General features: G+C 41.1%; 1 protein-coding gene across 3 annotated transcripts; it reads left to right on the top strand.

The window, feature by feature from the left end:
• Nucleotides 1–10,611: 10,611 nt before the first annotated feature.
• LOC103185005 (CD2-associated protein) lies at nt 10,612–107,337 on the top strand. 3 transcript variants are annotated; one of them, XM_042333183.1, is made up of 21 exons: nt 10,612–10,623; nt 20,742–20,902; nt 49,484–49,631; nt 62,815–62,918; nt 72,110–72,233; nt 74,580–74,797; nt 77,840–77,903; nt 78,853–78,947; nt 79,921–80,019; nt 81,426–81,482; nt 83,045–83,081; nt 87,920–88,018; nt 94,186–94,327; nt 94,999–95,138; nt 97,642–97,757; nt 98,740–98,856; nt 99,236–99,316; nt 101,046–101,135; nt 102,687–102,838; nt 103,647–103,710; nt 105,921–107,337. In XM_042333183.1, exons 1-21 carry the CDS (start codon nt 10,620–10,622, stop codon nt 105,960–105,962), a joined length of 2,154 nt encoding a protein of 717 aa, XP_042189117.1. In that variant the 5' UTR covers nt 10,612–10,619; the 3' UTR covers nt 105,963–107,337. The 3 variants fall into 3 exon arrangements, with proteins under 3 accessions (XP_042189117.1, XP_042189118.1, XP_042189119.1); XM_042333184.1 differs by lacking the exon at nt 101,046–101,135; XM_042333185.1 differs by lacking the exons at nt 10,612–10,623; nt 20,742–20,902 and adding an exon at nt 36,203–36,256.
• Nucleotides 107,338–112,920: the final 5,583 nt, after the last annotated feature.

Here is a 112,920-nt window from a genome sequence, read left to right as displayed (position 1 = left end):
TCAATTGCGCACAGCAATGTCCCACAAACAGTCGTAGATTGAAAATGACCAATTTATTATTGTTTTTGGAGGGGTTTTGGAGGGATTATTATTAGGAGTGTGGAGTAAGGAAACTTGCCCAAGGTTTCTCCCTGCCTGGAATTGAACTCAGGTCTCTCACTTGCAAAGCGAGTGCTCTAACCACTGAGCTACAGGACTCCTCAAAGAATACACAGAATTTTTTACAAATTATTATATTCAGCCATATATTGGATTTTGTTTTCCTTTTCACAGATCTTGGCCAGTTCAGTTCTATGTGTCATTGTTAGCACTGCCAGTGTTTTACAAATCTTATATTGGGCTTAAGTCTAAATTAACTATTCAGGATCTTTTTGAAAATGGGCACACCCCTGATTGGTTTGTACTCTTTGTAGGCAAAAGTTCAAATCCAGGAAGACTTATTGAATGATCTATTGGATTATTGGAAATCTGTAACTTGCCTTGTGACATCTCGTATACATCTCTTTATTGCTATCTTCATAATAACCAACAAAGTCAAATTTTGAACAGTACAGTATGTCCCTTTTACATTCACTTTCTGTTATTATTATTAGTAGTATTACTACTAATAATAATTTTATTATGTTATTACAGTTTAAATTACCCCGTAGAGGTAATTTCTAAGTGATTTTCAATGATGGATCAGATAGACTAATAAAACCCCACATTACCTATAAATGATGCTACATTTCCTAGTATGAGCTTCCTAAAATAGCTATTTTTGCAGGAGGTTGATATTTTATTCACCAGGAATTTGTCAAGCCATTTGTGAATTGTCTTATTTACAATCCCAGTTGTACCGATAATTATAGAAACTATGTTTTATAATAACATGGCACATATGTCTATATTCAATTTGTAGACTGATATGTGGAGTCGGTCCTGTAGCTCAGTGGTCAGAGGTCTCGCCTTGCAAGTGAGACACCTGGGTTCAATTCCAGGCAGGGCGAAACCTTGGGCAAGTTTTCTTACTCCACAAGCCTAATAATAATCCCTCCCATCCAAAACAAAACAATAATAAATTGGTCATTTTCAATCCACGGCTGTTTGTGGGACACTGTTTGTTTGTTTGTTTGTTTGTTTGTTTGTGGGACAACGCAATTGCCTGCCGCGTTTCACCCACAAATATATGGTCATTCACGTAACAGCATATTCTGTGAAGCGCTTTGAGATGTCTCAAAGATGTGAAAAGCGCTATATCAAATGCAAGGATTATTATTATTATATTTCCTGAGCTTCTTATGTTGTAAACTCTTGGGATAGCCACATTAATAATTGTATTTATTGTTGTTACTAGTTTTATGATTCCAACTTCATATAATACAGTTTAAATCACCCTGTAGAGGTAATTTCTAAGTGATTTTCAATGATGGGTCAGACAGACTAATAAAACCCCACATTACCTATAAATGATGCTACTTTTCCTAGTATGACCTTACCTAAAATAGCTACTTTTGTGGAGTCCTGTAGCTCAGTGGTTAGAGCACTCGCAGTCAATTCACTTTACAGTGTGTTCTGTGAAGCACTTTGGGACGTCCTCCTGACGTGAAAAGCGCTGTATCAAATGCAAGGATTATTATTATTATTATTAATAGCATAATTGCAATCCAAAATTCCCAATGATACCGAACCCTTAAACCTTTCTGCACATGTTAGTATATTACTTTATCTACAAAAATATATTGTTTTGCAAAATATGGTCACTGAAATGGGGTGGAAATATTTAAATTATTAACTACTCTGAAAATATCTGAATTCTTTCAAATTAAAATATTGTCTTTAGAAACAAATATTTGTTTCACTTATTTATGTAATCTAGCATAGGCACATACATTAGAATAATAAGCAATGTTCGCTGAAGTCTCAGCTTTGCTCCACTTATAAGACAAGTCCATGAATCAAAAAAATAGTATTGTCCCCTAGGGACACGTTATAATTTGACCTTAATTTACAAGGGCACGGTCAGGGGGAAGGGAATATACGGTGTGTGACATTATAATTGTCATTGGTGAAAATTATGATATCACACATTGCACTTCAGTTCTCATTGTGTTATTTGTTATTGCATGTGGCTCAACACCCATGTTTTCTTCTGTACAATTAAATCTATTTTGTTGAAACTCAACAAAAAGAATGATATGCGTTTATGTCATAATTTCATGTAAAAGAACATCTCAAAGGTCTTGACCAATAACCGGAAAGAAATAACAGGATTACAGATGTTGACTAGGCATGGTTTGAGGGTTTTGAAGGCAGAAAAGAGGCAAAGATAAAAGTTGACGTATCTAATAATAAGAACTTAAATAGGGAAGAAGATTCAAGAACCTAATTGTTGGTAATATTATATTTACCTTGAAAAGGACATCAACAATTAAGTTTACCATTAAAAAAATGCAGTCAATTCACGCACTCTGTGAAGCGCTTTGAGACATCAGGAAGACGAGAAAAGCACTGTATCAAATGCAAGGATTATTATTATTATTATAAAGTACTTGCAGGGCATCATTTGCAATTTCATTTAATAAAACCGGGGTCTCCTGTTGCTGGCTATTGGTTTGTGTGCCAAAGAAAGAGCAAGCTGCATACTATTATTTTTCAAATTGGGTGCAGTAAGTGAAGAAGAGACATTAGTGTGTGCGACTTCTGAATTTTCAGTGATTACAAATACAGTGACATGAATTTATCTTATAAATACCTATTGTCTTCTAGCATTATTGTTAGAACTGAACAACATTTAAAATTGCATCTTGAAGAACCAATGTATTATGCCACGTAAGCATGATTACCCAGACATTGTGTTACAGATTTCAGCTGTGCTGTTGACTGAAAGCCAAAACCTTTCCATATGGAAGAAGAGAAACTTGGAGAGTCACTCTATGCCATTCTCTGGCTATCTTGCAGTATTGGCAGAGGCTGGGGTTCAGAGTGCTCCTTTCAATCAGTCGTGGTGCAGTACTGTTTGTTTTCAAGGGGAAAAAAGCAGAATAGTACATGATCTAAATCTCACCATATCCACCGATGGAAATTTACCATTTTGTTAAAAAAAATTTAATCAGAAAAATGTAAGAATGTTTTCCACTTGGGTCAGAGTCATAAGCTTCCAAATAACCCGCGGTTAACAATCTCAACTGCATCATATTAATTCCAATGTGCAAAAATGTATCTAAAAATAGTCTAACTTGAGCATTTATTATTTAAATATGTTCTGCCTTCTTCGGGTTGCCTGCAGCATTTATTTTTCCAAACCAGTTGTTGGCAGTACCAAGATCAATACCTCTGTATAAGTAGGTGTCAGGAGGCACAGGTCAATAACCCCTGTATTTTCTCATTTCCTATTGTCAAGTTGTTATATGCTCAAACCCATATACTAAGGTATGAGGAGAGGCTTGCATAATTGAATTAGCTCTGATTTGAAAAAAATATAAGACTCAGATAGAAGAATATCCGAAACCTTAAAATAATGAATCAAAGATTGATAGAAATTATATTGATTAAGAAGAAGGTCATTTGGTTCATTGAGTCTAAGATGCTTCTAACTTCTCTACTCGGCTGAGAATCCTGATTCTCAAGGTCAAAGCTCACACATGGATAATGGTCACTTGGGTTTGCCTGTTCTTTATTCTGCTCCAAGCAATGCTGCAGATATTTTTTCTTAAGTAAACTTGACACAACTATTCTATGTTGCTGAGCTTTCACACAATTCCTGAACCAACTGAAATATTGTGCTGGTGAACTTCTCAAGCTGAGGATCAATGTAATGGTTCCATTGCTTACCATTGATTCTGGAAAGGAATTTGAATTACAGTAGGCAAAGTCGATAGAAGTAACCTAAAGTAAGGTTGTTGTCATGATAACTATTCAAGTTATTGAACACATCGATTTGGATCCTCATGTATACCACTAATTTCTAAAGTAACAAACAGTTACCAAGCTTTAAAAATGAATTATGGAGAAAATATCCATCTAATTAGAGTGAGAGAGGAGCTTGAAGGAGGATGGAGATATTGCAGGGTGTTGGGATTGAATTAATCTCCTTGTTCGTTGGACTCAATGACCCGAATGGCCTGCTTCTGTGCTATAGATTTCTATATTTTTAAGATGTCCTGTCTTCAGTTTTTTCGTAACAGCTGAAAGACTCTGAATGCATCTGTGTATCTCATTGTAAATACATCAACTCTCAGCGGGTCCAATATTTCTGCACTTATAAAATCAATAGGTTCTTATTGGGAAACCAGTTAGAGAAAAATACAGTTTTTAAATTCATTCCTGAATGTCAAAAAACACAAGGCTAGGAATCTCAAACGTTAAATTGATTACAGAGCCCTAGCCTGCAGCATGCCAATAAAGCCAAATAGATTTAGCACTAAGCAACTAAGCTTAAATAAGCATAACATTTTAGCAACTGTTTTAAACATTATTTTTTCTGTTTATTATCACCATTAAAACAAGCATACATTATTGTTCTCCAGTTAGTGGAGGAGGATATGGTAGTGGATAAAATGCCAGAGATTTAATCAATATTTCATGCAAGGAAAGACTCATTAAGTGTTTTCAAATTCTTTATTTGTTTTATATCGTACAAATTTAATATAAGTATTTAATAAGTTTCACCAGATCCATCAGGAGTTTAGGTATTATACGAGAGGTACAGGATATGGTAGACTGTAGATCTGAAATAAGGATACAGAACACTGCCTTGGACTGTCTATTTTGTGAGAAGGATAGTTTGATTTACGTGCAGGGGATCTTATTGAAATGGTGGCAGTGCTCTTATGCATTTCATGCTGAGTTGTATTGCCTACCAGGAAGCATGATACCTTGTGACGGTTCAAACCTGCAGATGTCAAGTGACCAACTAGTGACTTTCCTTCTGGGGGGTGGAAAGGGGCGAGTGGGTCACCTTGGAACTGAACAGGCTCCAAAGTGACACTCTTGGCAACCGAATGTTGAAATCAACCCAACCTTCTATAAAGGTCTTGGTAGTTTGGTTCCTGAGCCAGGTGGGTCCACTGTACTCCAGGACACTGCTGGTAATAGTCCAGCCAGTCTGGCTCATCAGTAGGACCTGGAAGGGCAGACCAGTCACTGGGGGGTGGGGGGACTTTTCCCATTCTGTTCCTGTTAGTCACGAAAGCCCGAATGAGTAGGGTATTCCTAGATGGAAAAGTAGTAGGAAAGCTTGCCAGGCTTGCTTCAATGTCAAGCTATATAGTTTTAACTGGTTAAACTTCAGTAGTACCTTGGAGTCCCCAAGCCTTGGCTCTGTCAGTCTGTACCTAATACTCTCTGGAATTAGGTAAATAGGAAGTGTCCCTCTGGAAGAGAGTGCACATTCCATTTCAATACATGGGAATTTCCATGTATAGGTGGGATGCCTGGAACTCTGTTTGGTTTGGATACTCTTAAGCATGGTGAAGGGTTTCATCATGTGTCAGACACCTACTTAGTTGACCAAAAAAAATTGAAGCTTAATTTTCTGTTCTTGTTACAAACTAGAGTGGGGGATTTACAACAGGAATTATGGGTACTCTTGTGTTCCTGGTGGCACAGATGAAATTTAAAGGTACCAGACTCAGCGAGTCCTTCACCTCCATCCTTGTCACACCCCACTGTCTCGCTACACTGGCCACCAATTCCCCAAATAAAATTGACTACTCGCTTCAGGGCTGTTTGTGGGACATTGGTTTGTGCAAATTGACTGCAGTGTTCACCTACAATTACTACACTTAACAGTAAAATCCTGTGAGGTACGTTGAGACGTCTCAATGATGGCATAAGGCACAATATCAAAAGCAAGTATTGTAATTATTACTTCAGCAGATAGATTTTAAGATCCTTGTCTAACCTTCAAATGCTATGATCTCCTGATCTCCGCTATGATCTCCTGCAATCCTATTCTGCTCACCTACTCCCTCTACTCTGTCAACTCAATGCTGCTTCATATCCCCTGTCCATGGTGCCCCACTGTTGGTGGGTGAGCTTTCAAACACTTTACCTGCCTTCTCTGGATCTTCCTCCCTAAAGTCTTCCAACTCACACCCTCTCTCGTTTCTGTTAAATCCCCTACCGCCCCCAAAAATCTCCCTGACTGCACCTTAGATTATTTCATTTCTATCTTCCCTATCTCCCACCCTTCTAGGGTTCCCACTCCAGCAGTCAAAGTGTAAAGCACTTTGATTGTTCTACTATGTGAAAAGTGCTGTATATGACAAGTTGTATGGCGCGCAGAGAAAACTCAAAAAAGCAATAACTTACGTGAAGTTTGCTGGAATTTAGGTGCCAGAAACGTAGTCTGATAAATTCGAGTTACTTACCACATTCTCTTGCAGTTTGATGGTGTTATTGAAATCTTGGAAGGGGTATCTATTAATACCAGTATTATTTGTATTGCATTTTACAATGAACTGTGAACTATAGAGGTCAATTGTTTGCCTCTTGTGCGAAATAGAAACAACTAAATGCTGACGTTGCTATATTTGAGGAGATGGGGGTGGGGGGGGGAATACACAAAGATGATAGGCGAAATCTCCTTGCGGCTGATTTAATTGTTTTTGTGCATATTCATGCAGGAAATGCTATAAATTTAAATGAAAGAACTGTAACCACTTGGTGGGAGAAAACATTGATTGAGGTGCAGAGATAAGAATAATATTTGCTTTGATATATAGCCTTATCACATAGCCGAAATGTCTCAAAGCACTTCATTATATATTACTGTATAATATAAAGTGGAATACCTATATTTTGTAGGTGAAACACAGCAGCCAGTATGCACACAGCAATTTCCCACAACAGACATGGAGTGAATGACCAATTTTATTTGGGGGAATTGGATGGCCAGGACACTGGAAGAAATTCCCTTCTCCTTTTGAATAGTGTCACGGGATCGGACATCCACCTGGACAGGCAGGTGGGACTTTAGTTTAACGTCTCATCCAGAGGACAGCAAAGGACAATGCAACTCCCCCCTTCCCCAGCACTACACAAGTGTCAGCTTAGACTATGTGATTCCAAGTCGCGATGTAGGGCTTGAACCCACAACCTTCTGACTCAGAGGTGACAGTGTTGCCACTGAGCCAGGCTGACACACCAGAAGACTCTTTTGTCAATAAATTGTGATATCAAATCATTTGCATGCATGTTGGAGTATTTGCTGAGTTGAACAAATAATTCTTACATGTGATATAGCATCTTTCATACCTGGAGAACATTTCAAAGTGCTCCACAGGATTTACTGTAAAGTGTAGTGCAGGCAAATGTGGCAGCCTATTTCTGACCAGCAACGCTACACTTGCAGCCATGGGGTGAATAGCCAAGGCTACCAACTGAGCCAGGCTTGACTTCGTTTGAACCCATTTGATTTGGTAAGATATCATTTAATTTCTTGTGAATTTCTGTATTTGACATCTTATTCCATAAATAGTTTTTTTATGTGCCAGATTAATTGGGCCATTTTGGAGGGGTTGTAGCCCTTCACCTTTTCTCTATTTAAATAATGTAAGAGATTGAATGACTATCCTCCTGGGGGGGGGGGAGGGGGGGGGGGGGGTAGAGAGGTAAACAGGGTCTCCTTAAAGCTAAAGTGGCTCCAAGATGACATGTTTAGCAATGGAATATTTGAATTGAGCAAACCTTCTGGTGGTCTTGATAGTCCAGTTCCTGGGCCAGGTAGAGCGGCAGTGCTCCAGGATAATATTGATGACAGCGCAGCCAGGCCGGCTCAATCAACAGAACGTGGAAGGGCAAACCAGTCAGTGGGGTCAGGGATTCTTTCCACTCAGCTCCTGGTAACACTGCAAGGCAAAACTCTAATGGGTAGGGCGGTCCTAGCTAGATCAACAGTGGGAAAGCTTGGCAGACAGTGCTCTCAATGGCAAGCTATACTGTTTTAGCTAGATAGACTACTTTGACTCCAGCAGTACCCCAAAGTGGTACCCAAGACTTGGATCATGTCTACCTGTCTAATACTTTCCAAAAAGGTACATCTCTCCAGGGAGAGAGTGTGTGCATTCCATTCCAGTAAACATCTCTATCCATGTATAGGTGGGACGCATGGAAACTCTCAGCTTTGTTTGGATATTTTTAAGCAAGACATGTGTCAGACACACAGCTGACCCAAACAGTAAGAGTTTGAGCTGGATTTCAGCAATGATAGGAAATAAAATATTATTCATATGGTATATTCTGTCATTCACAAAAACATTAATTTTGTAATTTCACATAGATATTTAAAATTGTTATTGGGAATATGAAAATATTGGAATATGGTTCAAACTTTGTCAACCTCTCCTTAGCTATTTTTTAAATACAAGTTTGGATGTTTTAATTCTCTACAACCTCACTGCGTACATCAAAATTTGCCTCTTTAAAAAATATAAATTCTGCACAACTTTGTATAAGATGTAGTTTTATGTTCTACGCTTGATTTTTATAATTTCAGAGTAGCTGTTAACTTTCATATCAGTGACATAAGCAATTGGATAGGTCATCATAAAAGTATGTTCATTACAAATCTTGTTTTGGAAACCCCTTTCCAAATTTCAATTGTATGTTTTGCCACCAAAAGCACATTCACTTTGGCTTCCTGCCAATTTATTCTTCAAATACAGACTGACAAACAGGCAGACAAGCCGGACAGGCAGAGGTATTTCTGGAACATGCGGCCTCAGCGGTCAAATCACATTTGCAGAATTAGGAACTGATCTTGCTACATACTGCTTGAGCTTTCTTCCTCCTTCTGTCTCTGTAGCTGTAATCGTTGCCACTTTTAGCCAAGGGAAAACTGAAAGGATTCCACCCTCCCCAATCCCCCCTCAAGTGAATGACCACACTATGGAAATGTTGGGTATATTTTAATTGAAATATTCTCAACAGATTGTAGCTGGACAATTCATGCATTTCAGAATCTCAATAAATCTTACTGAATTGTAATTGCTAATACTCCTTGCGTTTGATATAGCCCCTTTGATATGAGACATTTTAAAGCGCTTCACAGAATATCTTGTAAAGTGAATTGACTGTATTTTCCGTGTGAAATGCACAATAATAATAATAATAATAATAGAACAGAAGTAGATACTGTATATTTAAAAGGATATTCATAGTGGAACAGTGTTTTTATATTTCCTCTCCCATGTTTCCAAACAAAACCGTATGATGACTTAAATGAATTTACATTACACTGTAGTTACCACTTGATAGATCGCCACGCTCTGCTCTCAGCCAGCGGGACTCAGTGCAATTATGCAAATATTGAGGTTTGTTTGCAAATACAAAGCTCAGCACTGCAGCGTGAATGCAATCGTCCTTCAATAAAGTGGGCAACCCCGCACAGTGGGTCAAATTGCTATCCACATTATTGAAGTTTTTGTTTTCCGGATCTTATCTTACAGTTGCACTGCAGAAGTGAATAAAACACCATTTATAATAAATAAGCCAAACTCCACCACAAGCAACGTACAGCCTCGAGGAAGCCGTGGTCTGGTTTTATAATAATAATCCTTGCATTTGATAGAGCGCTTCATCCCGTCGCCGAGACGTCTCAAAGCGCATCACAGAATATATCGTGAAGTGGAGCGACTGTATTTTGTGGGCGAACGAATCGCAGCAGCAGCCAATTGCCCGCAACAGCGTTCCCCGCAAATGGTTGTGGATTGAAGCGTCAACATTTTTTCGGTGCTGTGCAAAAGTAGTTTTACTCTTAACATCTCAGCTCCACTCCCCTCTCTCTCTCTCTCTCACACACACACACACACACACACTGGGGTGGATGGAGTCCCAGCCCTGTGCTGCTTGTGTTGTTGTTGTGGTGGTGGTGGTTGCTACCAATCATGTGGTTGCCATCGTCAGAGGAGCTTGGAGCCGGCGCGGGCGGGCGGGCAGACAGACAGAGGCGAGCGGGAGGGGAGCGTGAGAGCGTGAGAGCCCGTCTCCAGCCCAACACCGCCGGATTGGGCGGCTTCACGCCACCATTTGGGCGGCTTTCCCCCCCCCCCCCTCCCCTCCCGCACTGTGCGTTGTGTGTAAAAAAAAACGGCTTTTTTTAAAAAAAATCAAACCTGCAAACCCCCCCCCACCTCCCCCCACACTCTCTCCATTCCTCCTCCCTTTGAAAACCTTTAATTACACAGTTTGTGAGGGGGGGGAAACAAAAAAAAATATCCTGAAACCGGCCGCGCGGCTCTCAGCGCTGAGGGATATTGGGCTACTTTTGGGGCTCGTGTTTGGTGGATTTTGGGCTATAAAACGCATTGTAATCAGTGCCGCCCGCCCCGCCCGCCCGCCCCTCGCGCAGGGACGGTTGGAGTCTGTCCGCTGCCTGTGGCCGGGGCTCAGCTCCTCTCCTCTCCTCTCCTCCATGACTCCTCCCGGCAACAGGTTCGGCTGTTAAAAAAAATTTTTTCGCTCGAGGATCAGCCCCCACCCCCTCCAGCCCTGCCCTCCCCTCCCAGCCCAGCCCTCCCTGCCCTGCCCTCCCTGCCCTCCCCTCCCAGCCCTGAATGGACGGTGCTTTCAACAGATAAACCAGAAAGGACCGAGAGAGAGCGAGAGCGAGAGAGAAAACTTCCACCGGCATCGCCATGGGTGAGTGAGAGAGAGAGGGAGGGAGGGAGTGTGGAGCGGGAGGGATGGGAGCGGACAGTGGGACAGGGCCCGACCACTGCTCCTCACTCACTCACTCACTCAGTCACTCAGTCACAGACAGACCCGACTCTCCCCCAACCTCACCGACCCCACTCCAGCACCGCGCTCCCCCCCCCCCCGGTGCTGTGTGATTTCTCCCCCCGCGCTCCCCAAGTCATGGACACTTTCTCTGCCCCCGCGGTCTGTCTGTGTCTGTCTGTCTGTCTCTCGCCCCCTCCCCCCCTCCCGGAGGTGAACTCTGATACCAACCCTCCCCCATGTGTCTGATTTCATCACCACTGTCTGACCCCCCACTGTCTGACCCCCCCCCCACTGTCAGACCCCCCCCACTGTCTGATCCCCCCCCCACTGTCTGACCCCCCCCCACTGTCTGACCCCCCCCCACTGTCAGACCCCCCCCCCACTGTCAGACCCCCCCACTGTCAGACCCCCCCACTGTCAGACCCCCCCCCACTGTCAGACCCCCCCACTGTCTGATCCCCCCCCCCACTGTCAGACCCCCCCCCACTGTCAGACCCCCCCACTGTCAGACCCCCCCCACTGTCAGACCCCCCCCACTGTCAGACCCCCCCCCACTGTCAGACCCCCCCCACTGTCTGACCCCCCCCACTGTCAGACCCCCCCCACTGTCAGACCCCCCCCACTGTCAGACCCCCCCCCCACTGTCTGACCCCCCCACTGTCAGACCCCCCACTGTCAGACCCCCCCCACTGTCAGACCCCCCCCACTGTCAGACCCCCCCCCACTGTCTGACCCCCCCCACTGTCTGACCCCCCCCCACTGTCTAGACCCCCCCCACTGTCAGACCCCCCCCACTGTCAGACCCCCCCCCCACTGTCTGACCCCCCCCACTGTCTGACCCCCCCCCACTGTCTGCCCCCCCCACTGTCTGCCCCCCCCACTGTCTGCCCCCACCCCCCCACTGTCTGACCCCCACCCCCCACTGTCTGACCCCCACCCCCCACTGTCTGACCCCCACCCCCCCACTGTCAGACACCCACCCCCCACTGTCTGACCCCCACCCCCCACTGTCTGACCCCCCCCCCCACTGTCAGACCCCCCCCACTGTCTGACCCCCACCCCCCACTGTCTGACCCCCACCCCCCCACTGTCTGACCCCCACCCCCCCACTGTCAGACCCCCCCCCCCACTGTCAGACCCCCACCCCCCCACTGTCAGACCCCCACCCCCCACTGTCAGATCCCCCCCCACTGTCTGACACCCACCCCCACTGTCTGATCCCCCCCCCACTGTCTGAGTCCCCCCCCCACTGTCTGATCCCCCCCCCACTGTCTGAGCCCCCCCCCCACTGTCTGATGTCCCCCCCCACTGTCTGATCCCCCCCCCACTGTCTGAGCCCCCCCCCCACTGTCTGATGTCCCCCCGCCACTGTCTGATCCCCCCCCCCCACTGTCTGATCCCCCCCCCCCCCACTGTCTGATCCCCCCCCCACTGTCTGATCCCCCCCCCCCCCCACTGTCTGATCCCCCCCCCACTGTCTGATGCGCCCCCCCCCACTGTCTGATGTCCCCCCCCCACTGTCTGATCCCCCCCCCCACTGTCTGATCCCCCCCACCGCCCACTGTCTGATGTCCCCCCCCCACTGTCTGATCCCCCCCCCCCCCACTGTCTGATCCCCCCCCCCACTGTCTGATCCCCCCCCACTGTCTGACCCCCCCCACTGTCTGATCCCCCCCCACTGTCTGATTTCCCCCCTACCGTCTGATTTCCCCCCCACTATTATTCCCCCCCCGTCCATGTCTGATTTTTCTCACCCTCCCCAGTTTGCATGAATTAACTTCCCTCCTCCACGCCCCCTAATTGTGTTTGATTCCTTCCCCCCTATGTTGCGTCTGATTGATCTCTTTCCCCGCCCTCCCCACTAGATTGTGCCTCGTTTCCCAATCTCTCTCTCTCTCCCCGTCCCCCGTTGTGTCTGATTTCTCCCCTCCCCCCCAGGCTGTGTCTGATTTCTCCCCTCCCCCCCAGGCTGTGCCTGATTTCTCCCCTCCCCCCCCCCCAGGCTGTGCCTGATTTCTCCCCTCCCCCCCAGGCTGTGCCTGATTTCTCCCCTCCCCTCCCTGCTCTATGCCTCTGGGTTTAATTCCTGATAGACTTTGGCTGTGAATTATAATCCTTTTTTGAAGGTGTTTCCCAGTTTTGAGGAGATCGAGGGGGTTTCTGTCTCCACTGTTTGGAATGTAGGTTCCCGAGAGTTGTGTAATTCTTCACCAGAACTTGCATCAATACTATCCGCATGTTGTTACTTGTACTGTACTTGTTTTTCCAGTGAAGGGATGGAGGAAATGTGTGCACCTCTTCCCCGCTGTGACAAGTAGACAGAAACTCTTTGGAGTCGAGACTGAATTATTCACATCCCTCTACACACCGGGTTTCCTGCATAACTAATCCAGACAAAATAAGTTTGTCCTTCCTCAAAAGAATGCTTAAGCACGTTTTCCTGTTTCCTGTCTTTTCTTGTGCTCTTAGTGCATTTCGTTGTGTTAGAGAGAGGGTGAGAAGTAATTTACTATTAATGTCGGGTGGTAATCATGCGAATGCTTTTACTTTATGGAAACACAGACTATCAATTTTTAACTCCTTGGGGAAGGTGACATCTGTTTACTTTTGTTTTATTGCTAACTGGAAAGTGAAATGGAAACATTCCTGGAGGAGCTATTTAAAGAATTTACTTTTTTGATGTTGTTAACCCTTTTCGTTGACATCACATGCCCCTGTAAAGTGTTTTACCTAGTTTTGATCCTCTTTTAAGATAAATGTAGTGAACTTCAAAGAACAGTGTAAAGTTAACATGTTTTCCTTTTTAAAAAAATATCCATTTTTAGTAATGCAGTGGAGCCTGGAGTGATAGGATTTATACGTAGAAGTGTGCAGAAGTGTCAGCTTCAAAATTTGAGAAAAATTCTAGGCATCCTGACCTTCCTTCCAGATGCACATTAAATTTGGATGCATTTTTGTACATATAAAGATGGGAGGGGGTAACTTTTCAGTTATGGTGGAATTTAGCCTTTTCCAGAAATTGGGTAGGTGAAGCGTTCTAGTTGTCAGGTTAGGGTAATTATAACTAATAATTGACAAGGGAAGGTCAGAATCGAGCCTACCCTCTATGGCAGGCTCGGGAGACCTGAGCCAGGCAGGTCCGCAGTACTCCAGGGCACTACTGATGTAGGCAGTCCGGTTCATCGGCAGGACTTGGAAGGGCAGACCAGTCACTGGGAGTAGGAAATTTTTCCACGCAGCTCCTGTTAACCCTGCAAGCGAAGGCGTTAGTGGAAAGGGTGGTCCTAGCTGGACAAGCAGCGGGAAAGCTTGCCAGACAGTACTATCAATGGCATACTATGCAGTTTTAGTTGGTTGGACTCCAGCAGTAGCTCAACACACACACCTCAATCCTTGACTCTTGCCAACCTGTGCCTAATACGGTAAGCAGGATCTGTCCTCCAGGGAGAGTGCACATTCCATTCCAACTATCTATCTCTGGAATTTCCATGTGTAGGGATGGATGAAATTCTCAGTTTGGTTTGGATACTCTTGAGCATGGTGATGGGGTTGTGACATGTGTCAGACATCAAAAAACTGACCACAAAAACAATTTGATTTACTGAACTCTTTATTTATCCTGCGCAGATTGTAAACTCACCAAATTGCATTCAATATTCAGTTATGTTTAGGGATAAGCTTAAACTTTTCAGTCTTATACAGGATTTCATCATGATGATTTTTTCAGACTTTAGCTCTCTAACTCTTCAGTCAACTGGCCACCAGAGGTTAATTAACTTGTTCTAATAAACAATGCTTAGATTACTTTGTTTCTTGACCATTTGCACACAAAATGATTTGGGTGAATCGATGAAGGCATTAATTCTGTTTGCGTATGGGTTCTTATGTGTGTTTATCTTCTAAAAAAATTACCATTAGTTATCTTGATTTTCACATTGTAACTTGACAAAATGTACAATGGAGGCTTTTGTGAATCTTGAGATTTAGTTCTGTGTGCCTTTTTCAGCAGCTCATCATTGTACATGGCCTAGGCTATAGTGCATAACATTAGCAATTTGCACTTATATAGCACCCCTCACACAGGATCGCATCCTTGAGAGCTTGTAAATGTTTTGTTCTTTCCATTGTACCATCAAAAAGCTAGTTACAGAAATCATAGTTATATTCTATCAAGAAAAATATAAACCTGAAAAGGCTTTGGCTGAGATTTTTATCCTAACCCCATTTTACTAAGAAAATGTAAAAAAAACTTTCAAAGGATTGTTGACCAGGACCCACCCCCTTTTTTTGAAAAACATTATGGGATCTTTAATGTCCACCTGAAGAAGTGGGGCCTCCCTCCGCCTTGCCCCCTCTTCCCCGCCTGAAAACATTCTTCTTCGACTGCTTACGGCTGCTTCCACCCCCCCGGCTCGTAGTCAGGCTCCGCCACTGTTAAGCGGTCTGAGATGCTACCCTGTGTGGAGGGCACTGTATAAGTGCAAGTTGTTGTTATATGAAGGACAGCCCCTTTGCCAAATAGTGTCAGGAATGGTAGTTAAACACCACCTAAAAATGTACCTCTTCAACTGCTCTTTGGTCAGGTCCCCTTCCCCACACCACCCTCTCCTCCGTTGCTTAGTGTACCTATGTGAAGGGTGCAAAGGTGAAGCCTGTTATTGTAGTTCTTCCCCCAGTTGAGTGTCAGAGGGGGCAACAATTGTATGAAGTTAACACTTAGTAATATGTAAGATCCCTTCACCCTAAGACTTGAACATTAACATCATTAAAGTTAACTATCTCTTGTATTTTCTAAGCTATCTGGGCTTGCTTGAAGCTTATTTATAGCACAAAGAGTCAAAGTGGGGATTTGTATGGCTTACAGGGACATCAGGATCATGGATATATCAAGAGGTTGCATTGTGAACAGTGGTGGTCGCAGAATATATTATTGAAAGATGCATGTGAATTGTGAACCTGCGTGGAAAGGGTGTTTGGGGCATGTGGTGCCCAGCATTTTCTATTGTACAAAGGAACATGTGTTGCACCTGTAACAGGGCTTCAATTTTATCCTCTTTCTCTTGTGGAAAATGTCTGGTCTCTTGTTTGTGCTTCTGCCAAGGTGATATTATGATCTTGCTGTGTGTGGAAATCTAGCAAATCAATTACTCGGAACTATGCAGATTGTTTCCCTGTGTGTGTTTTTGAGCAGTGAGTCTTTTTATGTAAGTAGCAGAACACAGTACAACAACAACAAAATTACATTTATAATTACAGTACAGTGTATCAACATTTGTCTTTAAATAATCAACTGCCGATTCATCAACAACAACAATAATAAAATGACATTGTATAGCGTCTTTCACATCGGGAGAACACCTCAAGGCGCTGGACAGACAGAGTTGATCAATGATCAATAACGCTTATGAACACCCAATATGTTAAGATTAAAGGGGTAAATGTTGAATAGAAATTCATTGCTATGTAAGGGTAAAAAACTTAACTGTTGCTTCTACAGCTGACTTATTTTCTTTCAGTCATCTTCCTGTGCATTTTCCTATTTAAATATTAAAGTAATTAGGCTTTTCAGATAATAAATTAGTGTTTCCCTCATTTACAGAATATAATTATAGCATGCTAGAAATTTCTTTTCGTTTGGGGTATAAATTAGTCTCTAATACGTTTTAAATGCGTTGAATTCTGTTACACTGTTACTTGAATGATAAAAACTGTTTTAGAAATTTTCAAGAAGTCATTCTTTTTTAAATAAAGCCTTTAAACTACGTTAGAAACATTAGGTGGTAACAGTAGATAATTGATCCATCTCAGTTACCCTAAAGATTCTTTCGACACATCTGTCTCATCTTCTAATAACACTGAATCCTTTTCACTTCCAAGAACTCGCCAAGTTCCTTTTAGTGCCCTAGTTCATGAATATTCATTTGTGTCAACAAGAGGTATGATTAACCTCATGTTGAGTTAAATAAATACTCAAACAGATAGATATGGTACAACATCACAGCAGATACACGTTCGTGAAGATTGAAAAATTACTGGTCTGGTGAATAGGTCTGAGAAGCCGGCAGCCTCCTTCCCGATGCATATATGGAACCCGGTTGTTAGTTGATTGGCAGATCGCTTTTCCGGGGGGAATAATTCCTTCAAAAATTTTTTAAAAAATTGGTCACTTTAATCCATGATTGTTTGTGGGACACTGTTGTGCGCAATTGGCTGCTGCGTTTCACCCACAAAATATACAGTCAATTCAGTTTGCAGTATTTTCTGTGAAGCTCTTTGAGATGTCTCGAAGACATGATAATGTTCTATATCAAATTCAAGGATTATTATTATATATATTTCTGGGCAGGAAAATATATACATAAATTTTTTTTAAAGTAATAAAAATATACAGTATATTTTAGACAAAAAATTCACTGAGCACCATCATTCCAAATCCCATTTTTAGAAAAACTAACATTTATTTACACAAAATATAGTCCCCCCCTCCATCTCTATAAAGTGCTTGAGACATTATCCTACTTGAAAGGTGGAAGTTATTTTGAAATAGGCTGCAGCATGAAGAGTCCTCTGGAAGATGAGTAAAGGAGGCTCTAACTTTTATATGGCTGATGTGTGATCCGGTGGAGCCTTGGTAGTACTGGCTTGTTTTTNAAAAAAAGTCATCAGGGTTATTGGGGTGAAGCCAATGTTTAGATTTAAAATACTACCATCTTTAAAATACTACCAATTGTAAAAACATCTTTTAAGAATTTTCATGGACAAGGATGAAATTCATGGATGCTTTACTTTTTGCTCCCAGTGAAAAAAATATAACGCTTAAATAAATCTGTTGAAAGGAATCTGTGAATTATTGACCGTTAGTGAGAGCTGGCTAAGCATGCTTTCGGTTGAATGGCTGGGGGCTGAGTTCTGTGGATGGTTTCCCATGTACAGTACCACTAGAATTAGCCTTGAATGCTACTTTGGGTACGTGTGCCAAAGATTCCTCTGGTGTTGACAGTGAGCGTCTTTGTATATGGGGAGAATAAAAACTTAATCCAGTCCTTACCTATCATGTGCAGTTTGGAGTAATGATGACAGGAAGTTTTTAGAAGCGGGAACCTTAGCCGATTTTGTTTTCTTTTTTTTCTTCTCAGCCAGATAAAGTGCTCCCTCCCCCACTGCCAACCTTGATGAGATCAGCTACCTGAACATAGTTTTAAATAGTGTTAGGTTAATACAATATTTACCCAAAAAGTTGAAGGAAATCTCTTTCTTCATCTCTAATGTGCTGTGCTGGGAGTGGTAGTGTGTGGGTCAGTGTCGATATCCATGTTTCCTCACATGGTCACCCTGACATGGTCGTTTTGATTTGTTTGTGTTGGGTATCATCGAGGAGTGATTTGTTCCCTAAGTAAATTGGGCATGTTCACGCTGGAAAAGAGAAGATTGAGAGGAGACATGATTGCTGCCTTGTGGTCGCATGATATGTGCATGCGACCGCCAGGAAGTTGGAAGGGGAACTAGATGGACCTTGATCTATTTTTGTCTAGCATTTCTTATGTTCTTATGATGAGACAATTTACCCGTTAAGTGATCAGGGAAACTTTCTTTGATTTTAGACATTGATTCCAATATACCAAATGCATCATTTTGTGAATCACTTTACTGTTACTACAGAATACAGTAATTGTGTGGGATTTTTAAGTGCTACTTAAAGAAACTCCTGTGGGTTTTCTGTGGAGCATTCATGAGGATAATTTTTATCTAGAAAATTGTAGTGGGCTTGTTGGCAAAGGCACTGGGAGAAATACACTTCTCTTTTAATGTCCACCTAACATGGGATCTTTAACATCCAGCCAAAGGGAAGAGGGAACCGCATTTTAACCTTTCATGTGAAGATGGCACCTGAAACAATGGAAAACTCCCAGCACTTTACAGGAGTGTCATCCTGCACTAAACAAGTTCAAAGTTCCAGTGTAGTATATGAACCCACGACTGACGGCTGTTTGCAGGAGATGATTGTAGAAATTTGGTTGAAAATGGGGGAATGAAAGAAAACTTAACATTGTCAAGCATATCCAAGCTATCAGAGCTATGGAGATAGTGTGGCATAGATTCACATGAACCCTAACAAGTCATGAGATGATGCACATGTATGCGGATGACACCCAAATCTACTTCTCCTCCTACGATTGCGACTCCCAGTCCGCTGATGTCCTGTCAGCCTGTTTGACGGACATCAAGGCCTGGATGAGCACAAATTTCCTGCAGCTGAATGTCAGCAAGACGGAAGCCATACTCTTTGGCTCCCATCAACGTCTTCTCTCCTGCAGGTCACAATTCCTCAACCTCCCTGGGCTCTCCTTCAGATTCACCGAACCTGTGCACAACTTAGGCATCAGATTCGATCCCCAGCTTTCCTTTCTACCCCACATCCATTCCCTGAACAGGAACACTTTTTTCCACCTCCGTCACATTGCCCACCTTCAGCTCCACAGTACACAAAATTCAATTAATTTAAAACTCTGCTGCCTGGATACTCACAAAGCTCCGTACCCCCATCACACCAGTCCTTGGCGAACTCCGCTGGCTCCCAGTTATTTAATGGATCGATTTTAAGATCCTCTCACTCATTTTCAAATCCCTTCTTGCCCTCGCACCTCCCTACCTATCCGATCTGCTTATCACCCACTCCACCACCCGCTGTCTCCGCTCAGCTGGCTCCGGCCTCCTGTTTGTCCCTCATCGCCTCTGCTCCACCTTCGGTGGCAGTGCATTCAGCTACTACACCCCTAAACTCTGGAACTGTCTTCCTAAATCCCTCCACTTTGCCCCCTCACTCCCCACTTTCATATCCTGCCTAAAGACCTTTCTTTTCGATCATGCTTATGGTCACCTTCCCCTTCCCTCTCCCGCTGGCTTGGTATCAGACTCCATCATTGTCAAGCGCTCCGGGATGCTACCCCAAGTGAAGGGCACTATATAAATGCAAATTGTTGTTGTTGAAAGACTTTAGGTACGGTCATAACAGAAAGCCTTTAGGCATGATCTGGAGATGGGCAAAGAGGGAGCAAGACGGAGGGATTGAAGCAAGGAAACTCACTCACTGATGGTGGGATGGATCAGTTGAGGGACATTGAAGCTGATGTTAGCAGAGCAGTCCCAATGGTAGGATCTCAGGAGGTCATAGAGGTAGGGAGGGGTGAGGCTGTGGAGGGATTTGGAATTGAGGATGAAGATCTTGAATTTGATCTGTTGGGATTGTGGAGCCAGTGGAGCTGAGCAAGGATGGGGTGATGGTTTGATGGAGCCTGTAGTGGGAGAGGACTCAGGCTACAGAGTTCTAAATGTTGCAAGGAAGAAAAAGCTCTGATGAGCAGAATTTTCAAATAATCATACCCCGAGGTGATGAAGGTGTGTGTGGATGAGGATCTCAGCAGTTGTGGAAGAGAAGGCTGTGGTCGTGGCAACCAAAATGGGGAATGTGAGGGAAGCTTGTGTAGCAGTGGTGGCCAATCTTTTTAGGTTGGCCCACAAAATGCATTTTCTTGATTGATTTATGCAATAAATCAAGAAATAATCAATCAAGAAAAACCTGGAAACGCACTACCAATTAAACACGTATTTACCCAGACTAATGTGAATGTTCGGGGGGGAGTGGGGGCTCTTGATGCCCCAGCGCGGTAATTTGTCTGGCACTGCTGTATACAGATCCCAGCATTGTTTCTCCTGGACTGAGTGACACTAGATTGGCTTCTATGCTGGTCCAAAGCTTCAGTCTTTTAAAGTCGACAGAATGACACTTGTACACAATTGACTCCTTCTTGCTGGTGATAACACTGAAGTATCTTAGCTGAGACAAAGGAGGTGATAAATGCTTAGGAATCCTCAAAACTCCACAAATTGTTATTTAAAGGCAAACGGCTTTATAATTAAATAATTTTCTAATGTAACCAGACAAGTTCTTTGAACAAAAACTGAAGTTCTTGGATTGCTTTTCTTTCTGATTGACTTACTAAATGTTAACTCTTGTTTGACTGTGTGTTTGTTTTCAGTGGAAGTTATTGTGGAATATGATTACGAAGCAGTACAACAGGATGAGCTGACAATAAGAGTTGGTGATATCATCAGGAACGTGGCAAAACTGGAAGAGGATGGGTGGTGTGAAGGAGAGTTAAATGGGAAGAGTGGATTTTTTCCTGATAACTTCGTCAAAGTGAGTAAGGAAAATATTGAAATATAAATCTCATTTTATGAATTCTATTAGAGACTATGTTTGAGAGCATGAGATATAGAATATAGTGTGCCAATTGAAAAAAAATGTAATGGTGGTTAGGGACATAATATAAACTGCTGAGAAGTACGCAATCAAAACAGAGAAGTTTTAAGTGATTTTATTGACTGCATCTTTAGCAACAAACAGAAAATCTGGCACAAAATAATTGCTTATAAAAAGTTAACAAGTAACATGAGTTATGTAATAATTTGGCAAGTTGCAATGAGCATGTTACAAGTGATTTGTTTGTAACTTTTATTTTGCCCATTTTGTGTTGTGCTTTGCTGTCATAAACCTGAGAAAGGTGTAAGTAATTAAAAAAAAATCTTCATTCTCTTCATTTCGTCTCAAAGACGTGATAAGGCTCTATATCAAATGCAAGGATTATTATTTCCTTTGCCCACCTCCCTCTTGTGTAATATAAAAGCCTGCTTTCTTGGTTAGCGCCTTCTCTAGCCCTCATACACCCACCTTCCACCAAATTCCTGGTCAGAAGATTGATCGCATAACTCTAAAGTTATTGTGTCATCGGTTTGCTATGGCCTTGATCTTCCTATTAGGCATGATCAATATTGTGTGTATGTGTGTGGACTGAGAATTATATTTATGTTCCAATAGTATTGTGAGAATTGTGTTCCAAGAATATTGTGGTGAATTGATGATCCACCTGTAAAATATTCTCACTTGTCATTAACCACAATGATGCGGTTTTATATTATTGTCTGCAAATATTCACATTTTATTAATCTGGACCAGACCCCGTTCAGTCTTATGAAAATGCATACTTTTTCTAGGCCAGTTTCTTTAATCTTGACTCTTACTTTGTGTTTGGACGCTGTTTCTCAAATGCTCATCCATTCGTGACCTGCTGTACAATAATGAGATTGTGACCTCTTCAATCGATTGAAATATTCGGATGTAAATGTGTATTAATGATAATCCTTACATTTGAAATAGCGTCTTACCACATCGCCAAGATGTTTCAAAGCGCTTCACAGGATTTATTGTAGTGTGTTGTGACTGTATTTTGAAGATGAAAGCAGGAATAATTTGCATATAGCAATGTTCCACAAATTGAATGACCAACTTTATTGATGATCACTGACTGCACCAGGAGAAATTCAGTTCTCTTTTTGAATGATGCTGTGGGATCTTTAATATCCACCTGAACAGACAAGACCTCATTTTAACATCTTATCTGAAGGATGCTGTTTTGCGCCAACATTAGCACGAACCATAAATTGAAATTGATATCAATAAAGTTAATAATACTGTAACTCCAAAATTTTCATTGTGAGATATGGAGCACGACTAATAGCATTTGCATGATCTCCTGCTTATCAAAGTGGAGCTCAAATCTTGCAATTCAATAATTTAGAATAAGGTGTGGTCTTAGTTCTACAAGGGCGAGTGTTTAGCTGGTGATGTGGCTTTCCTACAGCCACGGCACAACCAAGTATGGAAACATTGTGCAAAAGGGAACTTGTTGGATTGAAAACTAATTGAAATAATGGATTGTAGTTTAGTTAACAAAAGGTAGCCAAAGGTAATCAAATGTCAAATTTGTATAGGTAGATCAGCATGCGATGCTGATGTGCATGTCTGTATTGAACCTACTTCTGGGATGTGCTCAATTACATTTCCAGTGCATATGCTGAGCAGAAATAAAAAACAAGTGCGGTTTTGAATTAGATTTATTTGTAGCTGCCATACAAATGAGCAACTGACTTTTTAATTCAAACATATGAGAATTCCTCTGTTTTTTGTCCTTTTTACATTGATTAAATATAAAGCAGGCAATTTATTTCAAATCAAGGAAGTTTCACCTGCAATTAATTTTCCTTTTCATCAGCTGCAGCAAATGTTTTTGCTTATGCAAAACCACATCAAGGGGATTTTATATTGGGTTCAAACCTGGGAGAAGATCAAACAAATAAGTTCCGATGTATGGCTGAACAGCTTGTTAGGTTTGTTGATGCTGGTTTACTTTGGAGTAATTGCTTGTATCACTTAAAATGTCAGTGTTCTGATAGAGGACTTGAGAGTAGTAGAAATACAAATAATTTTGCTGTATGAGCACTGAATGAAAGTTGAAGATATATGGTATATTGATCAACCTTCATAATGTTAATTTTGCATTTAATGTTCTTTTTAAGATCATATTAGTTATTTTACATTATTTGAATACAAAATGGACGAAGCTTTTTAGAGTGAGCTGTGAAAAGCGAGGGCCCCAACTATGAACTTTGTGGGACACATCCTGTCGCTGCCTACCGATCAGAATGTTCCTTTAATTTCAAATCTCTTGTTTGCTTTCTTCTAATCATGCCACTGCGTTGCCACGAATCATGTGCTTTAATTTTAGCTATTAATGCATTGTGTGGAGCTCTCTCCACGCAGATGACATCTATGACTCCTTTATCTGCTGCCGCAATAATTCTCCCAAACCTTCCTAAGCCGTCCTAGCTGCACATTCCATAAGCTCAAACTCATACAAAACTCTACAACCCATATTCTTTCCCAAACCATTACTCCCATCCTCCTGAGTTCTAATACCCGATTTGAACAATGTTATGCTACATATTCTGCCCTTCAGCCTTTTTCTTTCTGCACTCTCTGCTCTTCCGATACGGTCATCCTTTGTCCCACTGTCTGATTAGTGAAAGTGGAACACCCACAACAGCCACAACACCCCTCTGGAACATTTTTCCTAAATCTCTGTTATTCTCTCTCTGCCTTTGCAGCCTCTTAAAACTTATCTCGCTTTTGGTTGGCATCCTCAATTCTATTTTCTCCTTGATCTGTGCTCACTATCACATTCATTAAGAGTTTCAAGACATTTATCATGTCACAATTGCTTTATAAATGCTAGTTGTTGTTTTGCCAGAAACCTAAAATGCCAGTTTTAAAACCCTGTCTTGTTGAACGTAATTTTTAAAAACCTGTGTCGTCTGAACCAATTTCAAGCAAGCATGGACAATTCCTGAACCATTCCAGTTGTGTGTAGCACAACCTAAATGGCACATATTTTAATGTAGATAATTGAAATGTGTATCGTATTTTAAAATGTGGATATTAATAGTGAATCCACAACTGTTTATGGGACACTGCTGTGCGCAATTGGCTGCCGTGTTTCGGCTACAACATATACAGTCAATTCACTTTACAGTATATTCTGTGAAGCGCTTTGAGACGTCTCGAAAATGTGATAAGGCGCTACATCAAATGCAAGGATTATTATTTTAAGAAAATTTGCCACTCGTAAGTGCCTACTGTGAGCTATACAATCTACACACCAAAGTCCATGAAACTGCACAAGCTAACCAAATGCATTCAACCCCTGGATCTGGAATTCAGTCTTACACAGATTCCGTGATCTAAAAACCACCGCCAATTCCAAATTACAGCCAGCCCAACTATGTAGGATAAACTATGGAATTTGATTTGAAATCTCAGTGCCACAGATTGGAATGACAACGTTGTTGGAATAACAAACACCCGTTTCCAGCTGGTGTTTGTCGTTCCTACAATTTGTTGAACTTTTTCTCAGCTGTAAACCATAAGTCACAATTGGTGTTGTCTATTTAGTTGCGGCCATTTCTTGCCTTATAAAAGTCAGAATTGTAAAACACTGTCTGCAAAACAGCCACTTCTGAGGTTCAAGATTGTATTTTTAATGGACTTTCATAGCGAACGCCACAACTTAATTCGCAAACTGGAATTTTTTATTAGTGCACTGCGATTTGCAAATATTGCATGTTTCATACCAATTCTAGTTTGTAATGCTTCATTTTGTGGTTCACTTTGCTGTGTCCAAAAGGCCAAGTGTTTTGTGTTACGCTTGATCAGTATACTTATCTTTGAATAGTTGTTCAATGAGAAATGTTTTAAGCAGTAGTGGGGAAGACTTAAGATGCTTTTTTTTCTCAAAACAATAAAAGGGTGAGGTATGGTTCTCCTACACAACATTAGACTTGAGAAGTTGAGATTAATTTGTCAAAAATGTTGGCGGAGGAGGTTTAACAGTTGTAGTTTCTCTCCTCCCCCACACAGTTGCTTGAATGCAAAAATACGTTGTATAAATTTCCCTTTCCTGAACTCTTCTAACTATAAAGTCTTGATTTCTTCTCTGAATTACCTCTTCCTCATTCTCTTGATAAAGACTCGACTCGACTCTTTGCACCACCTTCAAATATAGACTTGTTTAATTTTGCCAGGATAATTTGTGATTTTAAAAAAAGAGCCTTGCTTATGTCTTCCCAATTTGCTGTGCCTCCATCTTCATTCCTTTCTCCTTTCACCTACAAGGCCATTCACGGCCTTGCTCCCTCCTACCTCTCCAACCTACTATCCCCCTACCTACCTGTCCGTACCCTCCGTTCCTCCTGCTCCGTCCGGTCTGCTCCACGTCCCCCGCCCCAACCGCCTTACCATCGGTGGTCGGGCCTTCAGCCTCTCAGCCCCGAGGCTCTGGAACTCTATCCCCCAGTGCCTTCGCCTTGCTTCCTCCCTTTCCTCCTTCAAGGCCGGTCTCAAAACCTTTCTCTTTGACCGTGCCTTCAGCTCCCCTCTCGACTCTCTTCCCCTCTCGCTCCCTCCCTCCCCTCACCCTGACCATTTCCCCCTCCTCGCTCCCTCCCTTCCCTCCCCTCACCCTGACCATTTCCCCCCTGCTCGGGTCATGACCCAACTGTGCAGCGCCTTGGGACGTCCTCCTGACGTGAAAGGCGCTTTATAAATGGAATCTTGTTGTTGTTGTTTCTTCATCCTCTTTATACCAACAACTTAGTTTCTCATTTTATTACTCTTCCGCTTACCATCTGTCAGGTCATCTTGCCTTTTGCAAATTACAACAACAGAATTTTTTCTTTTCCCTCCAATAATAATAATAATAATAATAATAATCCTTGCATTTGATATAGCGCTTTTCATGTCAGGAGGACATCCCAAAATGCTTTCAAGAGAAATCACACTTACTTTCACATAATTTGTTGTCAGGTTCACCATTCAGTGCTTCACCTTAAGATCTTTTCCTTGTGAGCACAGTAGATACAATTACCTATTAATTTGTTTATTACGAACAAATGAATTACGGTTTATTACGAACCTGGAGGTCCTGATTGACAATAAATTGAAGCTTTCCCAACAATGCTCTCTGTCAGTGAGTAAAGCAAATCAGATGTTGGGATGTTTCAAAAGATCAATAGCAAGTTGAAATAGTGGGGTAATCCTACCATTTTATAAGTCATTGGTGAGACCATACTTAAAGTACAGTTCTGGTCCCCGCAGTACAAAGAGGATATTGGAGAAATCGAGAAGATACAGAGGAAGGCAACCAAAATGATTGAGGGAATAGAAGGACTGGACTATGAGGAACGACTAAGTAAACTGGGCATGTTCACGCTGGAAAAGAGAAGATTGAGAGGCAACATGATTACTGTCTTTAAGATTCCAAAGGGGCAAAGCAATATAGATCACGACAGGCTGTTTCAACTTGTCCAGAATAGTAGAACTAGAGGACATGGCCTGTGATTGAAGGGGGATAAATTCAGAACGAATCTACACAAACACTATTTCAGTGAGCTAAGAAGCTGAGGAACAGGCTCTCTAGGGAGACGGTTGAAGCAGGAAGTGTTGATTCTTTCAAAACAGATTCAAGAGTTTTCTTTTAGGAAATAACATAATGGGATATAGTACATAGGTAGTTTGGGACATATGTGCATGCACCTGCCAGGAAGCTGGAAGGCAAACTAGATGGACCTTGGTCTTTTTTCATCTAGCATTTCTTACGTTCTTACGACAAAAAGTGGAACAGGTTCCTGTGAATCACTCTATACCAGAGGAATTTTTTTAGGCTACTTTTTCATTACATATTAACCAGTGATTGCAGGAATGCAGTTGCCAGCAAGCAAGATGAAGTAGGACTAAACATGGAGCCTCCCAAGTAAGATCTGATGACCCCTGAAGCCAAAATAATGTTAATCTTTCAACAGAAGTTAATTTTTTTGTGATAACTGGATTCTTAGTAATCCTGTACTATTTTAAATGGAACCACTTCCTGGGTGGTTTGTAATGCCTAACTTTCCCATTATTTGTTTTGATTAGTGATCAGTGGAGAGACTCCATTGACCCTATTTTACCTTTTGGACACACCTACCAGAGTTCCTTCACAGGAACAAGCTCTATGACAAATTATTTTCCAGTATTTTTGGTTGCGATTCATTCAACGTATTTTGTAATGATCTGGCATCCCACATATTTTTCTAGTGATTTGGGCTTTTTCTGAACCTTTTTTGTAATTCTCTAACCTATTGTAATGTTGTGGTTTCTTATTTTGAATGTAACAGCACTTGTTTGGCTTCAGATGTGGTAATTGTGGTTCTGAATGTGATTCTTCATTTATCGCAGTGAGTTCCTACATTGAACTGGAATGTGGCAGTTGTAAGGAACTAGTGCTGAGTCACAAGGATGCCATTGTATCCCAGAGTTCTCCACGCCATTGCTGTTTTTTCTTATCTTCACATTTCTCTAGGAGTTCAAAATGAAGATTTTGTTCATCAATGTCTTAGTAAAATAATATTATTTCTTATATGATCATTATTTTTTTAAAATATCAACTACAACCAAGTCCATAGAACTATACAGCACAGAAGAAGGCCTTTCGGCCCATCACGTCTGTGCCACTTCTCTCTCAAGCAATCCTTGCAGTCCCATTTACTTGCCCTTTCCTTATAGTCCCATGTATGTCAAATCCAAATGTTGTCTCAACAGCTGTTCAGTTTTAGTGGTCTGACATTATGATACTTCAGTTATGTGCCACTCCTTACAAAACATGTGTGGGAAAAACATCAGTTTTAAAGGAAGTAATTAAAAGTTGAAATTGTGAGCTGTGATTCCAGATGTATGATTGAAATTGAAATTTGGCTAACATCTGAATTTCTTTTGATGATTGAGGAAAGGTCTGTACATGTGCAAATGTACAGTGGACAAACCGTTAGCATTGCTATCATGGTGTTTAAAAATCAATTCCTCTTTGTAAGGAAACTGCCTCACCTTCTTTGAAGTGGTGTTATGGAACCTTTAGCATCCAATAAAACCGGGCAAATGGATTACCAGTGTAACATCTCACCTGAAAGACAACATGTTAAGATTATCAATTCACATCCTGGTCTGAGACTTTAACCCCGCAGCCTTCTGAACAATGCTACCAAATAATAGTAACAATAATCCTTGCATTTGATATAGCGCCTTTTCACATCTTTAAGATGTCTCAAAGCGCTTCACAAAATATACTGTAAAGTGAATTGACTGTATATTTTGTGGGTGAAATGCGGCAGCCAGTTGCGCACAGCAATGTCCCACAGTCATGGATTGAGTGACCAAACTTTTTTGTTGAAGGAATTATTACATTTGGAAAGCCAATCGTCTGACAACCGCGCTCCTATTTACTACCTGGTAAACATTGGCGTGTTGATTAAGGAAACTTGCCTAAGGTTTTGCTCTGTCTGGGAAGCGAACCCGGGTTCTCTTGCTTGCACTACAGAACACCACACAATGTTACAGGACTCCACTAATATACTTATATTTAGCTTAAATGAGTTTTAACAAACTGACAGTTACGGGGGCCGGGACCGCTCCGTCACACTGACAGCTGGTTGCTCTGAGCATGTACAGTGTGTGTTAGTGAATAAGGTATGTGCTCACAGTGCCCCTTTGTGGCCCTGGAGGCCCTGTGTCTAACTCAGCACTGTGAATAACATCAGTGAGTCCATCGGTTTGACGAATTACCAGGAGTTTACTGTAAATCAGACTAATTATTCCTTCTGCTGCAAAAACAATTTTTTTTTCCCAGTTCTGAAACTTAGTGGTGTGCTGGTGAATCTCATCATTTGAAGAACGATAAAGACTCATTCGGAGATCTTTAAGGATTTTGTGAAGTGTTTTGGGAAATTTAATCAATGTGAAGTGAATCGGCAATGTTGCCTGCCAAGAATGCTGTGAAGCTTGCTGTTTGGTGTTCTGTCCGAGAACTGGATCTGCTACTATGTAAGATTGCTTGTGTTTGGAAACTTAATAATTTGTTGCTATTGAAATCTGGTTTACTTGCAACCATTTTAACCTTCAACAGTAACAATTTATGTTTGTATAACACCTTTCGCATCAGGAGGACTGCTGAAGTATGCTTCACAGATCGGGCTGGGGAGCCCAAGCTTGGGGAGAGGGGGGTGGGGGGGTGGGAAGAAATAATAATAATAATAATTTTTGTGCCAAAAGAATAGTCGAAGAGAGCAGTTTTTGAAAAGGCAAAGGAGGGGATAACACAAATGGGGGGAAAGGAAGCTTGTCTACTTATGGTGAAGTGGAGCAGGTGTGAAATATAAATCAGGCCAGTGTTTGCAGAGCGCGGCCAGGGGAGTAGAGATGCAGAATTTGGGTGGGGGATAGGCTGTGGAGGGATTTGAAAGTGAAAAGTTTGAATTTGAACTAGTGGCCTTCCTCGCCCCACCATTGGCGGGAGGCCCTTCAGCCTCTGCTCCCAACCTCTGGAACTCCATCCCACAGTCCCTCCACCTCGTCCCCTCCCTTGCCTCCTTCAAAACCTGTCTCAAGGCCCTCCTCTTTGACCGTGCTTCGGTCATCCTCTTACCCTCCCTGCCCTCCACACCTCCTGATCCCAACCATCAGCTCGGGTCCCTGAGTGTATGGCATCTTGGGATGTCCTCCTGACATGAAAGGCGCTATACATTTGTTGTTGTTGTTGTTGGACAGAGCAAGGATGGGGAGTGATGAGGAGAGGACATAGGCTGCAGAGTTTTGGATGGTCTGCAGTTTGTGGAGCAAAGAGCTGCCGAGGAAGGCTTTAAAATAGTGGAGTCTGTAATTGGTAAAGTTGTGGGTCTCCGCAGCTGTTTTTCAGAAAATTTCTCTTTGAGAAAATTCTCTTCGATATGGTAGATAGAAAGTTTGCAATCCATCTTAATTTCCATACATTCTCTACCCGCCCTCCCCCTGAGCTTGCTGAGCTGACTTTCCAGAGTACTGCAGGTGTACCCAGAGTAATGTCACAACTGTATTGCTGTCCTAGAAGCCTGAAATGCGTCATTAAACTAGAGGAACATTTCAAACTTTTTTTTATCATACTTCTGGGGGTTGTTTGCGACAATGTTGTTGCCACACGTGTAAACAAACACCTTGATGTATTTCTGTAAGTGCCGCAGTGACATTTATTATTGTATAGGGTCAAAAAAATAAAAATATATTTTTGTAATCTGTAATATTGACTACAAAAGTATTAGTAGCGGAGGCTGGATATGCACCTCGAAATTAGGTGGTTTCAGTTTCCTAGGAAATAGGCCTTTTTCACCCGTTTAACTATTCTTTGCAAAACATAAACTTCTAATGTTTTTGTGGGCACAAACTACGTGTTTAATGTCATTATGTCACTTACTCAATGAAATCAGATCTTCACACATGCATGGAATGTTATTGGTCTGAATGTCCAGTATTGACCTTTTAGGTCAATTGCTGTTAGGTGGCCCTGTTGAGCACAACAAAAATACAAGAGGAAGGAGCGATAGAACATCATAAATATTTAGCTTGATTGAAAGGTAAGCCAGATGCACAAAATATTTCATGCATCTAGAGCTAAAAAAAAACTTTTTTGTTTAAACTGCAGTAAATATCACATCTTGTTGTTTTGAGCATGTGCGAGATACCACCTAATAATAATAATCCTTGCATTTGATACAGCGCCTTATCAGGTCGCTGAGACGTCTCAAAGCGCTTCAGAGAACATATTGTAAAGAGGATTGACTATGTATATTGTGGGCGAAATGCAGCAGCCAATTGCGCATAGCAGTGTCCCACAAACAATCGTGGATTGAGTGATGGTATGTGGAGTAAGGAAACTTGCATAAGATTTTGCCCCGCCTGGGAATTGAACTCAGGTCCACTCACTTGTGAGGTGAACACTCTAAGCAGTACGCTATGGGACTCCATATATATCAGATCCCCTTTCACATCATCGCTCAACTCACCATCACCTTTCGTCACAAACTTGGTGCATCGCTTCTGTACCAGTTATCTTTTATGAGTTCTAAGTTCCTTGAATGGAAGGCTGCTGTCTTGGTGGAATGATTTTTATTTGTCAATTGGACACAAATTGTTTCATTTATTGTACTTGTTTTTTTCTGTATGCAAAATACTGTAATTGCAAAAAATGTATGTTACCTATTCTAAAGCAATGAGATGTTATGTGCTTGGAGAAAATTTGGCAGAAGAATTATGATCTTGCCGAAGAAAACAGGAATTAAGATTTATAACTGACGTTGAAACAGGATATGGGTTTCAGTGCCAATCACTGAAGAACCTAATTATAATGCAGTTGTTTGGGTCCATAAATTCACAGCCTATACCAGGAGGCCTCTACATTCACTGTGGGTACTTGTAATATAATACAAGTTTACATTTATAAATATGCAGGAAAATATTTGGCACAGTTGGTGCTTTAAAATGCTGTTTGGCAATCGAGCAATCAAAATAACTAATTTCTGAGTCACTGGGTCATTGCAGCATGCAGGAACTGATGTCGCTGATGATCTGTTAACTAGGAAGACAGACAGACTTCCATACTCTAGTTTTTTGAGCACATTTTGGGTACGGAAATGCCTCACAGCAGCAGAGCAAAAAGCAAGCCTGGATTATAACTCCGTTTGTTATTATGCAGGTTTATAATCTGTGAAGCACTTTGAGAAGTCTTGAAGACGTGATTAGGTGCTGTATCAAATGCAATAATAATATCATTATTTAATACTTTTTGCCTCTATTTTCTGGTATGTAATCTAAAATGTAACTAATTTTACATGTCAGTTGGTGAAACTCCATTCAGTAGGTATTTTCGGAAAGTAATCAATTTACACCAGGGTAGGATAAATGCTTGGTGACTGATCCCTTCATTGTGATGGGCTCAGAGACGTTATCCTTTGTGAAAGGTGCTACTTAAATATGTTGGTGGTATTGTAGACTGTTTTGAGAAGTTTTGACACAAATGAACTTTTAAAGGTCTTTACATTGTTTTGTCCAATGATTGTCTCAGTGATGGTGAGATAGTTAAGTGCTCTACTTGATTACTTTATGTTGTTAATAACCCCGGTTTACTCCAGGTATTTGGACCTAGCCAGACAGGGCCCAAAAGTGAATTTTTAAAAAATAAGATTGCTTCTGTATAATCATACTTTTAATAACTTTATCATGTGAGAAATATAATAATAATCCTGACATTTGATATAGGACCTTTCAAGTCAGGAGGACGTCTCAAAGTGTTTTACAGCATTTGGTGTAGATTGCAGCAATTGTGTATTTCGTAGGGAAATACTACTGTGGTGTGAGTTACAAGGCTGCAAATTAATCGAGGGGTAGTATGAAGTCAGTGGCCTAAACCATGGCACTCAGTACTTTAGGAATATCAGCAGTAAAAACTTTTACATCTACTATTTCCAGTCAACATTTAAAACAAATGAAAACTTGTGATGTAAACTGTGCAGTTGAGAAAGAATGGTCATACCTGACTGACTGACTGACTGAAGAACTGATAATCAAAAATGTACATGGTATCTAACAGAGGATGTTTGCAGAAGGTCAAATTTAACGTAAAAACAATAAGATTTCAGATACATTTTACATCTCCACAACTTCTCTAGTCTCTCTGTCCCAAATTCATCCATAATTTAGCTAAACGCTCATCCATGTCCAAAATACAGAAGATAATCAAATAGAATACAGAGGAAAACTGAAAAAGGAAATAAGAGGGGCAAAAAGATTATATGAGAAAAGATTAGCAGGTAACATAAAAGGGAATCCTAAAGTATTTTATAAGCATATAAAGAATTAAAGGTGAGTCAAAGGTAGAGTGGGTCCAATTAGGGAACAAAGAGGAAATCTTCTTGTGGAGGCTGAGGGCATGGCTGACGTACTGAATGAGTACTTTGCATCTGTCTTTATAAAAGAAGAGGATGCAGCCAATGCCACAGTATTGGAGGAGAGGGTAGAGCAATTGGAGTAGAGCAATTGGATAAGATAAGAATAAACCGAAAGGAGATACTAAAAAGGTTGTCGGTGTTCAAGGTAGATAAGTCACCCGGTCCGGACAGGATGCACCATAGGTAACTGAGGGAAGTAAGGGTGAAACTAACGGAGGCACTGGCCACACTCTTTCAATCCTCCTTGGACACCGAGGTGGTGCCAGAGGACTGGAGGGTTGCAAATGTTACTTCCCTGTACAAAAAGGGGCGGAAGGATAAATCCGGGAACTACAGGTCAGTCAGTCAGTAGTGGGGAACTTCTAGAGTCTATAATCCGGAACAAAATAAATTTTCACTTAGAAAAATATGGGTTAATAAAGGACAGCCAACACTGAGCTACAGGAGCTCAGTGGTTAGAGCACTCGCTTTGCAAGCGAGAGACTGAGTTCAATTCCAGGCAGAGGGCGAAACCTTGGGCAAGTTTCCTTACTCCACACAGAGCCTAATAATAAACCCTCCAAAACCCAAAACAATAATAAATTGGTCATTTTCAATCTACGACTGTTTGTGGGACATTGCTGTGCGCAATTGGCTGCCGCGTTCGCCCACAAATATACAGTCAATTCACTTTACAGTGTGTTCTGTGAAGCGCTTTGGGACGTGCTCCCGACGTGAAAAGCGCTATATCAAATGCAAGGATTGTTATTATTATTATTTGTTAAAGGAAAATTATGTCTAACAAACCTGATAAGAGTTTGTTGATGAAGTAACGGAGATGGTGGATGAAGATAGTGCAGTTGGTGTAGTTTATATGGATTTTCAAAAGGCGTTTGATAAAGTGCCACATAAGAAACTTGTAAGCAAAAGTCCACGGTATTAAAGGGACAGTGGCAGCATGGATGCAGAACTGACTGGGAGACAGAAAGCAGAGAGTGGTGGTGAATGGTTGTTTTTCTGACTGGAGGGAAGTGTGCAGTGGTGTCCCCCAGGGGTCAGTATTGGGACCACTGATGTTTTTGATCCATATAAATGACCTGGACTTGGGTATAGGGAGTACAATTTCTAAGTTTGCAGATGATACCGAGCTAGGAAAAGTAGTAAACAGTGAGGAGGATAGCAGTAGACTGCAAATGGACATAGACAGACTGGTAAAATGGGCAGACACTTGGCAGATGAAGTTTAATGTGGAGAAATGCGAAGTGATGCGTTTTGGGAGGAAGACTGAGGAGAGGCAATATAAGCTGATGGTACAATGGTAAAGGGGGTGAAGGAACACAGAGACCTGGGGATTCATATCAGTAAATCTTTGAAGGTGGCAGGACAGGTAGATACAGCTGTTAAAAAAGCGTATTGGATACTAGGCTTTATAAATAGGGGCATAGAATACAAAAGTCAGGAAGTTATGATAAATCTTTATAAAACACTGGTTAGGCCTCAGCTACAGACTGTGTTCAGTTCTGGCCCCACATTTTAGGAAGGTTGTCAAGGCATTGGAGAGGGTACAAAGGAGATTTACCAGGACGGTACCAGGAATGAGAGACTTCAGTTATCAGGAGAGGCTAGAGAGCCAGGATTATCTCCTTGGAGCAGAGAAGGTTAAGAGGAGACTTAGTAGAAGTTTTCAAAATTATGAGGGGATTGATAGGGTGGACAAGGAGAAATTATTTCCACTGGCGGGTGGGTCGGTTAACCTGAGGACACTGATTTAAAATAGTTGTTAAAAGTAACAGGGGAGGTGAGGAGAAATTTTTTCACGCAGTGAGTTGTTCAGATCTGAAATGCATTGTTTGAAAGGGTGGTTAGTGGAAGCCAATTCGATAATAATAATAATCCTTGCATTTGATATAGCACTTTTCACGCCTTCTAGACGTCTCAAAGCGCTTCACAGAATATGCTGTAAAGTGAATTGACTGTATATTTGTTGGCGAAACGCATTTGCCAATTGCGCACAGCAGTGTCCCACAAACGTGGATTGAAAATGACCAATTTATTATTGTTTTGTTTTGGAGGGATTATTATTAGGCGTGTGGAGTAAGGAAACTTGCCCAAGGTTTCGCCCTGTCTGGAATTGAATCCAGTCTCGCTTGCAAAGCGAGTTCTCTAACCACTGAGCTACAGGACTCCACTTTTAAGAGAGTAGATAATTATTTTGGGAGGACAAGTTTTCAGGTCCATGGGGAGAAAGCAGGGAAGTGGGATTGAATTAGATAGCTCTTTTCAAAGAGCCGGCACAGACACAATGGACCGAATGGCCTCCTTCTGTGCTATATAATTCTACGATACTATGTCTTTGTCACTTTTGGCACTTTCACCTCCCTATCTTTCTGATCTGCTTACTCCCAAACCCGCTGCCTCCGCTTGACTGTTTATAGCCTCCTGCTTGTCCCTTGCGCTCTCCGATCCACAATCGGTGGCTTTTACTTCCAGCCACTACCCCCCGAAACACTGGAACACTCTTCCTCTATCCCTCTGCCTTGCTCTCTCCTTGCCCACCTTCAATCAAAAAGTCAAAAAGATCAGTCTTAAAACGGGCTTTAATTGAAGGGAAGGAGGAGGTGAAAAAGAGTTACTCTGTGATGAGTTGGGAGACCAGCGGCAGAATGGGTCAAAACCCGTCTGCCAATTTTGGGATGGAATAGGCAGGAGATATAAAGCAGGCCGCTTGCTGAGTGGAAGGAAAGTGAGGGCAGTGGCATTGCAAGAGGTAGCAGAGACAAAATCCATATTTGCTTTTAGATCTTCATCCTACGAGAAAGATAAATATAAGTGCAAGTTAAGTCAAAATGCAGGTTGGATTCTCTTGACATTTATTGCTCAAGTAAATGTTTGTTTAATTTTGCTTTGTATTTATTGCTAGCAGTTGGGTGGTCATCATCAGTTTGTCTCTTTAAAAAATAGCAAATTGAGCCCACAATTGTTTCAATTCAATTTCAGGTAAATCTGTTTTCCTTGATATTGAATGAGAAATGGGAGGGGGAGTGGGGGGAATATTAGTTGGTTTGTGTGCTCCTATAATGAAAGTGTGTTGATATACATTATACTGAGATTGACAAGCATCAGATATGTTAAAGTTCTACAGATGAGTTGTTAAAACTACCAAAAACAATGAAGTAAACAGTGCCTTTCCTTGTACAAGTATATAATTGCGTAGCTGCCAGCGGGCCTCATAAAAACCCAGAAGGCTTGTTTCAAAGCCTCGTATTGAACTTTGTTCAGAGGGTGTTTGTTTTTCTCTTACCTGGGTGTGTTTCTGCCAGTCATGTCTTTGGAGCCGGTAAGTTTCAGCTGCTTCTTAAGATTTAGCAGGCTGTCCCTTTCACTGAATTGATCTCGATTGTGTGTATATGTGTGTGTTTGTGTGTAAAGACTTTCTACACAGTGCCTGAATGATAGTTTTAGAAAGTAAACATTGAACATGATGGGGGAAAAAACTGATTCATGCTGTGCTGTACTCCATTTAAGATGTCACAACTGGCTGTGTTCCATTTAAATAGGCACTCCCAACAGAACGTCTATTGCTGTACTGTTTAGATAAGTACTGTAGTAAAAAGCAAGGAATTATTTTCAAGTTCCTAATGGCACTTCCAGTTCTGTTTCAAAAAACACAGATATTTGTGCAAATGGTGACTTGCTCATAGAACTTTGTTTATTGAAATACAAATAGTGAAGTTCTGCTGTGAAGACATGGTTGATATTTTCTGTCTACTTCCTGAAGCCACTGTATTTACCCGACTTGGTTTCAATTGAGTTACCACAGGTCTACAAAAGGAAGATTAAAATAGCTGTGTTTTCTAAATAAGCTATAATTATATTTTTTCAGGAAGTTACATACTATATGTTTCTGGTACAGTTTTTTTCCATGCAACTCATATGGATTACAAACATTTGAGTCTGTAGTAATCTGATTTTACTTCAGTTGGTATAATTTTGGAAGCAAACATTCTCTGCCAATAGTTTTTTTTACATTTTCGTCTCTCCCTCCTTTCCTGGAAATTATCAATTCTCTCTTTCTTCTACTGGGATACAGTTTCATGGGATTCTACAGAACTTAACCAAATGACTATTATTCATAAGTGAGCTGTTTTATTCTTGGGGACTTCAAGGTCGAGCACCATCATGTTTAAACTCAAATCAACAAGTATGTACCTGCAACTACTTGTGATTTTGTAATCAAAGTAATCATTTGTGTTTAGTGTGAGCTCAGCATTCCCAGCTTTATCTGCTGTAATACCTTAGCCGGGCACCAGTGGCAATGTTTCCCCTCTTCCCCTCTGCTATCTGCCTGTTGGGTGGGGGCCGGTGGGAAGTGGACTCTCTTTGGAACTAAACTGGCTTCAAGATCACATGTTTGGCAACGGAATGTCAGAATTGAGCCGACCGTATGTGTGGTCTCAGCAGTCTGGTTCCTGAGATTGTCGGGTCCGCAGTATTACAGGGCATTGACAGCACAGCCAGCTTGGCTCATCGGCAGGACCTGGAAGGGCAGACCTGTCACTGGTGGCAGGAATGGTTCCCACTCAGCTTCTGTTAACCCTACAAGCCAAAGCCCTAATAGGTAGGGTGGTCCTAACTGGACAAGCAGTGGGAAACCTTGCCAGACAGTGCCTTCAACAGCAAGCAATGCATTTTTAGCTAGTTAGACTCCATCACTACCCCAATGTACACTTTGTGATCCCCAAGTTTTTCCAGCCTGCGCCTAATACTCTCTGGAATTAGGTAAGCAGGATACGTCCATCCAGGGAGAGAGTGTGCATTCCATTCCAATAAATAACTGAAATTTCCATGTGTAGGTGGGATGCACGGAACTCAGTTTGGTTTAGATCCTCATAATGGTGATGGGTTTCCGCGTGTATCAGACACCCGGCTGACCAAAAAAAAGGTGTATAATATTTTATATGGGATTGAAAAAGTAAATCCAGATCAATATCTTAGGATGGAACAAAATTTAAGATGAACAAGAGGAACATAGTTTAGAACTGTAAAGGGCAATTTCAGGATAGATAGCCGAAAGTTATTATTTATTCAAAGGGTAATCATTGACTGGTACACGTTGCCAGGAAAGGTGCTAGAGGCCAGGACAGTGGGCTCATTTAAAAGGCAGCTTTATGCTGTGATGGTGGAAGGTAGTGTGGATGTTCTTGGAAGGATTACATCAGGTGGGCCAAAGGACCTTATTCATCCAAACCAATCTTGTGATCTAGGGAATATTTGGATTGATATTTGAAGCTGTGGCTGTGTTTTCCCCTCCCTATCCCAGGGTTGCTGCTACCAATTACAGTGCCTCATTTGCAACAATGGTTGAGAACATCTTACTCAAAGCATAGACAGGAATTAGAAACTGCAACTACTGATCTATATACTCTAGTGTAATTTTGAATATTTTATCTGACTGAAGCTATTACTTTGACTAAATATGTCTCTAAACGCTCTAAACGCTCTGATGTGGGTCTGCAGCAGATTTGATTTGATTTGAAACTAACTCATTTCAGAAGAGCGTTAAAAAAATTCATCTCATTGTTTTTGTGAATTGTGATCTTGTTGTTTGAGAGGAGTTTACATTAATGCCATTGTGGTCCAAACAGCTGTTTCACAACAACGATAATAATAATCATAATTCTTGCATTTGAATTAGCGCCTCATCACGTCATTGAGACGTCTTAGAGCTCTTCACAGAATATACTATCAAATGAATTGATTCAATATTTTATGGGCGAAACGATTTCTTATGTTTAAATTCATTTCAATTGGAATATGCTGTCTTTTTCCACCCTTGCCATAAAAAGTTATTTTCACATTTTTTGTTTTCAATCCTCACCAACCCTTTAAAACTGGCTGCCAGAAAATGCCAAAATCAGCCTGGAGGAATTGAAATGGAGATCCATTTATTTGCATTCTCTACCATAGTGCATTGGAGCTTCAATGAGCTGCTTTACTTTTGCTGATATCATGCTTTTTACATGTATTTCATTAACTGTTTGGCATATTTAAAAACTATTTATTATTCCTTTATCATTGCCTTTATAGGGCAGAGAATCACCATGTCAAGTGAGTTATTTTTCTCAGAAAGATGTTCTGTGTTGCCAGCACTAACTCTGTTTTTTATTTATGATTAAGATATGTCTTAAATTTGTCATAATAATCAAATCAATTTAATCTGTGTGCGCATGGAAGAATCAATAACCAACTGTTAAAATAGTAACGCTAGCTTTGAGCTGTGTGAGATTCAACTCAAATGCTCAGGGGATATTGAGGGTTAACAAAAGATTATGGAGCTCCTCTGTTTGTCAAAAAGTTGGGCTGGTGGAGAAAATGATCTAATACCAAATGAGTCATTTTGGCTTACATTGGTATTGTACAGGTTGTATTGTGCACCTGCACACTACACTGGTTTGTCAAATTAGGTCTTCTTGAATGCATTCTTGAGTCACCAGAGGAAATTATGGTAACAATTTAAATATGTGAAATATTACTGACATTGTTCAGTAGTCATCTGAATTAAGGGACTGGAAGGTTACGGAAATATGGAACAAGACAAATTTGGATGAAATCTCACCCAATGAGAGTGCAGCTTTAAATAGAAGTAACCGCATGAGTCTGAGCAAAATGCATGCAACTTGTGAGTGTTACAGCAGATAATTTGTACCCGTAAAAGAACACCTGGCACTTTGAATCTACACAATGCTTTGTTTTATGGGCCAACATCTCTAGATTGTGGTACACTTTGTTCTGCTGCTGTTCGTAGTGTGCTTAGCATGGATTCCAATGATGTCAAACTCTGAGGAAGGACAGAAATAGTTTATGTAATCAGGCATTAAGATTCAGCTGCGATACTGTCACATACAATGTTTTTTTTCACCATTGGTCAGCTTTCAATCAAATTTTATTGATTGTCTGGGATTTGTCTTCCCTACTCTTTTGATAGTGGGTCACCGGATGTCTGTCAAATCGCAATTGTCTTTTGCTTGGCAGCTATTTCTACAGGAAAAAAATTCACACAAGTAGAGGGACAACAGTAGTTACATTGAAAAACAGCTTTATCAAAATATGATCAAGTATAAATGTGATTGGAGTGGATTGACTACTGCTGTTAATTAACTGCATTTACAGGAAGGATCAAAATTGAACTTAACTACTGACTTATCAAGACATTGCAAAGTATTTTCAGACAGAATCTGCGAAACATTGAGAGTTGGCATTTAGTGGTTCAACTAACGTTTCCCCCAGCGATTTTATATATTGGCAGTATGGATTCCAGTTTAATTTTTGCTGTTCTGTCTTAAGCACACTGCTCAGTTTACATTCTACCCTCAAAATCACTTGCGCAAATTAGCATTTTTTTGTAGAGCTAGAATGTGCAAGATTCCCACCTCAATATGCAAATGATGAAATATTGTGAGAACCTGCTTTATGCCTGTAAAAACACTCTTTCCATTTTACAGCAATTTCTTGTGAAGCACTTGGAGGCGTTTCAACATCAGTTGCTATGACACTTTTAAGTTATTTTACTTGGTGGCTTGCATTGCCGTATCTATAACTTCAAGTGTACTAGTTCTGGGGTCCTCTCTACTGTAAATGACCTTTGTGTGCCTTTTGCATTGAATCTCTAGAATTAATAGGTTATGGAAAAGCATGGATGGAGCCTGCTCTGTCTTGTAAAGACTTCTCTATTATGAATTCCACACTGCAGTACTCTATTTCATGGGGTGGTGGGGGTGGGCAGAATTCTGCACAGATATTCCCTGATCCTCAAATATATTCAGGCTGGAACTTCATATCTTCATTCAACAAACGTGTCTTTGCTGCTTTCACAGAAATTACCTCGATTTCAACAGCACAATCATGTATTTGTTCATCTCATTTTGCACCTATAGAGATTAGTTGGCCACCTCAGAGAATTGCAACAGATTTCTAAGATTTGACTTATTGCTGTTATAATCATACTAACTGCTGCTTCATGTGTTTTTTCTTAAATGACAATTGTTAGCCTCTTGTGCAGTGTAGATGAGCATTGTTCTCCCTACGTATGTGTGGTTAATTGAGCTGTAATTACCAGCTTTGTGCTTTCTTTTGATTTTTTGGGGGAACATTCAGGCCAATCAAGTGTAAGTCACAATTTTTTTTACATGTTCATGATGAATTTCTATTATAATTGAAATTAAAAAAATATGAGAACTTCCCTGTTACCACAGTTTAGCAGTCTATTTTAGATGGTTGGCACTTGATAGACCCTATGCTGTCTGTCCTGTCCTATTCCTGCTTAATATTGGTGCTGCTAAAAATATTAAGCAGTGCCATTATTTTTTAGCTTCACTTCCATCAGACTGTAGCCCATCTGGATTGTGTGTAGACATTTAAGTTTCTTTATAACACATGTTTGGCTAAGATGTGCATGTGTTGTGCATTCCTGAGTTGAGCCCACTGAATCTGCAATGTTGTTTGCAATATTTTCTGTTACAGAGATTGATATAAAATATCCATTGAATACACCTACAATCTGTGAAGATCCTATTTCTACTCTAATGCTCATTTTATTTTTCCACAATTAAATTCTAATTCTCACGACTGAGTCTATTTTCCTTACATATATTTTAAACGTTTTATTGAAAGCATTCTTTTTTTCTGTTTTATTGGCTTAGTTTGGTTCCTAATTAATTCTCCCTACTGAGCTGGGTATTAATTTTAGATACTTGCTTGAGGCCTTAATCTCAGAAAGTACTGTTGTGTGGGCCGTCAGCAAATATACAACATTCTTAGACCATTTTATTTTACACTACTATTTTGGCAAGCTCTGGGTATAACAGTAGCATACAATTGCAGATTTTCTCTGCCCCACATCAGGTAAGATCTGATTGGCAGTGCAATCTCCTTTTGCGTCTGCACACTTAGATTTACATAGACTGTACAACATGGAAATAGCCCATTTGGTCCAACCAGCCTGTGCTGATGTTTATACTCTAGATGAATCTCCATCCCCCAGTGCCTTCACCTTGCTTCCTCCCTTTCCTCCTTTAAGGCCGGTCTCAAGACCTTTCTCTTTGACTGTGCCTTCATCTCCCCTCTCGACTCTCTACCCCCTCCTCGCTCCCTCCCTCCCCTCACCCTGACCATTTCCCCCCTGCTTGGGTCCTGACCCAACTGTCCAGCGCCTTGGGACGTCCTCCCGACGTGAAAGGTGCTCTACAAATGGAATCTTGTTGTTGTTGTTGTACTCTCTTCCATACCCTTCTACTCCTTTTTCCCTCATGTGGATATCTAGCTTCTGCTTATATGCATCTTTACCATCTGCTTCAACCACCACTTCAGGCAGTGAATTCCACATTCTCACTGTGCACTACAGGAGGAAGTTCCTGCTAAATTCTCTTTTAGATTCCATGATCACTATATTATACTATTGTCACCTGGTTATGAACTCCCCAACAAGTGGGAACAAGAGAATGTTTTAGTAAATGTAAATTAGAAGGGGGTGATGTGATTGACTCATGTGATCTGCCATGCTAAGGACAGATGTTCATTGAATGAGGGTAAAGGGTGACCTGATAGAGGTCTTTAAAACGATGAAAGGTTTTGATAGGGTAGACATAGGGAAGATGTGTCCACTTGTGGGGGAGACCAAAACCAGGGGCCATCAACATAAAATAGTCACAGATAGATTAAATAGGGAAGTTAGAAGAAATTTCTTCACACAGAGATTAGTGGGAATGTGGAACATGCTACAACAAGGAGTTGTTGAGGCAAATAACATAGATGTATTTAAGGGAAAGCTAGGTAGGTACACGAGGGAGAAAGGAATAGAAGGTTATGCTTGAAGGCTTAGTTCAGGAAGTGAAGGAGGAGGCTCATGTGGAGCATAAACACCGGCATAGACCAGTTGGGCCGAATGGCCTGTTTCTGTGCTATTTATTCTAATATATTATAATATATTGTGATGATAGGTTGATGAGGGAACTAAGGTTTGGGATGACAGATGCTGGAAGGAGTTACCTGGAATCTGGATTTGTAAACACATATTTATATTTCCAGGGCATGCTATCCACCTTGATTGGTATTGAGGAAAGTAAGTAGCTGTTGCTCCAGCAGTGGAACCCCTGCTCAGTTGGTAGGGATGTGTGTCCGTACTGTGAGCAGGAGGATAGATGTAATGCTATTACACAATTCATACTGCGCTGTGCTGTTCACCAGGAAGCTCACAGGTAGTTCCTGGTACTTCCTATCTACTTAGCAAGAGTTCACATCTGTGCTTGTTAAATGTCAAATGTCCAATTAGACCATCTCCTTGGGGGCAAATAAGCAGTAAGCAGGTCAGTTCCTTGGAGCTGAGTTGGCTCCCAGATGACGTAACTGGAACCAAAATGTTGGAATTAGGTCATTGCTTTTTGGCGGTCTTCCTGAGACAGATAGGTCAACAACTACCAATCTCTGAATGCTCATCACCCCAATCCTCACCTGGCTCCCTGGCTCTGAAAAAATCAATTTCAAGATCCAATTTCAAGATCAAATACAAATCTCTTTTTGCCCCAGCATCTCCCTACCTCTCTAACCTGTTTGTACCCCACTCGGCTGCTTGTCCCCTTTGCTCAGCTGGCTCAGCCTGCTGAGGAACCCATGAATCCATCTGCGCCACCATTGGTGGTCTTACCTTAAGCCACTACACCGCTAACCTCTGGAACTTGTTACCTCAAATCACTCCACTCTTGCCCCCTCTTTGTCGATCTTTAAATCCCATCTTACCACTTTGACTACACATATGGTTGCCTCACCCTTCTCCATTACACTGCCAATGGGTAGCGCTCAGATCCTATCCTGCATGAAGGGTGCTATATAAATGCAAGTTGTTGTTTTCTTGTTGTTACCCTGCAAATGAAAGATCTAACTGGAAGTGTGATCCTAACTAGACAAACAGTGGGAACCTTGCCAGACAGTGCTTTCAATGGCAAGCTATGGGGTTTTACTTGGTTTACCTGTAGTGTGCATTCTGAGGTTTCCATATCTTGGTTCTTGCCAATCTGTGTCGAATAATTTCCAGAATTAGATAGGCAGGTTAGGTTGCATTCCACCAGGGAAAGAACGCTCATTCCATTTGAGCTGCGGGAAATTTGCATGTGTAGGAAGCATACATGTGTGGAACTGGTTTGTATTCTCAAGCTTGGTGATGGGTTTCTGCATGTGTCAGCCACCTGGTGACTTTTTTGAAAAAAGTATAGGAATAAATGTTGTCCATTTAGTTTGTTTTTCTGTAGACACTTGAATATTTGCTCATTTCAGTCCCTCTATTTCTCTACTGTTCTGAAAATGTTTATTTTGAAGGAATTAATTTATACAACATCAGCTGCATTTTTGGTGGCTATGTCTAACAAATCTAATAGAATTTTTTGAAGAGATAATGGAGAGGGTGGATAAAGGTAGTGCAGTTGATGTAGTTTATATGGACTTTCAAAAGGCATTTGACAAAGTGCCACATGAAAGACTTGTAAGAAAGATAGAAGCCCATGGTATAAAAGGGACAGTGGCAGCATGGATCGAGAACTGACTGGGAGACAGAAAGCAGAGAGTTGTGGTGAACGGCTGCTTTTCTGACTGGAGGGGAGTGTACAGTGGCATCCCCCAGGGATCGGTATTAGGACCACTGCTCTTCTTAATATACATAAATGATCTGGACTTGGGTATAGCAAGTATCATTTCCAAGTTTGCGGAGACACAAAGTTAGGTAGGGTGGTAAACAGTGAGAAGGATAGTAGCCAACTGCAGGAAGACATAGACAGAATGGTAAGATGGGCAGACACATGGCAGATGAGTTTCAATGTGGAGAAATGCGAAGTAATGCATTTTGGTAGAAAGAATGAGGGGAGGCAATATAGGCTGGTAATACAATCTTAAGGGCGGTGAAAGAACAGAGAGACCTGGGGGTTCAGGTAAATGAATCCATGAAGGTGGCAGGTAGATATAGCTGTAAAAAGGGCATATGGGATACTTGGCTTCATAAATAGGGGCATAGAGTACAAGTCAGGAGGTTATGATTAACCTATATAAAACACTGGTTAGGCCTCAGTTAGAATACTGCGCCCAGTTCTGGGCACCACACTATAGGAAGGATGTTAAGGCATTGGAAAGGGTGCAGAGGAGATTTACGAGGATGGTACCAGGAATGAGGGACCTTGATTATCAGGAAAAGTTAGAGAGGCTGGGATTATTCTCATTGGAGCAGAGAAGGTTATGAGGAGACCTAATAGAGGTCTTCAAAATCATGAGGGGATTTGATAGGTTAGAAAGGGAAAAGCTGTCCCCACTGGTGGGTGTGTCGGTGACTCGAGGTCATAATTTAAAATAGTCTCTAAAAGAAGCAGAGGGGAGGTGAGAAGAAATTTTTTCACGCAGTGAGTTGTTCGAATCTGGAACGCATTCCCTGAAAGGGTGGTCGAGGCCGATTCGATAACAACTTTTAAAAACGCGGTGGACGGGTATTTGAGGAGGACTGGTTTGCAGGGTTATGGGGAAAGGGCTGGGGAGTGGGATTGACATTACATTAATAATAATAATAATAATCCTTGCATTTGATATAGCGCTTTTCACGTCGGGACGACGTCCCAAAGCGCTTCACAGAACACGCTGTAAAGTGAATTGACTATATATTTGTGGGCGAACGCGGCAGGCAATTGCGCACAGCAATGTCCCACAAACAGTCGTAGATTGAAAATGACCAATTTATTATTGTTTTTGGAGGGGTTTTGGAGGGATTATTATTAGGTGTGTGGAGTAAGGAAACTTGCCCAAGGTTTCGCCCTGCCTGGAATTGAACTCAGGTCTCTCGCTTGCAAAGCGAGTGCTCTAACCACTGAGCTACAGGACTCCACATTGGTCTTTTCAAAGAGCCGGCACAAACTCGTTGGGCCGAATGGCCTCTTTTTGTGCTGTACAATTCTATGATTCTATGACTCCAATCTGTTTTTGAAATACTAGATTTTTGAAATCCTGCACCCAGAAAGGTACCTCTTTTTCCCCCTTTATTCTATGAATGCTCTGAGATAGGGAATGAAAACTACACGTTGTCAGTGTCCCTCATCCTTAACAGCTACAGCAGTTTCACTTCAGAGATTCATGAGAATTAGATAATATAAAATTCTGGATTAGCAAAAGAGGAAAAAAGACAGACAGACATTGAACAAGAATTACCATTCTGCTTTATCTGAAATTGTAAAGTTGAAGAGGTTCTGATTTTTTTGGGGGTTGGGGAATGAAACTAAAGAAGCAGAATGACCTGCAGAAACATTCATAGAGGACTGTGATTTATATTTCCTGGGCTTTTTGAAAGGGTTAAGGGCTAGAATAGCATTTATAAATGAAGTGAAACTGAAACATTTTGTTAAGCGAATCCACAGAACACTAGTCAGACTGGGCAGCAACTAAGAAGAACCCCCTTGAAATTGCTGAGGTTTCCAATTTAAAGCTAACCAGCTGTGATTTTAAACAGCTTGGAGATCATGGAATTGTGGTTTTAGCACAAGAAGGTTGTGCTTTCTTCGCATTTCTCAAGTCTGCAGCATTAAACAGAAGTTTGTTTGAAAAAACTTCAGAATGGGGTTGTGTTATATAAAAGGTGACCAAAAAGTTGTGATACTATTACAATGTCTAATAAATCTTAAAGAAATTATGATTTTTTTTAGATAATAGGGTAGATCTCACCACTTTTTGGTCACTCTGTATATAACTGGTGAAGTTTTTGGTGGATATGCAATATGAGGTGGGGGAAGCAGAACAGGATTTACTGTGGAATTTTCCTTGGTGCTGAAGACTATGCAAATAATAAATAATAATAATAATCCTTGCATTTGATATAGCACCTTTTCACATCATTGAAATGTCTCAAAGAATTTCACAAGATATACTATAAAGTGATCGAGTTTGTGGGCGAAACGCGGCAGCCAGTTTGCGCTCAGCAATGTCCCACAAACAGCCATGGAGTGACTGACCAATTTTATTACAGAAGAACTGATCGAGCAGTTTCAGCTGCTGTACGTACACCTGCTTTGGATCTTGTTTGAGAAAGCTTGTGACACCACTGGTCAAAAATATGTTGTAATATTCAGTCTTTCTGTTTTTTGTGAGACAGTAGTGCATCCACAAGTAGGGGCTTGTTCTTACCTCTAAATGCCTTGATTACAGCAGGAACTCCAGCATTAGATGTCATATTAAATACAAGGATTCTTGTTATTTATTGTTTTAAATAGTTGTATTTTGGGCAAGAAGTCTAAGCTAATGCAGTCCTTTTTGTCTGTCAGCCAGTGCTCTGATATACCTCACATGTGAAGGGCATTATATAAATGCAAGAAATAGGATTTGTGGTGAAAGAATTGTATATTGGCTGTACTATACAGTAATGTTTCCAGAAGGAATGATTGAAAACTGGATTGATATTTTGCTTATCAGCTGTTCTATTAAGATTAATTTAAACTGTTTTTCTTCAAATGTGAAATGGGCACTTTCCAGCAGGGATCATGAAAGAGATCATGATTTGGAGCTCTGACTGAAACTCCCTGTTGCCCCAGGTGAAATTATCCAACTCGAAATAGAACAAGCGTGCTGAAAGTTGAATTTAAAGCAGAGAAGTAGGCCTTTAGCCCATCACTGACCAGGGATCTTCCTGGTCTGGCTCCCTTCTGTGCTTGCTGACATCATCCGCAGACATGGGGTCAACTTCCACATGTACGCGGATGACATCCAACTCTATCTTTCTGCCTCCACCCTCAACTCCAGGACCTCTGCTGTCCTGACAGACTGTCTGTCGGACATCAAGTCCTGGATGAGGGCAAATTTCCTGTAGTTGAATGTGAACAAGACTGAGGCCCTCCTGATTGGGTCGCGCCAGCGCCTCAGCACCTCAGGCTCTGGCAGCATCAACCTCCATGGTTGCACACTGCAAACTCACCAGCCAGTCAGGAACCTCGGTGTCTTGTTCGACCCTCAACTGTCTCTTCACCCCCACATTCAAGCCATGACCCGCTCTTCCTTCCCTCACCTCTGTAACATCGCCCGACTCCCCCACTACCTCACCCCTCAGGCCACTGAAACTCTTGTTCATGCCTTCATTACCTCCCGGCTCGACTATGCTAATGCCCTGCTTGTCAGCCTTCCCAACTCCTCCCTCCACAGGCTGCAGATAATCCAGAATTCTGTAGCCCGTGTCCTCTCCGCACCAAACTCCATGACCCCATCTCCCCCACTCTCGCCCGAGTCCACTGGCTCCCTATCCATCACAGGATCCAGTTCAAGATCCTGGTCCTCACATACAAAGCGCTCCATGGCCTCGCCCCACCCTACCTCTGCGACCTCCTAACCCTCTACCAACCTGCCCGTTCCCTCCGCTCAGTCGACTCTGGCCTGCTCCATGTCCCCCGACCCACCCGCCCCACCATTGGCGGGAGAGCCTTCAGCCACTCTGCCCCCAACCTCTGGAATTCCATTCCCCAGTCACTGCGCCTCGCCCCCTCCTTAGCCTCCTTCAAGTCCTGCCTCAAGATCCTCCTCTTCAATCATGCTATCAGCCACCCCCTTTCCTCTCCCCTCCCTTCCCCGCCTAACCCCAGCTCGGGTCTGAAATGCTGTACTCTATCCAGCGCCTTGGGATGTCCTCCCGATGTGAAAGGCATTATACAAACGTAATCTTGTTGTTGTTGTTGTTTATTTATTGATGTATATATGAATGAGCTAATTCTGATTTTGGCTATTTCAATAAATAATTACAGACTCAGACTCACTGAACATGTACACAACCTTGGCGTCAGATTCAATCCCCAGGTATCCTTCTAACCCACATAACGGTTCCCGTCCAGGAATGCCTTTCTCCACCACTGTCAGATCGTCTGCTTTCGTCCCTATCTTCAAACACTGCTGAAACCTTCATTCATGCTTTTATCACCTCCTGCCTTGAATTTTCCAAGGTGGTCCTTGAGAGTCTCCCTAGCTCTACCATAATCAAGGTCCAAGTGATACAAAACTCTGCTGCCTATGTCCTCACGCCTACCAGGCTCTGCATCCCCATTGCCCAGTTCTTGCCTGGCTCCACTGGTTCCTTGATGCGATTTCAAGATCCTCATTTTCACTTTCAAATCTCTTCATACCCGGACACCTCTCTACTTCTCCGATCTGCTCACACCCCACTCCACTACCCGACTTCTTTGCTCATCTGGCTTGGGTCTTCTGCATGTCCCTTGTCCTCTCTGCTCCACTTAGCACCTGTGCTTTCAGCCATGATCCCCTGAATCTGTGGAACTCACTACTTAAGTCCCTCTATCTTGCCTTCTGTTTGCCCATCTTCAAATCACACCTGATGGCTTTCCTTGACCTGTGCCTTTGGCTACATCCCCTCTCTTTACAGCTTGGCAACAAACCAGACTGCTGTTAAGCGCTCCAAGATGCTACTTGCATTAAAAACATGATGTAAATGTAAGTTGTTGTTGACAAAATTCATTAATTGAAAATAGTAATTCCGCTTTTTTTCTTTTTGCAGGAAATAAAGAAAGATGGAGAAGCAAAAGAAGAAAATCTTTTGGTTAAACGAGAGAAAACTGGAAATGTTGCCAGTCTTGTGCAGCGTATGAGTACTTATCGTTTACCGACTGGTGGAATTCAACCTCATCCAAAATCTCTCAGAAAAAGTGAGTACATTGCTGTTGTTGCTTCTCAGGTTTCTGAATGATTACAGTGCTTTTAAGAGTTGCAGTACAGTAATCAGTACAATAAGTAAATCCCATCGTGTATACCTCAAACAATTGAGAATTTTATACAATTAGGAATTTGGTCTCTATCAAGCTGTGGGTATCACATTGGCTATGCAATGCGATGTACATGCATGCTAGGAGAATTGGGTTGGCTGCAGTTTGGAATTAGCGGGATGGATTTTTGGATCACGGAATCTGGGTAAGACTAAATTCCAGATCCGGGGGTTGAATGTATTTGGTTAGCTTTTGCAGTTTTATTGACTTTGTAGATTGTATAGCTTATAGTAGTCACTTACAAGTGGCAAATTTTATTAAAATAATAATAGTAATCCCTGCATTTGATATAGCGCCTTATCATGTCTTTGGTACGTCTCAAAGCGCTTCATAGAATATACTGTAAAGTGAATTGACTGTATATTTTGTGGGCTATTTAAGTCTAAAGTTTTTTTTAAGTAGTATCAGGTGGAGAAAGTAATAATCTGGGATGAATCATTGCCACTGAACAGTATTTTTCAGCAGGTGAAAAGACTTTTACTATCATGTATTTGATATTTTAGGGCTGTTTTGTAACTCTCTGCATTGGAAGTTCTGACTGCCTCTTCAGCATTACAATGATTTCTTTACCACTGTTGGTGGTCCTTTTTTTGGTGTACATCGTGCAAATTTTAGGGATTTTAGACAATAGAAGAGAGACCTGCTGGTGAGCCAGCGTAGTCATTTGTGATGTGTCATTACTCCTTATTCCCTCCCTAAGGCTACCTTTCACATTCCAGTAAATTACTCAAGTGACTATTATTCATGCATGAACCTAGCTTGTTGTTCGGTGTTGACAAGTTATTTGACTTAGGTGGGGGAGAGGCTTTGACTGCCAAACCCAACTTAGTTCTACCTAATGTGCACAGATATGCATTTTCCAGTAGGGGTTCCTATTTAGCATCTGAGAATGGGAACTATAACTTATTTTTCCCTCCTTAACACAGAGGCACTGAGGCCAATTGCAGTGTCCTCAACTGCTGCTGTGGCTGAGATCAGCAAGCCTGGCATGGACTGGATTTTAAGTTTTTAGTCTAGTTCTTCATCAAACAGTGCCAGAGCTGATATTTATCACTTTAAATGTAATGTACATTTCTCTCATTACCACCCTGTGAGATTAATGAAAGCACAAGTACTGGGAACTCTAATTCAAAATAAATCACCATTATTATGTGTCTCCAGTGTATCATCTGAACTCTTAATGTCGCAGTTTTGAAGAATAAACTGCAGTAAACAGTCCTTATTTCTGCAACTGAAGTGTCAAAATTTAAGGAATTGAAAGTCTTGGGATTTTGTGCTGGTGAGTTGAGCAATAATACTAAACTTACGTCATGTCCAAATATTTGCTTTCATTTCCTTCTTTGTTATCTAAAGGAGTACATTGGACTTGCCACTCCTAGAGAATAAGCAGATCGTTTTGCAGTGTTTACAATTTTTGGTGGTTAGTCGGATGTCTGACAAATGCAGAAACCCATCACCGTACTTAAGAACATCCAAACCAGATTGAGAGTTCCATTTAAACCCACAATACACGGAAATTCCCATGTCTGGAATGGAATGTTCATTTTTTCCCCATAGAGAAATTCTGGAGTGTATTTGGCACAGATTGGCAAGAACTAAAGGGATTAGTGTGTTAGTTGAAGTATCGCTGGAGTTTAACAAGCTAAGATGCATACCTTGCTATTGAAAGCATTATCTGACAAGCTTCCAACTATGAACATCCCTATGAATTAGGGTTTTGGCTTGCAAGGTAACCAGGAGTTGAATGGGAACTGAACCCAGTAAGCCTGCCCCTCCAAGGCTTACTGATGAGCTGAGCCAATAGAAAAGTGAAGGGTGCTTTGTGAATCTTACGGGGAATTGTGTCAGCCTTTGTTGGGTTATATGGGGAATTTGCGGGGCTTGATATGTGCTATTGAGGTACATTTTACTGCTACTTTTTTTACTTTATTGATACAAGCTAAACATAAAGAAATAACATATTAGATTGTTACAAAAAAAATTATTAATTGCTTCTTTAACAAATATTGGGTGGCTATCTTTTGGGGGGGTGCTGGGGCAATACCTGTGAGGCTACAGGAGCTCACCACCTCCTGCCTCTCTGGGCTGATACTGCACACAGACACAGAGACCCAGAGAGAGACACACGCACACACTCAGAGATCCAGAGAGAGACACTCTGAGACCGAGACAGAACCACACACTCAGAGACAGAGAGAGAGACACACGCACACACTATCAGACACAGAGAGACACTCACAGACACACAGAGAGAGACACACACTCAGACAGACAGAGAGACACTCAGACACAGAGAGAGACACACACACTCACAGACACAGAGAGACACACACACTCAGAGACAGACACTCACAAACATAGAGAAACACACTCACAGACACGAGAGAGAGAGAGAGAGAGACACACACTCACAGACACAGAGACACACACTCACAGACACAGAGACACACACTCACAGACACAGAGACACACACTCACAGACACAGAGACACACACTCACAGACATGAGAGAGAATTACACACACTCACAGACACAGAGAGAGAGAGACACACACTCAGACACAGAGAGAGACACAAACACACACACTCATAGATACAAAGAGACATACTCACGCAGACAGAGAGACTCATACATTCACACAGACACTCATACATACACACACATATAGAAGAGACATAGACACACTCACATAGAGACACACACACAGACAATCACAACAGCGGGGCCTTTGAGTGTAGCCCATTTGCACCACACTACGCATGCACGTCCAGAGCCGCTCTACCCCCATGAGGTCAGGCAAACAAAGAAACTGCATTTATACCGGGTTTGTAGCGGTCGAGGGTTGTTGTAGCGGAAAGGGTGCCACCACACTTTACTATTGGCCCAGCTGATGAGCCCGGGCTGGCTGGGCTGTCATTAGCAGTGCTGTAGTACTGCGGACCAGTATAGCTCAGTAACTAGACTACAAATACCGCCACAGAGATTTGAGTTGATTCCATTAAGCATGTAACCTTAGAGCCAGCTCAGCTCCAAGGAGACCCTGCCTTGTTACTCCCCCCACTCCCCCCAAGGAGGATAGTATAGATAGTGGCAGTATCATAGTATCTGGATTGATCACATTTGTTATGGTTGTTTTTAGGGAGGCCAACAGAATCCTTGTGTGTCTTTGACAGAATATATCCTGTCGAATAAAAATTGGGAAGAATACTTTTTTGCAATATGAAATTCTTCTTTATTTGATACCCTCTGAACACTGCCGACTGCAGGTTCTGCATTTTTGCTGATGTCATGCTGCCACAAGGTCAGGTCTTTTTGCTTGCTGTAAGCATGGCCCCACCTAACTGTGTCATTTTATATTTCCTACACTGGAATAGGTTTATATTTTCTTTAACTATTCCGTTAACATTAATACTTGCCAGGCAGCATTGGTCAAAAACTTCGATGTTCCTGTTTTGCTTTGGTGACAATAAGAAGGGGATTGTTACAAATTTATGCTGGTGCATCAATCACAGAATTCAGTTTGATGCCTCCTCTTCCTCTCCACCCCCCCACCCATGTCGTCAACCAAACCCCACCCCTGCCATGCCTCCTTCATCACCCTCTCCTATCACGGCCCCCACCTTACACTCCTTAGCCCCCATCTCTCCCTGCTCCCCTTTCCCCACCATCACCCAGATGAAGCCCACAACCTGCTGCCTCGACCCCCTGCCCCACCCAGCTTCTGGTCACTCAACTCCCCTTCTCGGCTCACTGCTGGCTGACACAATTAACTAGTCCCTCTCCTCAGGAGAGTCACTCCCCCTCAAAACCGCTGTCATCACTCCTCTTCTTAAAAAACCTACCCTCCAATCTCACAAACTTCAGATCCATCTCAAACCTGCCCTTCCTGGTCATAGTTTGGAATGCGTTGTTACAAATCAACTTTGTTCACACCTCACCCTCCACTCTCTGCTCAAACCCCTCCAGTAACGTTTCCGCTCAGCCCCCTGCACAGAGACAGTGCTCATTGAATTAACAAATGACGTCCTTCATCTCTGTGTCCAGGGCTCCCTCTGCCTCCTTGTTCTCCCCGACCTCTCTGCCGCATTCGACACAGTCAATCACGTCTTTATTCCCTCACCAATCTTAGTAGACTGCACTCGCATGGTTTGAGTCCTACTTAATAAACTACCAATAATAACAAAAATAATAATAGTCCTTGATTTGATATAGTGCCTTATCACATCTTCAAGGCATCTCTAAGAGTTTCCCAGAATACACTAAAGTGTAGTGACTGTATATTTTGTGGGCGAAATCTTGGCAAATGATTTTTCTGCCCGCCCCTGCCCGGGCATCTGCGGGATACTCCAAGACTCCATCCTTGGCCCCATTCTTTTCCTTATCTACATGTTCCATCTCTGCGCTGCCATCCGCAGACATGGGGCCAACTTCCACATCCATGAGGATGACACCCAAATCTGTTTCTCCTCCTCCAGCTGCGGCTCCCAGTCCACTGATGTCCTGTCAGCTTGTTTGATGGACATCAAGGCCTGGATAAATGCAAATTTCCTGCAGCTGAATATCGGCAAAACGGAAGCCATACTCTTTGGCTCCCATCAACTTCTTGCCTCCTACAGGTCTGAACTCCTCAACCTCTCCCTCAGACTCACTGAACCCATGTGCAACTTAGACGTCAGGTTCGATCCTCAGACGCAACTCTCGTCCATGCCTTCATTACTTCCCGGGTAGACTATTCCAATGCCCTCCTCACTGGTCTCCCCAGCTCCACTATACACAAAATACAACAATTCAGAACTCTGCCGCCCAGATTCTCACCCGAGCAAATCTCTGTACCCCCATCACACCAGTCCTTGCCAGGCTCCACATCCAATTACCAACAGATTGATTTAATTATCCTCTCACTCGTTTTCAAATCCCTTCATGCCCTCTCACCTCCCTACTTGTCTGATCTGCTTACCCCCCAATCCACCACCCGCTGCCTCCGCTCGGCTGGCTCCAGCCTCCTTTTGTCCCCGTCCCCTCTTCTCCACCATTGATGGCTATGCCTCCAGCCACTGTGCCCTGAAACTCTGGAACTCTTTCCCTCAAACCCTCAGCGTTGCCCCCTTCCTCCCCACTTTCAAATCTTACCTGAAGACCTTCCTTTTTGATCATGCTTACAGTCACCTACCCCCTCCCTCACACCCTGGCTAGGTGTCAGATTCTGTCACTCTCAAGTGCTGCGGCGCGCTACCCAGTATGAAGGGCGCTATATAAATGCAAGTTGTTGTTGTTATTTATTTCCTATCTTGCTCTCCCCTCTCCTGAGCCACCTCTCTGCACTCTCTCAAGAATGTTAAAGTGCTTAGATCATCATTTGGGTCCCGATTATCATTTCTCCAAATAGATATTATTCATGTGCAAGTCTTGACAGTAGTCTTGGTAGCACAATAAGAAAAACTTGCATTTATATACCACTCTTCAGGTAGGATAATGTCTCAGAAAACTTTGCATTATCTGATGCTGGACAAGGAGGAGGGAGGTGTCCATTTTAGTTGGTACTTCACATCAAAACTGAATCTAGTTTCCCTATCTCCCTGGTCCATGAGTGGAATCAAGTCCTAGTAGAAGTAGAAAAAAGCTTTTTAGGATAAGAGGAGTAAGGAAGAAAATTGAAGCATTCAATTCCACCTGTGGAACATTGCCTACTTGGCCTTACCTCAGCCCTCTGTGACATTCAGGCAATCCACGCATACACATCTTCAAGAAAACGGTCTCTATATGCAATGAAGTTCAGGCATCCTGGCTGATATTCCCCTAGCATTGGGTTCTAGCATTGATAAATATATTTTATAGAATGAAAAATGATGAAGGAACTTCAAATAGTATATGTATTGAAGATCTTGCATGTTTTTGTACAATTTGTTAGTGCTGCTTGTTGTTTGACTGGATCAGAGTAATTCCTTTGTGTATGTTGTTGGATATTGCAATAGCTAGGGAGAGTTTTCAGTGCATGTGCAGGACATGCTGAGTGAGTTTGGGTGGTTGTGCAAGTAGTAGCACCTCCCTCACTCGGTGAGCTTTTGCTGTCCTGTTTTTCTACTCACCCCCTCTACTCAGCTAACTTGAACCTACTGAGTGACCCCTGCCCTCTTTGTGCTATAATCGATGGCTGAACCTTCAGTGACTTTGCTCCAATCTCTGGAAATCCCTCGCTCTACTGTTCCATCCTCTGTTTATTTACAACAACAACTTGCATTTATATAGTGCCATTCACGTGGGATAGCGTCCCAGAGTTCTTTTGATTTACCTCTTTGATAGCATCTGCAGTCACCTTCTCCTGTTCCATACTTAATGTCAAATCTAGTCATAAACCGCTTCAAGCCTTTATCCAATTTGAGCGCATTCCTTTGTCATTTTAAGTTTGAAATAGTGCAGTTTGGGCATTGAGGTGACCTTGACATAACATTCTGCACAGGCTGTCTCTTTATTCTCAACAATACACCATATGTTTGGGATTTTGTTCCAGATGGATTCTGGAATGTTGGGAATATTTTTTCCAAAGAAATACTTCCAAGATGATTTTAACACCGTGGATTTTAATCACCTTCCTCCTCCCCCTAAATGTAATTTCCCAACCATGTGCTGTTTATATAGGTATGACTCCCTGATGTCTTATTAGTTTGTTTTTCTCCACTGAGAATTGCATATTGTGCTGTGTTGATGGTGATAGGCTTACAAATGTGTTGCAGTGCTTTGGATTCAAATGTGCTGCTCTTAAATATTTATAATTGCTGACAGTAAATCTAAAAATTGGACAAATAAATAAGTGATAAGCTGGCAACACATTGCTTGTTCAGAAAGGCCTGCATTACCAGTTAGGACTTTGGTATACAGGATTGAGGATATATCCAGTGCCTTGGGAGGTCCTCCTAACGTGAAAGGTGCTATATAAATAATAATAATAATAATCCTTGCATTTGATATAGCGCTTTTCATGTCGGGAGGACGTCCCAAAGCGCTTCACAGAACACACTGTAAAGTGAATTGACTGTATATCTGTGGGCGAATGCGGCAGCCAATTGCGCACAGCAATGTCCCACAAACGTAGATTGAAAATGACCAATTTATTATTGTTTTTGGTTTTGGAGGGATTATTATTAGGCGTGTGGAGTAAGGAAACTTGCCCAAGGTTTCGCCCTGCCTGGAATTGAACTCAGGTCTCTCACTCGCAAAGCGAGTGCTCTAACCACTGAGCTACAGGACTCCGTAATCTGTAAATGTAATCTTGTTGTTGCTGTATATTTGTTTGATGAGCCAGACAAGCTTTACAATTGTGGTGAATTACTACATGTCTCCACTCTGTGCAAATTGAGTCCAGTGAGTGAATCCTGCGTTAAGTAACAAGTCACTGATATCTATATAGGACTATAGAAATAATGATGACTGCTTTCAATAAGACCTGCTCCACCACTGAAATTTATGTTTGGTAAATCCAGTTATGACTAGATTTGTGATTTTCCTCTATTATATATCAAGTCTGAATATTTTGTAGCTTTAAAGGGTAAATGGGGTTGGTCATATACGTTTTCTTCATTGTACCATAAAATCAGGCCAGTGTCATCAGTGAGTTGCAATACCTGGAAAACATTAACAACTTGCATTTATCCAGTGCCCTCCGCCCTCAGTAGGGTCTTGGAGCGAGAAAAACATTGGTTCCAGAGGTTTCTTGTCTAGCAGAGGCTCGGCTCCCAGGTTTCTGTCTAAAATTCAGTGGTAAGGAGCTTTTGGTATAATAATTTGTGATTCATAGCCCCAGATATTTTTTTCAGTCCCAGATAAAACCTGGGAATCTGAATCTGATCAAGAGAATGGAGGTTTGAGACCTATAGACAGCACTTTTCATGTCACCAGAATCTCTCAAAGGGATTGATGCTGACGCTGTTGGCTGGGCACCTGACCAGCGGTGCAAGCTGAAGGTGGTGGGGAGGGGAAAGATAGTGGAAAGCGATTTCGGAGAGGTTTGTCTTCAGACATACCTTGAATGAGATGAGGAAGGGAACGGGTTGGAAGGTCTTTGGGATGGAGTTCCAGGGAGCGGGGGCAGAATGGTTGGCTAAAAACCCACCCGACGGTTGTGGGGCAGATAAGGGAGTGACATAAACCATGCTGATGTTTGCTGAGTGAAGGGAGCTTTCGGATCAGTCGGTTGAAGGAGGTTGCAGAAGTAAGATATGGTGAGACCATGAGGGATTTGAAAGTGAGAACCAGGATCTTGAATTTGATCCACTGGGGAATGGGGAGACAATAGAGTTGAGCTAGGATGGAGTGATAGGCTTGCAGAGCTTGGTGGGAGAGGGCTGGAGCTCCAGAGTTCTGGATAGTCTGCAATTTGTGTAGGGAAGAGCTGGGACCATTTCCCCCCTGCTCGGTTCCTGACCCAACTGTCCAGCGCCTTGGGACATCCTCCAGACGTGAAAGGCGCTCTATAAATGCAATCTTGTTGTTGTTGTTGGGATGTCCAGTGGAGAGGGCATTAGCATTGCCAAGCTTGGACGTGATGAAAGGGTAGATGAGGGTCTCAGCGGCCTGGGGGAAAGGTAGTGGCTGAGGCACAATTATAGCAGTGAAGGAAAGCTGAGCGGTTAAGAGTACGGAAGTGGGGTTTCAAAAACACTTGGAAGTCAAACAAGACACAAATATTTTGCACTGGTTCTTCGAGGTGGAGGGCACAATCATACAGGTTAATGCTGAGGTGAGAAGGCACTGGAAGCGGCCAAGTGCTTGTCTGCTAACTGAAGAAAATTAGAGCTCATTCAGGACAGTCTGTCAGGAGTGGTCAGCAGTGGTCCTGGAGTCTAGGGTAGAGGCAAAGAAAGTTGGATGTCATCCGCATACATATGGAAGTAAACCCCATGTGTTTGACTTAGCAGATATACAACTAGTCAGTAAGGATGATTGATGCTTTTAACACCAGGTTGGCCAAATGTTTAATGTCTCATTGTAGGATACTGTTGTGTTCCTGTGGATCCCTTGGGGTTTGAGCACAAGTATTACCAGGTCCCGAAGGTACTTCTAGCAATTGCCTTTGAGACATTGTGGTTAGACTATCATGAGGAGACCAAAGGGGATATCTTCAGTGTGATGCAAGCCTCTTTCATGGCTGTCAGCATGAATGAAACTGCAGATTGTTCCCAGTCTCTCTAGTCTTTTTCTTGGAAATTATAAAGCAAAGGTTATGTTGGAGAGCTGGTAGGAATGTCCTCAGAAAGCTAGCAAGAAAATTTCATGTTTCAAGAGATTTCATGTGGAGGCCACACCTGGAACAGTGCTGCAGAGTTGAAAGTTAAGGAAGCTGAGACCAAATTCCTACTTAAGCGCCTGTCTGTGTGTATCCTTTGTTGACTTCCTGTCAAGAGGAATCTGGAGGTGCTTATTGAGGTCCAGAAATTTGTGTTGGTATTGAATTTATTTGTGTTGGTATATGAATTAGCATAATCTGGAAAAGGAGAGAAAAGAACAGGAGAATATTTTTAATTTTGTAGTTCTTGTTGTCATATGGTCATGCTGTTCTATCAGTTTGCCTGCATAATGTTGGAAGTGGGTAGGAGGAAAGAACGAGAGTTTGGGGGCACTATTATTGGTTAGGTACCGAAAACCATGAAGGGTCTAGTCTGAAAGGCAGGATTTTTGTCAGTATTTTATGATTGTAGATAGGGCAGTATATGAATCAGCACAGAGCATAACTTCCCAAGTTCTTATCTACATTGTATATCAAAAAGATTGTGGCTGATTTTCAAGTATTGTACCTGTAGTGGAAAACTCGTCAGTTTTGGACTAGTGTTATCACACCAGATCCTAATTGACCATTAAAGTACTTGTTTTTAGTGGGTGAAAATCAATCGGCAAAAATAATTCCTACCGTAATTTCATTTTTCAAACCTGAATTTGCAGATCTTAATTGGTGATCGGGAGAGGTAGCATGCATCCTGAAACCCTCCTCGATGCACTACTGGTTGCAGGAATACGCACATAATGTACACACGGGTGAACAATTTTTGCAAAGGCATGTTGCACAGGGCAGAAAAGCTTGGTCTGGGAATGCTTGCATCACATTCAGTGTTCATTCCCGGAACTATTTACAGGATGTGTTCATACTTGGCATGATAAAAATGGTCAGATTTGTTGTCTTGATTTGTGACAGTAGTATTTTAAAATATACAGTTCATGCTTTGTTAGTATCTGGTTTGATTTATTGAGTTCCTTTGATGTTCCACAATAAATCCAGATTTTCATGAAATTTATCCAAGGCTTTTTTTGTGCTAAGTTGTTCTTCCCTGCTTTTTGACAGGAAAATAGCCTCTGAAAATAAATCCAGGGTTTCATGTCTAGATTAAAACTGACTTTAATGTTCCTTACAGGTCTTTGATGATTCTTTTGAGAAATAAGTAGCAAACGAACAATGAGTGCTGTATGGAATTGATTTGTGTGAGGAACATTTATGGTCAGTGGCTACTTAATTTCTAAGTGCAAGTAAAACAATTTTGCAGATTTTTAATTTCCTTTTGAAAACATTTACAGGCTCCATTCGAAGTTCCAGCGTTGGTTTCTGGTCTGTGCTGCAGCCAGCTCGCGTGCATTGCACACACTTTTTCCCAGATATTTTCCTGCAGGGAGTCAGGGTGTGGATTATACATATAACTATTTAGTATGTTTTCGTGAGGCAAGGAGCTTTCATTAGTGTTATGCAGTTTTCTGTGTTCTGCTGTCAGTATTCTCTGTCAGCTTCTAGCTATATTTAAAAATAATTGAAAATTGAAAATGTGCAGAGAATTCTTAAAAGCTAATTTCAGTGCATAATTTACAGCAAAATACATCCTGTCTAAAATAGTTACTGTATGAATGCTTTAAAAGTAGATGCTAGGTTACATGTTGAATGAAAACTGCTCAGTATCAAACAATGTCACTTCTTATCAAAAGGCCCAAAAATATGTTGACAGACAATGTATAAAAATGGAAGGAAACAGGTCTACAAATCATTCAGCTGTTTAAGCATGTATAAAATACACAAGGAAGCAACACTTTGAAACTGTTGCACTTTGAGCAAACATAATTGATTTTAACAACAAGTTCGAGTTTGATTTAATCAGTGGCATGTTTTTTATTCTACCCCACTGGCCCTCTTGGAGCAAATTCAAGATTTTGTTCTGAATCTTTAAACCACTCCTGGTCTTGCTCCACTCTACATCTGCAACTTCCTCAAACCCTACCAACTCAGTTGCCCACTACCCTCAACAGGCCTGCTTCACATCCCCCACCTTACCACGGATAGTTGGGCTTTCAGCGCATTGGTCTCAACTCTGGAACCATCCCGTCTTGCCCTCTCCCTCGCTTCTTCAAGGTCCTCCTCAAGTCCTTCCTCTTTTACTGCGGTTTCAGCCAAACCCTCCCCTCGCCAGCTTAGGTGAAAACTTTAGGCTATCCAGCGCTTTGGGACGTCTTCCTCACGTGAACGGCGATATATACATTTTTATTGTATTTATCCACTGGTAAGCAGTGCAGGGTTATAATCTGGGCCGATAGAAAAATGCAGCTGCAATTTTGCCGCAGATTCGCTCTAAACAGTGTCCTCTGCTATGAAACTGCGAAAAAATGAATTTTCTGGCCCCAGGCCTCTCCGCGCTGTTTATCCGACGTCACTGTGGGCGTGCGGCTCCGGACTCGCATGCACGATGCGGCGCAAGCGGGAAATGGGCTTTATTCCACTCGGAGGCCTTACTGTTTAGATTGTCTGTGTGTGTGTCTCTCTATGTGTCTGTGTGAGCGTGTCTCTTTCCATGTATGTATTTGTGAGCGTCTATGTGAGTGTGTGTTTCTGTATGTGTGACTGTTTGTGAGTATGAGTCTGTGAGTGTGTCTGTTTCTCTGTGTGTTGTATGTATGTATACATTTGTGAGTATGTGTGTGTGTGTCTATTCTATATGTGCATATGTTTGAGTGTCTGTGTGAATGTGGAAGTATGTCTCTCTGTGTGTGCGTATGTGTGTGTATTGTATCCACCATTGACGGGAGAGCCTTCAGCCATTCTGTCCCCAACCTCTGGAATTCCATCCCCCAGTCACTCCGCCTCGCCCCCTCCTTAGCCTCCTTCAAGTCCCGCCTCAAGACCCTCCTCTTCGACCATACCATTGGCCACCCCCTTCCCCCCTCCCGACCCCAGTTCGGGTCTGAAATGCTGTACTCTGTCCAGCTCCTTGGGACATCCTCCCGATGTGAAAGGCGCTATACAAGTGTAATCTTGTTGTTGTTGTGTATATATCTTTGTGTCTGAGTGTATTTCTCTCCCTCGCTCTCTCAGAATGTGTGTCTTTCTGCATCTGTGATGGTGTGAGTCTCTCTGGGTCTCTGTGTCTGTGAGTGGTGCTGGGCCCTGAGAGGCAGGAGGTGGTGAGTTCCTGTACTCACACAGTGTCCTGACCTGAGTGTCTGTTTATGACCGATATCCAGGCTCTTCAGACCTGTGCTGGTGTCCCTCCCACCATGAGATTCACAGTTTTTCTTAAAGTAGAAATTTTGCAACAATCTAATGTGTGTTATTTTCTCATATTTAGTTTTTATCAATAAAATGAAGAAATGTAGGTTGTCAGTAAAATATACCTCAATAGCACCAAGCAACTCCACACAATTTTCTGCAGAAATAGTCAAATTTCCCTGCAATTTCCTGCAAATTTTTTAAATTTTCCTGCAATTTGGGGCAAATATTTCTGCACTTTTCTATTGGCGCTGGGTATAATTCTATTTCAGAATGTGTTCTTAATGTGGAGGAAAAATAATTAGATGTTCACTTATCACTGAGTAGGATATTCGATTTGTAGCTATTCAAGCTCACAATGGGTGGAAGAATCTGCTATGGGCGGGATCTTCTTAGGAAGAAGTTGCTTAGTTTGTGAACAGAAAGATTGCTGACAAAGAGGCATTTGAATTCAAGCTGCTAATAACATTGGCTTTGAGCATCTTAGAATGTTCTTCAAACTTTGTTTCTCGCTGCAAGTTGTATACTTTATTCTTTGATATCCATCCCAACAGGAAAATCCAAAAAGAGGCAGTGCGAAGTGACGTTTGATTACATTCCTCAAAATGAAGATGAACTTGAACTTAAACTTGGAGATGTTGTAGAAATAATTGACGAGGTAAGACATCTTTATGATATTTCAAGGTAATTGTTTTGCATTTAATACCAGAGTTAAAACATTTTTATTGGTTTGGGATACAATTTCTTATTAAGAAGGGATCTTTTTCATGTTGCTTTTTGTTTCAAATTAAATCACTGTTTATTCACTACGTAATATGTACAAATTGGTTTTGAAGTTTTTTATTTGCACAGTTGCTGTACTTTGCAGAAACTTTACAATGCTTTGAGATATTTTGCCTTAAGGCATTATGCAAAGTTTCAAATGCAAGTATTACTATTTATAATGGAGTTGACCTAGGATTTTGTAAAGTACACTGAGTGCTAAACTCCATGCGATAGTAAGCAACAGACCTTGAAAGAAACTATTATGGGAAGCACTCATGTTATAGTAACTCTTTCTATCTATCTTCAGCGGTAAGCTGCTTTCTGTTCAACTTTGCAATTCAATGCAACCAGTAGTATTAGCATGGCCTCAAAAAATGCACTGAGCAAGAACAATAATAATTTGCACTTTAGTGTCATTTACGTAACAACAAGATTTCATTTATAGAGCGCCTTTCCATTCGGGAGGACGTCCCAAGGCGCTGGACAGTTGGGTCGGGACCCGAGCAGGGGGGAACTGGTCAGGGTGAGGGGAGGGAAGGGAGGGAGCGAGGAGGGGTAGAGAGTCGAGAGGGGAGCTGAAGGCACGGTTGAAGAGAAAGGTCTTGAGACCGGCCTTGAAGGAGGAAACAAGGCAAAGGCACTGGGGGATGGAGTTCCAGAGTTTAGGGGCTGAGAGGCTGAAGGCCCGGCCACCGATGGTAGGGCGGTTGGGGCGGGGGATGTGGAGCAGACCGGAGCCAGAGGAACAGAGGGTACGGGAAGGTAAGTAGGGGGATAGTAGGTCGGAGAGGTAGGAGGGAACAAGGCCGTGAATGGCCTTGTAGGTGAGGATGAGGATCTTGAAATCGATCCTCTGGGGGATGGGGAGCCAGTGGAGCCGAGCGAGGGTGGGAGTGATGTGGTCCCGAAGCCTGGTGCGGGACAGTACACGAGCTGCAGAGTTCTGAATGACCTGCAGCTTGTGGAGGGAGGTGGCGGGAAGGTCGGCGATGAGAGAGTTCCCATAGTCCAGCCTTGAGGTGATAAAGGCGTGGACCAGAGTTTCCGCTGCGTGAGGGGTGAGGTAATGCCGTAGTCTGGCGATATTCCGGAGGTGATGGAAGGCGATGCCAGTTGTGGCGCGGATATGAGGAAGAAAGGACAGCTCAGGGTTGAACAGAACGCCGAGGTTCCTGACTGGCTTTGAGAGGTGGAGAGTGCAGCCTTGGATGCTGATGCTGTCAGCGCCTGACAGATAAGGATAACATCTCAAAGTGCTTCACAAAGTCAAAGTGACAGCCTGAGGTGGGGAGGGACGGAGGGGGGCAAGTAACAATCAAAAAGATGGATCTTTAAATGGGCCTTGAAAGCAGAGAGGAAGAGTATTGTATGGAAAATTAATGTTTTATTTGTATGAAGTTGAAATATTGGGTTCAAATGACATTTCATTTGAAGTGTTGTGTTCAGTTTTGGACCAAAAACTTTAGGAAGGATCTAGAATCTATTAACTTTGGAAGAAGTCCGTGACAATTCACCAGAATATGTTAGATGAAAAGATTTTATCCCTTGTAATTATGCACTTTTTCTTTCTCTAAACATCTGTGCCTAGGTCTCTGTGTATCTCTGCCACATTTGATTTGTGGCAGTCAAGACATCTGATACGTAGACCTGTGTATCAGATATCTAAATAACACAAATCTCAAACATTTTTACTGATGATTAAAATTTGCAATTGAACATCTTTGGTGCAAAATTTCAGCATTGACCTTTAGCCATGGCAGGAGAGGAAAGAGCTTTGATCTTTCCTCTCCCACCATTCCCTCTCTGAACCCCTCCAATCGGAAACAAGCCGGTGAAAGTCATTAATGACATTCTAAACATCTGCGACCAGGGCTTTCCTTGCCTCCTTGTCCTCCTGGACCTCTCTGCTACCTTCGACAATCAACCATTCTATCCTCCTACACCACCTCTCCTCTCAGCTCAGTCTTTGCAGATGCCCTTGCCTGGTTTGAATCCTACCTCTCAAACTGTTAGTGGCTTTTTCTCCAGCCCCCGGGATCCAAGCAGGAGGGCCTGGTCTTGCTGACATCCAATTGCAGGAAGTTAGCTCTCATCCAGGACTTAATGTCCTACAGGCAGTCAGTGAGGACAACAGTGGTCCTGGAATTGAGGGTGGACGCAGAGATGTAGAGTTGGGTGTTATCTGCATACATGTGGAAGTTGACCCCATGTCTGACGTGTGGCGTCCCTCAGGTTTCAGTCCTTGGCCATCTCCTTTTCAATATCTATATGCTCTCCCTAGGTGACATAATCCGTACCATGACCAACGATCCCCAGTTAAAACCAGTCATTCACTTCATGGATATTTGTGTAACATTTGAGGGACAAGGTGGGGGGACGTCCTCCCGACGTGAAAGGCGCTATACAAATGTAATGTTGTTGTTGTTCACATCGAGAGGATGTCCCAAAGCTCCTGACATTAGTTGCATTGTGTCCAATGTGATGTCATGTCCAATGTGTCATTGTGTGCATTTGGATTGCTCGCAGACAACTATTTGGACAGCTCCAGCTATAATGTTTATACATTATTTTTGTGACTGGCATCCTTAAAATAACACATCTAAGCTACGCTATTCAATTATGAAACTTATTAAAGATCTCTTCATAAGTTTCATAATAATAATAAAATACAGTGTAAAATAGTGATAATGAGTTATGTAAAAGTCGTGAACATAATATTTTGTTTTGTGGAACAGTCCTAACACAGAGGGACCAAAATTACTTTATCTGCCAATGTCAATTCCCAAACATGTCTGATGGTACTATCAAGGCTCATCATATTTCTTTTGGTCACTGGTACATGTGGAAACCCATCACCATATTTTTGGGCATGTAAACCAGACTGAGAGTTCCTGCATGCTGAATTACACCCTCTTGATCCCAACCTCCTGTTCAGGTCCAAATCCTACAAAATACACATTTACACTTTACTGTAAAAATCCTGTGATCTGCTTTGAGATATATCAACAACATGATGAGGTGCTTTATCAAATGGAACAATTATAATACAAATATTTAAGTACAGGTTTTAAAGGCTACAAGAACCATGTTTAGCTTCCCCCTACAGCTGGGTGGGTCTTTAAGGGAACCACAGCCAATGAGCTATAGGGACAGTGCATAAAGGCCTCTCTGAAGCCCTTGCTGTTTCTGATTGGAAACTGCCCTCGGCTGCAATAGTGGTCCTGGTTGAAATCAAGGCCGAAGTATGCAGCTTTGGTTATGTTAGTTCCAATATGTATTTCCATGCTATAGATATAACTCTATGTTTGTAAATCCTCATAATTTTCTAGAGGGGGAGAGACTAAATAGTGTTAATATTCAGAGTCCTTGACACCAATCACAGAAAGTTAGTATGCAGGTACAGCAAGCAATTAACAACAACAACAACAAGATTCCATTTATTGAGCGCCTTTCACGTCGGGAGGACGTCCCAAGGCGCTGTAAAGAAGGCCAATACCATGTCAGTGTTTATTGCAAAGGGGTTAGAGTACAAAAGTAGGGAAGTCTTACTGCAATTGTATAGGGCCTTGGTGAGAGCGTGCCTGGAATATTGTGTGCAGTTTTGGTTTCCATATATAAGAAAGGATATACTCGCCTTAGAGGGGGTGCAACGTAGATTCATTAGGTTGGTTCCTGGGATGAGGGGGTTGACCTATGAGGAAAGGTTGAGTAGACTAGGCCTATATTCTCTAGAATATAGAAGAATTAGAGGTGATCTTATAGAAACCCATAAGATTCTTAAGGGCCTTGACAGGGTAGATAGTGTGAGACTGATTCCCCTGGTTGGAGAATCTAAAACTAGGGGTCATAGTCTCAGGATTAAAGGTCCGCCCTTTAGAACTGAGTTGAGACAACATTTCTTTACTCACAGGGTAATAAATTTATGGAATTCTCTACCCCAGAAGGCTGTGGATGCTCAGTCATTGAACATATTCAAGACTGAGATCAATAGATTTTTAAAAACTAAAGGATTAAGGGATATGGAGATAGGGCAGGTAAATGGAATTAGGTTCGAAGATCAGCCATTATCTTATTAAATGGCGGGCATGCTCGAGGGGCCGAATGGCCTACTCCTGCTCCTATTTCTTATGTTCTTATAATGATCTGCATTTACCATTTATTATAATAAATGCAGAACCCTTATTATATACTAACAGAAATCTCAGCCTTCCAATTTCTTTCCACTTATTACCCTTTTGGGGGTTGTTCAGCATTTTTCTATTTAATTCGAAAATTTAGAGGAGTTAAATGAGAAATGCTCTATTGTTAAAGTATTTTTTTTGCTGCTCGGCTGCTCATTTGGGTGGAATTACATGGAGAGATGAGAGGGATGGACTGAGTATCCTTTTCCCTGACAATTGTTTCTTAGTGCCTTGTCATGGGGAGTGGTGTAGCTTAGTGATTAGAGCAATCGCCTCACAAGGGAGAGGACCTGGGTTCAATTCCTAGGCAGGGCCAAACTTTGGCTGCTGCGTTTCGCCCACAAAATATACAGTCAATTCACTTTAAAGTATATTTTGTGAAGCACTTTGAGACATCTCAAAGATGTGATAAGGCGCTATATTCAAATGCAAGGATTATTATGTGGTTGAAACATTTCAAATCACTGCAGAAGAGAATGTCTCAAAGTGCTTCACATGTTAATGAATGGAATGTTAATGATCTCCCAAACAGCCCAATTGTTGAACTATGAGCTTAGCTCGAATATCCGGTGACTCCACACAGACCTTCAAACATCATAAGAAAAGTGTCAAAATATTATGTGTCCTTCTGGGAACGGGAGAGACCAACATTTTACTGGAGTTTAGTTGTCTCTGAGGCGGTACTCCTGACAAAGACAGGCATGCACTTATTTACAATTACCGGTAGTGATCTGAGGCACTGATTCGACTGTACAAGTCCACAGTCCTGTGTGGTATGGTTACTTTACTTTTCTTACAGCCTTACATCAATAAGTTATCTCCATCTGTAGGATTCACGTGCAGTTACAATATAGTCTTTTTTTGTCAGTCAGGTATCTAAAAGAAGGGGGAATTATCGTTGAGCAATCATCATGCTTATTTGTAATCAGACCAGACTTGCTCAAATCCAAAATTGAGGGGATCCTCTCTGCTGCTTCTATCCCTTTTTCTGCCATCCCCTTCCCACCTATCCCTCCCCCTCTGACCTCCATCTATCCCTCCACACTTTTGACCTCGTCTCCCCCTCTTCTCTCACCGCCATCATTTCCCAAATGAAGCCCACCGCTTGCTCCTTTGACCTCATCCCTACCACTCTCCTTCCAGCTCCAACTCCTTGAGGGCTCTGTCTTTGGCCCTCTCCTTTTTGATATCTACATTTTCCCGCTTGGTGATACCGTTCGCAGGCATGGGGTTAACTTCCAATGTATATGGATGATACCCATATCTCTGCCTCTACCTTCAACTCAAGTTCTGGATGAGAGTTCATTATCTCCAGTTGAATGCCAACAAGACCAAGGCCCTCGTGCTTGGCTCGTGCCTCCTCACCTCAGGCACTGAAACATCACTATTCATGGATGCACACTCCACCTCTCCCAGCAAGTAAGGAACTTTGGTGTCTTGTTCAACCCTCAACTGTCTTTTAAATCCCACAGCCATACCAACACCCATTCTGTCTTCCCCCACCGCCGAAGCATTGCCCGCCTCCACCACTATCTCTCCCCTCAGGCTGCTGACACGCTAATCCATGCTTTTGTAACATCCAGGCTTGACTATGCTAACTCCCTGCTCGCCAGTCTTCCCAACTCTTCCCTTCACAAGCTGCAGAGTGTAGAAAGCTCTGCAGCTTATGTCCTCTCCCACCGTCAGCCGATCACTACCAACTCGCTTGACTTCACTGGCTTCCCAGCCCCCAGAGAATTGAATTTAAAATCTTTGTCCTCACCTTTAAAGAGGTCAGGCTTTTATCCTTTCAGCACCCTCCCTCTGAAACTTTATCCTCCAGATCCCTTCCACCTCACCCCCCCCCCCTCACCCACCCTTCTCCCTGGCCTCCTTCAAGATCTGTCTCAAGACCTTCCTCTTTGACCATGTCTTCGGTCATCTTCCCACCACTAGTACAAACCCTTGAATGTCCAACGCCTTGGGACGTCCTCTTGATGTGAAACACGTTATATAAATGCAATTTGTTGTTGTAGAGAATTCTACGTGAGTGTGCCACCTCCAAATGGAAATTTCCTGTGTCTGGAATGGACTGCGCACACTCTCCCTGGAGGAATATGCTTTGCTTCCCTAATTCCAGAGAGTATTAGGCCAAGTTTTGATACCTAAGCGTGTGTATTGGGTACTGCTGGAATTCAACCAGTTAGCACTGCATAACTTGTCATTGAGAGCACTGTCTGACAAGCTTTCTGCTGCTTGCAAGGAGCACTTTGCTGTTAGCGCTTTGACTTTCTGGATTATCAGAAGCCAAGTGGGAAGAATCCCTGCTCCCGTTGTCTGTCTATAAAGTGAATTAGCTGTATATTTTGTGGACCAAATGCAGCAGCCATGTCGTTACTTGTCCTGCCCACAGGCCAGGCTGGCTGGTCTGTCAGAGGGTTGTCTCGATTTTGACGTTCAATTCTCAAACATGTTGGAGAGGAGAAGAAGTAAGCAGAATCTCAAGATCCTGTTTGTCTCTTTCTCCCTCCTACTCACCCGAGGATATTTTACAATATTGCCATCAGACAAGTGATGTGTGACATGGTTGCTTTACTTTTCTTATACCTTTGCCTCAATGAGTTGTCTCCCTCTGCTGGCTACATGTGCAGTTACAAAATACTTAATTGTGTATCATCAGCAGACAAGTAATGACTTGGCTGCTGGTTTCGCCCACAAAATATACAGTTAATTCACTTTATAGTATATTCTGTGAAACGTTTTGAGACTTCTAGGTGCTATATCAAATGCAAGGATTATTATTATTATACACAGTAAGCAATATTGTAAAATATACTCCGGGAAGGTAGGAGGGAAGAAGAAGTCATCTGCAAGGCACTTTATAATGGATTCATCCTGATTGGCTCCCGTCAGAATCTCCACCCCTCAAGTACTGACAGCATTACTATCCAGGGATACATACTCCACCTCACAAAGTCCGTCTGAAACCTTAGCGTGTTGTTTGACCTTCAGCTGTCCTTTCTAGCCCACATCCATACCATGACCCGCTCTGCCTTCCACCACCTCCGCAACATCGCCCAGCTCTGCCGCTGCCTCAGCTCGCTGAAACCCTCATCCATGCATTCGTCACATCTAGGCTCGACTATGCCAACTACCTGCTTGTCGGCCTGTCCCTGACTTTTCCCTCCACGAGCTGCAGATCATCGAGAACTCTGCAGTTTGTGTTCTCCCCCGCACCAGGCTCCATGACCCAATCACCACCACCCTTGCCGGTTCGACTGGCTCCCCATCCCCAGAGGATAGAGTTCAAAATCCTCATCCTTGCCTTCAACACCTTCCACGGCACTTGCTCCTCCCTACCTGTGCGACCTGCTGACCCCATATAAACTTGTCCGCTCCCTCTGCTTAGCAGGCTATGGCCTGTTTCACGTCCCTTGCCCTGCGCGCCATTGGCGATCTGGCCTTCAGCCCTTCTGCCCCTATGGAACTCCATCCCACATTCCCTTCGCCTTGCTCCCTCTCTTGCCTCCTTCAAGGCATATCGCAAAACCCTCCTCTTTGAGCCTTCAGCCACCCTCCCCGATTCCAACCCCCAGCTCGGGTCCAAATCCCTGACTGTCCAGCGTCTTGGGACATTGTGGAGTCCTGTAGCTCAGTGGTTAGAGCACTCGCTTTGCAAGCGAGACACCTGGGTTCAATTCCTGACAGGGTGAAACCTTGGACAAGTTTCCTTACTCAACACGCCTAATAATAATCCCTCCAAAAAACAAACAAACAAAAAAATTGGTCCTTTTCAATCCACGTTTGTTTGTGGGACACTGCTGTGCGCAATTTGCTGCGGCGTTTTGCCCACAAATATACAGTCAATTCACTTTACAGTCTATTCTGTGAAGCGCTTTGAGTCGTCGAGAAGACGTGAAAAGCACTATATCAAATGCAAGGATTATTATTATTATTATCCTCCCAAATGTGAAAGGCGCTATATAAATTAAATTTTGTATTGTATAATGACTGGTTAAAATCCTATTTTATGTAAGAAGTCAGAATTGTAACAAAATACATTCAACAACAACAACAACTTGGATTTCTATAGCGCCCTCCATGCCGGACGGCGTTTCAGAGCGCTTCACAGTAACGGATCCCGGGGCTGAGCCAGGGGGAGGGGGGGGAAGGTGACCAAAGGTGCGGTTGAAAAGAAAGGTCTTCAGCTGAGACCTGAAAATAGGAAGGGAGGGGTTGAGGCAAAGGGAGTGAGGAAGGGAGTTCCAAAGCCTCAGGGCATAGTGGCTGAAAGCACTGCCACTGAGGGTGGAGCGGAGGACTCAGGGGACAAGGAGGAGGCCAGACCCGGTGGAACGAAGGCAACGGGCACTGTTGTGAGGAGAGAGGAGGTCAGAAAGTTAGGGGTGCAGAGGAGTGGAGGGATTTGAAGACTAGGGTGAAGATCTTGAAGTCGATCTTCTCTGGGACAGGCAGCCAGTGCAGTCTGGCAAGCACTGGGGTAATCGGGGAGCGGAGTTTGGTGCGGGTAAGAATGCGGGCGGCAGAGTTTTGCATGAACTGGATTTTATGGATGGTATTGGAGGGCAGTCTGGCGAGGAGGGCATTTGAAAAGTCCAGCCGAGAGGTGACAAAGCCATAGACCAGGGTTTCAGTAGCTTTTGGAGTGAGGTATTGGCGGAGACGGGAGATGCGTTGGAGGTGGAGAAAGCGGTGCTGGTGACGGACCAGATGTGGGGGAGGAAGGATAATTGGAGGTCGAACCTGACGCCTAGGTTGCATACGGGTTCAGAGAGTTTTAAGGGGAGGTCGGGTAGGTGGAGGAGATGAGAACCGAGTGATTTTAGAAGCTGACATTCAGCACCACTATACCAAACTCTGCTGTACTATTAAAACTTAAATCTTTAATTTATTTTTCCTATAGGAAGAGGAAGGTTGGTGGAGAGGAATCTTAAATGATAAAGTTGGAATGTTCCCATCCAATTTTGTTACGGAGCTGATGGATCAGGTTGAAGATGCAGAAACAAACGAAATGCAAAATGAATTGGGTATGGATTGGTCTTTTAAAACTTCCAAATAATTACATTTATTTTTGTTTACTAGCACCTAATATTTGTAAGAATCACTCCAGGATTAAAATGTGAGGCAATCGTATTTATGCATAGACCTTGGGTCAGTCTGGCCCAATTGGTAGCACGCTCACCTCTTGTGTCAGAATCTTGTGGGTTCAAGCCCCACGTCAGGACGTGGAATTCATATAGTCTAAACTGATACTTCAATGCAATGCTGGAGGTGTGCTGCAGTGTTGGAGTTGCTGTTCTTCGGATGAGATGTTAAACTGAGGGCCCTGTCTGCCTGTTTAGGTGGATGTTAACGATCTAATGGCACTATCCGAAAAGAGAAAAGAGTTCATTCCAATGCCTTGCCCATCAATCTCCCAAATAAAATGGTCATTCACTCCATGGTTGTTTGCAGGATTTTGCCATGCACAAATTGGTTGCTGCATTTGCCCACAAAACACAGAACTCCACTTATAGTATATCCGGTGAAGCATTTTGGGGGATCTTTCTAGTGTGAAAAGACAACCAAATGCAAGGATAATTATTAAAGAATAAATCTTTGACATATTTACACGTATCTTTGTATTTAACCCAATAATGATTCTTCATAAAGCATAAAATCAAGGGTTTCCAATAACATGTATTGAAACTTGTGTCATTCAACAATCTTACCAAGGTCTGCATGGGATACCACTGATAGAAGGAATGTGCCTGCACTGCATAAAATGATGATGTGGCCATCTTTGACCATTCGGGAAGCCCTGATGTAGAACATTTTTCTGTATTGTTATAAATTATTGCTTTATTAAGGCTGGCTCAGTTGGTATCACTTGAGCCTCCGAGTCCGTAGATTGTGGGTTCAACATGGGGACTTTGAACTCACAGTCTTGGCTGAAATTCCTAAAGAATGCTGGGGAAATGCTGTATTGTTGGAGATAATATCTTCCAGATGAGATGTTAAACAGAGGTCCCGTCTTCCATCGCAATGTTTGAAAAGGAAAAGAGGGCTTCTCCCACTGTCCTGGCCAACATGAGCATCAAAACTAGACAGCTAAATTCATAGTGCAATACATCATCCAGTTTGAAAATGGGACAAAATATGTTTCTTTTCATCCTAATATATACAATATTCAAATTAAAATGCAATGTTTTTTGATAAGTTAGTACTTGTCTGCTTGTATTGGAAGTTATTTCCCAACAGGAAGTACATCTTCTTTATTTCATGATCAAATCTTTCACCCAATGTCCTTGAAATGTGATACCATTGCATTGGAGTTTTGTAGCTTAGTGGCTGGAGCACTGTAGAGGACCTGGGTTTGATTCCCTGGCAGGGCGAAATGTCAGGCAAGTTTCCTTACTCCACACACCTCTGTATACTTCCCCGTAAGTTAGTAGGAACCTGTCTTTTAGCTGATTGATGGATCGCTTTTCTGGGGGTAATAATCCCTTCAAAAACATAATAATAATAATTTGGTCATTCAATCAACAACGGTTTGTGGGACACTGCTATGTGCAATTGGCTGACACATTTTGCCCACAAAATATGCACTTTACCGTATATTCTGTGAAGTGTTTTGAGATGTCTCGAAGATGTAATAAGGCACTATTATCAAATGAAAGCAATATTCCTATTATTATTAATAGGAATTGATTAATAGACCAGAGGCTTAAAGCTGCTGTGGGATTGCATAAGTAGTTTAAACATTGGAATGAAGTCTAGAAAAGAGTAAATTGTGTGTAGTCTAAATAAAATGAATGATGTTACGATAACTTTTTAATTTAATTTTTTTTGTGTTATCTTATGATGGTTTATGGGTTTTGAAATACGTCCAATGTTTGGTATTGCTGAAACTGAACTCCCATGAGAGCTTGCATTCCACAAAGCTTCTTAATATGTTTTTGTAATGGAAACCAATCAGGATTCCACTAGTTTATTTTCCTTCCCCCTTTCCCACCCCCTCTCAACCAAGGATTTGCTTTCTCTTGTTTAAACAATCTGAGGCTCTACTTTTAACAAATGCAATTTTACTGTGTGAAAACAAGGTTATATAAGATAAAATCATGGCATCAAGAAACTCTAAACAGCATAATAGATCATGGATAGCTATGCCTATTCTTGACATGTGTAGAACATTACCTCATTATGAGAAAAGTGGACCCTATATTCCAGGTACTGTATTTATCTTTAAATTTGGACTATAATGCTGCTTAGCAATTGCAGTTTATTATTATGGGGCTAAACATTTCTCTATTTTGTATCTAGAAAGGTTTGTGATATTTATAATCTGGATCATTGTTAATCTTAAAAGTATATTTTATTTCTCAATATTTCAGAAGTTGGCATTAAGGATTTTATTGGTGTTGGACCCTTATCACCAACCTCACCTCTAGAATTTTCAGGAAACGAGAGTCCAGTAGGAACAGGAGCAACTGTCCAACCAAAGAAAGTCCGTGGAGTGGGTTTTGGAGACATATTTAAAGAAGGATCAGTAAAACTAAAATCACGGTTATCCAACAGTGATTCATTAATAGAGGAGAAAAAGCCTGAAAAGGTAGGCATCATTTATGCTATTGATGATTTAATTTATTTTGGTTAGCCAGGCTATATATCTCAGAGTCTCCAGACAAATTACGGAGAATTTTACACATGGTTTTGTTTGTCTGGCTTGGTGTACACACTCTTTCCCCAGAGGAATGCACACTACGGACTGGAGAATTTAGGTACAGGTTGGCAAGAACCAAGGCTTGGGTAGCTGGAGTGCATTTAATCACTTAACTGATTTTTAACCAGATAAAACTGCAATCATTCCCACTGCTTTTCCAGCAAGGACACCCATTAGTGCTTTGGTTTACAGTGTTAAAAGATGCTGAATCTTGGCTCTGTTTGACTGGTCAAATGGAGTCAAGGTGCAAACTCCTTGCTTGTCTGCCTCCCCAACTCCTCCCTCCATGGGCTGCAGATTATCCAGAACTTTGCAGCCCGTGTCCTCTCCTGCACCAGGCTCTGTGACCCTATCAACCCCAACCTTTCCCAACTCCACTGGCTTCCCATCACAGAGTTCAAGATCCTGATCCTCACCTTCAAAGCCCTCCATGACCTTGCTCCCATCTACCTCTCCGACCTCTTAATCTCCTACCATCTGCCCACTCCCTCCGCTCAGCGGGCTCCGGCCTGCTCCACGTCCCCCGCATTGGCTGCCCCACCATTGGCGGGCGGGCCTTCTGCCACTCTGCCCCCACCCTCTGGAACTCCATCCCGCAGTCCCTCTGCCTCGCCCCCTCTCTTGCTTCCTTGAAGACCCATCTCAAGACCTTCCTCTTTGACCTTGCTTTCGATTACCCTGATTCCCCCCTGGTCCTCCATCCTCCCCAATCCCAACCTGCAGCTCGCGTCCGAAACTCTCCAGCGCTTTGGGACGTCTTCCCGACATGAAAGGTGCTATACAAATGTAATTTTGTTGTTGTTGTTGGTCTACTCATCCAAGTCTTATTGAGCTAGGCTTGCTAGAAAAATAATGTACAAGCCAAAGTTAGTATCCACCACAACTCCCAGATACCAATACAAATGAATGCTTGAACAACAACAATTCTACACTGATACAGAATACAGTAAGTCTCACACAAGTCATATCAGTCAGGACCATAACATTTAATATCACTTACGTGAACTGAGTTGCAGGCAAATTGTATAAGTCATATAAAATCTGATTTAATCAATAAGCATGGTTATTCAATGGTTATTTTAGCCGGTAAGTGCTTATGCGTTGACGGGTCAGTATGTCATTTCCCACTATTCAATGCAGCTGGCAAGTGCGTGAATACTGGAAGGTAGGAGAGCGGCGTTAGGAGGTGATTAATAGGAGTAGTGCAAAAAAATCTAAGTAGTTTTGGTAGAAAATTGAATGGGACTTGGGTGAATGAATGACTTAGGCGATTATACGATCTAGATACCTAAGACTTGTACAAGTTATACTCTATATAAATTTTGGGTTTTTGTTTCATGACTCACTGGAAGAATGGCAGCACCCCTGATAGTACAGCACCTCCTCAGCACTGCACAGCAGTTTCAACCTACACTGTGAGCTCAAAGTCAGGAGCAAACCATGCCGGGTTTCAATCATATCAATCTTTACTCAACATAAATTTAAACAAACGTACATAACAAAGGCTCAATTAAAGTACAATCAAAAATAGTAATGATAATTCAATATGGTTATGATAACAATAATGTAGCAAATAATACAGAAGTATTTTATCAAGTTTACCTCCTCTGGGAAGATTTTGCATTGCATTGAGTCTGATTGGTGCAAGCTTCCTCTCAGACCCTTACATCAACAAATTTAGTTAAACTCATCTTTTATACCCCAAAGTTATCCCATGTGACCCTAGCAACCAACCAGTTTTTGTCCAACATATTCGAAGTTCAATTATCCAATTTTATTCCCAACCTGGTTCATCCAATCATCTTTTCACACAAGGAGACACCCCTAGATTATTATATCTTAACCATACAAGAATTTGGCAGTCCTTTGTGTCTCCATTACCAAGTGTGAAAAGTTCAGCTCCACACTCTTCTTGGTACCTTGAAGTCGTAAAATCCTTGAATCTTGTAGTATTCTATACCAATCTGGTATATCCATCAGGACTCATTCACACCTGTTGAACACACTGCCCATTTACCCAATGCTGGTGTATTGATCAGACTCATGTAGTTGATTAAAAACCAAGGATAACGAGTTCCAAGAAGAGCATCCAACTGTTAGTTGGCAGTAGCTGGAATCCTTCATTGTGAACTCTTCTTGAACTCATGATCAACATAAGGTTGTTTTATTTTAATTCTTTCTTATAGTCTTTAACTTTAATTTTCTAATTTTCCATTTTAACCAGACTATCATTGTCCATAATTAATTATGCTAATGTTGTAAGGCAACGGGAGTATTTCATAGGAATCCACCTAGGATTTGGATTAAAAATGAATGCCTTCTAAAGATGTATAGATTTTCTGTCATGGTGATTGAAATTAAAAGTTCACCGTCCATTGGAGCTTATTAAATATTATGATTATTGTTGTGTGCAACTTGCTTGAATGTTATCATTTGAAAATAAGTATACAGAACAATTGAAAATCAGCCTTATGTACTTGTGGAAAGATGGCAATGTAATGCCTCTTCTTGTCAACTAGTACTAAAGGTGCCTGCATAACTAGTTTCAGGAGCACATTTGGCATTTTTTTGGAGTGCAGTCAAGTCACATTTGAATGACAAATTCCTGCGGGTTCATGGAGGCCGTTTGTGTAAACATTTTTCGGAGGAATTGTGTGAAAACTGCCATCTCTTTGATTGCGTGGAATTAAAAAGATTGTTATACTGCTATAACAGTTTAAAACCAGCATTAGTCACTGAACTTTTCTGTTGTATTGTGTTACAAAATCTCAATAGAAAGCAAATTATTTTAATGGTGGATCCTAAACTAGTTATTCTGTGAAAGGATATGCTGCATTGTCCTTTGAACTACCTCTTTGAAATGCCTGTTTGATCATTTTGAATACTATTTTGATTTGTTCATTTATTTGATATGCCTGTATGTCCTTCCAGCAACCAACCTCAGTAAGTACTGCAGAACCAGTGAAAAAAGCGGAACCAGAAAATAAACAGAAAGGTAAGGTGGAGAAGTCTTATGGGCATATAGATCCATATTTTGTCTTGGATTCAAAGGTAGTCTTTTCTATTAACTGATTAATGCCCAACAATAGAAAAGGTAATGACTGCACTTTAAATGAATTGAGTGCAAAGTTTCATTTAGTCTTAGTCATACTATTTTAAAATTTAAGATAGCACAGAATTGTAGAAATTAACTTTTAATTTGAGAAGTATTAGTTTTTAAAAATAACAGCTTAGGCTGCATTTACGAGTTTTCTTAATATTTTATGTAATCTAAATTTCAAGCCAAAATGGTCTCACAGGTGAAAAAAGAATTTCTGGCCTAAGCTATTTCAAGTTTTTATTTCATCTCTGCTCCTTAGTCTTATTAGGTTATATTTAATTAATATGAAAAAACACATAAGGATTTCAGCTGAAAACGTAGGGTTAGATTTTGAACGGTATTAAAAGATACTTTCTGTGCTGTGAGATCTCATTCTTTGTCCTTTTTATGGGGCATTGTTTTTCTTCTTTTCATTTTTTCCACTTTTGTCTCTTTCACTCTGTTTTCTCCTTGTGAATTGTAATGGTGGTTACTAAACTGTACTGATAATAATAATAGTAATTAATACTCCTTGCATATAATATTGTATCTGCGGCCTGGAATTCTACCATTTCTGCTTTTTACTTATGTGTAAACTCTTGAAAACCTTGAAGTTTAATCTTGAGGTTAAATAGGTTTCACACCTGTTGGTTTGAAGATTTAGTTTTTTGTTATAAAGATGGGAAATAGTTCTTCAACAATATATTGAACTGATGTGAAGTATATCCAAACGTGTTCTATGCCCATGTTTTTATTTGAAGCTGCTTAGTGCTTGAAGCTGTATATAAAATACTATGTTTCATATTTTTGTAGAGAAAATATTTATTTGTAAAATCATTACATCTTCTACATTTTTTTATTTCAGTCAAGGAATATTGCAAGGCATTATTTTCATATGAAGCAACAAATGATGATGAGCTCAACATTACGGAAGGGGATCAGATTCTACTGATACATAAGGTAAGCGTTTCTCAATGTTTTGTTTAAAACAATCTAGCCAGTAATTATAGAATGGGTAGCCTTATTTAGTGGAGAAGACTGGCCGAAAATGGGCTGAGCAGGGAGGAGCCAGGGTCACTTCACTTTGGTCATTACCTGGGCTAATAAATTGCAGAAATATTTACCAAAATTTGTGGGGGATTTGACAAATTTTGTGGAAAATTGCGGAGAAATTTGATAAAATTTGCCAAAAATTGTGGAGGGTTCATTGGTGCCTATTTTTGAGAGACAACCCGGATTAAAACTATAGGCATATGTTTCCTGAAAATGTAGTTGTGTTTAAAATAGTAAAAATGCTTCCGCAATCCCAACACTCCCCGCGCCACGCACGCAGGACCAGAACCACTCCACCCAAAATAACAGCATCAAACAAACGGCACGTGGAGGCCCAGGGCCTGGCAAACTGGCATTTGTAGCAGATTCCACGGAAAAAGTGCTTGGTCTATACTCTTCTTTGGGTGGTTTCCTCTTAAGCGAGTTAAGGGTGCATCCCACACACTACATCACTTTGCTCATAATTGGGGCTGCCATGCTTGCCCTTTGTCCTCAACCCCAGACTCCCTACAATCTCCATTGGCCCAGTCTTTTCAGGTTTATCCCTTCCACCTTTCTACCTGGGACTGTGACTCTTAAAACAAATACAGCCTGCCAGCTTACAAAAGAAAATTGCTGGTTAGTGTGGGTGTTTTGTAGTACACCCACAAAAATCACCATTTGGTGCTGCCAACTGATTTTGTGTGCTAAAACATGGCTGCCACTAATGTCACTTTGTGTGCACTGAGCATATGTGCTTTCTGCAGAAAGCACAGTTAAACATTACTTCCTTCATGCTGCACGTGCTCTGTGCAGGAAGAGCCACCCCATGAAAAAAGTAACATCAACAATCATTGCACAACTGTAGAAATACTCTCATTTTTACTTTCTTTTGTTGCAGGACACAGGCGATAAAGGATGGTGGAAAGGAGAATCAAATGGAAAGCAGGGACTCTTCCCAGATAATTTTGTGGTTTTGGTGTCAGAAACTGAACGAGAGGTACGTTTGTATTGTGTTTAAACAATTTGAGATGTTCTCCCCTCTATGAAAGGCGAGATATAAATGCAAATCATTGTTGCATTTATTATTGGGAAGACGGAAGGTTTCAGACCGAAGATGGACTAATTTGTTAGTTAATTATATAATAATAATAGTATAATAAATAATCCTTACTTTGGTACAACGCCTTCCATGTCAGGAGAAAGTCCAAAGCCCAAAGATATACTGTAACATCAAGTGTATTTTATAGATGACCCCCGCGCCAATTTGCACACAGTAATGGCCAACAAACAACCATGAAGTGATTGACAAATTTTATTTAGGGGATTCTTGGCTAGGACATCGGGAGAAACTACCTTCTCTTTTCAAATAAGTGCCAAGGGCTCTTTTGATTACTGGTTATTCCTGTCAAATTTGCTTGTGCATTCCTACCTCAACTTGTACATTTCTATTTTACTGCTACATTCACCTAATAGTTATCAATTATTCATGGTAACTTTTTAACAATGTTTAACGTACCACAAGATGGTACATTTTAGAACATTCATGTTTTCACATACGAAATATGGGAGATATTTTGTATATGACCATTATGAAGGGAACTGTAAAATAATTTTATAATACTACAATGTAGAATATTCCGAAACATTCTCGTAAAATGTTAAAATCAGCAGTTTCTGAAAATTGTTGATCTCCTCTCACCACTTTAGGGTTGAATATTAACATCTTTGATGGATAGAGAGCTGCTAGTTTTCCAGTTCTTCACTTTTTAAAAAAAAACTGCTGACACTGGATCATAGGTCCTTGTCCTTGTGCAGCTCAAATGTAACTCCAATAAGAAATCTACAATATACTTGTGGTTTCCTGATCTGGGTCATTGCACAATTCTGACTGCTTCCTATTTCAACCTCTAAGCTAGAAAAAGTAGTCATGTGTTATAATGTGAAATTTAGTCTGAGCAAGGGAAATTAAAAGGAAAACAATAACAACAAAATTACATTTATAGAGCGCCTTTCATGTCGGGAGGACGTCCCAAAGCACTGAACAGTCAGGTGTTGGGGCCCGAGCATGGGGGAGGGGTGTAGTAAGTGTGAGAGAAGGCAGAGAGGTTGGAGGGAGACCGAAGGCATGGTTGAAGAGAAAGAGATTGAGACTCCAATGCAGTACTGGTGGAAGTGCCATATTTGAGATGACCTTTAACAAGGTCCTGTTAAAGCAGATAACTGAACTTTGTTTTTCCTTTGACTGTTGTACAAAATTATATTGTTTTCTATTTTCAAATGTTTTATATGCATTACATCAGCTGCCGGAATCTTCCCATTAAAAATAAATACTAGTTTATGTTAAATAAATACCAGTTTATGTTAGTTATGGCTATAGCAGCTAAATGTTTGTTCTTCTTTAAGGTTATTGCTGCTCCCAAAGTTCCTGCAAAATTGCCTCCAAAACCAGAACACGATGATGTAAGTTACGTGTTTAACGATTAACATCTCATTATGATTTTCTGTCTTCAATTATTCCCCATGATGTGTACAGATAATCTATGGATTTTTACGAGAAAAGTATTTGAATGATCTGCAATACCCCTCATAGCACAAAAACAGCATCTGCCACACACCAAGTAATTGAGGTCTGCAGCACCAAGAGAACTTCCCCTTAATCAAGGAGGGAAGAACTTCCCCTTAATAATTTGCCTTACACTGTGCCACCAATACTTTAGGAAAAATCCACTGTGTGGTGCTGACATTTTAGCACGTAGGCTGGCTTCACTCATGATTCTGATAAGGACTTTATTTAAGACGGGGGTTCTGCTTGTCGCTCACTCATCTGTTTCTCTTGCCAAGCTGGCACAGACCTGCTGCGTGTCCCTCAATAACCTCCGCATTACCATCAGTGGCTGTACCTTTAGCTACTACACCCCTAATCTTTGGAACTCCCTGCCTCAATATCTCCGCCCTGCCTTCTCATTATCTACTCTTAAATCCCACTTTTGGAGCTACTTCTTCAACCGTGCCCATAGTCACCTCCCCACTTTCCCTTGCTCGGCATCTAAACCTGCTGTCGTGCAGTGCTCCCAGATGCTATGCTGCACAAATGGCGCCATGTAAAGGTAAATTGTTGACCATCATGACTCTTGCAGTAGGTATAAGACGTGGTTTACTCAAGGATCTCAGATTCCAGTACTGTACAAAAGAATGGTCTCACTTGAGGCTCTGACTCCAGTACTATATATAAGGTAGTTCTGTGTATGTCTGAGTGTTGTTTCCCAACAATATAATGCCAGAGTCCACAAAAAAATCTTAAATGAAGATTGTAGCTTTGATTTGCTCAATGTTTATGTACCGTTTGAACTTCAAAAGTATGTTGTTGTCAAATTCCAATGTGACTTTGTATTTTGTTATGTCAGGAAGCAATACTGTTATTTTGACATGCTTTCTCGTCAGAAATTTTATCAAAAGATTAAGAAAATAATAAATACATCAATTTGTCATTGTAAGCTTTCTTGGCAGAATATCCATATGTGGGATCCATGGCTGATTTTAATTCAAACATAGATCTTTGCTTTTTGGGGATGGAGAGGAGACTATGTCTCACATTGTTGTAAACCAATAATGATAGCAAATCTGATAACCAGCTTAATACTAGAAAAAAGTAACATTATTCAATGGGATTTCCTTTTTTTATGATTTCTTCAGTTTTTTGAAAACCTTTATGTTCATGCTGAACATGCTGAAAAAATCATGTTCTGCAAAGTGCCATTTTTTGCTTATATAGTAATAATTATATATTAAAAGGAAGTGTTAGCATACAAACACAGTCACTAGACTTTACAGTAAATCCTGTGAATGGCTTTATTGGAATGTTTTGACAACGTGGCAAAAATACTACGTTAATGCAAGGATTGTCATTTTATTGTTATAAAGTCAGATTGGAACCTTTTTTCTCATCTCTATTTAATTCTCTGTTTATTATTATCTCAAAACTCCCAAATTATTGGTTTTACACATTTGTTTTCTTTTCATAGAAACCAAAAAAGCCATTGGCCCCAGTGAAAATTGCAGGTATGTTATTTCTGCTGTTTTTTAGGTATTGTGTACAGTGGAGCCCCATTACAATGCAGTGATTGGAAATCATAAAACCCAACTCTATAATGAATCAGTTGCTGGTTTCACTGTGCATATTTGACATCAGAGTCATCAATTCTCTGATGTTGACAATTCCTGTTCTTGACATATGCCAACATGCAGGAAATGACATTGGTGGTGATGTGATAACCGCCTCATTCTTTGACATGATGTGTGAGAGAGAGCAGGAAAACTGATCTTTACAAGACAATGTAGATAAATATGGAAAGTGGGGTCTTATCTTTTTTTTCCTTGCAGTCCCCATTCTGCTGACCAGGTTTACATCTCCCTCTCTTTTCTGGATTCTCTTTTATTTATCTTTATCGTAGCCAGACACAGTTGTGAGACAGACAATGTGTTAGGATCGTTGCTATTCACCATATACATCAGGTGGTGAGGGCTGAATTTGAGAAATCTCCACAGGCCGCATCGGCAATATGTTTGTGTTTTCCTTCCAGAAACATAACCCATTAAGAATCATAATAATCCTTGCATTTGATATAGTGTCTTATCACGTCTTCTAGACGTCTCAAAACACTTCACAGAATATACTGTAAAGTGAATTTACTGTATATTTGTGGGTGATACGCTGCAGCCAGTTGTGTACAGCAGTGTCCCACAAACAGTCGTGGATTGAAGTGACCAATTTATTTTTGTGTTTTTTCTTGAAAGGATTATTGTCAGGCGTGTGGAGTAAGAAAACTTGCCCAAGGTTTCGCCCTGCTAGCAATCGAACCCAGGTCTCTCGCTTGCAAGGCAAATCCTCTAACAGCTGAGCTATAGGACTCCTGAATCATATAGAAATCCTATGTTTTAAATTGTGTAGCTGTATTACATAATTTCACTTTTTTTTAGTTACAATATGCAATGTAAAATTTTTACAAATTTTAAATCAATAAAACACTTTTATTGTTCTGTAGCTCAGTGGTTAGAGCACTTGCCTCACAAGTGAAAGGACCTGGGTTTGATTCCCAGCAGTGCAAAACCTTGGGCAAGTTTCCTTACTCCACACGCCTCCGTTTTCTAGTAGTAAGTAGGAACCCGGATGTTAGTTGATTAACTTATCGCTTTTCTGGGGATAATAATTCCTTCAAAAATAAATGTTAAAAAAAAATGTGGTCACTCAATCCATGATTGTTTGTGGGATGCTGCTGTGTGCAATTGGCTCCTGTGTTTTGCCCATGAAATATACTCACTTTACAGTATATTCTGTGAAGCGCTTTGATCCTTCTCAAAGACGTGATAAGGCTCTATGTCAAATGCAAGGATTATTATTTTATCAATAAAGTACATATTTGCAAGAATAATCATTAAATCCAGAGTAAACAATGAAACTGAAAGAAATAAGTGAATTAAAATGCACATAATTTAATAGCTCTAGTAATTAACAAAATAAAAACATTGGAAAATGTTTATCTTGAACCAGAATTCCAATGTCATCTATTTTCCATGTCTACCTTGTGTTTCTTACTGAGACACATAGTTCGGTAGGTTTAGAATTGCAAAACATGCAACAATACCTTTTTAAAATACTCTTGTTGTGCCTCTCTTCCCGTTGCTCACTGTGCTGCCTCTCACGAGAGTGTACAAGGAAGTGCCAAGATTGATGCGAGGAGGAGTAGTGCTGGAGGTTTAACAATGAAGTCGGAAATGGTTTGCAGGCTGGATGAAGTCATCCCCGGGCCTGATGTGGCCTGCAGGCCGCCAGTTAGATCACCCTGATGTACATATGTTATTTGGATTCAGGTATAGGAGGCGGTGTCAAAAGTTGTATTCTGGAGAGCATGATAAGTAGTGAATGGATTGCAAAAGCATGCAAGAAGACAAACAGCTGAGCAGAATGGGCACATAGATGGCAAATGAAGTTTAATGTAGGAAACTGAGAAGTATTGGCTGTTGATGCCCTATTTGGGAAACATCCGCAGGCCGCATAAGCAATATTTTTATTTCCCTTCCTTTCCAGAAACATAACATAACATTTGTGGGTTATGGAAAGAGTGGGTAGGCCAGATGAAATGGGAAGGGGGATGAAATTAGCCTGCAGGCCGCATTCGGCCTGTGGACCACCAGTTGGACCACCGTGAATGTAGGAATCTTAAGAGGAGTAGAGGAACAAAGCGTTCTGGGGATTCAGATCCACAAATTTCTGTAAGTAGCTACACAGGTGGATAAGGCTAAAAAAAAGGTCAATTGGGTCTTAGGCTTTATACCGAAAAGGATAAAGTATGAAAGTGAAGAGGTGATGTTCAATTTATACAGAAGCTTGGTAAGACCACATTTGGAGTATTGTGTCCATTTCTGGTCTCCACACTAAAAGAAGGATATAGCAATGATGAAAATAGTGCAGTGGAGGTTTATGAGAATGATACCATGGCTGGCTGGTATCGTCAGGGGAGGGATACTGGGTACTTGAAGAAACTTTTTTTTCCCACTTCACTCCTGTTACCCCTGCAAGTTTTAACCTTAATAGGTAGATTGGCTCGCGCCAGCGCCTCAGCCCCCCAGGCTCTGGCAGCATCAAGCCCCATGGTTGCACACTACAACTCACCAAGCCAGTCAGGTGTCTTGTTCGACCCTCAACTGACTTTTCTCCCCCGCATTCAAGCCATGACCCGCTCTGCCTTCCCTCACCTCTGTAACATCGCCCGACTCCGCCACTACCTCACCCCTCAGGTCGCTGAAACTCTTGTTCATGCTTCCATCACCTCCAGACTCGACTGTGCAAATGCCCTCCTTAATAATATATTAATAATAATAATAATCCTTGCATTTGATATAGCGCTTTTCACCGTCTTCTAGACGTCCCAAAGCGCTTCACAGAATATACTGTAAAGTGAATTGACTGCATATTTTTGGGCCTTCCCAACTCCTCACTCCACAGGCTGCAGATAATCCAGAACTCTGCAGCCCGTGTCCTCCCGCACCAAACTCTATGACTCCATCTCGCCCAACTCCATCTGGCCCAACCCTCTATCCTTCAGAGGATCCAGTTCAAGATCCTGGTTCTCACATACAAAGCCCTCCATGGCTTCGCCCCACCCTACCTCTGTGACCGCCTAACCCCCTACCAACCCGCCCGTTCCTTCCACTCAGCCGGTTCTGGCCTGCTCCACGTGCCCGACCCACCCGCCCCACGGGTGAGAGTGGCTGAAGCTGAGAGTCTTCAGACACTCTGCCCCCAACCTCTGGAATTCCATTCCCCAGTCGCTCCACCTCGTCCCCTCCTTAGCCTCCTTCAAGTCCCGTCTCAAGACCCTCCTCTTCGACCATACCATTGGCCACCACCTTCTGCCCCCCCCCCCCCCCCCCGACCCCAGCTCGGCTCTGAAATGCTGTACTCTGTCCAGCACCTTGGGACGTCCTCCCGACGTGAAAGACGCTATACAAATGTAATCTTGTTGTAGTCAGGCAAGCAGCAGGAAACTTGCCAGACAGTATTCATATTGACAATCAATGTGGTTTTAGCTTTAAGCTCTTAACAGTACTGCAACACTGGGGTGCTTGAAAAAAATCCCTGCAGTGAAAGCTCAACATATTTTAAAATCCTGGTCATTTTTTAAAATAATGGACAAACCTGAACTCCCAAGCCACAACCATTGCTACTGCCAGGACATGGGATTGGCTTAGTGCATGATTCCCTTTCCATCCCTCTGCAGAAAGCAGCGTTGGCTGCTGGATGGTGGTGTTGGTCTTCATGCATTCATTCATTTTTCATTCATACTTGGAAGCGGAGAGACATTCAGGTATATAAACATGTTGAACAACTAACTACCTCAATAACTCTTAAATGAATAGTAAGTCTGTAGAAACAATTTTCTTTTTTGGAAGCTGCATATCCCAATTTTACTTTTGGGTTGTTAGTCCAGTCATATCAAAACTTTCACATCGTTACATCAGAGTGAAGAAACGGGTGTATTGGCTATGTGATGCTTGTCTGAATTGTGATAGTTTGCAGTTTGTACAAATAGTTCACTCTTATATTCAAAGCTTATTTCAGTGCTGTCTGTTATTCTTATTTTTTACAATATAATAACTGTGTTGCATGTTTTTTAAACAAAATTAGGAACTTCTTTTGGGTTAGTGGGTAGGAAAACTGGAAAAAAAAGCTCCAATAGTCTAAAACATAATTGTACGTTGTACTTTGAACTACTATCAGTTTAGGAAATGTTAAATTGTATTACTAATTGAGAACTTAAACACTGTATGTGGGCTGCAAATGATATCCTCTGCTCTGCCGTACTGGTTTCTGTTTCAGGACCTAAGCCTTCATTTAAAAAAAGTCTAAAGCATTAAATACAGGATTTGAAATGCTGTTGTTGGTTGAAAAGTGTACATGAATACAATTTATATTGTAGCTTTAAAATTAATGAAATTCAGTTCAACAATTTTTAAAAAAAAATATTTTGATTGATATTCAAACTCCTTTTGGTAGTTCTGAGTATGAGAGCTAGTTTGCAATTGATACTGTTTTGTTTTATCGTAGATTTCTTTTTTGTAATTGGTGAAAATTGCCTGAATATTGTTACTGTTTAAATTGTACAGTGGAATGGAGCATACAGCTAATGTTTCTTGGCAAAACATTTTTTTTAAATTCCTGCCTTTTAATTTCCTTTGGCTTCTGTATTATGCATGAAACAGGAAGTTAACAATGCTCAGAGCATGGAGATTACGAAGTTACGACTGCTCTGATAAGAATTAGTGTCATTACTTGAAGCCACCACAACTGAAGAAGCCTCAATGGAACAAACTCCAATCTAAAATGTTGCATTTTACAGCTTCAAAACCTGAACCTTCACCGGCCGAAAAGAAACACGATTTAAAGAAGCCACAGCTAGATAGACCTGAGCCCCTTTCTTCGAAGGTTGATGAAAAAGGTGAGACTTATGGTTTAATTTGGTATGTAAAGGGACTTTTATCTTGACTACAAACTTTATTTGATGAAATTGGGATGGCCAACAATTAATACCAAAAAATCAAATACTCTGTTCTGTAATTCCTATCTATTTTGGAATGTCAGCAATGTATTGTTTATTCTGTAATAGGAGTCCTGAAACTTCCATTGTTGTGACTGCTCAAAACGCACTGGAAGTATTCAATTGAGCAACGAAAAACAAACTTCTTAAATTTTATTGCAAGTGTGCATCAAGTGTCTAGAACAACAACAAGATTGCATTTATAGAGCGCCTTTCACGTCGGGAGGACGTCCCAAGGCGCTGGACAGTTGGGTTGGGACCTGAGCAAGGGAGAAATGGTCAGGGTGAGGGGAGGGAAGGGAGGGAGCGAGGAGGGGGTAGAGAGTTGAGAGGGGAGCTGAAGGCACGGTTGAAGAGAAAGGTCTTGAGACCGGCCTTGAAGGAGGAAAGGGAGGAGGCAAGGCAAAGGCACTGGGGGATAGAGTTCCAGAGCCTAGAGGCTGAAAGCCCGGCCACCGATGGTAGGGTGGTTAGGGCGGGGGATGTGGAGCAGACCGGAGCCAGAGGAACGGAGGGTATGGGCGGGTACGTGGGGGGATAGTAGGTCGGAGAGGTAGGGGGGTGCAAGGCCGTGAATGGCCTTGTAGGTGAGGATGAGGATCTTGAATATGTTTAGTTTAAACAACAAAGTTGAGAGAAGGTAGAATTCCTGGCTTGTTAAATTGTTTTGTTGATCTCCAGTTTTCCAGAAAAATAATGATTCTGCTCACTTTGCTTTTGTTTACCCTGAAAGCCAAAGCTCTAAATTGTAGGGCAGTCTTATCTGAACAAACAACTGAACTGTATTTGCAATGGTAGGCTTCATAGATTTTAGTGGTTAAACTCCAGTAGTTCCCAAAAGCATAATCTGGGATCCCCAAGCTTTTGGTGTTGTCAACTTGCATCTAATACATTCTGAGATTAGATCAGCAGGGTGCGTACCTCGGAGAGAATGTACATTCCATTCCAAACAAAGGGACATTTGCCAACATATGTGGAACTCTAAGTAGTTTGGTTTGGATATTCTTAAAAATAATAATAAACCTTACATTTGGCATAGCACCTTTCCTTTCGGGAGGAGTCCCAGAGCGCTTCACAAGATAAACTGCAAATTATAATGACTGTTTTTGGTCTTCGTGGTGAACATGGCAGTCGATTTGAGCATAACAATATCCCACAAACAGCCATGGAGTATGTGACTAATTTTATCTGGGATACTGTTGGGCAGGACACCAAGAGAAATTTCTTACTCTTTTCGAAAAGTGCTGTGGGATTTTTACCGTCCACTTGTACAGGCATACTTTGGTTTCATCCGATGGACAGTTTTTTGAGGAAGGATAGACCTTTCTCTAGCAGATCTTTTAAACGTTTTGAGGAAGTGATATCCAAATTGAAAGGGAGAAGGTACATACCTAGGCTTAAAGAAAAACTTTTCATGAAGTACCACACTGGAGTTGAGACTCCTCCAAACTGAAGTCCATGGTATCAAAGGTTGAATGTCAATTGGTAATTCAATAAAGGAAAGGAAGCGGAGGGTGCTTGTAAAGAGTAGCTAGGTGGAAATGTGTGAGCCCAGAACCTAATAATATCAAACAATTGACAAACAAAGTGAGGTCCCTCAAACAACCAGCCGTCAGTATTTGACAGATTAATCTGAAGGATTATTGGCCAGGACAGCAGAAGAAACATGCTCTCTTTTCGAATTCTATAGTATGTTTTAAAATTAAGCAGAATAGGCAGAACATCAATTTAATGTTTCATCTGAAGTACAGCACGACTGACAATTCAGCATCTCCCCAACACTACAATGGAGAGTCATCCTAAACTATGAGCACAAGTACCCACGCAAGATTTGAAACCATAACCTTTTGACCCACATACAGGTTTTCTGCCAAAAAAAACATACCGACAACTTCAGTACATTTTTTGTTGATTTAATTCAAAAATAGCATCCAACCAATCCTAAACCTGTGTATGAAAAAACACTTTCTGGCATTTGATTTATAAATTAACAATTTTTTTCATGTTGATCGGTCAAACTCCATTTAGTAAGGATTTTTAGAAGGAAATCAATTCACACCACTACAACATAAATGCAACAGGCAGCACTGTAATCAACCTCAGCATCCAGTTGATCCTCAGCTTCCTCACATTCACTCCTTGACCAAGACTGCTTTTCTTCACCTTCAGTAAATTCCCCCCACCCCTATGACTTCAGATGCTGGCAAAACTCTTATACCTTTGTTATCTCCCACTTAGATTTTTTAAACTCACTCCTTGTCGGTCTCCCTAGCTAAACCATTCATAAACTAATAATTCATAACTAATTAATAAGAAACAAGCAATCCATTATTGAAAGAAAGGTGGAAAGTTGAGAAAATGCATTGATATACTGGTGGTGTCATGATTATGTGATGTGCCAAGAACAGGTCAGGAAGTGGTTTAATCATTGCAGTACAATATGGGGGGTGGGGGCAATATTAAGAACTTGAAGTTTACCTTAGTTTACCAGAAATACTCTTACTTTCTTTCCTGAAAGAAGGCAAACGTTTGGGGGATTGGATTGTATAAAATGTTAATGCTCTTGTGCCCACCCATTTTGCTTTCCTTACAGTTTAAGGCCTGTGTTATGAAATGAAACATTGCCGTTTTGTTTAATTAGGCTGATTTCAAAAGTGATATGGCCAGGAAGTGGATTGTTTAGACCCAAATAAAATAGCTTCAAAGATAACAATTTGAATCCATGTACATGCAATCCTAACAGATATAGATTTTGTAGCATATTCTAATGTACTCTTACAAAGGACCACTTTTATGCTTTAGGATAAATATCTCTATACCATAGGGTTTCTCCCTTCTGGAAATTAAAAAGTACCCTAAAGAGATGAATGTTGTCCCATTCTAACTCCTCACCCCCAATTCCCAGATTTGGCTTACCCATATCCAAATTGATTCTTCCCTCCTATGTGTCATTGCCTAAAAAAGACCTCAGAAAATTTCTCTTGAACTATGCCTTTAGTAATTTATCATTCTCTAATTTCCAACATCAACATTACATTTGTCACACTATATGGCTCAGTTGGCTGAGTCAGAAGATTGTGGGTTGGGACTTGGAACACATAGAATCTAAGATGATACTATTCCAGTGCTGGAGATGTGCTTTGCCTTGTAGGCAGTGCGACCTCCCCTCCCGCCCCCCCCCCCCCACCCCAGAGCTCATGGACTAGAAGGTCATCAGACGGTTCTTGAAGGAGGCAAAGGAAGGACGAAGTAAAGGGACTCTGGAATGGCAGGGGACATGAAGCAGACCAGCTGAATGGCAGAACCAGGAAGATTTGTAGGGTTTTAGAAGATCCCGGCGAGCAGAAAGTTTGCACCTGCTAATGGTCTTGTTGGCCCAAGAGGAGAGAGAATACCAGAGGTGGGCAATGTAGCGGATGTAGGAAAACCTGAACTTGTCAGAGCATGACATGGGGTTTGAAGGACAGTTGAGAATCGAACAAGACATCGAGGTTCCGCAATTGCTCTGTGAGGTGGAGTGTAAACTTGAATTTTGTGTTGATTTAATTTGAAATTATGATGATTTAATGTAGGTCTATAAAATCACAGAAAATGGGAAAAATGCAAATAATTTACTAATTAAACTTGCTGAAAGAATGTAAGTATTTAATTGGTTAATTACCAAATGAAACCATGCAATCTATCATATCTATTATGTGGCACATTTCATTTTTGCAAATGCTTAAACATTTACATTTTCATATATTGTTTTTTCACTTATTGCGGCAAACATAAACCCAGCAAGTATAAATTATGCACTTTACACATCTCTTTCCATTATGAGAGTTCGTGACTGGACTCTTTCTGCCTCCTCGTCCTCCTTGACCTCTCTGCTGCCTTCGACACCATTGACCACTCTATCCTCATTCCACTACCTCTTCTCTCACCTCAATCTTCACGGCTCTGTCCTTGACTGGTTCAGATCATATCTTTCACACCGCCTCCACTTCATCTCCACAAACGGTTTCTCTTCTAGCCCCCGCACCATCTCGTGCAACGTTCCTCAGGGCTCTGTCTTTGGTCCTCAATGTCACAAATAAATATCAGAAATTATATGAGATAGCCTTGTTTTTAAAAAAAAATTGGAACACGTTGTTAGCAAAAACACATTTAATTGATACCTTAACAAGCTAGATTCATGAGGTCTAGGCAAACAGCAAAATACAGATATTTCTGTGTACATCTTTATTGCTCTAAAGTAATGCTCAAAGGAGGTGTAGAAATCAAATTAGTCTCAGCAACCAATATGAAAACATGTAGGATTAACACTCAGGATTAACTGACAGAAGGACTCCACTGAGAAATTTGCATGCACATAAATGACAACATATTCTCTAATCTCTTCTGCCTTTTCATTGCTGATTGATTCTTCACAGTGGTTCTGCTGATTCTTTGCTGATCAGTGAACATTTCAAATTGGAATAAAGGTAATAGGTACAATCAGGACAGATTTATGAGGCAGCTTTTGAGTTCTAATTTTCTTGTCAGTAATCAGAGAAGTGGATAGTTTTAGTGAAGCAGCTAAATGATAGGTATAGAGAAATATTTCATGAAGAAGGAGGCCCAGTAATATAAACAGGATTGGTCCCGTGAGATAAAAGGTAACGATTGTTAGAAAGAAGTTACATCGTATTACATAGAATATGCAGCACAGAAACAGGCCATTCGGCCCAACTGGTCTATGCTGGCGTTTATGCTCCACATGAGCCAAGTTGAATTTAACCCTATATCAAATCTCAGTTTACAACTTGAACCTATTTAAAATGGCAGTGTCCACATATGGATGTGTGCTATTGCATTTGTTGCTCCCTCTGAAACCTTCTATTTGTTTACTCCATTAACTCTTTCAGACGGTGAGGAAAATGTTTCTAAGTTTGATATGCATATAGCATCTGCCATAATGCATATACTTAGATTACATGTATATGAAGATTGCTCAGTCTTTTCATTCATTTTAAATATCTTGTTCAGTAACATTTATTGCCATTGTAAATGGATTGATTCCCAAACTATCCTTGCAACTTTGATTGTTGACTGCATATAATGTATCGTCTCTGGATAAATTAGGTCCTTGCATTTCTGTGATCTTTTCATAGTGGAGCAAATGCTGTTTCCTGTTGTATGTACAATAGTCTAGTCAAATAAAAACCAATGCTGCTGCAATTCAAACTCATGGAATATATGTGCTTATGTTAAAATGGGTTACAAAGAGGTTATGTATATTCTGTGACTTCCACTACCGAAAACATCAAAGTGGAGTAAAATACCCATAAAATCCCCATAGCTATATGATACCCACAAAACCTCAATATGTATGTAACTTTACTGCTTGCAAACTTATTTCTTTGCATTAGCTTCCTGACACAGGAAGTAAGTGAACCACTTTCATTTAATTGTGTTATAAAATTCTGTTTCTGTAATCATACATAAAAAATAAAATAAAATAAATTGAGGTCACAGATTATTAGGTTAGTGTAAATTTAATTGTTTTTTTAAAAATGTACTGTACAAAGAGCAACAGTTCAGTCTGAAGATGTAACCCACCTAAATAAAACCATTCACCCAACCTTCAATCCCCTATATCATTTTTAAAAGGGAACAAGATAGATAATTGAAAAAGAAATCTTAAAATGTGTGGTGAATGAGTGGGAAAAAATAAAGCGTTTCATGTAGAGAAAAATACCCAAGCACACTTCGTGGTCTGATTGTATGGAAACAAATGGCCTGAATCGATGGAAACATGATATGACTCTTTGAAAGACTAAACAGTATTATTATCATTTATTGAGAAAGTATACCCAGAATAATAAGTAAAGATATGCCAATACAGCAGGATGTGTTAGCAAAGTTCTCTGAATACACAGAAGATAATCCACAGCTGGATTGGCATTCCGCAGCCAGGAAAGGATAGTAGAGGCCAAGACACTGCTCTTTTAAGAAATAGCTGAATACTGTAATGGGAAGAGCAGGATAGCTAACCTTTTATGATTCTATAAATGTGAAATTTACAAGTATTTTTCCCTACACAGATGATCACAGGCCTGTTAAAGCAGCTGCTCCAGCAGTACCACCCAAAAAACCAATTATTCCACTGAAGGGTAACTCGGCAATGAGGTTGGCAATTCCTCCCAAGCGACCAGAGAAACCTCTACTACCGCCTCCTTTAGCCAAGTAAGAGAATTATTTTACTTACAGGGCTAACCACTGAACTACAGGACTCCTACTTAGAGATAGAAAACACCTCTAAATTGTTTACTTTAAAAAATTAATTTTTGACTGACCGCAAATGTAAGCCAAACAATTGTGAAGGAAGTAATCATGATTGGACATGTTAAATTTCCCTTCAGGGAGGGAATGAAAATATAATGGGAAATATATGGTAAACTGTGATAAATTGTAGGTAACTGTCTCAAGTACAATATTCACACTTTGTAGAGGAGGATTGTACTTAAATCAGATTTTTGAATGTGTCCTGAACTTGTTTGAACCACATAATAATGTATAAGATTTAAAGAGATGAATTTACAAAAGAGCTTTTTATAGAATCATAGAAAAGAGGCATAGGAGATAAACAATAAATAATAATCCTTATATTTGATAGTGAAATGCGGCAGCCAATTGCGCACAGCAACGTCCCACAAAACGTCATGCATTTTGACCAAATTATTATTTTTTTTCTTGAGGGATTATTATCAGGCATGTGGAGTAAGGAAACTTTTTTATTGCATTTGAGATGCCCAATTGGCTCTTTTTTATTCACATGAACATGAAAGCAAATAATATATTCGCATATATGATTGTAGAGAGAATATAAATAATATTTCTGCATTCCTCTTAAATAGAGCAAATGGAGAGGTGCCTTATAATCGACCAAAGTCGGACATTGAGCCATCAATTCTTAGACCAAAACACGAGTCGGAATCATCACATTTTCGACCAAAATCGATGGGGAGTGCACTGCTGGATAAAGCTCTTGAAATAGGTAAGAATACAAGTAGCTTTTGAATGTAAAATGCAAGTAGCTTTTAAATGCATCAAACATTTAATGATTGAAAGGAAAACCCAGGCTGCTGGAAGTCTGAAAGCAAACCAGAAAATGTTAAAAATAGTCAGGAGGTCAATAATTAGCACCTAAAAGAGAAAGATAACTTCATATTTTGGGTGGGAGCATTCAGAAATGGAATGGTTGGGTTGGAAAAGTTGCTCTACAGGATAAAGGAAGGCAAGCAGCATTAATTCAGGAAAACAAAGATAATTAGGAGAAATGTAATCACAAAGGCAGCTCTGTTGATGGAGTGGATAGAGCTAATAATAAAAATAAACAATCCTTATATTTGATATAGCGTTTTTCACGTCTTCTAGACTTTTCAAAGCGTTTCACAGAATATACTGTAAAATGAATTGACTGTATATTTATGGGCGAAACGCGGCAGCCAGTTGCGCACAGCAGTGTCCCACAAACAGTTGTGGATTGAGTGACCAAATTATTATTGTTTTTTCTTGAGGGATTATTATCAGATGTGCGTAGTAAGGAAACTTGCCCAAGGTTTCTCCCTGCTGGGAATCAAACCCAGGTCTCTCGCTTTCGAGGCGAGTGCTCTAACCACGGAACTACAGGACTCCTACTTAGAGCTGCAGTTCATAGACTGGGAGCTCGCTGGAGGCTGGTATCTGTCCTAAAATTGCCCATTACAATTCTAAACCTACGTCCTCTTGTTCTACTGTCAAGATACATCCTAAACTAATGATCTGGGGTTACTTTTTCAATCCCATTTAAAATGTTATACACGTCTATGAGATCTCTTCTGAGTCATCTTCTCTCGACTGAATATTGATGCTCATTGTTCATTTCATTCTGAAACTTTGCAATGCATTATATTTGCCTTATGAGGAAACTAGTGCTGGGCCATGCTTCACTATTTTCAAGACTGACTCTGTTATAATGTTGGGTTGCTCTGATTGGGTAACCTGCCACTTTAACAGTCATATTTACTATATTGTTGAATACTGCAGAGTACCTCCAATTGACAGATTAGCTCTAGGGTTGGGGGTGGTATGTCTCATCTAGAATAATTACAGCTCCAGCAATCAATGAAACAATTCTACTGGATTCCACCCTGAAAGTGAAGGGCCTGACTTATGTGTTGTTTTTTGGTCAGCCGGGTGTCTGACACATGCGGAAACCCATCACTCTGCTTGAGAATATCCAAACTGAGATTTCCATGCATCCCACCTACATATGGAAATCCCAGAGATAGATTGTTGGCACGGGATGCACTCCTACTTACCTAATTCCAGAAAGTATTAGGTGCAATAGCCAAGGCTTGAGGACCCCAGTGTGTGTTGGGACACTGCTGGAGTCTAACCAGCTAAAACCGCATAGCTTGCCATTGATATTGCTGTTTGGCAAGCTTTCTCTCTGCTTGTCCAGCTAGGCCCACCCTACCAGTTAGGGCTTTGGCTTGCAGGGTTAACAGAAGGTGAGTGGGATGACCCCCTGCCAGCAGTGACTGGTCGGTTCTTTTAGGTCCTGCCGATGACTGGCTGGCTTTGGCTGCCCTGGAATAGTGCAGACCCGCTTGGCTCAGCAACCGAACTGCCGAGACTCCCATAGATAGTTGACTCGATTCCGGCATTCCATTGCCAGACATGTCACCTTGCAGGCGGGTTCAGCTCCAAGGAGACCCCACTTACCTGACTTACAGCTGAACTGAACTGAAAGAAACTGAAAGAGGATGCAGATAGTGTAGGGGATTGAGTTGAGTGAGCCAATAGAAAGAGCCAATAGAAAAATCTACAAATCCTTTGTAGATTTGTTTTACCTGCTGTGTATCTTGTCCTCAACTGAATGGGTCACATATTTCCCTCCCACCCCACCCGGGCCCCCCCATAAGCTTTGTAAATCTTACTTTGAAAAGCTTGCTTTTAATTTTCGTGTGATCTATTTTGAAACATCATCTTTATGTTTACTTTAGCTACACTGAAGAATTTATCTTCCAAACTCCGATAACTTTTTCAAAAAATGGATTCCCATTTATCCTTGATAATTCTTTCCTTGAATAGTCTCATTATCCATCCCCAGTCTATACTGAGATCCGATTCCTTAATCTATGGAAGACAGATTTATGGCAATGTTAGAATTCTGCTAATAGATCTTATTCTTATGTTTTAAATTACAGATTTAATAATGATTTAAAACAAATCTGAGAATTGAGTTTCAAAAGATTAGTACAGTACTTGATGCTGTTTGTTCTGTTGATCTGATTATTTTAGCACTTCACTGAAGCTAGCCTTTGATCTACATGACACACAACAGATGTTTGTTCTTGTGTATTTATTCAACAGATCAGTACTCAAATATCGAATCTGTGGGGAATTTCTCACTATAATTGCAAGTGTTTTTCCTGAGCTTTTGTTGTATTTTATAACAAGCCATTCTGATTGGAAGTTCGGAAGGAATAATAATTTTTTTGTTTCTAATGTAGATTTGATGGGTTTTGACGCTGTGGAATCTTCAAGTAACAAACTCTCCCACCTTACAACTAGCAGGCCGAAGATGCCAAGGAGAAGGCCGCCTACTCTTTTTTGTGGCAGTCCTTCAGTGAGTTCTCCCTCCTGTTTTAAACCAGTATACAAAAGTATAAATACACGTGTGTGAGTGTGCCGGCTTCCCATGTTTGAGAACAGTTGATATTTGGGTTGTGTGATGTCAGTAGCACTTTCTGCTCATATGGCAGTGCACAGGAGTGACGTTATAGTGCTCTCTGTACATAGTGATGTGTATATACAATGTTTGGAAAGTCACCGGCGACACATTCTGTCCAGCACCTTGGGACATCTTCCCGGCGTGAAAGACGCTATACATATGTAAATTGTTGTTGTTGTTGACCCAACAACCTGGAAGTTGGCCCTTTTTTCATGCTGCACTTATAATGTGAGCGCTGAGACATTAGACCTCACTATTAACAAGGTTTGCCTATATATCCACAAGCAGAAGAAAGAAAATGAGGTCTAATCTAGGAAACCAATCTAGGAATGTAAAGTACTGGAAAGCAGCATTCTGTCTGCAAATAAACCTGACCATCAAAGATGCAAGGGAATTACTTAGGCCATGTAGAAGTGGAATATTTTCCAATTGCTGGCAATCTCTCTATTATAATTCTAACTATAATTCTTTATAATTGCAGGGAAAGGTATGGATAATTAAATAAGGTGGAAGCTGCTTTAGCCGGACGCCAGTTAACCCAAGACGCCTGGTCCTGATTCATTTGTATTCTTACTTGTTTTAAATATGCCGGTTAATTCGGAAAAAAATCTGCAGCTATTCATTCGCCGCCAGCAATTGCAATTTGATTCCTCCTATTTCGATCCTGCTCGTGAGGAGTGGGTAGATTAACGGTGACTAGCGTGCCATATTCAGCGCCTCGGGACGTCCTCCCGACGTGAAAGGCGCTCTATAAATGGAATCTTGTTGTTGTTGTTGTTGTTGGTAAAACATTTTCAAAACATTGATTTTTAAATGGCCATTCTCAGAAATATTTTTCTTTCAATAATTTTGTTTAAATTCCTATCTTGGTATTCAGGCTTTGGATGAAAGTCATTCGAACAGAAATTCTAAAGTGATTGAAGAGGAGGAAGAAGAAGAAGAAGAGAAAGAAGAAGAAGCTGCCAAACCAAAGTCATCCACCATCAATAAAAAGGTATAGTTTGTTATCTCCTAAGCAAATCTCCAGGTCAAAGTTGTGGGCCAAGCTCCAGGTTGGAATTTCAAACTCTTAGTCCAAAGTGACCATCCAATGGTGTGCTGATGTAGTGCAGCATTGTTGAAGGACTGTGCAGTCCCTCAGGTGAGGTGATAAACCAAGGTTCCGTCTGCCTGTTCAGATGAGTATTAAATATCTTGCGGTACTATTTGAAAAGAGAAAGGAGATTCTGTGGGGTCCTGGCCAACAGTCCCATTAATAAGATTCACTTCATGGTTCATGTGTTGTCAGGTGAAGTTACCGAATCAGTAGTGTAATAACTAGCCTGTATTTATTAGAAAATAAAATTCTGCTTTTTATAAAATACTTTTTTCAGGCTTTGGGCGAGAGTCATTTTGAAAGAAGTTCTAAAGTGAAAGAAGAAGAAACTGCCAAGCCAAAGCCGAGTATCAAAAAGGTCTGAATTTTTTATTTTTTTGTATGTTATACAGTTATACAGCTGGTTACAGTGGTTATACAGCTTTCTATGTTTCCATTATCAGTTAATAAACAAAGATGTTTACTTTTGGACCTTTCTCAACATAAAGTTGGGTATCACTTTACCCATAAGCCCTGAGAAGTTATATAAGATTCTTAATATACACCTGAACAGGCTATTGTACAGTAAAACTCACATAAGTCTTAACAGAACAGCACATTTAATATGGCTTACACAACTTCTGAGTTCCAGTCAAACTATAAATTGTTGAAAATCAGATTTAAACAATAATCCACACAGCACATTCAATGTAGCCGGTAAGTGAGCAGGCGGTGAAGGCTCAAGACTACGTTTCCTGCAATTCAATGCTTGACTCCTGTGAGTGCCTCCTCACCTCAGGCGCTGACAGCATCACTGTTCATGGATGCACTCTCCACCTCAGAGATCCAGTACGCAACCTTGGTGTTTTGTTCGACACTCAACTGCCTTTGAAAACCCACATCTGTGCCATGAACACACCTGTCTTCCCCACCTCTGCAACATCGCCCACCTCCCGGCACCACCTCTTCCCTCAGGCCGCTGAGACCCTCATCCATGCTTTTATAATATCCAGGCTTGCCCTTTAGAACTCCATCCCATAGTCCCTTTGTTTTGCTCCCTCGCTTACCTCTTTCAAAGCACGTCTCAAGACCCTCCTCTTTGACTGCACATTTGACCACCCCCCTACCCTCCTTTCCCTCCACCCACTTTGCTCCCAATCCCCTACTCGGGTTCATATCCCTGACTGTCCAACGCCTTGGGACAAGCCCCTGACGTGAAAGACGCTTTACAAATATAACTTGTTGTTGTTGGCCACCTCTCCATTGCCTCTGCCCTCAGGGTGCCAAGACCCTCATCCATGCTTTCATCATGTCTGGGCTTGAATACGTTAATTCCCTGCTTGTAGGACTTCCCAACATTTCCCTCCCCACAATGCAGATTAGTCAGAGCTCTGGAGCTCGTGTCCTCTCCTGCACTATACTCCTGGAGCTGATCACCCCCAAGCTGGCCCTCCTTCCCTGGCTCCCCATTCCCCAGAGGATTGAGTTTAAAATCCTCGTTCTCTCTTTTAAAGCCCTGGAAGGCCTTGCTGCTCCCAACCTCAGTGAACTACTAAAACCATACTAACCCCACGTGAAGGATGCAATATAAATGCAAGTTGTTGTTGTTGTAACCTGCCCACTCCCTCCTCTTGGCAGGCACTGGCCAGCTCTGTGTCCCCTGCCATGCCCACTTTAGTATCGGTGGTCAGGCCTCAGGACTTTCTTCCCCCACCCTCTGGAACTCCAACCTGAATACCTCCGCCTTTCCTCCCTTGCCTCCTTCAAGGCCCCTCTCAAGAGCTTTCTCATCCTCCCACCCCGATCCCCTTTGATCTCCATATGCTTGACTGTCCAGTACCTTGGGACTTCATCCCAACGTGAAAGGCAATCTATAACTGCAATTTGTTGTTGATGTTGTTGTACATTTCCCTTTAAGTAGAGTTGAACAGTATATCTAAAAAAAAGTTTTGTACAGTTTAGCATAAGAAAATATAACATTTGTAAATAGTGCTGCAGTAAACATACTCAGACACATGAAATCACAGAATTAGTAAAGTTGTGAATGACTTGCACTTCTCAGGAAATGAGATTTTGTTTCTTTATGAAACTCCTACGCTGTTTTTCAGTCTTTGGGTGAGAGTCATTTGGATAGAAGTTCTAAAGTGATTGAAGTAGAAGAAACTGCCAAACCAAAGCTGCCCAACAGTATTAAAAAGGTATAGTTTTGTTTGTTGAAGAGCTCCGAGAAGCTACCTGGCATGAAGCGCACTATATAAATGCAAGTTGTTGTTATTTGCTACATCATGTACAAATAACACTTCTGCAGTTTTCCACTTTCCATAGAGTTATTCGAGATTTTCTCTCAGCAAACTAATTTTATCAGTGTCACTTTTATATTTCTAGCTCAGTATTGGTATTTTTACAATTCAATGCTGAGGAGTTGGAACCCTGGCTGATCTGTGGTGTGGGGGTGGGGAGCAAAGAGACATGTGAATGCATATATCTTTCTGTCTGCAAAGCAGTTCAGTCTGAAGATTGGTGCGTCAGTCTGGCTCAGTTGGTAACTTTGGTTACACTCTTGCCTCTGAGTCAAAAGGTTGTAGGTTCAAGGCCCATTATGGACTTTGAGACTTTGAATTCATATAGTCTAGAGACCCTAGACTGACACTGCAATTTAGTGCTGGGATGCACTGCATTGTTGGAGGTTCCAACTTTCGGGTGAGACATTAAACAGAGACCGTGCTTGTCTATTCAGGGGGACTTTAGAGGTCCCATGGTACAATTGGAAAAGAGTAGAGAGTTTCTCCTGGTGTCCTGGCCAATAATCCCCCAGATAAAATTTGTCATTCATAGCTGTTTGTGGGATATTGCTGTACATAAATTGGCTGCTGACTAACCTATAAATGCAATTACTAAGAAAGAGCTCGAACAATTACAAATGTAATTACAAATGCAGGCTCCAACACTGTCTCACACCGCAGACCACTGAAACCCTCATACACGACTTCGTTACATCGAGGCATTATGCAAACTCACTGCTTGTCGGCCTCCCCAACTCCTCCCTCCACAGACTGCAGATCATCCAGAACTCTGCAGCTCATGTCATTCCCGCACTAGGCTCCGTGACCCTATCACCCCCATCCTTGCCCAAATCTACTGGCTTCCCATCACACAGAGGATACAGTTCAAGATCCTGGTCCTCACCTTCAAAGCCCTCCACGGTCTTGCTCCCCCCTATCTCTCCGACCTCCTAACCCCCTACCTCCCTGTTTGCTCCCTCCGCTCAGCGGGCTCCAGGCTGCTTCACATCTCCTGCCTTGCTCGTCCTACTATCAGCAGACGGGTCTTCCGCCACTCTGCACCCACCCTATCGAACTCCATCCCGCAGTCCCTCCGTCTCCTTTGCCACATTCAAGACCCACCTCAAGACCCTCCTCTTCGAACGTGCTTTCGATCTATCTGCCTCAGCTCGGTTCCGTAACTCTGTCTGTTCAGTGCCTTGGGACATCCTTCCGACAAGAAAGGCACTATACAAGTGTAATTTTGTTGTTGTTGTACTATAAAGTAATTCCTATGAAGTGCTTTGAGATGTCCTACTGACGTGAAAGGTGCTAATGAATTGCAAAGTTTATTATCATTATTATTTCTTTCATTTAATACCTAATAAATATCTTCCATGAGCAGAGTAAAAAAATTTTTGGGTGATTGGATGTGTCTGGGAGAGATAGTTGGGCAATGTAATAACATTACTTTCTCTTTTGTTCCAGCCAACATTGAAACAAAATGTTGGCCCAGAGAATGCTGTTGACGTAAAAGATGCAGTTGAAGTGGACAATGAGAACAGAAGTGATTTGGAAGATCTTAAGGCACAAATCACTGATCTGGTGACTGTTGTTGAGCAGCTCAAGTCCCAGCACAAGTAATCTATTTTAGATTTGTATGATTTTAAACTGTATTTCCACGTGTTTTTAATATACTCCAATGTAATTTACTTACACTTCACTTAGGAGGCTAAACTTTCCCTTTCTCTACTTCTCTAAATCACGTTAATAAACATCCCAGACCCCTCTATACCTTCAACCACTGCACCGCTAACCATCCTTAGATTCCACCTTCAGAGCTCCCTCTGCCTCTGGAAACCTCTCCGTTCTCCCTTGCACTGTGAAGGACATTATATAAATGCAAGTTATCGATGTATCTGTTGTTTCCTGTACTATCCCATTATGAATTTCAAAATGTTTTGACATATTGACAAGATAAACAAACAGATCTGGCATACTTTTATAATCTCTTTATATTTTCCTGGTTATTTTTCCCTTCAATTGTTTTTGTTTCTGTTTTTTCCTGTATTTTGTTTGGGCAGCATGGTCTGATAAATGCAGAAACCCATCACCATGCTTAAGAGCACCCAAACCAGACTGAGTGTTCCATGACCGCCACCTAAACATGGAGATTCCTGGAATGGATGGGAACAATCTTCCGATTTTTCTTGTTATCACCTCCAATGTCCCTCCATCCCTTTTGCATTTGGGAATTTGCTTTTTTTTTATCTGTAATAACCAGCTGCTCTTTCCTGACTGTGACTGAATCTTCATTGTCTTTTAGTGATGTTTGATAACATTGTGTAGATGATTTTAATTGTTCATAATGTCTTTTATTTACATCTTATGCCTATTGAATGTGCTCTATTTGTAATTCAAAGCTATTATTTTATGTATTGTCTGCAGGAAAGAATTGAATGAATTGAGGAATGATTTGGAGGATGAAAAGAAGAAACGTGCTGCCTTACAGGTAAAACATTTGGAAAAATATATTTTAAAAACCTGCTACTGTACGCAGCTCTATGTAATGAGGCTATGCTTAAATTTGAATGGTGGCCGTGTGTGCAGTTGCACTTTCCTGCTGTTCTTGAAACTGCTGATCCAGATTTCTTGCCAATTCACCCATAATATTTATATTTAAAAATATACATTCAGGGAGTCTTATTATGTATAATTTAAGAAATATCTGAACCATTTTTTGCTGTATTTTTTTTCCTATGCACTACTATTTTTTAAAATATATTATTTAGCATTTTCCTTCTTTCTCCAGGTGTCCCCTCTCTCTCTTTCTCTCTGTGTTACACACATCACACTCACATCACACACAGGGCCAGCCCTTTTTCTCTCTCTCTCTCACACACACACACACAAATAGCAAACACACAAACACCAAGCTTCTCTCTCTGCTACACACAGTGCACAGACTTTTGCTCTAGTTTTTACTTCTTTCTTTGAACAGCCCTTTGCTCTGTCTTCCACAGTGCTGCCCTTCTCTCTTTCCAACATCGTGCCATCCCTATCCATACATTGTGTATATTTCTGTTTTTCCCATATGAGTATTATCAGGCCTGAAGTATTTATTATTTTTTTTTGTCAGCTGTGTCTCTGACTCACACTCTGGAACCATTACCATGCTTAAGAGTCTCCAAACCAAGCTGAGATTTCAATGCTTCTCACCTATATATTATATATTAAATACTGTATCAGTACATGCTGAAATGTTCTCCTGCTGGTTACAATGCAATTTTTGCAGTGAGTCTATAATTATGTTTACATTAACAATATGCACATGCACAATCATTAATAATAATAGTACTTGCCTTTGATATAGCACCTTATCATGTCTTCGAGACATCTCAAAGCACTTCATAGAATATGCTGTAAAGTGCAGTGACTGTATATTTTGTGGGCGAAAAGCGGCAACCAATTGCGTACAGCAGTGTCCCACAAATAGTCATGGATTGAAATGATCAATTTATTTTTTTTGAGGAACTATTACCCCTGGAAAAGCGATCTGCCAATTGACTTAACAACCGGGTTCCTATTTACTGCTAGGAAGATTATCTCCACAAAATTTCAGTGACTATTTTGCCTTTTATTCCATTTTGCCCATTTTGTGGTCTGCAGATATGGCTTGCTTGATTGTAGTAAAAAGTATTTTAATAAGATCATATTTCTAATTTTTGCTTTAGTTTTTACTTTTAAGTTTCAACAGTTTACTTGTTGCTATTTCTGTAATTTGAATATTTCTTCAGTGTATCAGCATTGTCGGATTCCCAAGTTCATTTTAGAAGCAAAAGGCAATAGGCACCTGGAAAATGATACAAAACACTGCTTCTCACCTATGTATTGTACATAATTCACTGCTGATTTAAGAATACCATGAAAATAAAATATTTTCACGTTGTCCTGACCTCTGCTGAGGCCATTCTTTAGTTCTCATCTCCTGGAGACTAAAAGCACTACCTCCTGTGAGATCAGTAGTAATAAACATCACATTCAGTGCTAAAGTTGTCATCTTCAAACACTGTTATGTTCAAGTGAGAGAAGGTGTTAATAGTTGCATTCAATACAATGCTGTGTATGTATTGCAGCTGTGTTTTGTTTCTCCTTTAGGTCTCTTTTAAAAACCTTTCTTCTGGTCCCTGACCAAGTTTGCTTTCTTCTCCTCTACAATATTGTCTGCTTCCATCCCAACACAGCCAAAACCTTCACCCGCACGTTCGTCATCTCCATGCTTGATTCTGACAATGTTCTTCTTTCCGGTCCTTCCTAGATCAACCTTTGACAAACTGCAGATATTCAGAGCTTCACAGTCCACATTCTTTCCCACACTAGGCTTTGCATGACAGTCATGCTCTACTGGCTCCCTATTCCCCAGTGGCTTGTTTTTAAGGTCCTTTTTTAAAAAATTCTTACACACCCTTGCTTGAGCTTCTATTATCTCCTGTAGTCCTACTCCATGTGCAATTCCTCAATTCTGAATGACTATGTAGAGAAGAACATGGCAGTTATGCAGAGGCCAGTATCATCAATAAAATATTTGCTAGCTTTACTGATGCACCTTAACAATTTCTAGTTATGAACTGGATTTGACTATTCTGTGGAAGATTGCTTTTGTTACATCTTATCTTGCATTCTTAAGTGAGTGGTTACTGAGTCTGCCCTGATTTATTACAGCTGGAGATAGACAAACTGAAGAAAGCTGTTCAATCTACGTGAGTCAAGTGGACTCTGAAGATCTCATATGCTGTGTGGGACAGTTTAACTATGACTCCATTGTTGCCAGTGACCCGGAAGAACAGTACTTTTGAGCATCTTTTCCCTTTATTCTAATTGTTTATTTGAAACTCTCAGATTATGATGTACTGATATCTTTGTAGAGATGGGTATAATCAAATGATGTAAATTTCTTGCCAATAAGAATGAATGAGGCCTTATTTACTACTGTGCTGGACTCGCAGAAAACACATTTGTGATCAGAGTTTTGGAGTTTGCTCAATGTACTACTGAATCTGTATAAAGGGGTAAGATGTTTAATGATTTTTTTAATTATGAAGATGTAGTTTAATTTTTTATGAATCTATCCAATGATTATAGTCATGCACAAATATATAAAATTAACATATTCTGCTAAATGGGAAAAAGGAGCCTAATAGATATTAGTTTTTTTTCTTGACAGAAAGGGAGGTTAATTTGCTGTATACAATTTTATTTTAGCTTTCCTACCCAGGGTTAACACTATTGTGCCTGAATGAAGTTTGCAGATGCAAGTATTAAATTAATATAAAGTAGTAAAAGGGCAAAGGAATGTAGACTACGGACCAATTGCATGTGCACAATGAAACTACTTTCGTAAAGAAGGTTATGTTGTTGATATGCTCATTTACACATTACCTCTAAAAAAGGGAGTTCATGGCCCTTACAGGTGTTCGAGGGTCTGAGGAAAATGTGCAAGCACCAGTTCTATCTTGATGTCTGTGTTAGTTTTGATTAATAGAATCTGTTATTTTCTGTCTTGCCTGTGGCCTGTCTTTCTATTGATTTAATGTCTCAGAAGATGTACAATAAATACCTACATTGTTGAGCTGCTTACAATTCTGAGGGAGAAAAAATATGATTTGGTTTGCGTTTAGGCAGACAAGTTTTTTTTTAAATTTCTCTTGAGCTATCTGCTCCTGCTGAGGTTAAAACCAAGTGCTATTGAAGACTGATTTTTACCAGTTCTTTGCTGCAATAAAACCCGTGATAAATGAACAGGAATGACAATCAATTCAAAATGAAAGTCATTGTTATATTCTTTTTCTTGCTCCTCATCTTTCTGCATGATAAAACAATGATAAAATGCTGTGCATTGGCAGGTGAGGTTCTCACCTTGCCTTAGCTATTCATACTATTCCACGTCCTGTAAAATCTTAAGTTTTTATTTTTAGTGTTTATCTTATAAGGAAATTTTGACTAATGCATTCTTTTTATAATCTATGGTTAATACCTTTACAATCAAGGAATTGTTCACAACTTGTTTACCAGTACTGTATGAGACGCATGCTTATTTTAAGTTTGTTTTAACATCCAAATAAAAAATAATTTGATAAAATCTTTTTCTTTCAGCTTTCAATTATATTTCTGAAGGATTACTTTTAATGTAGTTTACAATAACTCTATATTCAGTTAGAAAATTAACAGCCCTGGAAATGAGTGGATCCAGAGGTTGATTTGGGGATTATCATCTTACATAAGGTAGTTAGTCCAATGCTTGTGGTTAATAATAATAATCTTTGCATTTGATATAGCGCTTTTCACGTCTTCTAGACATCTCAAAGCGCTTCACAGAATATGCTATAAAGTGAATTGACCGTATATTTGTGAGCGAAACCCGGCAGCCAATTTCGTACAGCAGTGTCCCACAAACAGTCGTGGATTGAAAATGACTAATTTATTATTGTTTTGTTTTGGAGTTATTATTAGTAGAAGTGTGGAGTAAGGAAACTTGCCCAAGGTTTCTCCCTGCCTGGAATTGAACCCAGGTGTCTCACTTGCAAGGTGAGTGCTCTAACCACTGAACTACAGGACTCCACATGAAATGATCAACTTGAAAGCAGAAAGAATTGGGTCGGACATCAAGCTCTGTAGTTGAACAGTATATGGTAACTTTGACCAGGGTAATAATAATAATTATAATCCTTGCATTTAATAAAGCACTTTATAACGTCATTGAGCCATCGCAAAGCGCTTCACGGGATATACTGTAAAGTGGATTGACTGTATAATTTGTGGGTGAAATAGACTAGGGGTAGTCAAAATGGGTGGGTCAAAGACCTGACTAGAGCGGCCCTAAATAGCAATTCGTGAGTGATAGTGGACTTCATCTGGTATAGCTCTGCAAACCAAAGATTAACACTGGATAGTACAAATGATGGAGGACACGAGTCCTGTAACTGAGCCCTTTTATGTATTGTTTTTACACCAAAGTACAAATTATTTAGACCAGCTTCTCGAACTGGCAGAAAGGAACAGGGATAATACAAGTCAGACAAACAGAAAATGTCCCTGAAGCCCAAATAAGAGACGTGGGGGAACATATCGCCATCTGGAGGCAGACATGTGGGATTTAGTCCAGTGGCAGAAGTAGTTGAGAAATAGCATCATCTAGTGGTTAGTTTTGAACTAGATCTATGACACATACTTGACCCCGTTTTTAGAAAGCATAAAATCCCAGAATTATTTGATTTAACTCCTGAACTGTGTGAAGAACAAAAATGAAAGGCTGCAGATTTATTGCAAGAATATCCAGTTTGTATCTAGGATTTTCTGGCTAAATGTGGAGTATTGACCATAGTCTAAAATGCATCTGGTTAAGCAACACTGAACACCAGGAATGTAGCTCCTATTAGCTCAAGTATGTCATTATAGTGCTATCTTGTGGCAAAAAGATGCCACTACAATTGATTATTCATAGTCTCTTGCATGTTGGGATCATGTCTTGTCACTTGGAACCCAATCTTAGTTGGGGGAGGTGGTTGAAAGTGCAGTTGACGAAAGTGGTCTTAATTATATTCATATAATAAGAGAAGTGGCCTAACAATGACAAGAGCATGGTAAAGTACTGTATGCAATATACATTTATAAAGAGTCTCATATCGGGAGGATGGCCCAAGGCACTTGGCACCCAAGCTGGGGGTGGGAACAAGGATTGTGGGTTGGGGACACATGCCTGAAAGCACGGTCAAAGAGGTAGGTCTTGAGATGGACCTTGATCGAGGTGAGGGAGGGAGGGAGGGAGGGAGGGACGGCGCAAGTCGGAGGGACTCTGGGATGGAGTTCCTGAGAGTATGTTCAATTCTGGAAATCTACCTGTAATGTGATTGAGCACAACTGGGTGATTTTGAAATGATTCATGGTCGAGTAAAAAGAAAATGTTTTAATGTCCTGTCTCCCACAGGCATTTCTTCACACTTCTGATCTAATTGAAAGTGTAAAAGCATTACCTCCTGGGAGACCAGTACAGTGCAAAATAGCATCTTACTTAACAGTGGTAGACTTTGTGTATAGTGGTGTGACTTCATCATAGGACACTGTAGTGCATGAAAGATATATGAGGTAAGGTGCTAATGGCTACAATCAAACAATGTTTAAGACAGCTGCATGAGACATTTTTTATTTTTGGAGGTGGAAGAAACAGAACAATATTATTCATGTCAGTCTTCCCTGCAGTAATGCATGCAGCTAGAATCCATGACAGACAATGTAACTGTTCAGATGTTATAACTAAGATTTTTAACCTTTAAACTGCCTTGAAATAATTTTTCCTCCTTTGTGAGAAGACTTTAAATGTTTTTTGAATTTTTTTTTGAATAGAATAGTATCAACTGTCTGTCTGGAGACATCTCATTATAACAACCTCACAGGCATCGCACGTTATGAGAAAGATAAAACCCATACTATTGAATTATTAAAAATATGAAATTTATAAGGACCTCTGTATTTTGTAAATAAAGTAAACGAGGAACTGCAATGATTGTTATTTTATGATCTGTATAACACACGGCTTAAGATGTTCACTGTAGCAAACTAGACCTGAAATGGAAAAGAGGAACAAAGATACCAGTGTCCGAGCACTACAATATAGTAAGTATGAATGAGTGTGTGAAGAAAAAAACTGATGGCATGGTACTATTACACTGCCAGTGCTATCAATAAAATGCTTGTTAGCTTTACTGATGCATTTCAACTTTTGTCAGTTGATTTCTCTGCATGAACTGGGTTTAGCTGTCCTTTGGAGCATTGCTTTTGTTACATCTAACCTTCCATTACTAATGAATGGTTGTGGAGTCTGCCATTCTTTCTTACAGTTGACATAAAAGAAGATAAAAAACAGTCTCTCCCTAATGTGAATTCATGGAAGCTTTTTGAAGGAAAACTTCCAATGGGATGTGTTCGGATTTTACATTCTGGAACTCACATTACATTGCTAATTTGTTTAGACACAGACTAAACTGATCTACTCTTTCACAATAATCCTTATGAACCCAAGGAAAATTTTATTTTATTGATGGTATCTTTCTTGGGAATAAAACGATTAGCAAGTACTGATTTAGCTCTGTCACAATCCTTCATCTCCCCATATTGACCAGTAATAGAATATCTTGTAGCTAATGTCAATGAGAGCCTTTGTGTGTTCAGGTACAGTGCTCAACTGTTTAGAACTATTGTCCTAAAGACTTCTTTAACCACAACTGGGGACATATCAGAATGTGCAACCGTATAGGTAGGAAGCTTAGTACAGTCAGAGAGGTTATGTATATTCAAAAAGTAGTTCCTTTGTATTAGCTGCTTTTTCAACAATTATCTGTGTAACTAGGTTCTGGATAATGTCTTGTTATTAGCGATCCAGTCATACTCCCATGTGAATCGGAAAATAAATGTAAAACCAGGGTTATACATTAAACATTCAAATCGATTTGGTTCTGAAATTATCATAACAAAACACTGTGCAGTGTAAATCATTTATTTGACTTTCTCAGTTTTTGATGTATTGATATCAGTATAGAGATGGGCATGATCAAATTATGTCAATTTCTTGCCAATAAGAATGAATTTTCTACAGGATATGATGTAAAATAATAATAATCCTTGTATTTGATATAGTGCCTTCACGATGTCACAAAGCGCTTCATAGAATACACTGTAAAATGCAGTGACTGTATTTTGTGGACAAAACATAGCAGCCAATTGCGCACAGCAGTGTCCTACAAACAATCGTGGAGTGAGTGACCAATTTATTTTTTTTTTGAAGGGATTATTACACCCTGGAAAGCGATCCACCAATCGACTAACAACTGGGTTCCTACTTACTGCTAGATAACAGACGAAAATACTGAAACAACACACTAATGCAGTGATTGTGTACTTTGTAGCTGAACATGGAAGCCAATCTGCGCATAGCAGTGTCCCACATTTGTAATTTTGTAATGTATATAGCAATGAAGTGAATGATCAATTTTATTTGGGGGATTGCCAGGACACCAGACAGTTAAGGAAGTGAATCACAGCTGAATCTACATCCACACAGGCAAGAGGCTTAACATTGCAATCAAATCATTTTGGTTAACAAAACCACTGTCTGCATTACTATCATTAATAATCTTTTTTATTTTAAACGAGTTTTCCAATTGAATATGACAATAACACATCCCTGACTAGCCCCATATGCTGAATGCATTGACATTGCATTCCTGCAAAGTGCTTTGGGTTGTGCTGATGTGAAAGCCTCCATACCAAACGTAAGGAAGGATAATACAACACACTCTTGTCTTAAATATCAGCCTGGCTCAGTTGGTAGCCTTTGAATCAGAAAGCTGTCAATTCACTTTACAGCATATTCTGTGAAGCGCTTTGAGATATCGAGAAGATGTGAAAAGCGCTATATCAAATGCAAGGATTATTATTATTATTACCTCTATGTCCTACTAAAACCTTACCAACCTGCCCCCCCTCTCCGACTAGCCTGTTCCATCTCCCCTGCCCCCCTCCAGGTCTTGACCAGCAGGTCAAGAACAGCTAGAATATAATACTAAAGGCTATTCTTTTGATGTTTACATATTTGTATACTTATTTGCAGGGAAAGAGAGTAAGAGTTCCGTAGCCTCAGTGCATCATAGAGCATTCGCCTCACAAGGGAGAGACCTGGGTTTGATTCCTGGCAAGGCCAAACTTTGAGCAAGTTTCCTTACTGCACGCCTCTATTTACCTAGCAGTAAGTAGGAACCTGGTTGTTTGTCAATTGGCAGATCACTTTTCCAGAGGTAATAATTCCTTTTAAATAATAATAATAAATTGGTCACTTAATCCACGGCTGTTTGTGGGACACTGCTGTGGGACATTGGCTGCTGCGGTTTGCCCAGAAAATATACAGTCAATTCACTTTACAGTATATTTTGTGAGGTGCTTTGAGACGTATTGAAGACATGATAAGGTGCTATATCAAATGCAAGGATTATTGCTATTATCATTGTAGATATGGTCGATAGTTTTGCTATTACGGTAATTTGATTAGTGTCTAGTGATAAACTATCTGTGGGCTTCCAGATGTCGATAGCATTATTGATAATGATGATATTGTTTGGATTTTATTGAAAGTCTTTGACTTTAAAAAAATGTCTGGTTCAGTTATGGTTCAAAATGTTTTGAAACTAGGGGACAAACAGAATAAACATCATATGTACTGCAATTCAAATTATTGAAATATTTCCAGTAACAGCTTTTATTTCATAGACACTGATATTGTAAATGTCAGAATTTTTTAAAAAAAGAACCAAATTGGTACAGCCACTTGATGACACCTGACTAAAATTCACAGACTTTGGGTCACGAATGAATGCATGTTATTATTCATACCCTTTAGGAAATAGAACAAGCATTGACTTGTGTGTGTCAGAAATAGTTTATTCAAAATCTTCTGATATGAGTAGTGTATGATTTTCAAATAGAAAAAGAACTGCAGCTAGATATTTGGATTCCAGGACTCTGTCCTCTGGTATTGTTCCCATCACATTAAAAAACGCTGTCATCACTCCTATCCTTAAAAAACCCTCCCTGGACTCTACTCTCTAACTGCCACCCCACTCCAACCTCCCTTCCTCTCCAAGGTCCTGGAGCGAGTTGTTGCTTCCCAGCTTCG

The sequence above is a fragment of the Callorhinchus milii genome, unplaced genomic scaffold (genome assembly GCF_018977255.1).
Source record: "Callorhinchus milii isolate IMCB2004 unplaced genomic scaffold, IMCB_Cmil_1.0 Scaffold3, whole genome shotgun sequence".
NCBI lineage: Eukaryota > Metazoa > Chordata > Chondrichthyes > Chimaeriformes > Callorhinchidae > Callorhinchus > Callorhinchus milii.
Note: the sequence above shows the minus strand (reverse complement) of the source record. Positions and strands in the feature narration are given on the sequence as shown.

Bases quoted from the DNA above. Each gene is read 5' to 3' on its own strand.
- LOC103185005 (XM_042333183.1), top strand. The intron at 72,234-74,579 runs GTATGGATTGGT...TCAATATTTCAG, and splicing joins CGAAATGCAAAATGAATTGG to AAGTTGGCATTAAGGATTTT. The intron at 101,136-102,686 runs GTATAGTTTTGT...CTTTTGTTCCAG, and splicing joins TGCCCAACAGTATTAAAAAG to CCAACATTGAAACAAAATGT.